The sequence below is a fragment of the Hippocampus bargibanti genome, linkage group LG04 (assembly GCF_051943395.1).
Source record: "Hippocampus bargibanti isolate YZ-2025 linkage group LG04, ASM5194339v1, whole genome shotgun sequence".
In the NCBI taxonomy this organism is placed as follows: domain Eukaryota; kingdom Metazoa; phylum Chordata; class Actinopteri; order Syngnathiformes; family Syngnathidae; genus Hippocampus; species Hippocampus bargibanti.
In genome coordinates, this window is record NC_142737.1 from 6,649,920 (window position 1) to 6,794,098 (window position 144,179).

The following is a 144,179-nucleotide window of genomic DNA, read 5'->3' on the forward strand; positions in this document are numbered from 1 at the left end:
TCAAAAACACCCTTTGGAATTATGGCCTCCAAAAATGTAACCTTGGCATCGTCAGATTAGAACAAAGATTTTGTTATAATCAGACACATGTTACATTCCCCCAAAGGCAGTTGAACAGGGGTGTGCAGACTTTTTATATCCACTTGACATGAGCTAGCAAGCCTTGAGTATCAGACCACACCCAAAGTTCTAGTCGTTGTCATTCTCCCTGCATTGGGTTTGACTTTTGCTGCAGCGGCGTCACGGCGTTCCATCAAAATGTGTTCTTCCGTCACCCTAAAGCTGTCTAAACCCAAAAGGAGGCTAAATGAGCGGAGCCACTCATGAATGCTTTTGTTAATTACATTCCCTAATGGGAAACCCACTGAGGGAGAAGCCTCAACCACGTCGTGCGTGAGTGGAAACAAGAGCAGGAAAAACAAGCCCTGCAAGACATGTTTAGGATTCAAATATTTACAAAATGGCTGCGGATTAAAGTGACAACAATAGAAATTCTGCACATCAACGGTAGAGTTGTACACCAATTCCAGATTACAGATCTAATAAGAGACATTCTGTATTGTAAAATTAATACCTATTTGGCAATGTTAAGATATAACAAAATATAAGACAAGAAAATATTACATACAGAATCAAAACGTTAAATATGATGATGATTGGAACTACTATGGACCGAATTTGATTATGGATGTCATTTATTACATAATCCTTTCCTCATCCCACATTGCAGAAAAAAATTGCTCCGAATGCGCGAGAAGACACCATATTAAATTTGATTGAATGAAAGAAATGCATCGACTTCATTTCATAATTAATGGGACAGCAAATTAATTGATCTGAATTCCTTTTCATGGTGAAAATTCATGCGATTTTATTTCCTGTCATCCGTGGCTCTGTTTTAAAAAGCCCCAATTCCCAATTCAAGCAAAAAAAAAAAGCTACTCTCCCTTCTATAAAAGGGCCGTGTTCTACAAATAAATTATTCAGTGGTATTTCATTTGCATTGTAATTTACATTCGCGTACAGTAGATTACACAGACTGAAGAAGGAGGCGGTGCACCAAAGAGAATTACATTCACCACCATTTTCAGTCCTGCTTGTTGAGGAGTTGACTTTTTGTTCTATTTTCTTCCTGCACTTGGTGCGAGTACACTGTTGAGATCAGTGACACATATTTCAAACTACCGTTTGATTAATAAAAGAAGGAAACCGCGTATAATACCACCAACCCCTCCCACACACACAAAAAAATGGCCTTGGCATAAAAAATGAATGATGACATTCAACTGTGAATCTATTTGATTGACTGAGCTTAGATTGTCACTGTAATATTCTCAACATCTTTATTTATATTGTAAGACGAGTGAGCCAAAAGCAGCAGCAGTCACAAAGGAGTTGTCATATGGATTAAACACTACTGAAGGAGTATGGAACTCTCAGAGATACTCTGAAGATTCTAGCTATTATGTTTCATCTAAAAATAACAAGACTGACTAAAAAGACCAGAAGAAGAAAAGCACACAGACTCCAGAGAGTCACATTCAAACAGTACGAGTGATGGTGCCGAGTGTGATATAAAAGAAGCACTACAGTAGGAGGACAACTCACTTTAATTATATTTAATAAGGAAATCGGGCAGACGCGGGAGGTCCTGTATGGAATAACTAAAATACTCAAATAAAGACACGTCTTTGTCTCTTCAGGGGACATTTAGTTTCTGAAATAGAAACGTTGATGTGTATTTATGACAAGCAATTTCATAAGCAATAGCAGCACACAGGGTGGGTTGTGTGCGGTAGATTGAGATTAATTTGAAGGTGGATTGTGACTGCATGGTTTTGCAGTAAGGGACATTCTTATTATCATGAAAATTTATTTTTTTTCATGAAGTGAGAAACAATTGCATGTAGTGGAAAGAAGTAATGCACATGGAGGACTGTCAAAGCCTTGTGTGCTGTCTTAAGCAAAAGTAGTGAAGTCATTTGTGAGTGTTGTTTTAAATAAAATATAAAAATGTAATCTGTAAAATCAAATGCTGAACCCCCTTTCATTTACCATAAATATAATAAAAAAAAGTTTACATAAATATCCGGTAAAATGTGTTTTAAAGTTAAAACTACATTCGAGTTAAAGTCATATTTTTAACATGAGGAGTCAATATTTTATATTTATGTTTTAGAGAATGGACAGATGTATAAAACAACACCTCAAAAAATAAATAATAGAGCAGCGGACATGCATGTCAATAAAGCAATCGAAAAAAATCTGCACTCCTATGGTCCTGTTGGTCCTGCAATCCAATGCGGCTCTCCAATTAAAGCCTGTTAAAAAAATTTACATTAAAGTATCTTCTCTAGTTTTATTTCGGATGAAGACAAACAATTATTAGAGTATATATAATTTTACTATTTTTAAAACCAGTATATACAAATAAAAAGACACTACAAAGCCGATTTTCTCACGGTGAATATACAGGCATATTCTGGGACACCTGTTTACCGGAGTTTCACCGTGACCTCTATCGCTGTTGGAAATACTTGGTAGCGGAGCTACAATCATTTGTTTTGTTTGGGACAATGTAACCCGCTCGGGTGTCTGCGGTGCCAAACTGACTGAAAACAAATATTTCATTTTGTATCATAACGTCGCAAGAAGGGCTTATGTGCACCTCGCCGTGTCATCTCCGCCTCGGAGTGTTGTGTGTTGTCGGCGTTGAGCCTGTTTCGGCTGCACTGCATCAACATGGTATGTGTGACTGCGAGCCCGCGTGTGGCGTGCTGTTTATATTTTCTTCATTTCGTATTATTTGCATTGTTCAAATGTGATTTCCTGTCATCGGACGTGTTTCTTTTGTCTGCTTTGAATAGTGATCTAATCATCCGTTTGCAATGGTGTTCTTCGATTAGCTTCTTGCTTAGCTTACCGGTTGCTAACTCTTAGCCTGCGCTTGATCTCGTTTCATGATTTTACTGCATTTAGAAACATTGTTGACATTTTAAATGAGCCTGACGTGCTTTAGTTTTGTTGTAAATTACATTCTGTTGTTTGTTGTTGAAGGGTCATAATTTTGTCCAGATCAGAGAGCCTATATTGGCCACAAGACTACCTGTCTGCGTTTTATGGCAGCTCAGGTGTCTTGCTTGTACCCGAAACAGCTTATTTGACCCCTGGATGCCCTTCGATTGACTGGTCTTGAATTGTGTGTTATCATTTTTTTGTGTAAATTAATAAATATATCAATGAGCAGTTAATCCAAATTACGGATTAATAACAAACTATTCTCGAACCAACCATCTATCTGTGCACATTCCGACCCATTTATCCTCACAAAGGTCGCAGGGGTTGCTAGAGCACATCTCAGCCGGCTTTGGGCAGTATGCCGGGGACACCCTGAACTGGTTTCGAGCCAATCACAAGGCACAAAGACGTGAGAGTGTTCAATTAGGCTGCTATGCATGTTTTTGGAATGTGAATGAGTACTCGGGGGAAACCCACATAGACTTGGGGAGAACTTGCGCACACCACACAGGAAGGGAGCCGGGAGAGAACCCATGCGTTCTGCACTCTGATGTCAACGTGCTAACGTGCTAAATTTCCCCAACATTTCCCCTTTTCTAGACATTTTGGTTAATGTCAAGTTCATATTAAAGTGTCAGTACTTTTTCCATCCCATGCTCTTCGCTTTAGTGTAAAAAAGGAGCTGGTTAGCTTGTCTTACAACAGGTTTTATCCATGAATTTACAGTATCAATACATTTGTGACAGCTCCTCCAGTCTGTCTTTTTTATAACCTTATGATAACACCAGAGCTGTGTGAGCTAAGGTTTATTTTCCCGGCTGTTGTCTTTTCACCATGACTTAGCGGCCAGCTGCTTGAGGAAGCGGAGCAAAGGTGCAGACCCTTAAAAAGATTTAACTTGATGAGGCAGATGTGCATACACTAAACTGTGTATATGTGGCAGATAGAGACCGCAGAAAACATAAATATCACATGCAGCCACACCACAGTTGTATTGATAAGTTAATTTAGGCATCCAACCATCCAAAAGCTCAAAGCAGCATATCTTGTATTGAGGCAACACTGGCTACTTTGAGCATTTTGATATATTTTCCATAATGTACCTTTTTAAATTGTTTGGATTGGATTAGCCTTTATTAGTCTCACAGACGAGAAATGTACATTTCACAGCAGCAAAGTTATGAAAGGAAGTGCAAAGGAAAGAAAGAAGTAGAAAAACAAAAACCAGGAGCTGCTGGAAAGGCAACCGCTCTCGCGGCGCCATCGAGAAGTCAAAACAACAACAAACCCTGAATGTTATTATTTATGTATTTATTATTATTATGATTACTATTATTATTATGATAATTATTATGATGATTATTATTAGCTGCTGGAAAGGCAACCACTCTCGCTGCGCCATTTTTAAGTCATGACAACACAATATGACAACACAAAGACACGCAGTCATTCAATCGTAAGAACTTTCTGCATTGTCTTTGTTGTATGAAGCAGTTCTAGATGAAAGAGGAGAGGATCGAACCATCCTTTTCACCAGTGGATCAGGGACGTCATGGTGGAATGTGCACGTTTGCTACAAATTAAATGTTGAAAGCAAACATGAAGCTGTAGCATCCATTGACAAAAAGAGATTGTCTCACATCTCCCGTCCCACGTAAATCTGCTTCAATTCCAAGCCGTGACAGCTCTGCGTTGACGCTCCTTTCATCTAATCGCGGGCTCCTCAATTTACTCATATGCCCACTTTACACTGGCAGAATGGCTTTAAAAATGTACACATTAAAAGAAGGGGTTCGGTAAGGTTCTGAGCTCATCTTCAGCTGCAGAGACCCCCTGCCTACCCTCCACAGATTTCAATTGCTTGTCTGATGGAGGGGGGGGGGGTCAAGCAGTATGGGCAAGATAAGAGAAACAGTGCTCGTTCTATTTCCCCCGCGGTGCCAGATCGTTACAGGTTTCCTGTGACCAAAGTTAAGCAGGACCCACCTAAGCAACAGCACATTTTATTTTATTTATTTTTTTGACCTACATAGCACACAGTGGGATGATGTAGGGGTGGAGGTTGGGTGTTTTGAGCCACTGACATTATATTTGACCACCGGTCACCTCTGAGCAAATATAATTGGCACGTTATTGGCACTCTCTCCTCTCTAGGGGGTTTGAGGAATGTATTGACATGTGGTTCGGAAGCTTAGACCAGCCGAAATGGGCTCCAACCCCGTGACCAATTTCAAATGTAGGTCTTGTCTGCCGTTCCGGCCTGTCTGTGACATCTTGTTCTTTTGTCTTGGCTTGGATTGAATTCCCGTTCAAGCAAAACTGGTTTATTTTGATGTGGGATTTTATATATCACGTCTAACCATGACAAACTCTTTATATCAACAAATGTAACAAGTTGGAGTGGAAATGAAAAAAAAATCGCTTTAATGAACAGTTGAGCCAATTTGTCGTGCTTACCAACAGCCATTACTTCCGAACTCGGCTTGACAGTGATGATTGTGCTCTTAAAGGACAACCGACACCATTTTTTGTTTCCTAACTGACATCAAAAAAACGTTTTATAGCATCTAAAATACCCAAAACACGCAGGCTGATATTTTTAGTCAAATGCAAAACACCAATAAAAATGACTTACAGTGTCCAAAATCTGCAAAAAAATTGAGCTGCGAATTAGGCATTTTCCGAAAGTCCCGCCCCCAGTTCGTGACGTCACGCCAAGACATCTTGCACTGCTAGTGAATCAAAACAATGGCTTCAGATTCGGAGAATGTGCTTTATTGTTACACATCCAGTTATGAATATGATTCAAATATTTCTGAAGAGGAAAGCATACATGTTTGCAATCGATTAAAGAATTTATTTGTGCCATTTTGAGGCAGCATTGGGGGAAATCTCTCAACCCAAAAAAGAGCCACAAAATGGCGACCTCCTGTGGCCACCTCCGTTTCCACTGGCTGATAAATTCCTTTTATGACGTTTGGACGCCCTCTTCTGGCCTTCTGGCGGCTTTTGGGTGCAACACGAGGTCCCCAGACCAAAACAAGTACAGCAAAATACATTGACGTAATGGAAGGATCGCTACAATGCGTCTTTTTTACGGTAAAGGGCGGTCCTTTAGTGACGTCACGTACGGACTCGTCACCAACTCAAAAACAAGACTTCCTGAATATTCAGTGCGAGTCTTAAAACGTAAAATATAGCTATATGCAGTGGAATTTTTGTAAAATATGCTCAGTAGAAGTCATTTGAAGTGATTTTACAAATTATGGACACAACTTGTCCGGAGACGTCGGTTGTCCTTTAAAGTCTCCCAAAACTGCTTCAAAATGACCTCGGAAATGGCGAGTTTCAGAAGGTCCCGCCCGTTTGTTCGTGACGTCACACCAGGACGTCTTCGCCTTGCTCTAGAATCAAAACAATGGCTTCAGATTCGGAGAAGATGCTTTCTTGTTACTTATCCAGTTATGAATATGATTCAAATAGTTCTGAAGAGGAAAGCATAAATGTTTGCAATTGATTAAAGAAGCCCTTCCGTATCAATTCGAGCCATCCAGACTCCAAAGTAGCTCCCAGAAAATGCACAAGATGGCGCACAAGCTCCGTTGGAAATGGGCTGATTTGTCTGCTGAGAATTTGTGTCCAGTTTTATGGTGTTAACGCAATCGGTAGTGTTGGTGCGACACACAACGATTAACCATCGCATTATGTGTTTTTCCTTCTGATTTCGCCATCAACACGATGTTTTCAGACCAAACAAAGTACCGTAAAATGCATTGTGTGTCGCTTTCTCGGTCAGAATATTGATATTGAACATTGATCCGGGCGCGGGGGATTGATATTGAGCTGCTGGAGTTGCGTTTAGCTTTATTTCCCTACAGTTGTCGCGTCAGCATTTCGTTCTCGAACGCGACGTTATTGCAGATTGAATGGAAATATCATAGTTGGACCGTATACTTTCCTTCTAGGGGGAAAACAAATCGTGTTCTGTTGTCAATAGATTTTGTAATAGTATCACATGCTGCTAGGCCACGCTATCGAAAACTTGGATCGCTTCACTAGAAATGAAATTGAGTTTTCCTTTTAAATGTCACTTAAAATGTTCTGTTTTCACAGGGTGTGATCGGTGTGCAGCTGGTGGTTACCATGGTAATGGCCAGCGTGATACAAAAAATCATACCTCATTATTCCTTCGCACGATGGCTACTTTGCAGTGGCAGGTAATTCACGCTGTCGCACAGATTTGTTTGTTTATTTGCAGTTCAATGACTGTCCTTGAATTCTAAAAACAGTTTGGAGATTAATAATTGAGATGAAAATAAGGAAAATATTGGATAGAAGAATGACCCAAAAAAATAATGAGAATAGTGCATAATAAAATATCAAATTTTATCTCCCCTAATTGGCCCGGCACATGCTTTTGTTTATATTAATAAACAACATTTTAAAACAGATTTAATAATTCATTCTCTCTTTACGGAGCCATGAATACAGTTTCTGTTTCAAAAAGGTTTTACTCTGGCTTTGTCATTGATTTTGTTAAAACTAAACACAAAGGAATAATAATAAAAAAATAAGATAAATACATAAATAATAAATGCATAAACAAACAATTAAACAAATAAATACATAAATAGCATATACAAAAACAAACACATCGGATAATACACAAACAAACGAATAAACTAACAGATTAAATAAATAATTACACAAATAAATAATTAAACAACAAATAAACACATACACAAATAAATAAATACATGAATAAATTGAATAATACATAAGCAAATGAATAAAGAAATAAATTAATAAAACGGTAACAACCTAAATGAATAAGCACATAAAAAAACAAATAAACACATACGCGAATAAATATGTAAATAAAAAAATACATAAACAAACAAATTGAATAATACATAAACAAATGAATAAACTACCAGATTAAATAAATAATTACACAAATAAATAAATAAAAAACAAATGAACACATGCACGAATAAATACATAAATAAAGAATAAACACATAAACGAATAAACTACCAGATTAAATCAATAATTACAGAAATAAATAAAACACATAAGCGAATAAATACATAAATAAACACACATATAAATAAATAAACACACACACACGAATATATACATAAATAAACAAATTAATACATGAATAAATAAACGAATAGATAAATGAATAAATACATTAATAACTACATGAAAAAAATACATAAATGCATAAATACACAAATAAATAAACAAATAAATGAATACATGAATGAATAAACGAATAAAGGCATACATGAATAAATGAATAAACAAACAAATAAATAAATGAATAAATACATTAATAAATACATGAAAAAAATACATAAATGCATAAATACACAAATAAATAAACAAATAAACGAATAAATGAATACATGAATGAATAAACGAATAAATGCATTCATGAATAAATGACTAAACAAATAAATAAATCAGTAAATAAATACATTAGTAAATACACGATTAAATAAATAAACAAACATTAAAAAAATATAAATAAATAAATAATTCAGTGGCTATCGTATGTGTGTGATTCATAATCGGAGGTCCCTGTTGTTTTCCGAATGATCATATGATCAACTCTTTTCATCAACCTAATCTTGACAACAAAAATCATCAAGATAAATGTATGGTCCTTTTTTCCTCACATGCTTGTCCCACATTGCCCTCGTTTTTACTAGTCTGCGGTGGTATCAGCACCCTACGGAAGATGAGTTGAGGAACCTCGCTGGGAAACAGAAAGGCCAGAAGAGGAAAGACAGGTATGTGTGCGCGCGACAAACGGCTTCTACACGCTAACCTGTAGAAGATACGCAACAATTATGTGATGTCATCTGAAGTCGAAAAGAAAGAATAACTCTCTCTTTTCATGATTGCTGTTTTGTCATTTTTTCATTTCAATTAACTCATTCACCGCCAGATGATGTGCAAAAATGTGTCCATTCCAGTGCCAGGGTTTTTGTCATTGTCACTCAAATTGGAGGAGCCACGGAATAATGAGCATAAACATAAACGGAATAATGATTACATAAACATTCAATTTAGCGTAAGAACATTTGGACTCCCTTCTGTAATCCGGAAGAAAAGAGTTAATTCCTAAATCATATGGGTCTGGAGTTATATGAGCTTGAAATGAGGGCGGCTGTCCAAAATACAATGCAATACATTGGTTTATATAGCTTTTTAAACAACAGCCAAAGCTGTAACAAAGCGCTAACATGGACAAAAGGGAAATGCTACCCGCTCGTGGAAGGGAAAAAAACATTGCCTGAGGCCATATCCAGCGCTTTATCGCACCCAAACAAGAAAAAAAAACCTGAACAAATTCGGGAATGGCACTCGGTCATATTTTCAATTCCCGAATAAATTTGTGAATGGCGGTGAATGAGTTAAAATACTTTTTTTTGACTTCTTTTTTTTTTTACACCAGGAAGTACAATGGTCACATAGAAAACAAGCCGCTAACGGTACCCAAGGACATCGATCTTCAACTTGAGACAAAATACATCACTGAAGTCGACACATTAGGTACAAACATATCCCCCCCCCTTTTTTCTTATTTTTATTGTGCTAGCATTCTCAATATAGATTTACCGTATTTTCCGGTGTATAAGGTGAACCCAAAAGCCTTGATTTTCTTTAAAAGAGGACCCTGCGCCTTATACGCAGGTACGCCTTATACGTGAAGTAATATTAAGCCACAACAGGTCTGTTAGCAGCCACCGACTCCTTTCCCCTCTGTAGAAGAAGTCATGCGTGACCTCAGCCTCTAATTTCGCAACTTATAATGTGGTGTGCCTTATATTTGGAAAACTTTGATATATTTATCATATTTGGAAGCTTTTTTTCATTCATTGAACGGCAGGTGTGCCTTATAGTCCGGCGCGCCTTATCTATAGAAAAAGTTTGAAAATACACGATTCATTGGGGGTGCGCCATATACTACGGTCCACCTTATACACCGGAAAATACGATACAGTGATACCTTGACTTACGAACGCTTCAGCTAATTAACTTTTCGCCTTGCGAATGTTAAATTCGTGCGAAAATAGTCTTGGCATACGAAAGATTTTTTGGGAAACACACGGAGCGCCACAATGAGTGATGTGTTGTTCACAAACGAGTCGGTTCTTGGGGCTCCTAACACCTGGAAATGGCAACTCCCAGTCCCCAGTCTTCGGTTAAAGCCGCACGCGATTGGTCAAGATCCGTGGTAGAGGAGGGAGGGGTCACACGCGCAGCAGAAGACACGCAGCAGTGAGATGGGGGAGGGGTTACAGAAACAGAGCTGTACATGAACAGAAAACGCAGACGACTGAGCTTGAAACAAAAAAAAAAAAAAAAAAGTGAAATTAAAAAAAAAAGTGAAAAGGTGAGAACAAGGATAGAAAACACTGTGAAATTTGGACCCGTTTCAACTTTATTGAGTTCAAAGGCAGAGTGTAGACTGCAGAGAAAAGACAATCAAGGGAACCAACTATTAATGAAGTTCCTTGTGTGTCTGCCTGCATCTGTTGCTGTTGCAAGATCACAACTTCCAAGATGTACAACCCAGAGCTCCTTGAGACACTTTATGCAAAAAGCTATCCATTCAATCAAGCCATCAACGACCATCAAAAAGGTAAATAAAACGACTTGATTATACAGTACAGTTTATTTCGTTAATTACAATACCATAGCATATTTATTATACATAAACTAAGGTATATTGTGTGTAGTATTAAGGCTTATTTAGTTGAAAATTATGTTTTATGGGGACCTGTGAACGGATTATTCTAATTTTAATGGTTTCCTATGGGAAATTAATGTTTGGAATACACACTTTTCACCTTACACACACTTTCTGGGAACCAATTAAGTTCTTAAGCCGAGGTATCACTGTATGTACAATAATTCTATCAGATATCATTCATATTATTTTGGTTATACACTGTAAAATACAGTAATTTTGAAAAAAAACTAAAATAAAATCTTTTTCTGTGCCCTTTAAGCATTGCACTACTTCCCAGAGTTCCAGTGGCTGGTTGATTTCACGGTAGCGGCAACTGTGGTTTATCTTATCACGGAGCTTTACTACAGCGTTGCTCAACCCTCAGGAGAGATGAACATCAGTGTGGTGTGGTCCATGCTCGTGCTCGCCTTTGTCATGTATCCTTCAATCGCTCCTCGCATGATGTCACGCCAAACATCCTCTCGACCGACAACAGCTCCACGCTGCGTTAGAATCACACAAATGTTACAGAAACCAAAAACCTTTTAAAAAGATCTGCTTTTGTGGCTTTCCAAATGACACCAGAAGGTCGGGTTTTTTTTTGTTGTTGTTTTTAAAGCAGCTTCTACAAAACCCCTCTCGTTTGCCTCGCAGACTATGAGCAGCTATAAAAAGAGGAGATGGCTTTGACAGTCCTTATAACAGCACTGAACAATAACCTTTAATATCAGATATAAATTGTCCCTGACGGAGCGACAAGAAAAATATATATTTTTTTATTTCTTCCAATGGTGGCCCATTTCCACGAACACACACTCTCATCTCAATTAGTCATTGGGTGTCATCCGCTGGAAGGAACAAACTACTTTTCTAACATTTTAATTTTTTAAAAAAGGGATTGATTCTGATTTTTCTCCTGGAAATTCATGTGCTTGACGAATAAATAAATAACAAATACAGTTATAATTATGATCAATATGAATTAATAAATTTATTTATAAATTTATAAATAAATTTAATAAAAAATAAAAAAACTACTTTACTTTACTTTACTGATTGTAAATTAATAAAAAATAAACTAATAAATAGATATAAAACATGTATACATGACTAAATAAAAATATAAATAAATACATAAACAAATAAATACATCCAATTATAATTATAATAATTATGAACTAATAAATTAACTAATAAGAAAATAAACAAACAAATAGATAAATAGATATAAACAAATAAATAAATACAATTATATTTATAATCATAATAATTCATCATTAAATAATAATAATAATAATAATACATTTAATTTACAAGCGCCTTTCTGGACACTTTACAATTAAAAGAACAATACACAAAACAATAAAACCATAAATAAAATGAAAAATAATAAAATAGCTGATTAAACTAGACCATGAGTGAAATAAATTAATAAGCAATAGAATTACTAAATGCATAAACGAAGGTTGGCAAAACACCCGCTTTGTGTTTTTAATAATAATAATAATAATACACTACATTACATTTTAATTGCCTTTCAAAGCTCTCAAGGACACTACAGTCACAGACAAGCATAATTATGATAATCAATAAAATGCAATCACAAATAGAATGCAATAAATTATAATTATAAATACCAAACAAATACAATTATAAATAGAAACGAGAGAGCTACACAGAAAATGCAATTTTAAATAGGTGGGTTTTGAGATGGGACTTGAAGGTGGGAAGAGAAGCGATGTTACGAATGTTAAACAAATATGACCAAAAGGCAGCTAATCGGCCTACACTACCGGTGTCAAAGCCAAAGCCCGGGGGCCACATCTGGCCCTCCACATCATTCTATTCGGCCCGCGAAGGCAAATCAAGCATGTCAAGTGCCATGTTGCTTGCTCAAGTCCGAACCAAATGTTAAAATGATCGTAAGTAAACCACAATAACAGTCATTATTTTTTATTTCAGATTTGAAAACTTGTTTTGCTTCCTTTCTCCTTCATAACCCGCCGCGAAGGTCGATTTGTCATGACTGTGATGACACCTTAGAGATGTTGCAATATGTTCTCCTTTATTAAGTCATTTCAAACTTCAAGTCCTTCGATGTTAAATACCCACGCTTCCGTGCTTTCTTTGTCTGTAAGGGAAACCAAATCATTTCAGCTTGAATGTGTAGATCCAAGCGGCAATGGCAGCAGCAGGCGAGGCTCTAAAATGATGCGGTGATCTCCTAGCGGGCTTGACTGCCGGCACCTTTATGGTCCGCGGCTCCCTGCTATTTTTGCTACGCTGAATGATGGCCTAATAATATGCATTATCCGTGCCGCCAAGCATAGGAATCAATCTTTTCCAGTGCGCCTGGTCAACCTCGGCTCGCCGCGGTCAGATGGTGTGTCATTTCCCGAACGACGTCAAAGATTGGAGACCTAAATTTTCCCGCCGCGGCACCTGACAGGGAATAGACCGAGGAGCGGATGACATGGGACTATGAATATGACCCAGCGTGTATTTTTTTTTTTTTCAATATATGTGCTAATGGAGGAGCACTTGATTTTTCACTTTTCCCGTTTCATTTGCGATGACCGTGTTTAAGACGATCTGGACCAGGAGACGACACTGCGCTGTTAGCATTTGAGTTTTGCAAGATCACTTTAGTCCCCGAACTCTGTCGCTGCGCTCCCTGTTGGATGCCCCCTGAAAAGTGAATTATCGGTCATTTTGGGTGTAATAAATACAATAAAAACATTCACAAATGAATACATAAATAAATCCTTAAAAAATATGCAATTACATAAATAAAGAACATTCAATTTATAATAATTAGTAAATTAATTAATAAACTAATCTATACATTAATAAATATGTAAATACGTATAGTAACTAAATTATTAAGTACATAAATAACATTCTTAATATAATAATTAGAAAATTAATTAATTAACAAATAATGTAACAAATAGATAAATAGATATAAAAAAAAAATAAATGCATAACTAAATAAATACAATTATAATGAGGATAATTAATAATTAGTAAAATAATTTAATAAACAAATGAAAGAAAAATAAATGCATAAATTAATATAAGATGAATACATAGATGAATAAATAGCTAGATTAATAAATAACATTACAATTACAATCATAATAATGAATAATTATAGATCAATAGATATAAACAATTAAATAAATGCACAAATGAATAAAGAAATACAATGATAATTAGTTAATTAATTAATTAATTTACAAATAAACTAACAAATAGATAAATAGATATGAACAAATATACATGCATACATAAATAAATGAATACATAGATAAATAAATAGATAGATAAAGAACATAATTACGATCATAATAACGAATAATTAATTATTTAATTATCAAATGAATTAACAAATAGATGGATATAAAAAATAAATGCCTAAATGAATAAATAAATAAATACAATTATAATGAGGATAATTAATAATTAGTAAAATAATTTAATAAACTAAAGAAAAATAAATAAATGCATAAATGAATACATAGATAAATAAATAAATAACATTACAATTACAATCATAATAATGAATAATTATAGATAAATAGATATCAACAAATAAATGCACAAATGAATAAAAAATAACATAATTATGATAGTTAATAATTAGTTAATTAATTTACAAATAAACTAACAAATGGCTAGATGTGAACAAATACATGCATAAATGAATAAATAAATAACATAATTACAATCATAACGAATAATTAGTACATTATTTAATGAATTATCAAATAAATTAACAAATAGATAAATAGATATAAACAAAGAAATAAATGTACAAACAAATAAATAAATAAAATTATAATTATGATAGTTATGTTATTTGTAAATTATTATAGTTATATACTTATTATTATTATATAACTATATAGTTATATTATTATGATTATAGTTATTTGTAAATTAATTAATTTACAAATAAACTAACACATTGATAGATAGTTTTGAGCAAATAAATGCATAAACAAACGTTGCCTTGTACAATGTTCTGTTTTGATGAACTTGCATGTCCTTCCAATAAAAGTCCACACGACTTTGTTCCAATAAAGGTTTTTATGATGTGGGGAAAAAATGCAACTAAAATAAAACTCGACTTCAACTTGTCTTCATTCGCTAACATGTTATCACCCATTACGTCGTCAGAAAAGAAAAACAATAAAGACCAGAATAAAATGTGGAAAATACTTCAAATGTTCTATTGGAGCCACATTCCTTGACTGTGAATTCAGTAAGATTCTCTTCTCTCTGACGACTCACTATTTTAAGCTGGAAGAAGGAGGCGAGCGCTCCCTCTGCATCACGTTCGGCTTCTTCTTCTTTGTCAAAGCCATGGCCATTCTCATCGTCACTGAAAACTACCTGGAATTCGGCTTGGAAACTGGTGAATGCTGCTACGCACGTCGCAGTCCTCAACGCTCACTTTCTGTCATTCTCCAGCTGAATTTTTCTTTCTTTCTTTATTTTTGTCTGCGTTGAAAGGTTTTGCCAACTTCTCTGATAGCGCGCTGCAGTTCCTGGAACACCAGGGGTTGGAGTCGCAGTGAGTTTCGTTTCGGTCAAGTTCATTTGGCCTTCAAAAAGTCATCTTAACTCATTAAAATCTGTTTTTCTCTCCTTATCAGAGGTCCCATTTCAAAACTTACCTTCAAGCTAATCCTCGCTTTCCTCTGCGCTCTGATTGGAGCCTTTTTAACCTTTCCGGGTCTGCGGTTGGCCCAGATGCATCTGGACGCCCTCAATGTGACCACGGCCAAATTTACACAGTGAGGCACAATATTTCTTTGTTTACCTTTTATTTTGTTCGATATTTGTACTGCTTATTGGAATTTGATGCGTACCAAAAAAAAAAAAAAAATCCATAGCTAATTCACTGCCAGACGATGAGCAAAAATGTATCCACTCCACTGTCAGGGTTTTCGTCATTTTCACTCAAATTGCAGGACCCACAGAATATTGAGTTGTAGGACTACATTAACATTCAATGCAGCGTTAGAAGCCTTAGACCACTGGTGTCAAAGTCAAGGCCCGGGGGCCAAATCCGGCCCGCCGCATCTTTTTTTTTCAGCCCACGAAAGCAATTGAAACTTGTGAAATTTCGCAATTTGCTAAAATCCTGACCAAAATTTCACATTTTGGGATGTAAACCATAATAACAGTCATTATTCTGACTTTAGATTTGAAAACTAGTTCTTCATTAATTTGTTGTGCGCACTATACGTAATATGTGGAGGGGATTAAACATTCTAATAGCTTCCTTAAATTCACAACTGCCCTCGAGAGGAAACCGTAACTACAATGTGGCCAAAACATGACTTTGACACCCTTGCCTTAGACTTTCAGCAGAAAAAAAAGAGTTAATTCCTGCAGTATTTGGGTATGGAGTTATCTGGGCTTGAAATGGGGGCGGCTGTACAAAATGCAATACAATACATACATATTAATTTATATAGCGCTTTAACAACAGCTGGAGCTCACGGAAGGGAAAAATATTGCCAGAGGTATGACACGCGCTTTTTCGGTACCTTCCGCAAGAAAAACTAAAACCTGAACAAATTCCGCAATGGCGCTCCACGTCACACATTTCAATTCCTGAATAAATTTGGGAATGGCAGCGAATGAGTCAATACAATTTTTTCCGTTTTTTTTTTTTTTTTTACAAATAACATTTTCAAGTTCCGCTTGTTCTATAAATGTCAATCCTTTTTCCTCTTTTGAACGTATATTCCATGCACGTATTAACTGTTAATCTCATGTCTCTGAAGAACTTTGCTTCATATCAATTTCCTGTCCCCGCTCATCATGGTCCTGCTGTGGGTGAAGCCTATTACCAAGGACTACATCATGAACCCCACTCTGGGAAAGGACAGTATGCCTTTGTGAGTTGATCAATTTATCTCTCAAATGTAACACGTAGCCTTTCATGAACCGATTTTTGTCCACCATATTTTAGGTTAGTCAACATACCCTCCCATACATCCGCAGGTCATCTAAACACTTTTGGATTGGATTGGATCAGCCTTTATTAGTCTCGTAGTGGAGAAATTTACATTTCACAGCAGCAAAGTGATGAAGTGAAGGACAGCAAACACATGTTGAAAGCAAACACAAAGCTGTCGCATCCATTGACGAAAAGAGATTGTCTCACATCTCCTGTCCCATGTAAATCCGCTTCAATTCCAAGCCGCGACAGTTACACATACACTTCTGATGCTCCTTTCTTCTTATCGCGGGCTCCTCAAGCCATGCATCCAGCGGGGCTGGGAAAATGCTGCCCATTACCAGCGCAAAAAAACACAATCACCCCAGAGCTGTCCAGCAATGACAGTCAAATGGCACCAATCAAAAACGGTGCTGGCAACCGCTCAGCACAGTCTTCTCCTCAATGAATGACGTGGCCAAAACGTCTGAAAAACAATCTGTATCCGTTCCACACGACGCAAAACAACACAAAGTAACAAAAGAAAACCGTGGCTACTCGGGCGCCCTCTTGGGACTTGTTTTGCTGCTATAACATCTCCTGCTCACCTAGAGTTTGAAATATCTGAATGAATTCATTTCCATTCATCCAGAAGAACATTAGTCCACACAAAACTCACCCGACCGAGTCTTAGTGGCCATTGAGTCCATGAAAATTATGTTTGATGGGGACCTGGGAACGGATTATTCTCATTTTAATGGTTTCCGATGGGAAATTAATGTTTGGAATACACACTTTTTCCCTTAAACACACTTTCTGGGAACCAATTCGTAAGCCAAGCTATCACTGTACTCTTTTTCTCCTCAACCGTCCAAATGATGGAGTGATGTAACGCTTAACAAAGAAAAGCTGCCATCCGTCTCATCCTTATGTGACTCAGCACGCCTGTGTCTTCCGTGTCAGGATGGCTGAGCAGACGTACGACACCCTGCGGTTATGGACCATCATACTGATGTGTGCGCTGCGATTGGCGATGATGAGGCATCATTTGCAGGCCTACCTCAACCTGGCGCAGAAAGCGGTGGAGCAGATGAAGAAGGAGGCGGGGCGGATAAGTACCGTGGACCTGCAGAAAATGGTGATTGACATATTTTGCGTCATCATATTTATTCTTAAACGCGACTACTTTTTTCTGCATCTAAAAAAAGCTCATTGGCTGGCTCAGGGGGGTTACTTTGCCTGCTGCGGTGACTCAGGGAAAAAAAACAGTGCTTATGAAAATGATGAAAAGGACAACCGACGTCACTTTTTTCTTTCTTAACTGACATCAGAAAAACGTTTTATAGCATCTAAAATACCCAAAACACGCAGGCTGATATTTTTAGTCAAATGCAAAACACCAATAAAAATGACTTCAAGTGTGCTAAAACTGCAACAAATTGAGCTGCGAATTGGGGATTTTCAGAAAGTCCCGCCCCCAGTTTGTGACGTCACACCAAGACGTCTTGCATTGCTGGTGAATCAAAACAATGGCTTCAGATTCGGAGAATATGCTTTCTTGTCACACCTCCAGTTATGAATATGATTCAAATAGTTCTGAAGAGAATTTTTCTGCTTATTTTAATTCAATTTTACATACATGTTTGCAATCGATTAAAGAAGTCCTTCCGTGTCATTTTGAGGTGTCTGGACTCCAATGTCGCCACCTGAAAGATTGCACCCAAGCTCCGTTGGAAATGGGCTGATTTGTCTGCTGGGAATTTGTGTCAACTAGTATCAAATAGTAGTCTTAGTGCAACACACAATTCTCCATCGCGTTATTTATGTGTTTTCCTTCTAATTTCGCCGTCAACATGAAGTTTTCAAACCAAACAAAGTACCCAAAATGCATTGTGTGTCGCTTTCTCGGTCAGGGGCGTTCCAAATGTGACATCACGTCAGGCATCGTCATCAACTCAAAAACAAGACTTCCTGAATATTCAGCGCGAGTCTTAAAGCGTAAAATATAGCTATATGCTGTGGAATCTGTGTAAAATACGCTCAGTAGAAGTCATTTGAAGCCATTTTACAAATTATGGACACAACTTGTCCGGAGGTGTCGGTTGTCCTTTCAGGCTTTTTAAAACGATGTTCTTGAAACTGCAGCAAACCCGTATCTAGTCCCAGTGGCGGTGCAAATGAGGCATTGTGACGACAGTGCCAGATAAAAAGCAAATATCCGATACTTTGGGCCCACTGTTATTATTATCAGGAGAAAAGGGATCAATCAAAATGAAACTAAATAATAAGCAATTATCGATGATAAATGATCGGTCCAAGTGACTGTTGGTATCTTATCTGTATATTCGAACACAACAAGCTAATGTATTTGGTGTAGTATTGAGTTTGACAGAATTGTCTTCTAAATTCTTTCCTTCAATGTATGGAAATATATTTTAATTTATTTTTATCATTTGTTCTATCGAAGGCTGTTTCTGCCAGTTTAAAAAAAGGAAGTCACTGGCTGAATTCTTTTAATGTTGCTTTTTTTTACTGGATTGAAAACGAACTTAGAAAGGAGGGTTAATCTTGAAAGCTCAGAAAATATGTATATATATATATTTTTAACTGGCTTTTTTAATTCCTATTACTTTATATATGTATTTTTCCTGTTTTCTTTTTCTTTTTCCTTTCTTACTTTTGGTATTTTTTTCCCACATCGGGGAACACATTTAATTTGACAAAGACAGGTTAGATTAAAATAGTTTTTATTTATTTAGGTATCTATGTTTATTTTATTTAAATTTAATTTATTTTTTCTGCTTATTTTAATTCAATTTTATTATTGTAATTTTATTTCATTTTTATTTTATTTTCTTTAAATATATTTTAAATGTATGTTATTTCTGTTCATTTTATGTTATTATTTTATTATTATAATTTTTTTAGATTTTTATTTTTATTCTGATTCTTTCATTTATAATTTTTAGCTTTATTTTTATTTTATTTGTATTTTTATTTAATATTGATTTTATTTGTATTTTATTTTTTTATTTAATTTTAATATTTATATTTATTTTTATTGTATTGTATTGTGTTTTTATTTTAATTTAAATTTTGTTGTGTAAGTGAGTAAAAATATTTTTTATTTATTCATTATTGTATTTATTTATCTATTCTCATTCCTATTTTATTTTTCGTTTTATTTTTATTTGCATTGTAATTTTATTTAATTTTAATTTCATTGTATTTTATTTCTATATTTTTTATATTTTATTTTATTTGTAATATTTATTTTTATTTCTATTTCTATTTTTTATATATTGGATTGTGTTTTAATTTAATTGTTTGATTTTAATTGTTATTTATTTTTATTTTTGTTGTGTAAGTTGGTAAATTATTTTTTTATTCATTATTTATTTATCTGTTTATTTTATTTTAATTTAATTTCTTTTTTTTCTATTTGTATTTTATTTTTTAATTTTACTTCATTGTATTTAATTGTATTTTTTTATTTCATGATATTTTATTTTAATTTGTATTTATTTTTCTTTTATTTAGTTGCTTATTTTTAACTGGTGCCAATGGGCTTCCGTAACCTACTACTACGATCTACTTTTCCCATTTTAAAAATGTTTAATTGCTGACTGTGACTACCACCCTGTTTGTCTTCCAGGTCGCACGTGTTTTTTACTACTTGTGTGTCATCGCACTACAGTATGTGGCACCGCTGGTGATGCTGCTGCATACGACTTTGCTGCTAAAAACCTTAGGTGAGTCTTCTCCATGACATACAGTGAGACCTCAACTTATGAACTTAATTGGTTCCCAGACAGTGTGTGTAAGGCGAAAAGTGTGTATCTAAAAAAAAAATTCCCATAGGAATCCATTAAAATGGGAATAATCCGTTCCCGGGTTTCCATAAAATATACTTTTCAACTAAATACGCCTTAAAACTACACACAACATACCTTATTCTATGTATAATAAATGTGCTATTGTATTGTAATGAACGAAATACACTGCATTGTATCATAAAGTCACTTTATTTACATTTGTGATGGTCATTTATGGCTTGATGGAATGGCGTTGGAGGTCGAAGGTCAAAGGGAATTGCTGTTTGGAAAGAGAGGCGCATTACATGAGGACTGTAATTAAAGAAATAAACTGTGCTGTAAAATAGTTTTATTTACCTTTTTGATGGTCGTTGATGGCTTATGGAAGGAGAGTCACCTTCGATAAGGACTGTTGGTAACTTAACCTCTGGTGCTGTTCGGTCGTGTGCTTCCGCCAAAGATCACTCCGCCAGCCGTGGTGGGTGTGTATTATGAAAATAGTGCTTATTATAAGGTTTAATTTTCAGAAATTTGACGTTTGTAAGACAAAAAGTTTGTAAGTTGAGGTCTCACTGTATTTATTATATCCGCTGAAAAAAACATCCAAACTACTGATGAATTCATGCCCCCTTTTCTGATATCAGGTGGACACTCATGGGCTTTCCGTGTTGAAGAACAGCTACCTTGCACGCATCACATAGACTCTGTAGCGGCGGAAGCGCCCATAGCGCCCCCGTTGCCGGAGACGGGAACTCGCGTTTCCGCTGCCCAACTCTCCGTCGCCCTGGGGGGCCTGAAGACGGTCTTCAGTCCTCTCCTTTTCCGAGGTCTCTTCTCTTTTTTTGCGTGGTGGATCGCCGCCTGCCTCTTTTCCACGTCCCTCTTTGGTCTCTTCTACCATCAGTATCTCATGGCGGCATAACGCAAGGAGTCGCCAACTCGCCGCACTGACTCGCCATATCGTCGGAACTAGCGGTTTGACTACCAGTGCTTCCTCCGCAGATGAAAAATTCTGTCTTTATATTCACTCCTTACTTTTTTTTTTTTAAATTCATGTCACAATATTTCATACATGAGCTAACAATCACATACATGTGACTGACATTGTAACAGTGGAGGTGTCCTTGATTTGATCAAGACGTTTTTCATACTGGACACAGTTACACAAACTTAGCAATTTTTAAAGGACAACCGACGTCACTTTTTTTGTTTCCTAACTGAGATCAGAAAAAACGTTTTATAGCATCTACAATACCCAAAACACGCAGTATGATATTTTTATTCAAGTGCAAAACACCAATAAAAAATGACTTAGTGTCCAAAATCTGCAAAAAAAATTGAGCTGCGAATTGGGCATTTTCAGAAAGTCCCGCCCCCAGTTCGTGATGTCACGCCAAGACGTCTTTCCTTGCTGGAGAATCAAAACATTCCGTGTCATTTTGAGGCATCGCGGATGGGGAAATGTCGCACCCAAGGGAGGCAGAAAATTTTATTTGCCGTGTAGGGAATTAGTCAGCCCGTTTCCACAGGCTGATAAATTCCTTCCATGGAGCTTGGTCGCCCTCTTCTGCCTCTTTTTGGTGCAACACGAGGTTTTCACACCAAACAAGTACAGCAAAATACATTTACGTGATGGAAGGACTGCTACAATATGTCTTTTTTTCGGTCAGGGGCGTTCCTTTAGTGACGTCACGTACGGACTCGTCACCAACTCAAAAACAAGACTTCCTGAATATTCAGCGCGAGTCTGAAAATGTAAAATATAGCTATGTGCAGTGGAATCTTTTTAAAATACGCTCAGTAGAAGTCATTTGAAGCCATTTTGCAAATTATGGACACAACTTGTCCGGAGACGTCGGTTGTCCTTTAAATTTGTTTTTGCTTAAAAATTGAATTTATTAATATTTTTTTATTTTTTTTTGGGGGGGGGGGGGGATTTTTATTTTTTATTTTTGTGAAATCAGAAAAAAATATTACTGAATTTGGAGGTTTATGGAGGTTGACTGCAAACGGAAATAGTCACGGAGACACGCTGCCTGTCAATTCTGATGAGCTAAAAGTATTTCATAGTCTTAAAAGGAGCGAGTGGGAGGAGCCAATCAAAGAAGGTTCAAGATTTGTGGGTGTTGTCTGTATGACTATTACTGTGAGGACCACAAACATTTTATACCATACGTAGTGAGGACATTTTTGACAAGTGAGGACCTTTTGGCCGGTCCTCACAAGTTTTTCATTCTAAAGGCTTCTAGAGGGTCTATATATGCATCTGTTAAAGTTTCAGAAAGATCCTCACAAATTCACCGAAAATGATTTTTTTGGTGTGTAATTTCATTTCACTTGGATACACACACTTTTTACTCACTGTGAGTTTTTGTGTGTGTGGGTGGTTAATGAGAGGAAAAAGTTCATACCACAAAAAGGAAAACGACACTTTAACCAAATTCACTGCAGAAGTGAGGACTTTGGATGTACCCATTCAGAAACCTCACTCCTGCTGTTATTTCAGTTTCAAGTCCACTTTTTATTTCTTTGTTTTTAAAGAAGTCGAAGTGGGAAATGGGGTGACATGTAGTGTTCAAATGTAACACTAGTTCTTCTCTAAACTTATTAGCAATGGTGGTCCTCACTCCTTATCTGGAGTTATCCTGACCTCACAACACCATTGAAACGGGAATGTGTGTGTATTTGAAAGACAAAACTCCGACTGAGGAAGGAGATTTGAGCTCATTAAGAGGCAATCATTCGAATGTGTCCAAATGAAGCCGAAGACGTTCCGAAAGATGTCAAAAGAAGCAGCGTTAACCCTATTGAGTTTTTATTTTTATTTCTCATTTCAAACTGAGCCATTTCGAATCAAGCGCGGAGTTACTTCTGAAGAAGCTTTGACTGTTTTAACTCATTCACTGCCAGATGATGTGCAAAAAAATGTTTTTTTTTTTTCTGTGAGTGAGCAGCGGCAGCCACACGCACCAATGTCCAACTCAACCCGGAAGTAACTCAAATAGATAGAAGGCTAGCTAATAAATAGTTAATAGATAGCTACCTAGATAGCCTGCAAGCTAGAAAGCTAATAAATAGTGAATAGCTAGATAGCTAATAGATAGCAAATAGATTTCTAGCTAGCTAGCTAGCTTAGATAGCCAGATAGCTAGCTAGCTAGATAGACACCTGGATAGCTAAATAAAAAAAAGTGAAAAATAGTTAATTCCTAAATTATAGAGATCTGGAGTTATATGAGCTCGAAATGGGGGTGGCTGTTGAAAATACAATGCAATACATACATATTGGTTTATATTGCACTGGAACAAAGCGCTAACATGGAAAAAGAAAAAAAATAGCCCGAGGCCATGGCCAGCGCTTTATGGGCACCCAAACATAAAAAAACGCAAAAGGGGGAATGGCGCTCAATGTCATATTTTGTCATATTCCCAAATAAATTCATGAATGGCAGTGAATGCGTTAATAGCAGAGCGCTCCCGCTCGTGTGCGCTAACGAGATGTGTCGGCTACTGTTGTTGATGCAAAAATGCCTTTTCCGTTTTCCTAACTCCAAGTACTTTTTTAAATATTTCTATATATTTTTTTCTTTTTGAGTGTTTCTAACAAATCAAGTTGACTTCATCAACGGTGCCAAGTTGTCTCCCCTGTCCCCACGGCTGTATCAAACCATGTCCCCACCTTAAGGGCCTTACGAGTTCATGAAGAATTGTGTGTATTTTGTGTTGTCTTTTTTTTTTTTGTAAGTGCAAAACAAAGACCGAAGTGTTTCTCTTGACTAAGCTAATACAGACGTCTGACATTTTCAACGCGGCAGGGCGCAATGTCCAACACTCATTGTGCCATCTTGGATCTTTGCTACTTTTGTTTAAATTCACCTTTTTTTCCCAGTGGGAGACGAGTTGTATTTTAGCACATTCTGACTTGAAACAATGAATGTATCAAGCCTGCCTGATTTGGATATGATTGTTTTTATTTTTATTTTTTCTCTACTTTTGAATCTCCCCACACTTCCTTTTTAGCCATTCTGCTACAAACGTAATGTGGTCAAACAATTCAATTGGTCCTAATGACTGTTTTTATTGATCTCTTTGTTGTATTTATTGAAGTTGTCCAGGCCTGGAAAACATGTATGGTTTTCACGCGATATCTTGCTTAGCGACTTGAATCAGTTTTAATCCTTTTTTTTTCTTTTAGTGGGGCCTGTTCAGTAGCAAAGGAGCTGGGATACTTTCAGGATTCACTTTTCTTCTGTTCAGTACCACTAAAACTTCTTTTTTTTAAATTCCGTTTCATGGATTCACAAAGTAATGAACTGATGTTGCTCCGTTGTGTATTTATTTTGCCATTGCAATTTGTTTTGGAATAAATTATGTTCTATTCTTTGTGGTTTAGCCTGTTAATGACAAATGTAGAGCACATATTAGCATGAAAAAAACGACCATGTATAGTAAGGCGTTTTTGATCCCAAAAAAAAAAATGACCATGTATTGTAAGGCGTTTTTAGCCGAAATAAACTATGTATAGGAAGGCGTTTTTAGCCTAAAAAACTACCATGTATAGTAAGGGATTTGTACCCGAAAAAAACGACCATGTATAGTAAGGCGTTTTTACCCAAAAAAAACGACCATGTATAGTAAGGTGTTTTTAGCCGAAAAAAACGACCATGTATAGTAAGGCGTTTTCCCTCAAAAAAATGACCATGTATAGTACGGCGTTTTTAGCCCAAAAAAACGACCATGTATAGTAACGCGTTTTTACCCGAAAAAACAACTATATAGTAAGGCGTTTTTCGTCGAAAAAAACCACCATGTATAGTAAGGCATTTTTAGCCGAAAAAAAACCACCATGTATAGTAACGCGTTTTTACCCGAAAAAACAACTATATAGTAAGGCATTTTTAGCCGAAAAAAAACCACCATGTATAGTAAGGCGTTTTTAGCCTTGCTATACGCCGTTTTTAGCCGAAAAAAACGACCATGTATAGTAAGGTGTTTTTACCCGAAAAAACGACTATGTATAGTAAGGCGTTTTTACCCGAAAAAACGACCATGTATAGTAAGGCGTTTTTAGCCCAAAAAAACGACCATGAATAGTAAGGCGTTTTTACTCGAAAAAACGACCATGTATAGTAAGGCGTTTTCGCTCAAAAAAACGACCATGTATAGTAAGGCGTTTTTAGCCAAAGAAACGACCATGTATAGTCCGGCATTTTTAGCCCAAAAAAACGACCATGTATAGTAAGGTGTTTTTAGCCTTGCTATACGCCGTTTTTAGCCGAAAAAACCCACCATGTATAGTAAGGTGTTTTTACCCGAAAAAACGACTATGTATAGTAAGGCGTTTTTACCCGAAAAAACGACCATGTATAGTAAGGCGTTTTTAGCCCAAAAAAAACGACCATGAATAGTAAGGCGTTTTTACTCGAAAAAACGACCATGTATAGTAAGGCGTTTTCGCTCAAAAAAACGACCATGTATAGTAAGGCGTTTTTAGCCGAAAAAACGACCATGTATAGTACGGCATTTTTAGCCCAAAAAAACGACCATGTATAGTAAGGCGTTTTTACCCGAAAAAAAACGACCATATATAGTAAGGCGTTTTTCGTCGAAAAAAACCACCATGTATAGTAAGCCGTTTTTAGCCGAAAAAACGACCATGTATAGTAAGGCGTATTTACCTGAAAAAACGACCATGTATAGTAAGGCGTTTTCGCTAAAAAAAAACGACCATGTATAGTACGGCGTTTTTAGCCGAATAAACGACCATGTATAGTAAGGCGTTTTTACTCGAAAAAACAACCATGTATAGTAAGGCGTTTTTAGCCGAAATAAACGACGATGTATAGTACGGCGTTTTTAGCCCAAAAAAACGACCATGTATAGTAAGGCGTTTTTAGCCAAAAAAAAACGACCATGTATAGTAAGGCGTTTTTAGCCGAAATAAACGACGATGTATAGGAAGGCGTTTTTAGCCAAAAAAACGACCATGTATAGTAAGGCGTTTTCGCTCAAAAAAACGACCATGTATAGTAAGGCATTTTTAGCTGAAAAAAACCCACCATGTATAGTAAGGCGTTTTTAGCCAAAAAAAAACGACCATGTATAGTAAGGCGTTTTTAGCCGAAATAAACGACGATGTATAGGAAGGCATTTTTAGCCGAAAAAACGACCACGTATAGTGGGCGTATTTACCTGAAAAAACGACCATGTATAGTACGGCGTTTTTAGCCCAAAAAAACGACTATGTATAGTAAGGCGTTTTTAGCCGAATAAACGACCATGTATAGTAAGGCGTTTTTAGCCAAAAAAAACGACCATGAATAGTAAGGCGTTTTTACTCGAAAAAACGACCATGTATAGTAAGGCATTTTTAGCCCAAAAAAACGACCATATATGGTAAGGCGTTTTTAGCCTTACTATACGCCGTTTTTAGCCGAAAAAAACTACCATGTATAGTAAGGTGTTTTTACCCGAAAAAAACGACTATGTATAGTAAGGCGTTTTTAGCCGAAAAAAACGACCATGTATAGTAAGGCGTTTTTAGCCAAAAAAAACGACCATGAACAGTAAGGCGTTTTTACTCGAAAAAACGACCATGTATAGTAAGGCATTTTTAGCTGAAAAAAAACCACCATGTATAGTAAGGCGTTTTTAGCCAAAAAAAACGACCATGTATAGTAAGGCATTTTTAGCTGAAAAAAAAACCACCATGTATAGTAAGGCGTTTTTAGCCAAAAAAAAACGACCATGTATAGTAAGGCGTTTTTAGCCCAAAAAAAACGACCATGTATAGTAAGGCGTTTTTAGCCGAAATAAACGACGATGTATAGGAAGGCGTTTTTAGCCAAAAAAACGACCATGTATAGTAAGGCGTTTTCGCTCAAAAAAACGACCACGTATAGTGGGCGTATTTACCTGAAAAAACGACCATGTATAGTACGGCGTTTTTAGCCCAAAAAAACGACTATGTATAGTAAGGCGTTTTTAGCCGAATAAACGACCATGTATAGTAAGGCGTTTTTAGCCCAAAAAAACGACCATGTATAGTAAGGCGTTTTTACTCGAAAAAACGACCATGTATAGTAAGGCGTTTTTAGCCGAAATAAACGACGATGTATAGGAAGGCGTTTTTAGCCAAAAAAACGACCATGTATAGTAAGGCGTTTTTAGCCAAAAAAAAACGACCATGTATAGTAAGGCGTTTTTACCCGAAAAAACGACCATGTATAGTACGGCGTTTTTAGCCCAAAAAAACGACCATATATGGTAAGGCGTTTTTAGCCTTACTATACGCCGTTTTTAGCCGAAAAAAACGACCATGTATAGTAAGCCGTTTTTAGCCAAAAAAAACGACCATGTATAGTAAGGCGATTTTAGCCGAAAAAACGACCATGTATAGTACGGCGTTTTCAGGCCAAAAAAACGACCATGTATAGTAAGGCGTTTTTACCCGAAAAAAACGACCATATATAGTAAGGCGTTTTTAGCCGAAAAAAACGACCATATATAGCAAGGTGTTTTTCGCCGAAAAAAACGACCATGTATAGTAAGGCGTTTTTAGCCCAAAAAAACGACCATATATGGTAAGGCGTTTTTAGCCTTACTATACGCCGTTTTTACTCGAAAAAACGACCATGTATAGTAAGGCGTTTTCGCTCAAAAAAACGACCATGTATAGTAAGGCGATTTTAGCCGAAAAAACGACCATGTATAGTACGGCGTTTTCAGGCCAAAAAAACGACCATGTATAGTAAGGCGTTTTTACCCGAAAAAAACGACCATATATAGTAAGGCGTTTTTAGCCGAAAAAAACGACCATATATAGCAAGGTGTTTTTCGCCGAAAAAAACGACCATGTATAGTAAGGCGTTTTTAGCCTTACTATACGCCGTTTTTAGCCGAAAAAAAAACAACCATGTATAGTAAGGCGTTTTTACCCGAAAAAACGACCATGTATATTAAGGCGTTTTTACCCGAAAAAAAATGACCATGTATAGTAAGGCGTTTTTACCCGAAAAAACGACCATGTATAGTGAGACGTTTTTACCCGATAAAACGGCCATGTATAGTAAGGCGTTTTTACCCGAAAAAACGACCATGTATAGTAAGGCGTTTTTACCCAAAAAAAACGACCATGTATAGTAAGGCATTTTTACCCGGAAAAACGACCATGTATAGTAAGGCGTTTTTACCCGAAAAAAACGACCATGTATAGTAAGGCGTTTTACCCGGAAAAACCACCATGTATAGTAAGGCGTTTTTACCCGAAAAAACGACCATGTATAGTAAGGCATTTTCTCTCAAAAAAACGACCATGTATAGTAAGGCGTTATTAGCCGAATAAACGACCATGTATAGTAAGGCGTTTTTACCCGAAAAAAAAAACGACCATATATAGTAAGGCGTTTTTCGCCGAAAAAAACGACCATGTATAGTAACGCGTTTTTAGCCAAAGAAATGACCATGTATAAGGAGTTTTTAGCCCCCCCCAAAAAAACGACCATGTATAGTAAGGCATTTTTAGCCGAAAAAAAACACCATGTATAGTAAGGCGTTTTTAGCCTTACTATACGCCGTTTTCAGCCGAAAAAACGACCATGTATAGTAAGGCGTTTTTAGCCGAAAAAACGACCATGTATAGTAAGGCGTTTTTAGCCGAAAAAAAACGACCATGTATAGTAAGGCATTTTTAGCTGAAAAAAACCCACCATGTATAGTAAGGCGTTTTTACCCGAATAAACGACCATGTATAGTAAGGCGTATTTACCTGAAAAAACGACCATGTATAGTAAGCCGTTTTTCGCCGAAAAAAACGACCATGTATAGTAAGGCGTTTTTAGCCAAAGAAATGACCATGTATAGTAAGGAGTTTTTAGCCCCCCCCAAAAAAAACGACCATGTATAGTAAGGCATTTTTAGCCGAAAAAAAACACCATGTATAGTAAGGCGTTTTTAGCCTTACTATACGCCGTTTTCAGCCGAAAAAACGACCATGTATAGTAAGGCGTTTTTAGCCGAAAAAAAGACCACGTATAGTACGGCGTTTTTAGCCCAAAGAAACGACCATGTATAGTAAGGCATTTTTAGCCGAAAAAAACCCACCATGTATAGTAAGGCGTTTTTACCCGAAAAAACGACCATATATAGTAAGGCGTTTTTCGTCGAAAAAAAACCACCATGTATAGTAAGGCATTTTTAGCCGAAAAAAACCCACCATGTATAGTAAGGCGTTTTTACCCGAAAAAACGACCATGTATAGTAAGGCGTATTTACCTGAAAAAACGACCATGTATAGTAAGGCGTTTTTCGTCGAAAAAAACCACCATGTATAGTAAGGCATTTTTAGCCGAAAAAAAACCACCATGTATAGTAAGACGTTTTCGCTCAAAAAAACGACCATGTATAGTACGGCGTTTTTAGCCGAATAAACGACCATGTATAGTAAGGCGTTTTTAGCCCAAAAAAACAACCATGTATAGTAAGGCGTTTTTACCTGAAAAAAACGACCATGTATAGTAAGGCGTATTTACCTGAAAAAACGACCATGTATAGGAAGGCGTTTTTACTCGAAAAAACGACCATGTATAGTAAGGCGTTTTTACCCGAAAAAACGACCATGTATATTAAGGCGTTTTCGCTCAAAAAAACGACCATGTATAGTAAGGCGTTTTTAGCCGAATAAACGACCATGTATAGTAAGGCGTTTTTAGCTGAAAAAAACGACCATGTATAGTAAGGCGTTTTTCGTCGAAAAAAAACCACCATGTATAGTAAGGCATTTTTAGCCGAAAAAAACCCACCATGTATAGTAAGGCGTTTTTACCCGAAAAAACGACCATGTATAGTAAGGCGTATTTACCTGAAAAAACGACCATGTATAGTAAGGCGTTTTTCGTCGAAAAAAACCACCATGTATAGTAAGACGTTTTCGCTCAAAAAAACGACCATGTATAGTACGGCGTTTTTAGCCGAATAAACGACCATGTATAGTAAGGCGTTTTTAGCCCAAAAAAACGACCATGTATAGGAAGGCGTTTTTACTCGAAAAAACGACCATGTATAGTAAGGCGTTTTTACCCGAAAAAACGACCATGTATATTAAGGCGTTTTTACCCGAAAAAAACGACCATGTATAGTAAGGCGTTTTTACCTGAAAAAAACGACCATGTATAGTAAGGCGTTTTTACCCGAAAAAACAACCATGTATAGTAAGGCGTTTTTACCCGAAAAAAATGACCATGTATAGTAAGGCGTTTTTACCCGAAAAAACGACCATATATAGTAAGGCATTTTTCGTCGAAAAAAAACACCATGTATAGTAAGGCATTTTTAGCCGAAAAAAAAACACCATGTATAGTAAGGCGTTTTTACCCGGAAAAACGACCATGTATAGTAAGGCGTATTTACCTGAAAAAACGACCATGTATAGTAAGGCGTTTTTCGTCGAAAAAAACCACCATGTATAGTAAGACGTTTTCGCTCAAAAAAACGACCATGTATAGTACGGCGTTTTTAGCCGAATAAACGACCATGTATAGTAAGGCGTTTTTAGCCCAAAAAAACGACCATGTATAGTAAGGCGTTTTTACTCGAAAAAACGACCATGTATAGTAAGGCATTTTTAGCCGAAAAAAACCCACCATGTATAGTAAGGCGTTTTTACCTGAAAAAACGACCATATATAGTAAGGCGTTTTTCGTCGAAAAAAACAACCATGTATAGTAAGGCGTTTTTACCCGAAAAAACGACCATGTATAGTAAGGCGTTTTTACCCGAAAAAAATGACCATGTATAGTAAGGCGTTTTTACCCGAAAAAACGACCATGTATAGTAAGCCGTTTTTACCCAAAAAAAACGACCATGTATAGTAAGGCGTTTTTAGCCGAATAAACGACCATGTATAGTAAGGCGTTTTTACCCGAAAAAACGACCATGTATAGTAAGGCGTATTTACCTGAAAAAACGACCATGTATAGTAAGGCGTTTTTACTCGAAAAAACGACCATGTATAGTAAGGCGTTTTTAGCCGAAATAAACGACGATGTATAGGAAGGCGTTTTTAGCCAAAAAAACGACCATGTATAGTAAGGCGTTTTTAGCCAAAAAAAACCGACCATGTATAGTAAGGTGTTTTTACTCGAAAAAACGACCATGTATAGTAAGGCGTTTTCGCTCAAAAAAACGACCATGTATAGTAAGGCGTTTTTACCTGAAAAAACGACCATATATAGTAAGGCGTTTTTCGCCGAAAAAAACGACCATGTATAGTAAGGCATTTTTAGCCGAAAAAAACGACCATGTATAGTAAGGCGTTTTTAGCCGAAAAAACGACCATATATAGCAAGGCGTTTTTCGCCGAAAAAAACGACCATGTATAGTAAGGCGTTTTTAGCCTTACTATACGCCGTTTTTAGCCGAAAAAAAAAACGACCATGTATAGTAAGGCGTTTTTACCCGAAAAAACCACCATGTATAGTAAGGCGTTTTTACCCGAAAAAAACGACCATGTATAGTAAGGCGTTTTTACCTGAAAAAAACGACCATGTATAGTAAGGCCTTTTTACCCGAAAAAACAACCATGTATAGTAAGGCGTTTTTACCCGAAAAAAATGACCATGTATAGTAAGGCGTTTTTACCCGAAAAAACAACCATGTATAGTAAGGCGTTTTTACCCGAAAAAACGACCATGTATAGTGAGACGTTTTTACCCGAAAAAACGGCCATGTATAGTAAGGCGTTTTTAGCCCCCCAAAAAAAAACGACCATGTATAGTAAGGCGTTTTTATCCGAAAAAACGACCATGTATAGTAAGGCGTTTTTACCCAAAAAAAACGACCATGTATAGTAAGGCATTTTTACCCGGAAAAACGACCATGTATAGTAAGGCGTTTTTACCCGAAAAAAACGACCATGTACAGTAAGGCATTTTCTCTCAAAAAAACGACCATGTATAGTAAGGCGTTATTAGCCGAATAAACGACCATGTATAGTAAGGCGTTTTTACCCGAAAAAAACGACCATATATAGTAAGGCGTTTTTCGCCGAAAAAAACGACCATGTATAGTAAGGCGTTTTTAGCCAAAGAAATGACCGTGTATAGTAAGGAGTTTTTAGCCCCCCCCCAAAAAAACGACCATGTATAGTAAGGCATTTTTAGCCGAAAAAAACACCATGTATAGTAAGGCGTTTCTAGCCTTACTATACGCCGTTTTCAGCCGAAAAAACGACCATGTATAGTAAGGCGTTTTTAGCCGAAAAAACGACCATGTATAGTAAGGCGTTTTTAGCCGAAAAAAAACGACCATGTATAGTAAGGCATTTTTAGCTGAAAAAAACCACCATGTATAGTAAGGCGTTTTTACCCGAATAAACGACCATGTATAGTAAGGCGTATTTACCTGAAAAAACGACCATGTATAGGAAGGCGTTTTCGCTCAAAAAAACGACCATGTATAGTACGGCGTTTTTAGCCCAAAGAAACAACCATGTATAGTAAGGCATTTTTAGCCGAAAAAAACCCACCATGTATAGTAAGGCGTTTTTACCCGAAAAAACGACCATATATAGTAAGGCGTTTTTGGTCGAAAAAAACCACCATGTATAGTAAGGCATTTTTAGCCGAAAAAAACCACCATGTATAGTAAGGCGTTTTTACCCGAAAAAACGACCATGTATAGTAAGGCGTATTTACCTGAAAAAAAGACCATGTATAGTAAGGCGTTTTTCGTCGAAAAAAACCACCATGTATAGTAAGACGTTTTCGCTCAAAAAAACGACCATGTATAGTACGGCGTTTTTAGCCGAATAAACGACCATGTATAGTAAGGCGTTTTTAGCCCAAAAAAACGACCATGTATAGTAAGGCGTTTTTAGCTGAAAAAACGACCATGTATAGTAAGGCGTTTTTACTCGAAAAAACGACCATGTATAGTAAGGCGTATTTACCTGAAAAAACGACCATGTATAATAAGGCGTTTTCGCTCAAAAAAACGACCATGTATAGTAAGGCGTTTTTAGCCGAATAAACGACCATGTATAGTAAGGCGTTTTTAGCCGAAAAAAACGACCATGTATAGTAAGGCGTTTTTCGTCGAAAAAAAACGACCATGTATAGTAAGGCGTTTTTAGCCAAAAAAACGACCATGTATAGTAAGGCGTTTTTAGCCAAAGAAATGACCATGTATAGTAAGGCCTTTTTTGCATGACAAGAATGATCATTAATAGTAAGCTGTTTTATAACACGATCAATATTAACATTTTTTTGGATGCAGATAATAGCACTTCTGCATTCAAGTATCTTCCATTGCGAATTCTTTTTTTTCATACTTCAATAAAACGGTTGCCACTTGAGTTGTATGATATGTGTCCTTGTGTAAACCGCTATTGATTAAGACAGTCACGGGCCATCGATTTAGCTCGTTTTGTTTCTCGCGTCCTTGCTGGATGGATTGAGAGTTCGAAGTGGCAAAAGCTTTCCGAGTCCTCTTAGCGCAAGCTTTCGTCTGGGAATGACATCAGGGCCACATCATACAGGCCTCAAGTGCCATTGTTGGGCCGAGTGGCCAAACTGGGCCAATGCATTCATTGGTGGCTGCAGATCAATAAGAGATTAGAAGCTTTCTAAATCGACTCGACTCGTCAAGAGGTTCGCCTATTCACTTGCTTTAGCTTCTTCTACTTTTGGGCCATTTCAAACCTATTCATGACATACTGCGCACGGAGTGCTCAGTAAATTTCACAATGAAATGGAAGTTCCGCCTTGTCTGGAGTATTGACGACAATAATGCGTCATTCTCGGCTTGTCGATGTTTTTTCGAGTGAGAATCACTATTTCTTTTATCGTCGTTTAATAAAGTGTGTCCTTGCGCAAACAAGCACCGATTGAGTCTGTCAATGGCCACTCAAATGTCTCCCCTTGAAATTCAATCCACACAATTGGCAACGGCGCATTAGTGTCATGCTAGCTTAAAACAACTTAACTCACTCACTGCCGTTCACAAATTTATTCGGGAATTGAAAATATGACGGAGAGCGCCACTCTTGAATTTGTTTGAGTTGTTTTTCTCGTGTTTGGGTGCCGATAAAGCGCTGGCCAGACCTCTGGCAATGTTTTTTCCCTACCACAATGGGGGTAGCATTTCCCTTTTTTCCATGTTAGCGTTTTGTTACAGCTTCAGCTGTTGTTAAAGCACTATATAAACCAATATTGCATTGTATTTTGTACAGCCGCCCCCATTTCAAGCTCATATAACTCCAGACCCATATAATTTAGGAATTAACTGTTTTTTTCTGATGAAAGAAGAGAGTCTAAGGTTTCTAACCCTGAATTGAATGTTTATGTAGTCCTAAAACTCAATATTCTTTGAATCCTGGAATTCGAGTGACAATGACAAAAACCCTGGCACTGGAGTGGACACATTTTTGCACATCGTCTGGCAGTGAATGAGTTAAAGGACAACCAACACCATTTTTTTGTTTCCTAAGTGACATTAGAAAAACGTTTTATAGTGTCCCAAAACTACTTCAAAATGACCTCAGAAAGTTTCAGTTTCAGAAGGTCGCCCCCTTGTTCGGGACGTCGTGCCTTGCGTCGGTCCTTTAGTGACGTCACGTACGGACTCGTCACCAACTCAAGAACAAGACTTCCTGAATGTTCAGCGCGAGTCTTAAAACGTAAAATATAGCTATATGCGGTGGAATCTTATTAAAATACGCCCAGTAGTAGTCATTTGAAGCCATTTTACAAATTATGGACATAACTTGTCCGGAGACGTCAGTTTTCCTTTAAGGCTTTGTGTTTTTTTAGCTCGTGATTATTCATACGAGCTACTGATTGTTGATTGCATCACCAACGACTGCACGTAGCGCTGCTATGTGCAGATGACATTTATGAAAATACAAAGATGATAACAAAAGAGATTGTCAGATCCAATTCAGAGATGAATATTTGTCATCCTGCTGCTTCTGCACGTCAACCAACAGAGCGGAGTGCCCCCTGGTGCCAACAATTGAATGTGACGTTGCATGCAGGGATGTAATTGCTTGTGTGTGTGCGCGCGCGTGTGTTCGTAAGTTGTTACCGGCAGACATCCAATCAGGGAGCACTTTTGCATTGCGCTCGCAGATCGATGCGGTGACTCGGCGGCGAATGCAATTAGTCCAAGATGAAGGTCTTCCTCCTCCACGCCATTGTTGGCCTCCTTTCAAGTTCCAAATGACGATGATGAACCCGAGCGGGAGGACGGCACGTGTGAGGCGAGCAACCCGAGAGATGCTGTAAAATATGATATGAGTGTCATTCACAAGGCCCTTGACTGACACTTGATTTTGAAGACAACAGGGAGCAAAGCACAATTGTCTTCCTATTTTTTTCCTCACCCGAATAGAAGAGTAGTCCTCCAGTGCTCTCACTAAAGAACATAACTTGGACACGGAAGATCAAATCAAAGGGCATGCTGGGAAAAAAATCTGTACACACCGTATGCAGTGTGTGGTTTTTGTGATTAGCAATTGGGCGTCACTACAATGGCAGACATTTGTTGGCATTTATTTTGCTTTCGATTCAGACCAAATAAAGTTCTGATGTTCTAGTAGGCTTTTTTTCCAAGCAGTGGTGGGACTGTGCCTTTTTTTATTGAATGGGGACATTGAATAGTGTTTTTGAAACTACTTTATTCCTGTTTTTTTTCTTATTTTCCAGTTTAGATGCACAGATTATATGTTTATTTTTTATTTTTTTGGTATGGCACAAAATCAAGTACAGTGATACCTCAGTTTACGAACTTAATTAGTTCCCAGAAAGTGTGTGTAAGGTGAAAAATGTGTCTTCCAAACATTAATTTCCCATAGGAAACCATTAAAAGTGAGAATAATCCGTTTCCAGGTCCCCATAAAACATAATTTTCTACTAAATAAGCCTTAAAACTACATGAAATTTATTTTATGTATAATAAATGTGCTGTGGTATTGTAATTAAAGAAATAAACTGTATTGTATAATAAAGTCGTTTTATTTACCTTTGTGATGGTAGTTGTCAATGGATGGTAGCTTGGTCGACTTAGCGTAATGGTACTGGGACAGCTAAGTCACACAAACGCACCCCTCGTTCGTGTTTTTCGATTCTTCTTCTTCTGCTCGACTGTAATTTTGTTTTGTGTCCTTTTCGGCTTAACACTAGCCTCCGGTGGGGTCTTTTTTGGCCCCATAATAGCAAAAGTACTCCACTCGATAGCAAACCACGTCTGCACTCAAAGGGGCGTGGAAAACTAGTGCGCCAGCCACCGTGGCGCTATGTGGTTTGGTTCGTCCGTGGAAACCTAGCTCGCCAAGATTATATTCTCGCGAATGTAATGTTCCTAGGCAAAAATTTCGTTAGCTAAAGCGTTCGTAAGCCGAGGTATCACTGTACCGTATTTACCAGTGTATAAGGTGCACCAGAGTATATGGCGCACCCCCAATGAATGGTGTATTTTCAAACATTTCCCATATATAAGGTGCTCAATGAATGAATTTTTTTCCAAATATAATACAGTAAAGTCTCGTTATATCGACATCGGATATATCGATAGTCCCGGTTATATCGATACTATTTCTATGCACGCACGGAGAAAATTACATGCAAACAGGGTCGGATATATCGATAGTCCCGGTTATATCGATATTTTTTTGGACTCCCTTGAATATCGATATAACAAGACTTTACTGTATTTAACTCATTCACTGCCATTCACAAAATTATCCAGGAATTGAAAATATAACGTAGAGCGCCATTCCCGAATCTGTGCTGGTTTTTTTTCTTGTTTGGGTCTCGATAAAGCGCTGGCCATGGCCTCTGGCAATGTTTTTTCTTTTCCACAAGGGGACAGAATTTCCCTTTTTCCATGTTAGCATTTTGTTCAAGGTTAACCCTTGTTAAAGCGCTATATAAACCAATATATATGTATTGCATTATATTTTGTACAGCCACCCTCATTTCAAGCTCAGATAACTCCAGACCCATATAACTTAGGAATTACCTCTTTTTTCTGATGAAAGAAGAGAATCTAAAGTTTCTGACTCTGCATTTAATGTTTATGACTATGACAATGAAGGAATGTTGAACTCTGAGAGTCCAATATTTTCACGTCGGATTTTTGTTTGTATGTTGTCTATGTAATTCAATGCGGGCGAAATGGGTGTTCTAAACATAAGCCTGTCGGGAGAAGGACTTTCTGCATTGGCTTCTATTTGAGAAGGTGACACACCCGTGACCTCGTGCTGACCAGCGACGAGGGTGGCAGGTCACCGGCGTCAACGCAAATGAGTTCCTCGGGGGGGAAAAAATGGGGGCCTAGTCATTTAGGATTTTTGTTTTAGGGGTGGTCAAATTGGTGCATACCGTAGCTTGAGTTGTATGCTGAAGACTGTCTGAAAATCACTTTTTTAAAACCCTGCTGGAATATTTCAGTGCACAACAGAAAACGTAGCAGACTTTCATCATTATCAATTTAGCTCCTAATGAAAGGAGAGAATTATCTATCACTTTTCCCACATTAGTGAATATAACATCAAATGTGCGCTTCCTTTTGAAGACATTCCCCTTTATTCTTGCGACAAAAAAAGACTATTATCCGACATTGGCGGCTGCATATTAACCAAGAAAAGCAAGCATCAGTCATCGCACACAATGCATAGCGGCTTTAAATGACGGCATTATCTATGATGGCATAGAGGGAAGCAGACTTTGGGCGGAGGGGAAGGGAGGATGTTTCAAATGAAGACGACGTGATGTGGGGGCGCAAAAAGGCTTGCACGTATTTTTTCAACATGAAGCGGGCGAGCAAGAGTTTCCAGTCTAAACTATGACTCAGGGGGGGATTATTTGTTATTTCTTGGCGCGGTTTGCGACTACAATAGCATCTGACGTCTTTGTGACACATAACGTGGAGGCCATTTTTTTTTCCTCCTCTGCAACCACTGACCACTCTTGTCACTAAGAGACTAAATTAACTATTTAGAGCACTGATGAGCCACCACCTAGATTCCCAAGACAATTTGAAACTATTTTTCTTATCACCTTTGAGCGAAATCTGTGATAGAAGTATTTCTAAAATGAATATTTTATTCCACACATAAAAACAATAATGATATTGTCTCTTTTTTATACAGTGATAGATTGGTTTTCGTGTTCCATAAATCAAAGGTGGGGACTGTCAAGTGGTCCTTGCAGACATTTTTAGTCCATATGCAGCGCATCTGAGAAAAACGCCTGCAGATAATCCTGTAGTCAAAGTCAAAGTGTGTGTAACGTTGAATGTCGGGGAGGGGCTTACCGAGCCGCATAAACGAGGTGTATTCACCGCTGCCTGGCATCTCGGGCGCCCTCATTAAGAATACGACGGAGGAAGAATGGCTGACATAGACATGAAAGAAGTCTCTCCCCCAGCCTCCATGATGTGATCTGTAAGACAAAAAAGGAACGTTTGTGAAGGGAGCTCAAATTTTTAAATCCTTATTGTGAAGAGGTGAAGGTAGGCATGACTGAGGTGGAGCCTCGAGCTGGGCCGACGTCGAGCACATGCTCATCGATTGCGATTGACAATTTCGATTAAAAAAACATAAATAAATGAGTAAAAAATAAAACAACAAAACAATGAAATGATACACAAAAAAATAAATAATAAAAAATCTATAAATATAAAACTTGTCCATTTAAAAATTAAAAACTAACGACTAACGACTAACAACCAAAAATTAAAAATTAAAAATTTAAAAAATTAAAATCTAAAATGTAAAATCAAATATTAAAATATTCAATAAAATACAATAACATAAAATAAAATATGTTTATGAGTCTTTGGTCCATTTGTCAGAACAATATTTAAAGGACAATCGACATCACTTTTTTGTTTCCTAACTGACATCAGAAAAACGTTTTATAGCATCTAAAATACCCAAAACAAGCAGTATGATATTTTTAGTCAAATGCAAAACACAAATAAAAATGTGTAAAAGTGTCCAAAATCTGCAACAAAAAAAAAAACCCCGGAAGTGGCCAGTTTCAGAAGGTCCCGCCTCATTGTTCGTGATGTCACGCCAGGACGTCTTGCCTTGCTGGAGAATCAAAACAATGACTTCAGATTCGGAGAATATGCATTCTTGTTACTCATCCAGTTATGAAAATGATTAAAATGGTTCTGAAGAGGAAAGCATAAATGTTTGCAATCGATTAAAGAAGTCCTTCCGTTGCATTTTGAGGCGTCTGGACTCCAATGTAGCGTCGCAGAAAACTCAAAAACAAGACTTCCGGAATATTCAGTGCAAGTCTTAAAATGTAAAATATAGCTATATGCGGTGGAATCTTTGTAAAATACGTTCAGTAGAAGTCATTTGAAGCCAATTTACAAATTATGGACACAACTTGTCTGGAGACGTCAGTTATCCTTTAATGTTCAATACTGAAAGTATTTTTCATTCAAACAAAATTAATATAATTGTAGTTTTTTTAAAAGCTTTAACCTTTTTTTAATACTACATTTACAAATTCAAAACCAACAAATCGTAGACTGGCACACGCTCTCCGTGTGAAAACTGCCACATCTTTATTTTGGTAATTTGATGAGAAAAGCAGACTAGATATTAGACGTATTTGGCCCACAGGCCGTAGGTTGTCCACCACCTCTGTATGGGGAAGGGCGTTGGGTGCGCTTCCATTGTGCACTCACACTCACACACTCCGAGTCGCCATGCCACACCAGCCTGCGTGGCGTAACCTAGCAACTATTTAATTAAAACAAAATCAGCGCACATCAGGGCGTTTTGCAGCCTTTGCAAGGATTCCCTCCAATCTCGACGTCTTTGAGCCAATCCAATGTGACGCTGCGTCTGCTGCCACTTTGAACACCTACGGCAGGCGTTGTTAACATCAGATTGGACGATGAGGGCTCGTTGCTTATTATTTTTTATTTTATTCCTTCTTTAAAGGGCTAGAGATTGAAAGCAGGACATTATTATGCCAGGAGAAGTGTACAAACAAGACTGCCACCCCTCTGTCCTTCAAGAATAATAAAAGCACAAACACGCGTCCATTCCTTTGTGTCTCTGCGTATGTTCCCAGCTAATTTAGCATGCGCAACATGCAAAGCGGGTGGAGCAATTAGGTAAAATGCGGAGCAGCCCCGTACGTCAGCGCACATTACGCTTGCTGTCGTTCACATGCCTTCTCTGCCTGCACGAACAAACAATGTGGAGCTGGAGTTCGTACCGGGGATGTCAAAACAAAAGCCCTGATCGCTAGCTGGCCCTTATTTCGATTTTTCTCTTTTCAGACGTGTCGGGAGAGGTGGGCAAACGACCTGCAGTGTGTACGACGGTAGTACTGATTTGTAATTTTATCAGACAACGTCAGACATACAGTACATAGTTATGAATAAAAAAAAATAAAGTAACATTATTTATATCGGGGGTGCTCACACTTTTTCAGCACGAGAGCTGCTTTTGAAATTACCTAATCAAAATGATCTACCCATTATATTAATCGAGAAATATATTGAGGATTCTTGTAATTTATGTTAATGCATAACCGCATATGTTGCCCAACACAACCTAATTATGTACATTTTTGCCATTACCTTAGTTCACTCTGATCACTGGCAGACGAGATTGAAAAGGTCATCGTGAAAAAAGTCCTCTTCCCGTTCCGTATGAAAGTGACTTTTTTTCTTCTTACATGGTCAAGCTCCCCTACTTATTTTTATACCCTATATTACTATATTAAGAGGGAAAAAAACAAGCGAAAAATTAGCATGTCACTAACGACGAGCTTGTTAACTTGCAATGCTCAGACAGGGGCGTTGTTTGAGATGTCATCTGATTGGTTGTCCGGTGTGTCAATCAAGTGTAGTGATGGCTGATGGTGTAGTTTTTATACCACACAACTCACCTTTATTTGTACAGTTTAGCGTAAATTCATTGGATTGGATGTACCTTTATTCGTCTCGCAGTGGAGAAATTTACATTTCGCAGCAGCAAAGTTATGAAAGGAAGAGGAAAACAAAGAAAGAAATCGTAAAACAAAATACGGGAGCTGCTGGAAAGGCAGCCACTCTTGGTGCCATCTTGAACAACAACAAAAAAAACCTAAACAAATAACATGACAACACAAAGACACAGAGAGTCATTTATTCTTCAGCACTTGCTGTACCCCCTTTGTTACATGACGCAGTTCCATCTGAAAAAGGAGAGGATCAAGGCATCCTTTTCAGCAGTGGATCAGGGACATCAGAATCAGAATCAGAATCAGAATCATCTTTATTGCCAAGTATGTAGAACACACAAGGAATTTGTTTCCGGTAGAACACGCTGCACTAGTATCGTCGTCAAAAAAACTGCTAAGTGGCACTATACAGTTCCATTTTGGCTACTGTTGAAAGAGTTCAAAGAGTTAATGGCTTGGGGGAAGAAGATGTTTAAATGTCTGCTGGATTTGGTGCGCATGGATCGGTAGCGCCTGCCTGAGGGGAGTAGCTGGAAAAGGTGGTGGGCAGGGTGCGGAGGGTCCAGTAGGATTTTCCGCGCCCTAGTTTGGATTCTTGCAGTGTGCAAGTCCTCAAGAGTGGGTAGGGCGGTGCCAATGATTTTTTCCGCCGTCCTAACTGTCCGTTGAAGTCGGATTTTGTCCATTTTTGTGGCGGCCCCGAACCAAACGGTGATGGAAGAACACAGGATGGATTCGATGACATCATGGTGGAATGTGCATGTATACTACAAGCTAAATGTTTAAAGAAAACATGCAGCCGTAGCATCCTTTGACGAAAAGAGATTGTCTCACATCTCCTGTCCCACGTCAATCTGCTTCAATTCCAAGCCGCGACATAACTGTCACATTACTTTGTCATGCGATCTACCAATAATAATAATACATTTAATTTATAAGCGCCTTTCAAAACTCTCAAGGTTTACTTATGTTCCATTCCTTCGTTTTTTTTTCTGTGGGTGAGCAGCGGCAGCCACACGCGCCAGCGTTCACTCAACCCGGAATAACTCAAATAGATAGTAAGATAGCTAGCTAGCTAGCTCATAGCTAGCTCATAGCTAGCTAATAGATAGCCAGCTAGCTAATAGCTAGCTTGATAGCTAGCCATGCTCGTGTGACCTTTTTTTTATTCCTTTTTACTTCTTCAAAGTGTTCTAAAATATCACAATGCCTTAGCAAGTAAATTTGGAGATCGACTGATCGACCGTGATCGACGTATTTAGCACCCCTGAACCATGAAGTGGTGAGTGTAGATATTTTTGAAGGAGATGCCTTGATATGTGTATATTAGCATACATGCTACACTATGCCTCCATATTTGTTGCTTCCCAAATGCCGGGAAAGTGACTGTAAATGGCTTCCAATACATTGGGTCATTCTAAGTCGAAGTCACGTCTTGTATGTGTTGACTGTGTTTTTCTACAGTCGCGCAACTGGGCTAACATTCGAATATTTTAAAGCACGTTGAAAGTCAAGAAATGCAAAATAGGGGCATTTATCATCACTGGCAAAAAAAAAAAACAGTTGGAATCCACTTTGAAGGGCTGTTGACATGTGAACGTTTCATAAGAGCTGCTCAATCAGTCAAGTGGCCAAAAAGTCTCTTTGGTCAAAGAAAAATGTTCATATATGGCCACATGGGTGGGGTACACCCTGAACCGGTTGATAGCCAATCGCAAGGGCAACGTTAATGAATACATTTGGAAAAATGATAACTGGAGAAGTAGATTGTAACGACAGATGCTGGGAGGAGTCATATATTTGGTGAACTTCTACAGTCAATACGTGGCTCAGAATAATTGAAATTCACGACAGTTAACAATGGAAATGTTGGAGAGAGTGCGTTCAAACATGATTTGCATAATGGTGCGGGATTTTGACAAGAAGGACAAGAGAGAAGAACCCCTTGACAATTTTATAATGGCACTTTAAAGGCGGGGACATGGTCAGGTGTGTGTGTGGGGGGGTTGAAGGGGTCTGGGTTAGGGCGGGCTGCATTACATGTGACTGTACTAACACGACAAAATAAAGGCACCTCAATTATAGTACATTTAAAAGCAGCTGCCTTAAAAATGCAGAATGGATTTATTTATTTATTTAGATTTTTTTTGGAAGGAAATGAAATGATTGACAGGCAAAAGTAGAGCAGAGATATTCATCTGGCACATCCTCAAAGGGTCACATCCTATGAGAGATCCGAGCAAATGTTCTAGAAAATCATCTCTAATTCTTCTTTTAATTTTTCACAGTTTGGGAACGGGTGTAATTGAACTTCTGACCTGGTTTTTGTCATTTCAATAATTGCCCATCAGTCCTCATTTTCACCAAAGTCGAGTTTCGGATAACAGAGGTGTGAACATTTTTGATTGGCAAATATTTTAGGGTGTATAAAATGCTGCAAACTGATACGGTAGCTATGAGCTAAAAACGCAAATGCATTGAAAACAATAATAAAGCCATAAAATGTATGGGGAAAATATGTTTTATACATTTTCAAAAGTAGTGGCATATAGGTCAAATAAATACACAAATAATAATAATAATAATCATCATCATCATCATCATCATCATCATCATCATCACCACCACCATAATAAATAAATAAATAAATAAATAAATACAATTCAATAAAATTAAAGTAAAATAAGATAACATAAAATAAAATAAAAAATTGCTGCAACAATTGGTGATTTTCTTTCCATTTAGCCTACATTTAACAAGTACGTTTGAATGTACAGGTAACATCCGAGTTACGACCGAGTTCCGTTCTGACCAAACGGTCGTAAGTCAAAATGGTCGTAAGTCGAAATCCATTCATAATGTTGAATAGAGACTCGGAGGCTAAATGATTCGCAACCCCCCCCCCCCCCCCCTCTGGTGACATCACACGGTCAATTGCTGTGCGAGAGTGAGATGCTGGCTGGCTGGCCAAAATTGTCATACGCATTGGCGGCCTGCTAGCGCGCTGCGTTGCCAGGCGTAGAATTAAAATTTTAAATATAGGGTCTGGAGGTGGTTGTGCTCGTAAGTACGGGTGGTCGTAAGTCGGATGTTACCTGTACAGTATTTGTGAGGACGCTCATTGCAAGATTGCAGACCAAGAAACTTTCCACAAGAAGCATTCACGCAGATTTTTTTGAAAGCGCATGTTCGACTTTCGCCTCTAAAAAGCACATTTTTTTGATAAAATGTAGGTCATTCCCTAAAAATGATTTCTCTGCCATTCCTGAATGGGTCTGCGTATTTCCCCTAATTTTGCACCTAACCCGACGTCCGTCTCACTCTCTCCCCATGCCGCCATCATCTTGACATACAAGCACACATTGCACACACTCAAGGCACCTCATTAAAGATGAACAAAACCGTCACACACTCATACACACCCGCTCCGCGTGCATTAATTAGGACGCTGGTAACAAGCTAGCCTCTCCATTCACACCCTGAGTCTCTTTTATTAGCACGACAGTGGTTAGCGGCAGCCAGGGGGCCCGCGGGCTTCATGCTGCTCTCCTCAGGGGCCCCTGATTAAAAACAGAACCCCATAGCACGTAAAGCTCTTGATTCTTTTCATCGACGCACCCATGCGGTGTTTCACAGATGATCCCCGAAACGCAAACTGTCAAGTATACCGGTTTCTATGGGGCCACTGACCCCTTCCCTATCCCTTTGAAGCTCATCGCTGTCTTTGTGGAACCCGTTTGAATCGGGTGTAAAGTGTAAAGTTTCAACGCTATCTATCTATCTATCTATCTATCTATCTATCTATCTACCTACGTAGCGAGCTATCCAGCTAGCGAGCTAGCCATCTCTCGATCTTATTTATTTTATTTATTAAATCCAGTTCAGGCCCTAATACATTTATGCAAAATAAAGGTGGCCATGCTGGTGTTTAGCGCATATGTAAATCATAGGGGTTGCCTCAAGGTTTTTGCTGAATGGGAAGGGTGCCCATTCTTCAACCACACATCTTCATTTTGTCACGCGGTTTATGTATTATAATAATACTACTACTACTACTACTACTACTACTACTAATAATAATAATAAACAAACTGATCTTTCCTATCGTCAGTGAAGTCCAATATCTGATGTATCATCTTCAGGCCACACCCATCAGCCAGAATTTCAAGGAAAAGTGTCTCATTAGCTACAGCCCTTGAAAGAAAAGGCCGGCTATTTCAAATTCAGTAACGCATTCCCTTTGAATGGAAGGACAGAGAAAAGCAAAAACTGAAGGCCGGCCGATGAAGAAGGACTCAGTTGAAGGCTGAGTCAACACCCAGAGGGAGGCACAAGTTTGAGTGGGAAAAGGTAATCCAATGCCGTAATTACATACTACTAAGTGTATATAATTTCAGCTAAGTACTACTTGACAAAAGGCTTAAAAGGTAAAATAAAAAAGTCATTTCTGCACTATAAGGCCTTCAATTTTTTCCAAAGATGACCATGTACTTTTTAATCCAGTGCACATTTCTATGGAAAAAGTTTGAAAATCTGTCATTCATTGAAGGTGTACCTTATTCTCCGTCAAAATACAGGAACTGTGTGGTGGGAGTAAAGGCCATGTTATGATGAAATGTCAACCTCCTCTGACCTTGATATTTATTTCTACATAGACTAAAATTTAGCAGATTGTATTACTCAAGATATGTGATTCTCACCACCGTTCAAGACCAAAACCGCAAGGACAGTTGAGCTGCATGCATGCATAAATATGAAGACTATTTCAGGATACAAGCAGAAATAAATTATTGTGGCATGCCGTGGATGACTGGCTGCACTTTTCTTCTGCTCCATAAAACAGTGGCAGATCATCCGTCCACATCACAATTTGCTACTCAAGGTGCTAGCAGAGGGTGTGTAGCTTTCCAATGCGACCCTAACAAGGATGATTCGGTCACAGAAGTCTTCCCATTTTTTAAACCGGAAGCACATCTTAAGATCATTCCCAACTGCCAGTTGTGAGAACGAGTTGTTGTTTGGTAACATCTGGTCAGTGGCGTACCGTCAAGACCTGCTAAGCCTTCTCAGCTGGCCTAAAAATATCGGAATCACTGACTGATGTTAATTATATTTTGTCCATGAATTCTTCCAGATGTGTGTTTTCGTATTTAACCATTTAACAAATTACATTTCAGACATCATTTGTTAGCAGGGTCAAAAATCTACCTCGTCACAATCAGTTCTGCAGGCCCTATCGCATCAAATATGTTGATCAAACTTTTGCTCTAACTTATCAGTTTTCGAGTTGGAAACCCAAAAAGGGTACTAATGCCTTCCTGAAGGCGCTGGTGAACTATGATGCTAGTCACTAGCCAATCATACTTTTGCGAAAACTGCTCTGATCAAAAGCCGTTAGTGAAAAGAGCATAATGGCCAAAGCTAGCACACTGTATTGGTAGCGAGCTGCATATGCAAATATATTATGTTGATTTAATGGCAGTTTTGTCAACCCACAATGGCTGAAGGAGGTGAAGAAATGGATTTGGCTGGAGATTTACTGTTAGTCATTTTCAAGACGGACTTTTCAAGAAAAAAGCGACATCATTAAGAAAGGTCGGTCAATTATGTTCTGTGGACTTGTAGTAAATTACACCACCCTTTTTTCAGTCTGGAGTGATTCAGACCTAGCACTACTGAAGGCCTAGTGATGCAATCCACAGCCCGTCACTGCATCCGGTCATGTTACTTTGTTTTTTTGTCTCATGGGCTGAGAGTGATTTTAAGCTTATGCTATATCTGTTTTGACTCCGGAAAATCCAGGTTTTGATTTCAGTTTTGGATTTTATTGTCACAACAACACCGACGCTCGGTGTCAGTGACATGAATAATACATGCAAGCTTCGATCATGCACATCCGTGACATCCGAGACAACCAAACCCCCCATCAAAGCATCAAACAACTCCTGACAGAGCTGGAAATCACATCCAATTCGACTTTGTTAACCAGCGGTCGAGACATCGGGTAGATATCCCGCTAATCCACACGCTGGACTATGATTGCTCTTATCTGTCAGATTTCTGATCTGGATACCCCACCGCTTCAGGATAGCCTCCCAGAACTCCACAGTGCGGCGTCCTGAAGCGTCATGGTGTGGCGGCCCCCGTATAGGGTCTCACTCATTTATTGATGCTCATATGGAAGCGGATCCACGCAGCAGGTAGCGAGCTGACTTTCTTCTAACAAGGAGCGGTCTCAAAGAGAGCAAGGTCAAGGGTGGGACGACCAGATAGCTATCACATCACCCACTGATGTAGAAAATGTTGTCGTCTGCTCATCTTGCCGAAGCTCAACGAATAAGTCGGATTAGTTGATGGTAGCTAGAGCAGGCGGGTAGGGTGAGGGGTGGTATCCCCCGCTGAGTCTTATAAGACAATGACCAACACTCTGCACAAGAGGATGCTGTGCAATAACGTGGGGATCGATCAGTGCTAACCTCTGTGCCGTTCTTCATCTTGTCCTATCGATTATGACACCTATTGATCCGCCTCTCTGTTCTTGTTCTATTGTCATCGCAAGCAGAGGTGAGATCAGATCGGAGGTGAGACCTGTGCACTTAAAAGCTTCTTGATTTCATGAAACAGGAGTTCAAAACATTGGATTGAATTGGATTAGCCTTTATTAGTCTCGCAGTGTAGACATTTATATTTCACAGCAGCAAAGTTATGAAAGGAAGAGGAAAGGAAATAAAGAAGTCGGAAAAACAAAATACAGAAGCTGCTGGAGATCAAAAGATCAAAAAATCTAAATAACAAATATGACAACACAAAGACAGACAGTCATTCAATCTTAAGGACTTTCAGCAGCCTCTTTGATGTATAAAGCAGTTCTTGATGAAAGAGCGGATCAAAGAATCATTTTCACCAGTGGATCAGGGACGTCACGGTGGAATATGCACGTCTACTGCAAGCTAAATTTTGAAAGCATACCTGAAGCTGTAGCATCCATTGACAAAAATAGTTTGTCTCACATCTCCTATCGTACGTACAGTAAATCCGCATCAATTCCAAGCTGCGACAGTTCCACATACGCATCGGCGCTCTGCGCTGACGCTTCTTCGTTCTCATCACGGGCTCCTCAGCCATGCATCCATCCAGCCGCACACTGTCCAACAGCTTGCTGACTGCTTCCTACTCAGGCGTCATCTTGGACTTGGACATGGATATTGATACATCTGGGTCTTTTGTAATGATTAGAACAAAAGCAACGATCAATATATTTTGTTCAATAAGACGCCATTAAAAATGAACAGCATACTTAAAGCCTTGGGAAAGCAAACAGATAATACATATGTATTTCTACCCATATCCTGTCAAACGTCTTTTTTTTTTGGGTCAAATAAATTACGATTGCCAGTGAATGAGCTTGAATTTAGCACTAGTGGGTCTTTTTTTACATACAGTAAGTGCCAATCACGATAAGGCCACACATTCACAAGATGATTTGATTTCCGGCCAAGCAAGGGCTCCTCACCTCCAGACACTGATAAAAAAATTGTAAAAATATGCATACTTTAGGATAATGTCTGTCAAAAGTCAATTTCTCCATCCTTGAGCCATCTCTTACTGCTGCAAATTGAACCGGACCACATAGATATGAGGGGGCAAAGAATCACGCGTCATTGGTGAAACTGGGGGAAAAAAATGCACCGGGTTGGTTAGCTGCTGTCTGTTAGCCGTACTGAAAGGTGAGCACTCGTGCCCTACAGCATACTGCAGGGGCTAAAACGTCTTTCGACATCCATGCAGGTAGCTAAGCGACTGGAGAGGTATACGGAGGGATTACATTGGGTGTTATTGCCTCGGGCAATCACCACAAGAAGCCATTATGCATGCGGCAGGAAAACAAACTCATGCAACACATGAGCAACCTTAACAAATAAACGCAGGCACGCGCACACACACACACACACACACACACACACACACACACACACACACACACACACACACACACACACACACACACACACACACACACACACACACACACACACACACACACACACACGCGCGCACGCACACACGCACGCACACGCACACACACACAGGCACACACACACACATTCAGACACATTGCATTGTTAAATTCAAACTTGTAATCACAAAAGTGTTGAGACTTTTGTTCTCTTGTCAAGTCCAAACTATACTAAATTGTTGTGTGATATACTGTAGATGATAACACAAGAAAAGAAGGTTTTTTTTTTACACTTTTCAGACTTCCCGCACAGATTAATACTACACATTTTGTTTTAGAAAAGGTCAAGGTTCGTTTATGCTTCACCATCCACATTAAGGTGCGCTCCAGTACCAGCTCAGACATAAAAGAAAATGTCAAAAACATTTCTCTTCGTTTTTCCGACCCCGTTGGCCATGAACAGTTAGTGCTGGAAGTAATTGTGATATGAATGGAACCTCAAATGGGTTTAATGAGCGCACTGATCCATGCAGGGAGCACAGGTAAAGTGCTTTTAACGAGAGGGCCCTTATTTTATCGTCCGAAGCGCTCTTATTTCACATTCGGCTTCAAAGCGTGCTTCAAATTATGCAGACGAGACTCGATTTCCCATATTTTGTCGGGCCTCTGGAGTGACAAAATGGCGACTGAAGCCGGATGGAGCGGCTGGTGCTACATAGAGAGGCGGGAAAGACTCAAATGAGGCAAGACACTCTTATTGTTTTTTATTAAAGATCACATGGGAAAGACCACATTTGTCACTTCATAATTTGTACTGAATACTACTCATTCGATAAGTGTTTATCAGTTCATGTACATGGGCTAGTTAGGACATAACTCGACTGAGAGTTAGCTTGTTAGTTAATAATTATGTATCTTTAAAATTAGAGAATGTTTTGAAGCTCTGACACACAGAGAGCCGTCATATTTTGATTTTTAAATGAAATGTATTATTATTATTAAACGTAGTCTTTATTAAGTCATTTTTAAGCTTTCAAACAAATATTGACACGTTTCTGTCAGGTGACGTATGTGTTGCATCAAGAGGCGTTCAGGTTCCAACCATAAAAAACGAAAATTATAACTGATTTAAAAGCAGTAAGAAAATCGGAAATAATGCAACAAAACAAACACTCCAACATATCTGTCAACCTTGGCTAATAGCTTCCCTTATAAAGGATTATCGTTGACGTATAAAAGTTGTAATACGCTGTACATTATATGAAATGATAAAAAAAACGCTAACACAACCGGAAATGCAGAGAGCTTTTACCGTACGCAAACTCAAACATATACAATTGAGTATTATTTTGCCAGTTTTCTGTGACAAAAGTAGCGATCGGCAGTAGCATTGTCATTGGCTGCCAGCAGTTGAGACTATATGGATTTGAGCCAGAATGGTCGGTTCATAATTAAAAAAATAAAAACAAAGCCCTGTATAAAAGTTGTAGTATGGCGTACATTTGAAATGATTTTAAAAAAAAGCGCATAACATACTGGGAAAACTTTGACATGTAAGACTCCAGTGAGGAATAATAATTGAAATTGCTTATACTAGATTGATGTTCCGGCATCCAGTGTTAGTTGGTAACACCATGTTAATTTTCTCACTCTCGATTTGCATCTTAAAAGAGTAAAAGCACTCCTATTTCAGCCATGTCTCTAACTCGGGTCTCCATATTGACACGCAGATGAGAACTGTTCTGTTTCAATTGGGTGTAGGAACGGAAGTTTCTGAATGTTTTGAAAATGATTTGGACTCCCCCCCCCCCTGTTTGCGATGTATGCTAACGCGACATTTCCGCGCTTTAGCAAGTGCAGCAAAAATCAAGTGGAGCACTTTTGAGGGTGAAGTTTCAGCATGGACGGAACATTAAAATGTAGATTTTTGCCGGTAACATCTGAATCTAAATTTCCCGATGTTCCATTACCCGGTGATCGAATTTGGAGTGAGTAGCGAGAGCCAACGGAAATTCAACAACAAAAGCGCTTCGGACGAAAAGGTAAAAAGCGCGGGGAACGTTTGAGGTTGGATTGAATGAATGAAAAAAAGAGAAAAAATGTCACCAATTTCATCTGGGGAAGATTTCCGATGGAGTCTGACAATGAAAGTACATCAAAGTGAGACGCGGACCCCAACGTCTTCAAAAGGAAGCGTGAGCGCCACATTCACGGGTTATTAAATAGATGAATATTGACAGGCTCGTCCTGTTTTGAGTTTGAACGGCAACCTCGGCTATCTCCGCGCATCCGACGGGACGAGAGAGAGATGATGGCAAAGCGCAACGCGGGCGCATTTCACCTGCGGGCAATCGCGGCGGCTTTAATTGACAGGCGACGACCCTCAAATATCTCCCATATCGCCCACCTCAAATAACTCCCCAGTAGGACACCCACACTCGCGCCTCGCCAATCAACAGAGGTTGTGTTTGCTGAACCGGTTCGTTCTTCAGCAGTTTGGCCGCCGTCAACTCGCCAAACAATCTCGTTTAAGAATTTAACTGCTGGGCAAACACACAGCGTGCGGGTAATGGAGGGGGGCTCCTTGGCTTTGTGCGCGTGTTTAGTCTGTCGTCAATGGAGGGACACGCATGTAAATCTTCGCCTTTATGCCTGAATTCGTTTGCGAGGTGTACAGTATGTATGAGAGGATGGAATATGGAAAGTCGTGAAAGGTGATTAAAATAAGGCAGCTATGTTGGGGAAGTTACTTTTAAAAAATTACACTAAAATATCAAGCAATATTTCTTTTCTTTTGATGGAGTTATTAACTCAATCACTGCCAGACAATGTGCAAAAATGTATCCACGTTTTTGTCATTGTCACTCAAATTCCAGGACCCATAGAATATTGAGTTTTATGACTACATAAACATTCAATGCAGCGTTAGAAAACGTAGACTTTCTACTTTCATCAGAAAAAAAGAGTTAATTCCTAAGTCATACGGATCTGGAGTTAGCTGAGCTTGAAATTGGGGCAGCTGTACAAAATACAATATACTATACAATACTGTAGTACATACATATTGATTTATATCGTGCTTTAACAACAGTTGAAACTGTAACAAAGCGCTAACAAGGACAAAGTGCAAATGCTGCCCCCGAGTGGAAGGGAAAAAAAAACATTTCCAGAGGTCTGACCAGCGTTTATCGGCATCCCCTACAAGAAAAACAAATACCCAAACAAATTCGGGAATGGCGCTCCACCTCACGCTTTTCAATTACGGAATAAATTTGGGAATGGCAGCGAATGAGTTAGAGTAGTGAGCAAAAGCAACTCATCTGAATGATTCACCGTTCCCGGATCTAGATGGATCTAAAATACATTCTTTTGAAGAAAATCAAGGCTTTTGGGTGCGCCTTATACACTGGAAAATACAGTAAATTTATTATAATGAGAAATGTTTTGGTTTTAGACCAAATCGGCTTTTGAACGGGTTTCTGGAACGGATTATGGTTGAAAACCGAGGTTTGACTGTACAGTGATACCTCACCTTACGAACGCTTTAGCTCACAAAGCTTTCACCTTACGAACATGAAATTTGCGAAAGTATAATCTTGGCATACAAACTAGTTTTCGACGGACAAACCAAACCACAAATGGTCCAAATTTCTGTTCCTAGATGGTTTATTTTTCATTCAAGACACCCTGCATGAAAACAGACTGATTATTTTTATTTGGAAATTTTCTAACATGCTTTCAACCAAAATCCGAACTGATTCATCAATTATTTATATTTGCTACGGCGCACTCATCCCACTTGTGAAAAGCTGTGGCCAAACATTACAGAACACGCCAATTCCTAGCAGCAACCCCCCACCCCCCTTAAAAAAAAGGATGACCTCATTAGAAGTTGGAATGTGGGCTGTTTTATCCCCCTTTTGCCATGTAGATGGTGAAAAGAGTGATAATGGCAGAATGGAATGTTTTATTTATTCATTTTGCTGATGTCAATTTATTATTCAATAGCTCAGTGTTTCAGCGTGAAATGACACCCTTGGACTACACTTGGGCGAAATGTAAATGCACATCTCCTTACTGGAAGAAAGATGGAATATGTGTTCATGTGGTGAGACAATGTTGCCTCATAAATAGGCATGAGAGGAAAAATTGAATATCCACGCATAAGTGACATATTTGATTTCTTTTTAAATTACGTACCGGGCATAGCATTGATCCAAATTCATTGTTGTCGTCAGAGTAAATCGCATTACGTTGTATGAAGTTTTAATGAAAAAAAAGATGACAAATTAAATGGTGGCATGAGATAAAAATTTCCCATACCCACTTGTTACGTTAAGCATTGATCTGAAATTATCTTTCTTCACTGAAATGAATGGAAATACTAATGCAAAAAGTAGCACTTTATCATATTGTATTTAAGAAAATCAGACATGAGTAATGTATTGAACTGAAATATAAAACACAGGAAACATTGCATTATAATTTTTTTTTTCAAGCGCACGCAACTTGCACAACACACAAGACTTTGAAATTCATACTCGTCGTTCTTTGCAGCTATTAGTGACTCTCGACCTGAATATTGTTATACTGTCGGTTTACATGAATTGCTGCGCCATTTGTGTGCCAATATTTTGTCATCGCACAAAGGATGCTATTTGTTAGCCTATATATATATATATATATATATATATATATACAGTGATACCTCGGTTTACGAACCCCTTGGCTTACGAACGTTTCGGTTTACAAACGTTACATTTATGAACATTTTACCTTGGCATATGAACTTTTTTCGTACACGGAGCTACCTCAATGAGTGATGTGTCATTCGCGAACGAGCCCGTTCTTCTAACAACAAAATGGCAGCCCACTGTTTTTGTCCTCTATTCCCCGCTCCTAGTTTTCGGTTAAAGCCACGTGATTGGTCAAGAACACAGCAGTGAGGGGGGGGGGGGTTAAACATTAAAGAGACAGGCAGACGACAGTGAGAGTTTCAACTTTGATAGTTCAAAGGCAAAGTGTAGACTGCAAGGTTAAAATATCCTATTAATCAGGCTTCACAAATAACCCGCACAAGCCGTCTGTACACATGATGCAAAAAGCTATCAACCCAGCTAAACAGAACACAATTGATGAGGAACGAGATACAATTATCGCAGAGAAAGCACCTACAAGGGATCATTCCTCAAGATGGTGAAAGAAGGTTACGTTCCTCTACAAGTAATTAATGCTGATGAAACCAGCCACTGCATTCCATCAAGCCATCAATGACCATCAAGGTAAATAAAACAACTTTATTATACTGTAGAGTTTATTTATTTAATTATAATACCATAGCACATTTATCCTACATAAAATAAGGTATATTGTGTGTAGTTTTAAGGCTTATTTAGTCAAAAATTATGTTTTATGGGGACCAGGGAACGGATTAGTCTCATTTTAATGGTTTCCTATGGAAAATTAATTTTTGGGATACACACTTTTCGCCTTACACACTGGCTGGGAACCAATTAAATTCGTTAGCCTAGGTATCACTGTATATTTTTGTTAGCGCTAACCTAACGGACTCTAAAGCAAATCTCGGTGGGGTTTTTTTCTGGGTACATAGATTAGATTACATTAGATGATTACATTAGATGACTATATTTTCCGGAGTATATGGTGCACCGGAGTATAAGGCGCACTCCCAAATAGTGGTGCATTTTCTAACTTTTTCCATATACAAGGCGCACCGGAGTATAAGGCGCACCTTCAATGAATGAAAAAAAACACATATATAAATATATATATACATTTTTCAAATATAAGGCACACCACATGATAAAGCGCTACATTAGAGCCATTACATTACTTCTTCTACAAGGGGAAATGTAGTCGGTGGCCGCTAACAGTAGTTGCGAGACCTGTTGTGCCTCAATATGACTTCACAGATAAAGCGCACCGGCGTATAAGGCGCAGGGTCATCATTGGAATAAAATCAAGGCTTTTGGGTGCGCCTTATACACCTGAAAATTCCGTATTTTAGATTAGATTGGATTAGATTAGCCTTCATTAGTCTCACAGTGGAGAATTTCACAGTAACAAGGAGTGGCAATAAACAGCTTGATGCCACTTTTTTATTTTTAAGAATTGTTTACAATATGCCAAAATGCTGTGAACTACTGCTTTAGATTTATGAATTATGAAAACCTTTAACTCTTCATACCGTTGTCCTGTAACATCACCATGACGCTATTCTACGCCCTCGGTTAAGATGACAATTGGTAATTCATAAATTCAGAGAACACACACACCCATACGCACGCACGTACACACATATACACACACACACACACACACACACACACACACACACACACACACACACACACACACACACACACACACACACACACACACGCACACACACACACGGACAAAGCCCTTTGTACCATCTTCCACACCGTCTCTCCTCCGGGGGCCAATACAGGGCTGCACAGCCCTTAAGAGGGGCAGCAAGCCGGAAAATGACCCCATGCTGTCTGTGCTCGCCTCAGCCCCGCCTGGTTACGCCCGTTTCCCAGGGACCTGCTGAGGGTCCAATGCCTCGGGGCCTCCCTCTCACGCCACACTACCTCCTAGGGCCAAACGTTAAAGGGGGCTCCCGGTTGGCAGACAATAGGAGACTCGAAACGTGGGAAAGAAATGTCACAAGGCTCTCTGACAAGCTAGTTTCGACCCGCTGACCTTTGGGCCTGGTCCCACTGGGGCTCTTTATGTAAACACTAAACAAAGGCACAACCGTGTGTTAATCAGATTCATAACCCATGTGGGGGGATGACATAAAGGCACGGAAACCCGACACTGACCAAAATCAGCATTATCATTTCACAAAAAAACGGATAAAATTGTAAAAAGCTGTAAAAATGCAAGCGTAAAACAATAACAAAAACCCGAACAGGCTAAGGAGAACAAGCACTTGAACTGCGTATCACCTTGTAAACAGGCCTGGTCATTTAACCTTTGACCTATCCTGTTTTATTCACCTCCCGCGACAATTGGAGCAAGGTTACGCTCAATATGGTCGGTCGGGGTCAAATTAGGATATTCTCGAACACGACGCCATCTGAGAGGTCAAGGGGTAATGCAACCAATGGACACAGACAGGCTTCTTACTGATGGTCAAGGGGGCAATTTGTTATGAATTAAGCGGTTAATGATGTAATCATTAGGATGACACAATCGGTTGACGCCCCCGAGCTGGTGGCTGCTCAGGGATTTTTATTTAATTTTTTAAAATAAAATGCAGCACTGAAAGTTATTATTTTGACGCGTGAATCTTGCAGAGAATCTAAAATAATCACGTGAAAAATTAACCCATTTACGCCGATCATATTCATATGAACACAGATCAATTCATTTACAAATGCATTCAACTTGTTTCTTGTCACATTAGTAATTATATATAATTATATTGTTAATTATAGACTGTGTTTGAACCTATTTTAGACTCTATTTTGATTTTATATTAATTTTTGTTCATATGAACACGCTTGGCATAAATGGGTTAAGTTCATGTATTAGAAAAATATATAAAAAATATAGAAAAAAGTTCATTATTGGAGGAAAAAAATATTCGGAGGGAAATAAAATTAAAATGTTTACACTTATGTGATACAGTATACAAAAACAATCTAAATAAATTGAACTAAAATAATTTACAATAAAATCACTTCATTGTGATGACAATAAACATTTTTTGTAATACTGTATATGACTTTATTCTGGTAACAATCTTTTGTTTAAAAGCTGTTTTTTTTAAATATGGTGATATATATATATATATATAATTTTATTTTTATTTTTAATCTTATAATATATACCCTTGCATACCCTCTCATATTAATCCAACCGCAACATCGTTTTTCTGGAGAAAGAAAGAAAGAAAGAAAGAAAGAAAGAAAGAAAGAAAGAAAGAAAGAAAGAAAGAAAGAAAGAGAAAAAAAGAAGAAAAAAAACAAAAATTGAAAAAAAAGGAAAAAGAGAGAAAGAAAAAAGAAAAAACGAAAAAAAAAAGAAGCAAAAGAAAAGGAAAAAAGAGAGAAAGAAAAAAGAAAAAGAGAGAAAGGAAAAAAAGAAAGAAACAGAAAAAGAAAAAAAAAAAAAAACAAAGAAAGAAAAAAGAAAGAAAGAAAGAAAAAGAAAGAAAGAAAGAAAGAATGAAAGAAAGAAAGAAAGAAAGAGAAAAAAATAAAAGAGAAAAAGAAAGAGAGAAAAAGAGAAAGAGAGAAAAAGAAGAAAGAAAGAAAAAGAAAAGAAAAAAGTAAAATGACAAAGAAAAGAAAGAAAAAAGAAGAAAAAAAGAAAGAAAAACAGATAGAAAAAGAGAAAGAAAAACAGAAAAAAAGAAAAAGACAAAAACGGAAAGAGAGGAAGAAAGAAAGAGAGAAGGAAAAAGAAAAAAACAAGGAAAGAAAGAAAGAACACAATACAATACATATTGATTTGAATAGCGCTTCAACAACAGCTGAAGCTGCAACAATGCGCTTGACATGGACAGCTACCATATACAGGAAATAAAGCAGTCACGAAGATTGTAGAACGCACCAGGAAGTGAAACCAAGATCAAGTCAGAATCACGCTGAGAGATTCATTCATGAATGAAAATATGATTGGTGTCCAAGCAGGCACGAGCGAAGCACTTGCGTCCCCTTTTCCTTTCCGTGGCGCAAGCGACATCATGACGGCGATGGCCAATGAAGCAGCTGGTCATCCTGTTTAGCAAACAAAGGACTTAATCGGTTTCCTCGAGGTTCTTGACAAGCTTCCATTGATGACCTCATTGCGACACGGGCAACATGTGTGGGTCAGACCGCCGTGGTTATTGCGGGTCAAGGTTCGCGAACTCCGCATCACGACCTAATTCCCAGAGGTGCGCTACTGATGGCCTCTCCAGATCTACCTCAGTCTACCTCATTAATCCTTACTGTTGAGGTCAATTTTGCCACGATTTTATTTTATTTTATTGAACTTCATTGTATTGTATTGTAATTTTATTTCACAAAACTGGGAATTTTAACTCATTCACTGCCATTCATGAATGTATTCGGGAACTGAAAATATAACTTAGAGCGCCTTTCCCGAATTTGTTCGGGTTTTGTTTTTTCATGCTTGGGTGCCGATAAAGTGCTGGCCATGGGTCTCTGGCAATTGTTTTTTTCTTTTCCACAAGGGGGCAGAATTTCCCTTTTTTTCCATTTTAGCGCTTTGTTAAAAGCTTCAGGTGTTGTTAAAGTGCTATAATAATAATAATAATAATAATAATAACAATAATAATAATAAGAAGAAGAAGAAGAAGAAGAAGAAGAAGAAGAAGAATAAAAATACAAATAAAATAAAAATAAAAATAAAAAAAAATAAAAATACGAATAAGAAGAAGAAAAAATATATAATAAGAATACATTTTATTTATAAGCCCCTTTCAAAACTCTCAAGGACACTTTCCAGGATACGTTTCATCTGTGGGTGAGCAGCGGCAGCAATATGTATGTATTGCATTGTACGTCTGTGTAAGCTCTCAGTCGTACAGGAGTGGTCCATCGATGAGAAGGTTTCTTCAGCCGTCATCTGTACAAAAGTGAAGGTTTCGGACGTTTCGCCTCCTATCCAAGAGACTTCGTCAGCGAACTAAAGTCTGACTGGTCGTATCGGCCCCATTTATATATCCCTAATGTCCAGACCTAGTGGTGCCGGACACAGCTATGATAGGTCCCTACTCTCAGGTTGGGGGGGGGGGGCGCGGGACCCCCCCCTGTGGCCCCACTGATTGTTCCCACATTCCTGACCAACGATTGGCCTATTACCCCCACTCCCCCCGGCATCACCTCACCAGCACAACGACCCCCATCAGCATTGCGAAAGCTGCCCAACCTGTTCTGCCCGAGCAGGCTACCGTATGAACGATCCAAATTGAACCTCACACCACCAGACCGGTTTAATGAAGGATTTTGTTGTTTTATAAGAATCGCCTCTTTTACCCCCCTTTCAAACCATCTATGTTCTTTCGCTAAGATTTTAACCTCATTGTCGTCAAATGAGTGGTTAGTAGCTTTTAGGTGCAAATGTACTGCCGATTGAGGCCCACTAGTATTAAAAAAAAAGACTTTATCAACATCGCAGGGATAATACTAGTGGGCCTCAATCGGCAGTACATTTGCACCTAAAAGCTACTAACCACTCATTTGACGACAATGAGGTTAAAATCTTAGCGAAAGAACATAGATGGTTTGAAAGGGGGGTAAAAGAGGCGATTCTTATAAAACAACAAAATCCTTCATTAAACCGGTCTGGTGGTGTGAGGTTCAATTTGGATCGTTCATACGGTAGCCTGCTCGGGCAGAACAGGTTGGGCAGCTTTCGCAATGCTGATGGGGGTCGTTGTGCTGGTGAGGTGATGCCGGGGGAGTGGGGGTAATAGGCCAATCGTTGGTCAGGAATGTGGGAACAATCAGTGGGGCCACAGGGGGGGGTCCCGCGCCCCCCCCCCCCCCAACCTGAGAGTAGGGACCTATCATAGCTGTGTCCGGCACCACTAGGTCTGGACATTAGGGATATATAAATGGGGCCGATACGACCAGTCAGACTTTAGTTCGCTGACGAAGTCTCTTGGATAGGAGGCGAAACGTCCGAAACCTTCACTTTTGTACAGATGACGGCTGAAGAAACCTTCTCATCGATGGACCACTCCTGTACGACTGAGAGCTTACACAGACGTATTGCTGCCAACTTTGGGAGAGACATCCTTCTGCTGGTACGTAACTTAGAAAAGGCCACCTTTAAATTAGCTGATTTAAAGAACCACCTCAGATTCAATCTTAGATGTAGACAGAGCCGGTTAATTCCTAAATGCTTGAAGCAAGCACCCCTGGAACCCGGATACTTAGCCGACAAAATGCAACAAAATTATACTAGGAAAATTCTAAATTTGCGAATTAGGAGACTTAACATAGAGATAAAAAACAAACAGTCAGAAATAGAAACTTATTATCAGCGATTACAAACTAATCTTACCCACAAAATCTATCAGGAAGTGTGTGAATTTACTAAATCCGGTTATATGAGGCACCACAGCAAAACCAAAGAGAGACAAAAGGGTAAATTTCAAAAATTACTTTTACTGAAACAATCTCAGCTACTGGTAAACACGCGTAAAATTAGGTATGAACAGTTTGCAAGGGAGAATTGGATCAAAAATTTGTCAGACAGAGATCTCTCAGAGACAGAAAAGGCAGTACTTACCAAAGGTTTAAATTTCTCAGTGACTCCTAAAACTATACCTACAATAGATTATATCACAGCTACTGAATCGGCTATTAAAAATAACAAACTTTCGTATGCAGAGGCAGATGATCTACGCATTAAAATATCAGCTCTTCTCAGTAGTGCCAAACTTCCTCCGTCCAACATAACATTAGAAGAGAGAAAGGCGTTAACTACTCTACAAAAAGACAAAAATATTACTATTTTGCCAGCAGACAAGGGCAGATGCACAGTGCTGCTCAACACATTGGATTATGAAGACAAAATAAATAGGTTAATCAGTGATTCTAACACGTATGAGCAACTAAAAAGGGACCCTTCCAATAGATACAAGAAAGAAATGATTGACTGTCTCCAAAAGCTAGAGAAAGGAAAACATATAGATAAACAGATGTATTTTAGATTATACCCGGGAGAGGCCACGCCATGTATCTATGGCCTGCCAAAAATACATAAAGAAGGGTTCCCCCTCCGACCCATTGTTTGTAGCATTGACTCCTCTACATACAATGTAGCCAAATATTTAAAAACTATTTTAGCTCCGTTGGTTGGTAACACAGAATACGACGTAGAGAACACCACAGGGTTTGTAGAGAGGATCAAAGACCTCATATTGGAACCTGAGGAAACTTTGGCATCATACGATGTGACTTCTCTCTTTACATCTGTCCCAACCCCAGCAGCAGTCTCAGTGGTGAGGACGAGGCTGCTGGCGGATGTTTCTCTGCATGAAAGAACCAAACTGAAACCGGATCACATCTGCCAATTATTAGAAATCTGCCTTAATACTACGTATTTTCAATTTCGGGAAAAATTTTATAAACAAATCCATGGTTGTGCTATGGGCTCACCAGTTTCACCCATAGTGGCTAATCTTTACATGGAAGAGATGGAGAAACAGGCCCTCACATCCTTCCCAGGGACAAAACCTAGACACTGGTTTAGATATGTGGACGATACTTTTGTCATAATTAAGAAACAAGAAATTCAATCCTTCACAGATCATCTCAACTCTGTAGACTTCAACATTAAATTTACTCGTGAGGACATTCAAGAGAACCAACTAGCCTTCTTGGATTGTAAAGTAATTATAAAAGAGGACAGAGCGCTAAAAACAGAAGTCTTTAGGAAGGCTACGCACACTGACCAATACTTACTTTTTGACTCTAACCACCCTTTACAACATAAACTAGGAGTTATCAGAACCCTCCAGCATAGGGCTAAACTAATACCAACTAGCACTGAAGGTAGAGAAAAGGAGTCAAAACATATCAGGAGAGCACTCACTAACTGTGGGTACCCTCAGTGGTCATTCAACAAATGTCAGAAAGAAAGAATAGCGAACGAAACCAATAATTCTCAAGATTCTAAAAGGAGAGGAGTAGCAGTACCGTACATTGCAGGAGTTTCTGAAAAATTACAAAGAGTCCTTTGGCAACATAAAATTCCTACTTATTTCAAACCGATAAACACGTTAAGGCAAAAATTAGTGCATCCAAAAGATAGGCTACCAAATGAAAAACAAAGTAATGTAGTTTATTCCATACATTGTAAGAATGAAAATTGTAAAGAGCAGTACATTGGGGAGACTCAACAAATTCTCAAAAAAAGACTTTATCAACATCGCAGGGATAATACTAGTGGGCCTCAATCGGCAGTACATTTGCACCTAAAAGCTACTAACCACTCATTTGATGACAATGAGGTTAAAATCTTAGCGAAAGAACATAGATGGTTTGAAAGGGGGGTAAAAGAGGCGATTCTTATAAAACAACAAAATCCTTCATTAAACCGGTCTGGTGGTGTGAGGTTCAATTTGGATCGTTAATACGGTAGCCTGCTCGGGCAGAACAGGTTGGGCAGCTTTCGCAATGCTGATGGGGGTCGTTGTGCTGGTGAGGTGATGCCGGGGGGAGTGGGGGTAATAGGCCAATCGTTGGTCAGGAATGTGGGAACAATCAGTGGGGCCACAGGGGGGGGTCCCGCGCCCCCCCCCCCCCCAACCTGAGAGTAGGGACCTATCATAGCTGTGTCCGGCACCACTAGGTCTGGACATTAGGGATATATAAATGGGGCCGATACGACCAGTCAGACTTTAGTTCGCTGACGAAGTCTCTTGGATAGGAGGCGAAACGTCCGAAACCTTCACTTTTGTACAGATGACGGCTGAAGAAACCTTCTCATCGTATTGCATTGTATTTTGGACAGCCGCCCTCATTTCAAGCTCATATAACTCCAGACCCATATAATTCAGGAAATAACTCTTTTTGTCTGATGAAAGAAGAGAGTGTAAGGTTTCTAAGACTGTACTGAATGTTTATGTAGTCCTAAAACTCATTATTCTGTGGCTCCTGGAATTCGAGTGACAATGACAAAAAAACTGTCACCGGAGTGGACACATTTGTGTGCATGTCTGGCAGTGAATGAGTTAAAAAGAGCTTTAGTTCATGCATTGATGCAATTATGTTGATATGTTTGACACCATAACGCGCCCGTGAAAAGCAAACAATACAGCCGAATGAGAAATATAAATGCCCTTGGACGTGATGAGCGGCGTCATTTAAAAGTCAAAGCATGGCGAAAATGTCACCGTTTTAGCCATTCCAGTAATGACTCCAAATAATCAGCCAGACAAGCATGCCAATTAGATGCATTTTGGCTCTCTGCATAACAATTAGCATCACATTAGCAATCGCTCCAAACTTGCGCTGACCTGGAGGTGCAACTAAAGCGAAATTATATTTGCCGAAACGGATACGAGAAGGGCAAAATATACAACCTGCAGAATCTCATCATCGGCTTTTAGGTATTTATATCAGAGAAGAATAATCATCGCTTTACATGAGGTCTTCGATATGGAGCTGGGGCGGTGATTGATCTCCGGGGTTAATTATCTGACTTGGAAATATGAGGCCAAAGGTGAAATGGTAATAGGAGTGTCACATGGATACTTTCCATTGGAAATACAGTGATACCTCGGTTTCCGAACGCTTTAGTTTATGAATGTTAAATTCGCGAGAATATAATCTTGGCATACAAACTACTTTTCGGGAAACACACGGAGCGCCACAATGAGTGATGCGTTGTTCGCGAACGAGCAGGTTCTTGTGGCTCCTGAAATGGCAGCCTGCTTTTTTTTCCTCCTCTATTCCCCGCCCGTGGTAGAGGAGGGAGGGGACACACGCAGCAGTGAGCGGGGGAAGGGGTTACAGAAACAGAAACACACACGAAAGGGAGACGACAGAGCTTGAAACAAAAAAACAAACAAAAAAAGTGAAATGGTGAGAAAATGGATTGAAAACAGTAACATTTGGACTTGTTTCAACTTTATTGATAGTAGCAATTTTCCCCATTGTGGGACCAATAAAGGTTTTCTGATTCAAAGGCAGAGTGTAGACTGCAAGGTTAAAATATCCCATCAATCAGGCTCCACAAATAACCCGCACAAGCCATCTGTACAATTTAAAGAGAACAAACAAGCAAGGGAACCAGCTATTAATGAAGTTTCTAGTGTGTCTGCCTGCATCTGTTGCTGTTGCAATATCACAACTTCTAAGATGTACAACTCAGAGCTCCTTGAGACACTTTATGCAAAAAAGCTATCCATTCCATCAAGCCATCAACGGCCATGACAAAGGTAAATAAAAGGACTTTATTATACAATACAGTTTATTTATTTAATTACAATACCAGAGCACATTCATTATACATAAAATCCTCTTTCAAATCTCCTCTTTCATCTGGAACTGCTTTATATAACAAAAAAGGTACAGAAAGTGCTTAAGAATGGATGTCTCTCTGTGTCTTTGTGTTGTCATGTTATTTATTATTATTATTATTTTTTTGTTCTTTTGACTTCAAGACGGCGCCGCGAGAGTGGCTGCGTTTCCAGCAGCTCCTGTATTTTGCTTTGCTACTTTCATTTCTTTCATAATTTTGCTGCTGTGAAATGTAAATTTCTCCACTGTGAGACTAATAAAGGCAAATCCAATCCAAAAAAATAATGTATATTGGGTGTAGTTTTAAGGCTTATTTAGTCGAAAATTATGTTTTATGGGGACATGGGAACGGATTCTTCTCATTTTAATGGTTTCCTATGGGAAATTAATGTTTGGAATACACACTTTTCGCCTTACACACACACACACTTTCTGGGAACCAATTAAGTTTGTAAACCAAGGTATCACCGTAGCACCAAATCAGTCAGACATTACGGCGACATCATCATAACCAGAGCACCTTATATTACGGTGGGCTTTTCTCACCTCCACATCATCACCGCCATCATCATGACCGCAGACAAACACCAAATCTAGCCCGGGTGGTCCTGTTTATGTGAGTTAAGATGAGATGCCGCATTGTCCCAGTTCTCCTTGTAACCTAGCGGCCATAAATCTGCCGGCGTCGTGGCCCGCGAGTGTTTATGAGCACTTTACATGAAGATCACTCCCACAAACAACGCCCATCAAGACGGTAATGAAAGGCGAGCGCGCAAAGGTGGAGATCAATGTCAGCTTTTGGGGGAGAAGGTGACAGAGCCTGCTTGCGCGAACAGATAAGGAGGATGAATTAAAGGGGCAACCTGGAAGGGGAGAGCATAAAACGGTCACAAATGGAGATAGAAAAAAAAGAATACGAGTTTGGAAATAAGGGAGAGCATATGTCCTTACCTTCGTGGTCACCGTTTCGACCGAGCGAGTCCATTCTGATAAAGCTATCCGAAAAAGTGGTGAATGTGGCTCAGGATGGGTCCATGGTGCACCCCTAAAGGTCAAAGGCCAAATGAAATCAAAGGAATCCCCAGACGGTGGCTTCCTGTCAGCCTGTGGTCAAGGTCAGGGGTTAAACGGAGGTCAAAGAGTCTTGAACCTTGAGCGCAGGGGATGCTTCAGATCAATGAAAAGATGTTGAACATGATAGTCCATAATGGATGATTGATAAGAGGATAAATCAATCGTGTGGGTTGATTGGATATATATATATATATATATACAGTAAAGTCTCATTATATCGATATCGGATATATCGATAGTCCCGGTTATATCGATATTTTTTCGGACTCCCTTGAATATCGATATAACGAGACTTTACTGTATATATATATATATATATATATATATATATATATATATATCCCGTCCAGACGTAGCGGTGCCAGACTCTGCTATGATTGGTGCCTGCTCTCAGATTGAGGGGAGCAGAGCACTACTCCCTTTGGCTACACCGATTACTTCTATTGTCCTGACTGATGACTTCTATTGTCCTGCCGGAGTATGAATCTACGACTGGCCTGATTGCCCCATTTGATCTGGTATCACCTCATCAACATAACTAAGCCTATGTTGCCTAAGAAGTCGGTTGTAGGAACGATCCAAATTGAACCTCATCCCACCATGGCGATTTAGTGAAGGGTTTTGCTGTATGACAGAGTCTACACAGACTGGAGAATACAAGAAGAAAATAATCTGAAAAACAAACGCGGGTGGCTCTTTGTTCCTCTTTCATGCCTACTTTGGACCCGACGCTGTGCCTAGACTCTGTTCTGGCTGTTTTCAGGCAGGTACCAGCTCAGATCAACCACCCAGCCACAGATTAAAATCACTTCTCCACTTTCATCTGCAGCCAGCAGTCCGGCCGAGCATGCCCCTTATGCCTCCTTATACAAGGGGGGGGGGGGGGGCATGCAGAGACAAACCTGGCTCCCGAAAAAGGAGAAGAAAACAGGAGGGGAAGGATGACCGAATGCTTGGGGAAGAAAAGGTGGGGTGAGCAGAAAAGAAGAAATGCACATTGTACTTTTCAAATGGATGGGAAATGATTCGCTGGGATTTGCTGACAATTATACGGTGGGGTTTAATCAATTCGGAGCATTCACAGCGTGGAGAGGCCTGATCCTCCAGTACAAAGGAACAGACCGTGGGAGGGCGGTACCTGAGAAAGCGTCGGCCTGGTGTAAGTAACATGAGGCAACACTCCCCTCCCCACACATTGCACTGCAGCATATGGCCCCTTTCTGAACTTATTATCTGGCGGATTAAGACCAATTGCAGAGACCCAAGGGCCTGTGGCTACCTCCATTGCAGCCCCCCCACCCCCACAAACCCCTCTCGCCCTCCCCAGGAATGAGGCTGACTGACAAGGGGCATTGTGTTGGGCACCTTGACGGCCACACCCATCACTTAGCCTGTCATACCGCAATAGCTTGATGAGGTTATTTGCTAGCCGGAACAGGATTCGACTACTAGCGCCGAAGCTACGCGGCCTACTGTAAACATGCTTACAAAGCGTCGACAGTCCTCGCGCTAACTTCATCGTAAGGTTTCATGAAACGACATCAGTCTTTTCTCCCTCCGGGCTGTCATGACAACGGGCATAATAGTCGTAAATTAGCAAAACGCTCCAGCGACGCGACGGATTAAAAGCACCTGAATGAGAACACACAGATTAGCCCATTTGATATGAGAAGTAATTAGCATCTCATTTCACCTCGACGTGCGGCATTGCCGTTGAGTGGGAACACGCTGAGAGAGAAGACTTGATCGGCCAGAGGTTGATGATGGGTCCATTATGCACACGGTACTTTGGCGAAAGACCGAGAGTAGGAATTAAGATCTGGATGACCGCTGTGAGGGGGACCTCGGCTAGAATATATTGATGTTACAAGTGGACAGGCTCAGGTCGTCCGCAGGAGGCCGAGACTGTGGGAGGGCATACGGTAGTTTGAGGCCTTCCAAAGTATTCATGGGGAGAGGTTTGACAAGAGAAGAGCCCCCTCTTTAAGCCCTCATTTGATCTGCCAATGGGCAGGTGATCCTCAGCTTCCTTTTGTATCACGCCATAGGGGTTTGTCCACCCCGTGTGACTTGTCTTACCTGGCGCCCTTATTTAGAAAGACGCTAATTCGGGTCTGGCAACGCACCCCCCCCCCCCCCCCCCCCATAACAGAGGCCCACCTGATCATAGGCTAGCAGGGGCAATTCCATGCTGAGTCAGCAGGGAGGCCCGATGTCTGCTTTGCTAATCCCTTCACATACGAGGAGGTGTCAGAGGGCCAAAGTTCAGAGACGGAGCAGTGAAGCCATCTCCCCGGCTTCTTTTAAACAGGATTAGCGAGCCCGGTCGGGGTTTGTCGTCAGATGCGAGGTCTCACTCTGGTCATGGTGAGCCTACGTCGGAGGAGAGCAGACAGAGGCCAAACTCTGGTGCCGTTCCAGAATCAGACCACCACTAGTTTAAGACCTGCTAAAAGTTGATTTGGTTGACCTTCAGAACGGTAAACCATGGTCAAGAGTGTGCTCGTACTGCAGTTTGTAGGTGGCAATCGAGGTATGTAAATTGCATGACACCATTGTAACATGACAGCGTGATATAAAAATAAAAACTTCATCCTGAGAACTGTCATATTGTCACTGCTAGGCAGAAAAAATCGTGCCCAAAATCTGGTGAACTTGATATTTTTTCAGAAATCGATGCAAATTGATCATTAGCATTGATTAACCGATGCTAACTGACTGTTTTTGACTGCGTCTTTTTTCACAAATTGATGCTAACAGTAAGTTAACATCGATTAATTGATGCGAATGGTCAGTTAGCATCGATTAATTAATGCTAACCATCAGCGAGCATTGATTTGTGAAAAAATATCAAGTTCACCAGATTTGGGTCAACATGTTAGCATCGATTAATCGATGCCTACTGATCATTAGCATCAGTTAATTGATGCTAACAGTCAGTTAGCAATGATTAATTGATACTGATTGTCAGTTACTGATAGTCAGTTAGCATTGATTAATCGATGCTAACTGTCGAAACTAACTGTTTCGACATAGCGGGAGTGAACAAGATTGTGAAAATGCTAAATATCTGTCCCATCCAGCCAATCAGATCAATTCCAGTACTAAGATCCAGTGTTATCAAACACTGTTAAAGGACAACCGATGTCACTTTTTTGTTTCCTAACTGACATCAGAGAAACGTTTTATAGCATCTAAAATACCCAAAACACGCAGTTTGATATTTTTATTCAAATGCTAAACACCAATAAAAATGACTTAAAGTGTCCAAAATCTGCAAAAAAATTGAGCTGCGAATTGGGCATTTTCAGAAAGTCACGCCCCCAGTTCTGACATCACGCCAAGACGTCTTGCATTGCAGGAGAATCAAAACAATGGCTTCAGATTCGAAGAAGATCCTTTTTTTGTTACACATCTAGTTATGAATATGATTCAAATAGTTCTGAAGAGGAAAGCATACATGTTTGCAATTGATTAAAGAAGTCCTTCCGTGTCATTTTGAGGCATCTGGACTGCATTGTAGCGTCCCAGAAAAGAAGAAGAAAATGGCGACCAAGCTCCCTGTGAGGAATTAATCAGCCCGTTTCCACAGGCTGATATATTCCTTATATGGAGCTTGGTCGCCCTCTTCTGGCTCTTTTTGGTGCACCATGACGTTTTCAGACCAAACAAGCACAGCAAAATGCATTGACGTGATGGAAGGACTGCTACAATGTGTCCTTTTTTTTCGGTCAGGGGCGTTCCTTCAGTGACGTCACGACTTCCGGAATATTCAGCGCGAGTCTTAAGACGTAAAATATAGCTATATGCGGTGTAATCTTTGTAAAATACGCTCAGTAGAAGTCATTTGAAGCCATTTTACAAATTATGGACACAACTTGTCCGGAGACGTCGGTTGTCCTTTAAGAGTCCAGATGAGCTGCTCATTCAGCCTCATGGTTCATTTGTCTGCATTTGCTCCCATTATCGAGTGAATAAGCAGACCTGGCTGGCAAAGAGCCATTACACACCCCAGCGCTCCAGCGGAGCCCACGCAAATCACGTTAGCTCATCAAATCAAGTTAGCTCCTGCTTAGCGGCAAAGGCACTTTTAATTCCAAGCATCGCCTCGCCGCCGTCGGCATTCTTCGCAGTTGTCAGGGCCTTTGCGCCAAGACGCATTCCAACAGGGTCAGGTGTGAGCATGCGTGGATGACGCAAGAGATATTTTATCCGTCGGTGACAACGTGGCAGTCCTTCACGCTGTGTTTAATGGCACGCGCAGCCCATCGTCGCCCGCGCGGGTCGAGGATGTGACAAAGTGCGGCTGTTTGTGCAGCGGAGGACCACGGTGTGTTGAGTTTGGGACAAGGACAAGGGGGCTTTGCGGGGTTTCTGCTGCGAACGATCGGTTGGGTGGGGAGTGGCAGTTACTATGGGGTGAGGAACGTCATCATAAACATGCAATGATTTTCATTTTGTAACTAGTCCGAGGGTATAATCGCTTTTTTTCCCAACCAAAGTTACTTTTCCTTTGATTTTTCAAATTCATGTAGAGAGTATTCGTTTTTGTATAGTGACTTTAAATATTTTGTACGATTAAAACATTACAAAAATAGCATTTTGATATATTTTTAGAGTTAGCTTTAGTTTTTTTAAGTCTCATTTTTATTTATTTATTATTATTATTATTATTATTATTATTATTATTATTATATAGCTATTTAGCTGGCTGGCTATTAGCTATCTATTAGCTAGCTAGCTTTCTATCTATTGGAATGACTTCTGGGTTGAGTGAACGCTGGCGCACTTGGCTGCCGCTGCTCACCCACAGAAAGTGATGATGATGATGATGATGATATTATTATTATTATTATAAAAATGCTGAAAAACAATCCGTATTCGTTCCACACGATGCAACACAACAACAACACAACACACTAAGTGACAAAAGAAAACACAAAAACAACAACAAAAAGCAAGGTTCATGAGAGCACTTGCTGACGGCTGCCGACTCGGCCGCCATCTTGGACATGTTTAGAACTTACTTTCTTTTTTTTTCATTAACTTCCATAATCTTGAGGCAGACCACCGTTTGCCTAGTAAAACTAAACCAGTATACCAGGAGAAAAAGAAACTAGCCCACACCTAAGTGATCAACACATTTTCCGGGCAAATAAGGCATATAATCCAAAAGGAGAGCCAGCGTCCACCAAATAAATTTAACCCATTTTTATGTGAGAGACACTTCCAACATATTTTGATTTCGATTATTTCCTAGAGGGAGGGGGAAAAAAGTGTCTCTCATCCCGAAACAGATTGCTTTCAACCTTATAAATGTCGCTGCATTTTGTGACATATTCAATAAACGCCGTCTCCAAAGACTCTCTCATAACTTCAACGGAAAACATATTGATGTCTTTCCCGGCTCAATTTTCCTGAAATTCAGAGTCGCGAGTCCAACATGAAGCAATTACACTCATGAACAAGGAGTGAAAACCAAGGCGCTGGTGACTCATATGCATGCCGGGAGGTGGAGTCGGCCGATTTGAGTATTTGAGGCTAATAATGGCGCAAGTGGAAGGATGAGCTGCGTCGGTCAAGAGAGAGAGAGGGGGGGAAAAAAAAGTCTGAAAAGGCTTTGAGCGACTGTGGGCGGCCGCTTGTGTGTGTCTCGACCACTTCATGTCACCTCGCTTGTGTTGAATGGGTGGCGTGTGATTGTGATGGGCCTTCATTGGCGAATAGTGCTGAAGGCCATTGTTCCAGTTACACTCCCTGTCTGTCTGATTCTCATTCTCTCTCTTCTCTCTCTCTATGTCGCATTCTCTTTTTCTCTCTCTATGTCTCATTTTCTCTCTCATGCTCTCTTTAGTGCTAAAGGCCATTGTTCCAGTTACACTCCCTGTCTGTCTGTCTCACTCACTCACTCACTCACTCACTCACTCACTCACTCACTCACTCACTCACTCACTCACTCACTCACTCACTCACTCACTCACTCACTCACTCACTCACTCACTCACTCACTCATCACTCACTCACTCACTCACTCACTCACTCACTCAGTCTCTATGTCTCTCTCTCTCTGTCTCCCTCTGTTTCATTCTCTCTATGTTGCTCTCTCAATGTCTCCCTCTCTCCCTCTCTATGTCTCTCTCTCCATGTTTCTCTCTCTATGTTGCCCTCTCTCTCTCTCGCTCCCTCTCGATGTCTCTCTCATGCGCTCTCTCTGTCTCTCTTTCTATGTTGCCCTATCTCGCTATCTCTCTATGTCTCTCTCTCATTCGCTCCTCTCAGTCTCGCTCCTCTCTATGTCTCTCTAAGTCTCTCTCTCTCGTTCGCTCCCTCTATATGTCTCTCTCTCTCGCTCCTCTCGATGTCTCTCTCTCGTTCGCTCCCTCTATATGTCTCTCTCCCATGCGCTCTTTCTCTGTCTCTCTGTGTCTCTCTCTCTGTTTCTCTCGCTATGTTGCCCTCTCTCTCTCTCGCTCTCTCTCTCTATGTCTCTATCTCATTCGCTCCTCCCTATGTCCCTCTTTCTCTGTCTCTCTCTTTGTATCTCTCTGTCCCTTTTCTCATTATCTCTCTATGTCTCTCTCATTCTCTCTCTGACATTAACGAATGGATGATTAAAGCTTAACAAATGATTCTGATATTTTTTTTGAATGTTTTACACTACCCATTTGGTATTTTGAAAAGGTTTCTGGATTTTTCCCATGATGATTCAAAGTTCGCCTGTTACAAGTCTCTTGCTGTATTGTGGTGGAAACAAAGACCGTTCTCAGGACTCCTTCTTAAACATATCAGAGTTCAATTATTAAAAAACAAAATCTAACATTTATAGCATGTCGGGTTTGAGTTTCAAGATCACCAAAATCACCAATTTTCCTGATAAAATGTCAAATTCTGTTTCACCAACATGGGCCAGTGTTTGTATACGCACATGTAGAACCTCTACAAAACTCCAACAAACTTGATAACATGTTTATATTGAATGACTTAAGTAAAAATCTTCAATATAAAGGTGAAAGAATAAACTACAGTGGGACTTTGCCTTACGCACTTAATTGGTTCCCAGACAGAGTGTAAGGCGAACTGGTTGTTTTGTCATTGTTTTGAAATGTTAAAAATCAATAAAATGCTCCCCATAGAAAATGCAACTCCCACTGCCTAAATCATGTTGTGAACAACCCGATGTGTCAAACTACAAAGCATCAACAAAACACACATTGACAAACCCGTAAAACGGGGGCGACGCCAACATGATACAAAAAAAAAAAAAAGTCATTTTCGCTTGAGAACTAATGAGAGCGACAACACTTGAATCAAACAAGGTGTGGGAAGAACAGGCGGAGTATGATGAGGCATAAAAAAAATACACAAATACAATTTATTTATTTATTTGGTGGTGGTGGGGAAATAGAGTGGTGGGGGGTGTTTCTTTGGGATAATTGTCAGGAAGAGCCCTTTGGAAGATGACTGACAAAAGCGAAGCTACAACAGTAAAATTTGTTGCGGAAACATGAAAATGCATCACACTTTGTTCCCCAAAAAGAAATGCAATATTTATGAATCATCCGGGAACTCGCTCTCTGTCTTACACACACGATTGTTCGAGTATTCTCAGCGTCTCATCCATAAATCTTTCCCCACATCTTGATGCGCCTCCCTATAGCGTTCCTCCATAAAAGGATTAACATACAGCAAGCGTCCGTTAACATAACAATGAGAAGTGTTTAAAAATCCATATTTTAAAAGGGGAATGTAATAATCACCGTGTGAAAGTGACTGTACATCATCACATCACAGGCCGAACGCGATGTCGAGTTTCCCCCTTTTTTCATGGTTGTCACAGTAAATATAATATGGGAGGTAAAAAATACATTTGAGGAGGTAAATTTATATGTGGTCAATGTTCGCAGCATTTTAGTATGACTGCACAATTAATTCATTACAAAGGCTGGATTAAATATTTGGCCTATATAAAAATATAAAAGTGCTATAATAATAATAATAATACATTTCACTTTTAAGCGCCTTTCAAAACTCTCAAGGTCACTTAAGTCACTGTTAGATGTTTCTCTGCGGGTGAGCAGCGGCAGCCACACTCGCCAACGTTCACTCAACCCAGAAGTAACTCAAATAAATAGAAAGCTAGCTAGCTAGCTAATACATAGCTAATATATAGCTAGCGAGATAGCTAGCTAATACATAACTAATAGATAGCTAATAGATAGCTAGCCAGAGAGCTAGATAGATAGCCAGACAGCTAATGGATAGCTAGCTAAATAGCTAGCTAGTTCACTCAACCCGGAAGTAACTCAAATAAATAGAAAGCTAGCTAGCTAGCTAATACATAGCTAATATATAGCTAGCGAGATAGCTAGCTAATACATAACTAATAGATAGCTAATAGCTAGCTAGCCAGAGAGCTAGATAGATAGCCAGACAGCTAATGGATAGCTAGCTAAATAGCTAGCTAGTTCACTCAACCCGGAAGTAACTCAAATAAATAGAAAGCTAGCTAGCTAGCTAATACATAGCTAATACATAACTAGCGAGATAGCTCGCTAATACATAACTAATAGATAGCTAATAGATAGCTAGCCAGACAGCTAGATAGATAGCCAGACAGCTAATGGATAGCTAGCTAAATAGCTAGCTAGTTCACTCAACCCGGAAGTAACTCAAATAAATAGAAAGCTAGCTAGCTAAGACATAGCTAATAGATAGCTAGCGAGACAGCTAGCTAATACATAGCTAATAGATAGCTAGCCAAACAGCTAGATATATAGCCAGACAGCTAATGGAAAGCTAGCTAAATAGCTAGCGAGATAGCCACCCAGCTAGCCAGATAGCTAATACATAGCAAATAGCTAGCTAGGTAGCATATGAGCAAAATTGATAACGGCAGTTTAAGGCAAGAAAAAAAAACACTACAAGTACACTATTAAATGTTTATTATTATTATTTACACATGGGCAGAATTGCACTGAAATATTTTGAGAGGCGTGTCGAATGCCCCCCCCCTCCCTTTTGTATCACGTGGTTTGTTATCAAGTGGAGTACTTTTGCTATTGTGGGACAGAAAAAGACCCCACCACAGGCTAGTGTTAAGCCGAAGAAGACACTAATTATTATTTTTTTTTTGTTTTACATTATGTTACTTCCGGGTTGAGTGAACGCTGGCGCATGTGGCTGCCGCTGCTTACCCGCAGAAAAGAAATATGCTGTGACTGTAAAGTGTCCTTGAGAGTTTTGATAGGTGCTTATAAATGAAATGTATTATTATTATTATTATTATATAAAACACCGGCACGGTCACTGAACATGAAATTCTGTCATCAAAATAACAATAAAACTAATTCATAACAAATGAATTGCAAAGGTAGCAACGTCAGTAAATTCCGACCTTTAATTTTGACTAGAAGCTTTTGAGGTGAGCAAAACAAGCGCTCCGTTTGGTTTATTGTTTTCAAAACATTTTTGGATCATTCAGTCTCGAAACACAAACTAACATGTCTATTTTACTCTCTATATCGCTCCCGAGGAAGCGGCCTTTGAGTTTTTAAGTTACTAGAACTTTCCGTTACCTGTCGCACAGACTGAACAAAGACAAACACGCATGCGGGCTCTGCTAAGTGGAATGGAAAGTGAAGGGAGGATATTACAAAATTGCAGCGAGGCCGCGATTAATTGGAGCTATCTGTTTGAGGACCTCCTGCTATGGTGAGACAAGTATACACACACACACAAACACACACCCTTTTGCTGTACTACTAAGAAAACAAAGCCCCACTAATCATTTGAAGCCCGCGCTTTGTAAGTGGGACTCCATCATTAACAGACGACGGCAGTGTGGGGTTTTGTTGGTTTTAGCTTAGCATTCTCAATCAATGGCTCACAGGAAGAGCTTTAATCAGCTTTCTAATGCAGCTGTACAAGAGGTGGGCCGGCCTATTGTCCAGCCTTGAAAGGCCGATCCGGAGGGAGTCCTCTCGCGTTTCTTTACATTCACCTGCTGGGCCCTATTGGCTCTCTTTCTGGGAGAAAAGGACAAGGGGGGAATGAATAAAGAACACGGGCAAAGTGTGGCTGGGCCCAGTCGGCCTTTTGGGCTCATCAAGGAGCCCCCTTGTCATCTCCACAGTTTGGACGCTTAAGCCTCGGCCGTCTCTTTCCCAGGCCAATTCAGGCGCTCCAAGGCGCCGGGCGGCGGCCAAGGATGGCGAACCACAACAAGGCTATGAGCTAATGATATGTTACTTGGAGGGGAATGGAGTACGGAGACTACGCCATGTTGAAAACTCCTTTCATTCATTCATTGATTCAAGAATGGCTATCTTAAAGGACAACCGACGTCTCAGGACAAGTTGTGTCCATAATTTGTAAAATGGCTTCAAATGACTTCTACTGAGCGTATTTTACAAAGATTCCACCACATATAGTAGCTCTATTTTACCTTTTAAGACTTGTGCTGAATGTTCTGGAAGTCTTGTTTTTGGTGTTGGTGATGAGTTCGTACGTGACGTCACTGAAGGAACTGACCGAGTAATAACGGACACATTGTAGCAGTCCTTCCATCACGTCAATGCTTGTTTGGTCTGAAAACCTCGTGTTGCGCCAAGCTCCATATAAGGAATTTATCAGCCTGTGGAAACGCAATACACTGTCATGTCTACAAGAGGTCGCCATTTTCTTCTGCCTCTTTTTGGGTGAGACATTTCCCCCAATGTTGCCTCAAAATGGCACCGAATAAATTCTTTAATCGATTGCAAACATGTATGCTTTCCTCTTCAGAACTATTTGAATTATATTCATAACTGGAGGTGTAACAAGAAAGCATATTCTCCGAATCTGAAGCCATTATTTTGATTCTCCAGCAATGCAAGACGTCTTGGCGTGATGTCGAGAACAGGGGGCGGGACTTTCTGAAAATGCCAATTCGCAGCTCAATTTTTTACAGATCTTGGACACTTTAATTTTTATTGGTGTTTTACATTTGAATAAAAATATCATACTGCGTGTTTTGGGTATTTTTCATGCTATAAAACGTTTTTCTGATGTCAGTTAGGAAACAAAAAAGTGACGTCGGTTGTCCTTTAAGTTAACGAAGAATAAATAACACAAACAGAATATTGCATGGCAATGGGATTTAAGTTAAACGGTACTTTTGACAAACTTGCAGTCCTCAACTACAACCAGCAGCGGTACTCGTGGGTGAGTAGTTTTTAGAAACAGTATTTGCAACAGCATCTTATGTTTTATTGTTCAACTAAAAGTTTTTTTTTAAATTACAGTAATCCATGACAAATGTTGGCGACAAATTATTTTTTAATTACATTTTTTGTGATGTAGCACAAAAGAGAGCCACCGTTGTATATCTGCAACATTAATAATAATAATAATAATAATAATATCTAATGGCTTTTAGTACCTATTAGCTAGCTAGCTTTCTATCTACTTGAGTTACTTCCAGGTTGAGTGAATGCTGGCGCGTGTTGTGCCGCTGCTCACCCACAGAAAAATATATCCTGTGACTGTAAAGTAACCTTGAGAGTTTTAAAATGCGCTTAGAAATCAAATGTAATAATAATAAAAATAAATACAATAACAATAACAAGAAGAAGAAGAAGAAGAACAAGAACAACAAGAACAACAACAAGAAGAACAAGGTTTGATTTGTTTTGAAAAATCATTGCTGTTTTGCCTTATACATTGCGCTGTGTTCTCTAAAACTAATAACCTGTTCAATTCATTGATTTTGTCTTTCATGATAGTCTTTTCTTTCAAGAATGACAATAATACACAAATAAAAGACGGTCTTGGCTAAAAATAAACATGTAAATAAAAAAAGGTCGGTTTCAAAACATCCAGAACGATGTTCTTACACCATCTAGTGAAGAGCGCGAGTAATTCATGTGTGTGCGCGTGTGTCTCCGTGTCGAGGCGAGTGCAGATTCTGTGAAATTAACTCCTGAAAAAACTAAACGTAAACATCATAAAAATACAAATTGCCCCTAATTAATTATCAGGTGAAAGTGTAAAATATTGCTTGAATTTAAATCATTCTTTTGGATTACTTGTCGTTCATTTGTATTAGCACCACCAAAACATTTGGCAATGTTTTAGAATTATTGTTTTCTATGTTACAGCTGAGCACAAGATCACTTGAATAATTAATTACAAATGTTATGGCATTAAAATATTCAGAATAACATCTATCGCTATTTTGTTGTTCTGGACACCATCTTATCACGCGTCATCTTTTTTTTCTTCGTTATAGTTTTAATGCTAATGACGTATTATTTGTGCGCCAGACGCAGCGTGTGCATTGGAATGACGAGAGGTAATTAAACGTCACATTTGTCCAGCATAGTAAAGCGTAGTGCGACCACCTGAAGGTTTTTTTTTTTTTTTTTTGGGGGGGGGGGGGGGGGGGGGGGGGGGGTGAATTGTGTTTTGTAATTGATTGTAATGCTGTGTCCGAGAGAACAGTAATTTCATCTGTGCTGTATGTCATGCATATTAGCATATTTGACAATAAAGCTGACTTTGACTTTTTTTTTTTTTTACTTTTTGACAAAAAAAATAAAAATGTATTTTTGATTTCATCCACTGAAACGAGTCCATATTTTGAATCTATCTTGTCTAATTTGCGGCACTGAAATGTGATTTTTTTTGTCTTTTTTTGACAGCCACTTGCTGGGCAAGGTCAACCATTCACCTGTAAGTAGCGAAATTACCCTAGTCTAATTCCCGTTGTCGTTCAGGTGCAGCCAGACATCTTGCTTTGCATTTTAATGCCCACAACCTGATTATTAAATCTCTGAGGTTGAGTTTTTCTTTTTTTTTTCCCTCTGACAAAAAAAAGATGAGTTGCTAAGCAACCTAGCCTTGATCAAGCAAGCACGCCCTGTTCCCCATTTTTAAACAACCAATTCCATATTCAAGCATGCGCCTCATAATGAGAAAATAATGCATACAAAATGTACACAATACACTATAATACAATACAATACAATACAATACATATTGATTTATGTAGCGCTTTCACACCAGCTAACAATGGCTAACCTTTACCTCGTGCGATTGCAAATTTGAACCCCGGAAATGTTAATAAAAAGCCAAACATTTTAAATAATACTAAAATAAAAGAATACTCAAAATCCCTTTTATATTTATTAAGAGGTTATTAGTAGAATCATTGATTCTGATGGGTCTTTGTCCTTGAAAGGGTTATTCTTTGCAACAAAACATGACTAACCAACTTAAGTTGACTCATTTACTGTCAAATTACATCAACAATAATTTACAAAACATCACATACAACCTTATTTTTGATTTTTTTAACCATGCTGTATAAATAACATTTTTAAGGCCAAAATAATACCATTCTAAACACATATACACACACACACACACACACACACACACACACACACACACACACACACACACACACACACACACACACACACACACACACACACACACACACATTTACAGATACATTTCTCTACTATGTCCTAATTTTAAAAAGTGACAGCATTTGCTGTCACTTTTTAAAATTAAAATAAAAATTAAATAATAAATAAATACATTTCAAATTAAAATAGCTGTGAAATATAAATTTCTCCACTGTGAGACTAATAAAGGCAAATCCAAGCCATTTATATATCATATTTGTTCACTTATGGGGTCGTGCGAAAATGAAGCATGTTCCCCACTGGCTTTTTCTTCACCCCTGCAAAGACTTTTATAAACACTGCCACTCAAGATGTTACCACAGTTTATAACATAATAACATTTGGGACAGGCATGATAAACAATACTTGTAAACACGGACAAAAAAAAAGTGTTTACATGTAGCAACATTTTTTTTCTTTGTGTAACATAATCTTAACACCCCCTAGCTATTATTTTCTAAAAATATCACTTGGACTCAAAGTGTGATTGAAGCATACTTATTTAGAGCGCTAAATAGTTTCGATCCAATTTAGTCAGTAAGTAAAGTGCTAATGCTAGTGTGGATTCAGTTTAAGTGTTGCCCTTAATCCGGATATTTGTACTCTAATTATGCCCGTTAAAAATGGAGGCTAGCGGGTTATTATCTTGCACTATGTTATTTCCCCTCGCGGGCCTCAAACAGGAAGTGTTGATAAATGAGCGTTATCACCAACCTGGACATCCATCACGACGTCAGCGTATTAAAGATATTTTAATGTCATTTAAAGGACAACCGACGTCACTTTTTTGTTTCCCAACTGACATCAGAAAAACGTTCTATAGCATCTAAAATACCCAAAACACGCAGTATGATATTTTTATTCAAATGCAAAACACCAATAAAAATGATTTAAAGTGTCCAAAATCTGCAAAAAAAATTGAGCTGTGAATTGGGCATTTTCAGAAAGTCCCGCCCCCAGTTCGTGACGTCACGCCAAGACGTCTTGCATTGCTGGAGAATCAAAACAATGGCTTCAGATTAGGAGAATATGCTTTCTTATGAATATGGTTTAAATAGTTCTGAAGAGGAAAGCATACATGTTTGCAATCGATTATAGAATTCATTCCATGCCATTTTGAGGCAACATTGGGGGTAAATATCTCACCCAAAAAAAGGCAGAAAATGGCGACCTCTTGTAGACATGACAGTGTATTGCGTTTCCACAGGCTGATAAATTCCTTATATGGAGCTTGGACGCCCTCTTCTGGCGCAACACGAGGTTTTCAGACCAAACAAGCATTGACATGATGGAAGGACTGCTACAATGTGTCCTTTTTTCGGTCAGACTCGTCACCAACTCAAAAACAAGACTTCCGGAATATTCAGCGCGAGTCTTAAAACGTAAGATATAGCTATATGCGGTGGAATCCTTTTAAAATACACTCAGTAGATGTCATTTGAAGTGAGTTTTGAAAGGCGCTTATAAATGAAAGTTATTATTATTATTATTATTATTATTATTTTACAAATTATGGACACAACTTGTCCGGAGGCGTCGGTTGTCCTTTAAGTAACCTGTATTGGTTTGTCCTGAAAAATAAACATTTTATAAAATACAGTAAAGTCTCGTTATATCGATATTCTCGGGAGTCGGAGAAAATATCGATATAACCGGACTATCAATATATCTGATCCTGCGGCATGTAAAATTTCTCCTTACGTTCATAGAAATAGTATTGTAATAAGCAGTACTATCGATAAAACCAATATCGATATAACGAGACTATACTGTATCTCGTCTATAAAGATATGTACATGTACATGTACAACTGGAGAGAATATTACATACGTTATGCACCGTTGTTCGTAACTCGTATTTTCGTAAGTAGGGGAGCGTCTGTATCTATAATACACACGTTTTTTTCCCCAAAATTGACAAGCCTGAATTTTTTTGTAAGAGTGCTTTTGACTCATTGAGTTACTAAGAAACTGGATGAGTCACAGAAAGATGAAGAAATGGATATATATACACCGTAATCCCCAAATATTCATTTTCTATGAGTCTTTCACATTTAATTTATAAAAATAATAATAATAATAATAACATTTTGACACAGTCGACCGTTGCACGTCGTTTCAGGTGTCTCAGTGCGAGCGCATCGATTTTCCTTTTACTTCTCATTTATCAGTTGCTTGTTGTGTTTTCCGGAAACACTGACAGGAAGCGTCAGCTGTTTAGTATTCACTTCACGTAAAGTGGGTCTGTGTTCCTCATTTAGTTCTCTACTGTACAGCTGGGGAGATGTCCGCGGTGCGGGAGTGCTATGCAAATCAGGCCGTGTTTGAATAGAGATTGAGGTAGACACAAAGCTCAATTAGAGAGCCAGCGGGGGTGCATTAAGTGTCTGTAAGGGGGAGGGGGAAGGGACACCCAACCCCCCCAAAAAAACAATGCCAACCAGATGAATTATTTTTACAAATCTTCACTCGCACTGCACGTATCATCAACATGCACTTCCTGCTTTGTTTCCAAGCTCAAACATGTCTCCCATGCAGCAAAATATATGAGAGGGGGGAAGGGCGGGTATGATTGGTAGCCATCTTGGTGTTGATGCCCAGCTTCAATGCACATGACCCATTGCCTGTATACGAATGTCCTTGGAGATGGTTCTGACATCTAGCATCGGTTGCCACGGTAACGGTTGCACAAAGAAGAGTGGGTATATGTTGGGGGTAGGGGTGTGCATGTTGTAATGGAGGGGAAGCATAATTAATATGCACGTCGTGGGATTTGGAATCAGGGTTTTAATTGTATTTGTTGGCGCGTGAAGCTGAGCTGTTTAACAAAAAAAAAAAAAAAAAAAAAAAAAACGAAGACCATCAAATGAGATTTAGTGAGCTCATTGGTCAGAGAAATCATTTGCATGGCCGTCAAGGTTATTTCTAAATGGTTTCCTTTTTGCGCAACAGAGAGAGGCTTTATACACGTGGTGGGAACTATTGTATCAGTCTTCCTCCTTCGAGACATGCACGGCCAAGGTGACAATGTACTAATTCATCAGTCAGCGCTTGGATTTCAGGTGATATTGTATCCGGGAATTGCAATCTTTTCACGTTTTGTGTATGAAAAGGTTTGTCATACGCGAGCAAAAGACGCAATTCAAGATGGAGGCTAACTTGATTAGAGAGGCACTAAAAATAGTTTAAAATAAAAACGACAGATAGCTAGCGAGCTCTCTAGCTGGCTACCTAGCGAGTGAGCTATCTAGTTGGCTACCTAGCGAGCGAGCTAGCTATCTAGTTGGCTACCTAGCGAGCGAGCTAGCTATCTAGTTGGCTACCTAGCGAGCTAGCTATCTAGCGAACTATCTAGTTAAATATCTACTTGCTACTTATTATTATCTACACATTATTTTCATGACATATTGAGAAAAACAAAATATCACGACAGAGGCTTTACTAAACAAAATATAATCAGAAATAACCCTTCACTATGTGGCTGTCTGCCTACTTATTAGCTATATCACCATCTAGGTAGCTGGCTATTAATTAGCTATATCACTATCTATCTAGCTATCTATCTATCTATATACACATTTTATTTCTAAGCGCCTTTCAAAACTCTCAAGGACACCCCACAGTCACAGGCAAGGTCGAGGTACTTCTGGATGGAGTGAACGCTGACGCGGGTGGCTGCCGCTGCTCACCCACAGAAAAAACAATCCTGAGACTGTTAAGTGACCTTGAGAGCTATGAAAGGCGCTTATAAATGAAATGTTTTATTATTATTATTATCAACGAGACTGATTGAGAAGATCTGTATGGCTTATGTCTGTGTTATATTGCCCCCAGGTGGCCATGGCGGGGTCAAGTCAAGTTAAAAAAAAAAAAATATAATTAAATTACATTAAATTCATTTTTAAGTTTTTTTTAAGTTCATTTTTATTGTTCATATTAATGTGTGGTGATATTTTAATGTAAAACCCAGCACGATCTTTAGCTATATTTTTTTAAATGGCACAAAAAAAATCCCCCTAAAAAAAGACAGCACTCAACTGGAATTATCCGGTAATCTTTGTTTCAATTTTAAATTCTGCACCACCAATTAAATGTCATAACATTGATACTTCAAATAAATTCAACCAAGCTAGCAAAGCAAGCTACTAAGCCAGTGAAGAACCATCTAATTCCAAAAAGAAATAAAACGATAGATAAACTGCTGTAAAAATCCCTCAACCCCACAAACGCTTCTAAAGCACGATATAACAATAACAATAAACATGAGGTCAATCTTCTTCTTTCCTCCGTTCATTTTGTATGCCCCGAAGAAGACTTTATAATAACCGAAATGGCCCCTGATGGGTTCTAAGACAAGGTGTGAGGATAATATTATAGACTGTAATGATAATAATAAAATACGGTACATCATAACTACATTTATCACCTGTGGTATTTTAGGGGGGCTGAGATTGGGTTTAAATATGCTTGTGTCTTGTAAAGTGATGACCCGCAATCACACCGTTTCCCATAAATCATTGGCAAGAATGTAAAACACACACACACACACACGCACGCACAGGCACACGCACACACACACACACACACACACACACACACACACACACACACACACACACACACACACACACACACACACACACACACACACACACACACACACACACACACACACACACACACACAGGGTGGAATTTCCATCACGTAAAAAAAGGCGTGTGGTTGCTTGGGGCTTGAAATGTCCAGGGGTCCCTGAATGCATCATAAAAATGAACTCATATTTCTCCCCTTTTGATTTAAAGCAATAATTATTGGTTCAATCTTAATTTACGCATTTAAAAAATGTATTAACCTATCATGATAGTTTTGAGCGCAACCCTGACCCTTCTCCTGCATCTTCTTTCTGCTTAACTCACTTCACAATTCATAGCAGTTTGGCATGTAGAACATTTTTTTCAATGAAAAGTCTTCAAGTGTTTGAAAGCTAACTGTCAAACTAATAAGCGTGAACGAAAGAGAAAATGCATGTTGTGTACTTAAAACCACCATAGATGTTTCTGTAAACTATACGACTTGGACACAAACGGTGCATCAACACATGTAGACTTTCACTTTTACATAAAAAAAACACTAATGTAACTGCAGTTTGACAACAACCACCAATAAGAACTTTAAAGACTTGTACTAGCCCAGAAAAGAGACTATTCAAACATACACAATTTTGAGTTTATATGATGAACATTTTTTGAAATATTAGCAGTTCACTAATCTGGTGGGCCCAATCATTGGGGTTGCATTTACTACTGTAAATATGTTCCAGTATAAACATAAAAACACATTGCTGACCGCTGTTAGTTAATTTAGACATTGTGATATATACACCCACCGCCCTCATGCGGACACACAAGTGTGTGCGGGTACACAAGCAACCCCCCACCCCCATGGGCGTGCGTGAACGCAGACAGGCTGCAACGCATCAACATTGCATGGTTTCTTATGTTCATGCAAATTGAAGGACGGGGTTGAGGAAAAAGCAGCAGGACACAAATCAACAAATCACAAACAGACTTAACGTTTATCGGAGGATTACATACACAACACCTCCGCCCCCCCCCCCCCACCACGATGTACATACCTGTTGAAGATGTATAATTCCTTAGTTGTGGTTTTATGCAGGCTTGCAGGGCTTTTTAGGACAACAACACCGACCTAGGAAATCAAACCATAGCAGTGTTGATATGCAAATGAGAGGTTCCCGCTGCACTCATGTGCCTTCATTATTTATAAATGACTGCTGTTTATGCAAATTGCTAAGCACCGCTACTCGGGCGGAGTGTTGAGTGGGGACGTTTCAAACACAGCCTGTGATCAAGAGCTGCCGTGCTCTTAAATAAATGCAGCTTTTATGCACACAGGTTCAATGTAGATCAATTTATAGTGAACTGCAAATTTTATTCAAATGAAAAATAACACAGTACAGCTTCTGTATATAATACTACGTTGCACACTATAATTACAGCGATATTCTATAAAATGTAGTTTACGTTTATCTTTTAGTGTGGCAATGTTTCTCAAAAACACGAAAAAACATTTTATCCAGATAGATATTCAAACTACAAAAAGAAAATGTTATTGCGCGGTCGAGCAGAGAATACGGTAGCGACATCAACAAGCGACGACATGTTACGTATGAAGTGCGACTGGTATTTATGGCAAGTCGTTTCATCAAATTCACGGACGAACAATAATCTAAGTCACTCTTGTTATCAGCGGTAAATACTATTTTTTTTTTCGCCCAAATGACTCGGATTAAGTAGATTTACACAGAGCCGACGTTATTTTACATGCAAGACAGCCGTCGTTGAAAGCTGCTTTGGAAGCACAACGCACGAACGTGCAAGACATAAACGCGACAACAATTGCTTCCACTGTTTTCGATCACTGGTGAATATCAATGAAATAAAACGTCTTTATGTTTGCTATATCTGTGAAACCAACAAACAATTACTCACTTTTCAGTGACGTATTTTCTTGCAGCCATGTTCCATGACAGTTCCCAAAGAAAATATTGGACCTTTAACGACGACGACGAGTTGGAACTGTTGCGGTCTGAAGCCAACCAGAAGTTCCGAAAGAAGATAAGAGACAGCGGGAAGGTTAACGACACTAAAAATGCCACAAATGTTTACCAAACTTTACCTTGCACACCTTAACATGACCACACCTCTTTTTTGGTGCAACTCATCCACTCCCACAGCACGTGATAAGCGAATCCGTGTTCCTGAACCGTCACGAAGAAGATGTTCTCTTCAGAAGCTATGAGAGAACACTGCTGGATTTCTGCAATGTTTTCAAACCTGCAATGCCCAAATCTGTTATTGTATGTATTTACATGTTTATTGGGAGGGATAACGTACCAGAAGCACTTGTGATGAGAAAGTTGTGTTATTTGTATGCAGGGTACAGCCCTTATGTACTTCAGAAGATTCTACATGAACAACTCTCTAATGGAGTACCACCCAAAGATTATCATGTAAGTAGGGCGGGTGGTGAATGCTGAACTGCAATGGAGTCGTGTTTTTACGACAATGGTCAATTTAGTTTGTAACCTCAAAATGTCATAGTGGCACCATTACAAATTCAAATTGGATTGAGGGTGACTGTTGGAAGTAATTTATCCTTATGTCATTTTTTCCCTCCTTCCTTTCTCAGGTTGACATGTTCATATCTAGCCTGCAAGGTGGACGAGTTTAACGTATCCAGCAGCCAGTTTGTGGGAAACCTCGTGCAGGAGAGTCCGGCCGAACAGGAACGCGTTTCGGAGCAGATTCTAGAGTACGAGCTACTGCTTGTCCAGCAACTGAATTTCCACCTGGTGGTCCACAACCCTTACAGACCCCTGGAAGGACTGCTCATTGACCTCAAGGTGGGCCAATTTTTAGATGCAAACCTCCTTAAAATATGTTAAAGAAAATACAGTGTAAAGAATTACACAGCATTTTCCTTAACTCATTCACTACCATTCACACATTTATTTGGGAATTGAAAATATGATGTAGCGCACCATTCCTGAATTTGTTTTTATTGTTTGGGTGCTGATAAAGTGCTGGCCATGGCCTCTGGCACTGTTTTTCATTTCCACAAGGGGGAAGCATTCCCCATTTTTTCCATGTTAGCGCTTTGTTTCAGCTTCAGCTGTTAAAGCCCTGTAAAAACCAATATGTATGTATTGCATTGTATTTTGGACAGCCGCCCTCATTTCAAGCTCATATAACTCCAGACCCATATAATTTAGGAATTAACTCATTTTTTTTCTGATGAAAGAAGAGAGTCGAATGCGTCTTACGCTGCATTGAATGTTTATGTAGTCCTAAAACTCAAGATTCTGTGGGTCCTGGAATTCAAGTGACAATGACAAACCCCTTGGCACTGCAGTGGACACATTTTTGCACGTGTGGCAATGAATGAGTTAAAGGGGACAGCACATCATCTGTACTTCTTTGAAGGTGTCAGACGTTTTGCTCCTCATCCGAAAAGCTTCGTCAGCGAACTAAAGTTGTGCTGGTAGCTCTGGCCCTATATCCCTAATGGAAAGAGATGGTGTGACAGACCTCTGCTTTGATAGGTTCCTGCTCTAAGGTTGGGTGGAGCAGAGGAAGCTAATATGATAACTTCTGTTGTTCCGTCTGATTATGTTCTATGACTGGCTCTGATTTCCCCCATTCGCTCTGGTATCACCTCATCAGCATGACTAAGCCTATGTGGTAACGATCTAAGACGTCTGTTGTAAGCGCCATGGTGGTTTTAGGTTTAATTTGGATCGTGTCGGCGGATACACAAAATAAATTAGGATTTTCTGCCATCTTGTGAAAAATCGGACACGTAGTCGGGAAGCATTACTGTAGTGCTGTGTATGACTAACTGTAACTGGAGGGTATATTGTCATTGGTTGCCATGACAACAAAAAGATAATTTATTTGGTCTTATTCTGTAAAAGTGTTTAACATTTCAATGCAAATCTTTATTTGTGTGTTTTTCTATTGGGATGGAAATACAGACAAATAAAGGTTCGCATAGAAACGTTAAACACTTTTACAGAACAACAAGGCCAAATAGATTATATTTTGTTGTCATGGCAACCAATGACAATATGCCCTCCAGTTACACTAACTTTATCCCCATCTCTCACCGTCCAGACCAGATATCCGTCCCTGGAGAACCCAGAATCCCTGAGGAAGAGCGTGGATGACTTTCTGGCATATGCGGCCATGACAGACGCGGGGCTGCTTTTTTCCCCGTCACAGATTGCACTCACTGCTATCCTAAGCAGCGCCTCAAGAGCCGGCCTCAACATAGAGAAGTAAGCAAGTTTGAAATTCCGTGTAGCACAAATAGAAAAAAATTAGCCTCCTGTCTATTGTTTACAAACAATAAAGTGCCTTATGCGATTATGTTTTGTTTGATAGCTACCTGACTGAATGCTTGGGACTGAAGAACGAGCAAGAAACGCTGTCCAAAATGTACGACTCGATGAGACGTGAGTAATCCACCATCAATAAAATGGGAGACGTTGCATCTTCTTGCAAAGTCGGTGAACCCGCCCGCACGCACGCTTCCTTTGCTCGCCTGTAGGCATCAAAAGCCTCCTGAAACGATACGAACTTCCCAAATCTGACGAGGTGAATGCATGTGAGCAGAAGCTGGCGAGGATCCATGCGAAATTTGCTACAAGTTCAAACAAGTAAGGATCATTGTGACTGCCACGGAACATTCAAGACTGTTCATTTCATGACATTTATACTCCATTTTGCAGTTTTGAGTGACACTTGAAATTAAAACCCGTGAATAGTGACGTTTCTCATCTCTAATCGATAAACAGGGATGAGATTGACAAATGAGGAAAAAAGTCTGAAAAAAGGGAGGTGCACACGCATATACTGTTATATATATACATAAATTTGATTTAAAAAAAAAATGTCAGAATGTATTATTTAAAATAACTATGATAATACTCACCATTAATATGGTTTTCTGTTCCTCATGATTGGTAAAAATCCAGCCAAACTATCGCACACACATTAGCTTGCACGCTTGCTTTCTGCTGCCTCTCACAGTATAATAATAATAAGTAATAATACATTTAATTTATAAGCACCTTTCAAAACTCACAAGGTCACTTTACCGTCACAGGATAAGTCTTTCTCTGGGCGAGCAGCGGCAGCCGCACGCGCCAGCGTTCACTCAACCCGGAAGTAACTCAAATAGAATAGTCACTATTCTATTTGTGTTACTTCCGGGTTACTATTCAATAGTAAGACAAATAGATATTGATGCTAACGTTAGCATGGGGCTTGTACCACTGACATCATTTAATCACTGGTATTGTTTCATTGCAAATTAGAATTTATCAAATTAGAACCTGTTCTCTCCACAATGGCGAATAAACTCTTATTCAAAAGGGGGCGTTTACCTGTTTCGACATCAACGGCACCTAAATCAAGATCATCCAATCAAAATGGCACTTTCCGCCAACCGGCATCAGCATCATCCAATCAAAATTGCCCTCTACGCCAACAGAAGCCGAAACAGGAAATGAACAGTGAAAAAGCGAAATACATATTTAGTTTTATCTGGTCATTTTGGTCTGAAAAAGATTACATAAATTAACATCAGTTAATGTGGTGTCACACAAACTACCGGTACATTACAAATTACAACTAGAACAAAAACATGTAAAATGAATTTCTCATTGAAAGGTGTCACTCAAAACTTGCCATTCGGGAGCTCAAATTAGCTTGTGGACGTTTTCTATAGTGCATCCTTTCCACCGTCAGTCAAACCACTTCGTCTTTACGTCACAGCAGTTGATTTTAATTTATTTTATTTTTGCCAGCTTGTCGTATCTACGATACAAAAAAAAAAAAAAGTTCAAGGTTTCAGTTCCAGGTAGAAAAAATAAAAAAGGATAACATCACCAAAAGGTATGAAATAAGAAAGTATCAATACTAACACATCACAGCAGTCGGGTCTTGCGTATCTGGCGGTGGTCTCATCTCACATTTGGTGAGCTCGGTGAGGTCATGAGGTGCGCACTTAGAGCCACGCTACATGAGACAGGCACGGATTTAGACAAAAGAGGCCAAGCCCCCTACCGTGGCGCGGTTACTGCTGTAGTAGGACAGAGATGCGGTGATGTGCTCCCAAGAATAAAAGCAAGAGAAAAGCAGGGTACATGCATACTGACAATTGTAACATCATGAACAAGGAGTCATCTTAAAATATTTGTAATTCCAATGTGACCAACAGATAACTTTATAATGCCCAGAATATGCAGAAGGGGGTGTTAATGTACCACCGTTGCACACATTTTCAAACTGTAGTATGAGTGCTCCCTCTAGTGGTAAGTCACTAGTTAAATGTCCAAACTCCATAATAATAAATAATAATAATAATTATACATTTAATTTCTAAGCACCTTTCAAAACTCAAGGACACTTTACAGTCATGGGATAAGATGTTTTTTTGTGTGGGTGAGCAGCGGCAGCCATTCGCGCCAGCGTTCACTCTGCCCAGAAGTAAGACAGCAGCACAGTTATGAAAGGAAGAGGAAAGGAAAGAAAGAAGTCGAAAAACAAAATACAGGAGCTATAATGTGACTTAACCCGGTCAGCAAATTCAAGTAGATCTTAAAAGTGAAATATAACAGTTGTGTTAATTTTTTTTAATAAAGTTTTGAACGTTTGAGTGTATTCCAAATTGTATTACAATATTATTATTATTTTTAGTTAACTCATTCACTGCCGGATGATGTGCAAAAATGTGTCCACTCCAGTGCCAGGGTTTTTGTCATTTTCACTCAAATTGCAGGACCCATAGAATATTGACTTTTAGGATTACATAAACATTCAGTTCATCGTATCTCACCTTGGACTCTCTTGTGTCATCAGAAAAAAATGGTTAATTCCTAAGTTATATGAGTAAGGAGTTATCTGAGGTTTAAATGGGGGCGGCTGTACAAGATACAATACATACATGATTTATATAGCGCTTTAACAACAGTTGACACTGTAACAAAGCGCTAACATGGACAAAAGGCAAATGCTGCCCCCTCGTGGAAGGGAAAAACATAGCCAAAGATCTGACCAGTGCCTTATCGGCACCCCAGGGAAGAAAAAAACACAACCTGAACAAATTCGGGACTGGCGCTCCACGTCACGCTTTTCAATTCCTGAATAGATTATAAACCAATATGTATGCATTTCATTGTATTTTGGACACCCACCCTCATTTCAAGCTCATATAACTCAGACCCATATAATTTAGGAATTAACTCTTTTCTTCTGATAAAAGAAGAGAGTCTAAGGTTTCTTACACTGCATTGAATGTTTACTTGATATTCTGTGAGTCCTGCAATTTGAGTGACAATGACAAAAACCATGGCACTGAAGTGGACTTTTTTTTTTTGCACGTCAGGCAGTGAGTTAATGGAACACACGGGTCTTTAAGCGTTATTTTTTATATTGGTCATGGCGGGCTGTATTCACAGCGCCACTGGATTTGAGAGTTATGAATGAACAGACAAAAAAGTTTACAACCAAAGATAAGTTAGCCTAGCACCTTATACAACCATACCTCTTTGGATTTTCTGACAGTTTACTCAAAATCAATATACACGTACCCTGCTTTTGAGCAAACCGTCTGCTTTTCATTCTTAAAAGCGAAGTTTATGTAGCGGAAATTAACACATGCACAAGACAGGTTACACACACGTCTGTCTCCTCAACATAAACTACCTTTCTGCCTTTTAGCTACGTCATACAAACACATTTGAATTTTTCATCGACAAAGCATCATAAAAAAAACTTCATGTGGGGTGGATGGTGTGTAGAAACGGGACTTTTAAGGCTTGTGTTCAAATTCCCTGATGACGCTACTTCAGTGCTTTGGTCGCCTTGCTCCCTCAAGCAACCCCTCCCCCGACTCTCTTTATGTTCACACCCATGTGAGTTCAAACAGTTCTGCAGATGATTGTAGCTCAGGTCCATCCCATCATTAATCGTGGCAACACTGTGTCTAAAGCATATTTGGGAACAGCCTTGGAAGGAAAATGTTCACATACGCAGCAAATGTGTATCCATCCACCCCCTCTGCTCTCAGTAGTGGGAGGAGGGGCAGCCATATTGCATTGGAACTATGGAGATAGTAGGCCACATGCTGAGAATTAAGTTGAGGCCCGGACAAGGTTTTGCTCTTTCTGGCTGGCACTTTGTACTCTCAGGTGTGATTCCACGGAATTCACATGACCTGGATGGCAGCCGCCAGTGACATGATGGTGCACTCTGTCCTGGAAGATAAAGTGGACATATTGGGGAAAGGTACACACCCGTAAAATGTGAGTGGATTTGCTACTCTAGTGCAGCGATTCCCAACCAGCTTCACAGTTATTCCATTGTCACGCTATTGCTTGAAAAATGATTGACTACAAATAAATGCGCTACCAGGAGATATGGTACACAGTATATTATTGACCCGTGTTATCGACTTTTTCTTTGGTGAGAGATGAACAGAAAATATGCGTCTTAGCTCAACAAAGGTTGGAAAACACTGCATCTAGCTAATTTATTCATTTGATATGACATGGGGGGGAACTACAACTACGAATGAAAAACTACTAAGGTTGCATTGATGAAAGTGGAAGGTTGTTTGGTCACAAACAGCGATCGTAGAGCTTGGCAAGTCCAGCATATTCCAAACTCATATTTATGAAGTACTACTTAGAATGTCACAAGGGAATCATTTATTGTTATTTTTCTGTGTGACAGCAAACGCAAGCGAGGCTACGAGGAGGAAGGCCATGTAGCAAAAGAACCATGCATAAGAGAAGAGGTGAGAGACCACATTCTACACGATGGATTCGCATGGTTGCAAATCTGCTTTTTGTCATTCAATTTGATGGTTTTTTTTTTTAATCACAGGAGTGGACGGATGAAGACCTCATATGACCACTCGTCTTCAAACTGACCAAAAATGAAGACAAATACATCAATTAGTTATTGGTTTGTTCGGATTGTGCATTATGAATAAAATGTATTTTTATACACCCTGCCTTTCATAAGACAAAGAACAAGCCCATCAACTACTTTACGTACGAAAAACTGTTTAATAAGTGCATGCATGTCTGATACAGTCTGTACTATTTCCCACCCAAAATAAATCTGCTGTAAACACTTTGCACCATACTTGGATTGTCAGATTTTTTTTTGAGGGGGGGGGGGGGGGCAGGATTGCAAAAATTTGGGAGAAAAAAAAGCTTCACCAACAAAATAGCTGATACAAACAGAGAAGAAAAAAATCATTTCATCTCTCTTATATACTCATGATTCCAGCAAGAGAATTTATTCTTATATAAAATAACCAGACTTGGTTTTCTGTAAAAGACTGTTTCAAATCTAAAAAACGGAACAAAACAATCGAACAAAAAAGAACCAAGCTCGTTGCCTTACGCTATCAAAAACTTTGCAAAAGAAGTCAGTCGCTACTTACAGTATAAAAGCATCCTTGCTCGCAGTCCAGTTTCAACAAAAGACATCACTAGCTTCTTCATGTCAGTTTCCTCATACGAAGCGGGGGTAGAGGGGATCGGGGGGTTACACTTTGGCAAAGTGTGCTAGAGAAGGGCGGCGAGGACCGAGAACCCAGTCAGGTTCCAAATAGTGCCCCTTATGTATAAGGGAACTGATTGTACCCAAAATTGGACTCATTCACGCAGTTCAATGGGGGGGGGGGGGGGTCACCAATGCCAGTGAAGTACTACATTGGTTGTACTCAGCTGTTGTTGCATAGCTCTCACGGTGAATGGGACAACATGGAGGGGAATGGATGGGGTGGGGGTGACTATTGGACGACGACGTTATGAGGCGTGGGTGGTGGCGACGGATGGAGTTGCCATGGAGATGGGGGGGGGGGGGGGATAAAAACATGCGAGGTCTTCCCCGGTGCAGCACCCCCAGTGCGGGAGACTTGTCAAAATGTGGTGTTGATGCTGTACTACCTGTTGCTGTTCGACATGGCATATTGAGCCTGCTTCTGTTGGAGGAGCTCCGTGATGGCCAGCAGCTTTTTTAAAACATGCTGCACATTGGGGAGGGGGAGAGAGAAGAGACACCAGTTAACATCCAATAAGTCAGTGATATTTCCCACATTTTTTGCAATTAAACTATTTTCCCAAAAATTACAAAATATAGAGAGGCACAATAGGTCTCGCAACTACTGTGAACAGCCACCGCCTCCATTTTCCTTGGTAGAAGTATCGCGTAACCCCAGGCTCTACTTTAGAACATTATTATTATTATTATTATTATTATACATTTCATTTATATTTGGAAAACCCTTAGGTATTCATCTATTATATTTGGAAAACTTTTTTTCATTCATTGAAAGTGTGCCTTATACTCTCGTACGCCTTATCCAGTCGTACCTCGGTTTATGAACGCTTTAGCTAACAAACATTTCGCCTTATAAATATTAAATTCGCAAGAATATAATCTTGGCATATGAACTAGTTTTCGGGAAACACACGGAGCGCCACAGTGGCTGGCGGACTAGCTTTCCGCGGATGAACACCAAACCACAGCGCCACCGTGACTGCCGGACTATTTTTCCACGCCTCCTTTCTCTGAGTGCATACGTGGCATGTAATCAAGGATACATTTGCTATCATGGATCCAAAAAAGACCCCACCACAGGCTAGTGTTAAGCCAAAGAGGACACAAAACAAAATTACGGTCGAGCAGAAGAAGATCATTGAACACGAACGTACGACAACTTCACTCCGATATCAAGAGGCAACTACATCAACGACCATCACAAAGGTAAATAAAGCGACTTTATTATACAGTACAGTTTATTTCTTTAATTACAATAGAATAGCACATTTATTATACATAAAATAAGGTATATTTTGTGTAGTTTTAAGGCTTATTTAGTAGAAAATTATGTTTTATGAGGACCTGGAAACGGATTATTCTCATTTTTAATGGTTTCCTATGGGAAATTAATGTTTGGAAGACAGTTTTTGCCTTACACACACTTTATGGGAAGCAATTAAGTTCATAAGCTGAGGTATCACTGTATATGGAAAAAGTTTGAAAATACACCGTTCATTGCAGGTGCACCTTATACTCCGGTGCGCCTTATACACGGGAAAATACAGTAGTTTCATGTCAGCAAAGGGACGCACGACTCATCTCTCACCTGCTGAGCCCCCCTCTCATTACTAAGCGTCCGAAGTTCATCTGAGTGTGCGGCGCAGAGCTCGTGCAATGCAGCCAGGTCTCGGGACAGGTCCGTCCTAAAGTGCTCTGTGGTTTCAGGAAGATCGCGAACATTCTGGAAACAAAATCCCGACAGCAACTCTGTGTTGATTGCGTCATATTGCCGGCAAGGATGTCAACCGCGAGGGAAATTTACCAAAAACTCAAAAAAACATTACTTACCCCCAACTCATCCAGGAACATGATCATCCTATGCTTGTTGTTTTTGATAAAAGGATTCACACCCTCCATATAAGGCTCCTGTGTGTGTGAACACAACGGCACATTGTCAGACGATGTCATACCGTCAAATGGCGTTCCAGGCAGATGTCTTAATGTCAGAGATGTTCGCTCGAACACTGAACAAAGGCTCGAATACAGGAAGAGTGTCTTATTGCCGGCAGGGGGCGCAGTTTTCATGAAGCCACTTCGTGTGTGCGCTTCAACGCCCGACCTCAGAAACCATTTTGAGAGTGACCCAAAAAGATGCATACCTATTAAATTTTCAATTGTGGCTTTGATTAAAAAGCTATTTATTTCAAATTACAACCTCACGTTATTCAGTTTATGGAAGACCATTCACCAAGTTTCAGCTATTTCTGTCAATTTTTTCCCTCTTTCTGGAGGTTGACCAAAAAAGATGCGTCCTATTGAGTCCCTCACTTCAGCAATGTTTTCTCCCAAAAGAGGAGTTTGTAAAAGTGATTGACAACTTTGTCAGACGAGTACATGTTTGCTTGCAGCAAAATGGTGGAAATTTGGAACACATCTTGGGAAAGCCATAAATTGACTAAACATTGACATAAATAGCTGAAACTGGTGAATGGTCTTCCATAAACTGAATAGTGTGGGGTTGTAATTTGAAATAAATAGCTTTTTAATCAAAGCCACAATTGAATTTTTCATGGGTACACATCTTTTTGGGTCACACTGTACATGCAAATTCAAGTGATACATTAGTAAAACGCTCCCTTCTTGATTTTAATATCCCTTCAAGTCGTCCCCTGGTACAAGCACCAACATCCATAAACCAACAGAATGTAGACATTTTAACGAGTGACCTTTCCATAAACTGATAGATTTGTAACCTGGCTAATGACCTCTTCCTGTGAAGGAGTTTACCAAGTCCTAAATTAGTCCAAGGCCAGATCTCCTACATGAATATGACAGTTGAACAGGCTATGTCTGTTCGCCTCAAATTGACCCCAGATTCTCTGTGCTGTATTGTAGGCCTTGTAGTCACACGTGTTCGGCTGACTAAGCATACAACAGGATGAAACTTTTAAACACAATAACTTCTATTCTGTCTCATCTCTATCAGTCTCATACCTTTGCACCAAATTCCACTAGGTTGGCGAGGTTCTGAACAGATTTTGCCACCAGAGTGAGGGTCCTGCCCGCTGTTGAAGATGGAGGATCTGTGAAGAGGACAGAAACGTAACACACCAGAATCATGCCTGGGAAGTTTATTGGACGGGTCGAGCAGTAAAATACAAAAGTAAAAATCCGCTCAAAGAGCAAGAAGGAGACGTCTGACTTTTAGCTGGCTGCTTACCGGCAATGATGTTAAACATTCTCGGGTTGAGGATGGCAGGACCGATGAGTCTTAGAAAAACAAAACCACTGAAAGAAAGAGAGAAAGAGACGTACGTTATAACAAAAGGTGAGATGACCGATAAAATGCAATATTTCTTTGATTTGCTACCTATCAAGTGGCTGTAACGTAATGTGAAGTCAATATCTCCATTTATCACATCTGTAAAACTCTAGTGCTTTATGTTCATCATATAACAGTTGATGCAATAAGGCGCTGATTTTTATCAGTAAAAACCAAGTAAGAAAACGTCTTCGCATTTACCTTACAACTCTGGTCCTCATGGTGGTATTAGTTGGCCACTTCTGCTGCACAGATTTTTGCAAACAGCCATAAATGAATCTTAGCGTCCTGGAACAATAATAATATTCAGCAATCATCGACTCATTCAGGATATCGCCATGAAAACGGTACGCTTAATGAAAGTCATCCATGCGCTTACGGTGGTAAGATCTCAGCAGCCATGAAGATCTTTTCGACCAGTTCCGACAGGATATTGAGGAGGTGAGCCAGGTTTAGGTTGACATCCTCATTTTTTTCCAGTTTGGAAGGGTTCAACTAGAAATGAGACGGATGGAAACCAGGCAAATGTCATGTCACAGCTCCTGTATGTACAATTCTGAAGCTTGTAAGATTTGACGTTTGTGTGAATGGACGCATTCGGGTATAATGTAATGAATTAACTTGACAAAACTGGACCTAATGATTGTGTATTGGTGACAGTATTGTTACAGGAGTACAGTGATACCTCAGCTCACGAACTTAATTAGTTCCCAGAAATTGTGTGGAAGGTGAAAAGTTCATCTGCCGAACATTTATTTCCCATAAGAAACCATTAAAAATGAGAATAATCCGTTCCCAGGTCACCATAAAACATAATTTTCTACTAAATAAGCCTTTTCGTTAATGCAAATCAACAGTTTTTCAACCTCTTCTATTGCCTGAGAACGTTGCTTAGACAACACAGAAACACACTTAGCCATACGCAGCAACGGTTGACTTCGCGTACTGGTACTGCGACGCCAAGTCACACAAACGCACACCTTGTTCGTGTTTTTCGATGATCTCCTTCTTCTGCTCGACCGCAATTTTCTTTTGTGTCCTCTTCGGCTTAACACGAGTTGTGGTGGGGTCTTTTTCGGTCCCATAAAAACAAAAGTACTCCACCCGATAACAAACCATGTCTGCACTCAAAGAAAGGGGGTGTGGGAAACTAGTCCGCCAGCCACCGTGGCGCTGTTCGATCGTGCGGTTTGGTGTTCATCTGCGGAAAACTAGTCCGCCAGCCACCATGGCGCTCTGTGGTTTGGTTCGTCCGGCAAGATTATATGCTTGCGAATTTAATGTTCGTGAGGCGAAAAGTTCGTGAGCTAAAGCGTTCGTAAAATGAGGTATCACTGTATTCTTTTCACGTAAGTCCAGTACAGAAGTCAAAAGCAACGTTGTTTTTACCTCACAGGATTGTTTGCTCTCCATAATCTTAAGAATGGTGTCCTTTAGAGCGTGATGGACGAACGGCGTCGCTGTGGCTTTCATGTACTGCTCCATCAGAGTGCTGGCCAGAGTGGTGGCCCGGAACAACGTTGTGGCTTCATCTGTCGACGAGCGGAGAAAGCTAGCTCAGACTAAACTGATTAATGGTGGCCACAGAGCCAATTCTGTGATTAGAATTTCGACTTATTTGATTGCAAGCTTAAGTGAAGTAAAGGGGGTTGGGGGTGTGCGGGTTTAGTGGACACTGACTAATGTGCTTTTATCGTAACATAAATGCGTTGGCACTTTACATTAGGCGTTAGCATGATGCACATATTTTGAGAAATTTTAGAAATGCAATGTGGTTGTTTAAAAAAAAAAAAAAAAAAAAAAAAAAAAAAACAAGTACCGTATTTTCCAGTGTACAAGGCGCACTGGAGTATAAGGCGCACGGCCAAAGAATAGTGTATTTTCCAAAAAATTCCATATATAAAGGCACACCTTCAATGAATGCCCCCAAAATTCCAAATACAATATACAGTAAAGTCTCGTTATATCGATATTCTCGGGAGTCGGAAAAAAAATCGATATAACCGGGACTATCGATATATCGGACCCTGCGCGCATGTAATTTTCTCCTCGCGTTCATAGAAATAGTATCGTAATAAGCGGTACTATCAATATAACCGATATCGATATAACGAGACTTTACTGTAGTATAAATATAAAAGTTTTCCAAATGTATGGCGCACCACATTATAAGGCACTAGAGGCTGGGGTTACGGACTACTTCTTCTACTGGGGGAAATTGAGTCGGTGGCTGCTGACAGTAGTTGCGAGACCTGTTGCGGCTCAATATTACTTCACATATAAGGTCCACCGGCGTATAAGGCGCAGGGTCTTTTGAAGAAAATCAAGGCTTTTGGGTGCGCCTTATACACTGGAAAATACGGTAATTAATTTGTTTGATGTTTAGTTTGACACACAGCTTGAAGACTCTTTTTTGAGAGTACATATTGGTCAATATTTGGTGTATTGGTCATCAGGATTGTACTACATTCACAAAGCTTAGTCATCTCCGAAGGGACGTTCCAATTTCGATACAAATCGCAGCAATGACGAATCAACATAGTATTTCTTTTCATTTTCATTGTCTTACCCTCCATGCAAATCTCTCGATCATTCAGAGTCCTGAGAAGAGGGGCTTCGGCTTTTTCATGTCTGAAGATCCTCAGGAGGAGGCTTGCCAGTAAGGTGCGGTCCTGACCACACACGTGGGCCAGAGCATAGATGACGTGGAATTCTTTTTGCAGGATCATCTACAAAGGGGGAGAACGTCAACATGGAGTCACCGTAGAGAGTGTATGGACTCGTCGGTGTGAATCGCAATGGTTCCGACCTCCTTAAACTCGCTGTATTCTTCTTCGGGCATGATCTTCTCCATTGAGTAGCGTGCACGTACGCGTAATGAACCTGGCTCAATGCCCTTTAGAGGCACGTGGGAGCTGAGAGGGAACCACTCGTCGATCATCTGGCCCTTCTGCAGACGGCTTAGCTGGCAACGCATGAATACTAGAAGCGACAAAACCGAAAGGGAAAATGTTTGAAAGAAAACAGACAAAGAAATTGTTCTTCAAACCAACAGAAGCACGTACGTATGTCACTTTCTTTGCTCTTTTTTGTTTTGTTGCTGAGGCTGATCTCAAATCTGTTGATTTCACTCGAGAGATCACTAGGAACAGATCAATACAATTTTCCAATGTTAGTGACCAACGAAAAAGAAGCAACTCTAATGTACGAAAAAGGAGGCATACTCAAAAATGAACTCCTCTGTGAAGACGGGATTTGGCCCTTCTCTCGGGTGCGTTTTGGCCACCTGGACGTTGTTCAGGTAGATGTTACAGTAAGGGTTGGTGAAATATTTCACCGGCAGCTTATGGGCTTCCTCCACATAGAGCACCAGGCTGCTCACCTAAAATAAAAGTTGCAATTTCGACTTCAGATAAGAGAGATTAGTTGCAATAAAATTCCTAAAATTTCTTTGACCAACTAAGAAAATGGGAGTCAGATGATCTCATTGCTGCACTTGCTTTGGACCATACATAGCAAAGAACACACAACTAACAAGACCTGCAATCAACCACACTTTGTTTAAATCAACCTTGGATGATGTTGAAAATTAATTTGGGCAGTTCAATTTTACATTCTGAGAATAAATGCATCCAAAAGCTTTAAAACATTTTTAAAAGCTGAGCAGGCACCTTATATATGGGAAAAGCTTTAAAATACTGTATTTTCTGGTGTATAAGGCACAGCCAAAAGCCTTCATTCTCCTCATAAGATGACTACGTCTTATACGCCGGTGCGCCTTATATGTGAAGTCATATTAAGCCACAGCAGGTCTCGCAACTACACTCAAAAACCACAGATTCCATTTTCCCCCTGTAGAAGAAATAGTGCGTAACCCCAGCCTCTACTGTAGCGTTTTATAATTTGGTATGCCTCATATTTGAAAAATTTGCGTGTAATTCCATATTAAAGTTGGAAAACTTTTTTTCATTCATTGAAGGTGCACCTTCTAGTCCGGTGCGCCATATACAGTAAAGTCTCGTTATATCGATATTCTTGGGAGTCGGAAAAAATATCGATATAACCGGACTATCGATATATCCGATCCTGCGGCATGTAAATTTTCTCCTTGCGTTCATAGAAATATTATCGTAATAAGCAGTACTATCGATATAACCGATATTGATATAACGAGACTTTACTGTATATGGAAAAGGTTTGAAAAGACACCATTCATTGGGGGTGCGCCTTATACTCCAGTGCGCATTATACACCTGAAAATACGGTATGTCATTCGTTGAAGTTGTGCCTTATAATCCGGAAAATACGATATAATATGGTCTGTGAAACACACAACAGATTTTAAAAATGTTTATTGTTCGTCCTTGCATACCTGTCTCAACCGTTTATTGGAGGTGGGCTGAGTTGTCTTCCTTAAATTACTACAAAATGTTTGAAGGCATTTCATCCAATCCTGGAAATAAAAAAGAAAAGAATGAACATTAAAACCACTCCTTGTGCCAGCAAAAGTAATAAATTAAATCATTCAAAACAAGGACGACTTGACTTCAGGGTTATTTGATCACTTTTTTTTTTACCTGTGCCTGCTCAGGAACCTCCCCGGCAAAGTAGAAAATGTATTGTTCCTCACTAAAGTGCTGGACAACAATTTGGAAACAATTTGGCCTGAAAAGGAACAATACAAATATATATAAAAAAAGAAAATAAGAAGACCGTTTTACTCGACAGCATCTTCAAATAGCCTCACTAAATCGGGCACACCTCACCTGCCAAAGAGGCTGTCGTGAACGCCATAGACGGAGCACACACTGAGGTCGATCAGCCCTTTGGGTTTGGTGGCTCTTTTTTCACTCTCAAAATAGATGAGCTGGGCATCGTTCCCCTCCAGTATAAAGTAGAGGTTCTTCCACCGTTTGCCTTTGCCTGCAAGAATTCAAATTAGAGATGATTGAATCGCAATAGAAGGGAGATTCAACATTTGGGCCGATAAAATACGATTCGTGAGACGCACCTTTGTTGAAGAGGAGGTAGCCTTTTTTGACAATGTTTTTGTAGAAAGCGTCTTTTGTTTTTCGTCGGATTGTGTTGTAAATTTCTCTTCCGTCCACCGTGTCGCTGATAACTTGTTCTTGCTGCTGATTAAAAACAAGCGTGAGGCGGATCATTGAGACCAGACACCCAGCAAACTATTGATTATATCTCTGATAGGTGAGGTTAGCTTCATTATTTGGATCCTCCATATTATTATTATTATAATAATTTATCATTTTAAATACGGTATTTTCCAATGTAAGGTGCACCCAAAAGCATTAATTTTCTTCAACAGCACCTTATACGTAGATGCGCCTTATATATGAAGTCATATTAAGCCACAACAGGTCTCGCAACTACTGTCAGCAATCACCGACTCCATTTCCCCCTATAGAAGAAGTCGTACGTAACCTCAGCGTCTGATGTAGCGCCATAAAACGTGGTATGCCTTCTACTGTATATGGAAAAGTTTTATCGTTTTATATATTATATTTAGGAAACTTTATTCATTCATTGACGGTGCCTCTTTTTTAAGGAAAAAGTTTGAAAATACATGATTCATTGGGGGTCCGCCTTATACTCTGGTGCGCCTATACACCGGAAAATACAGTAATTAAAAAAAGTATTTTGAGGCATGTTCTTGTTTTCAACATTCCACATCAATGCGTCTACCTGAACTGAAACGGGATCTTTCAAGTTGTAACCCTCGACAATCTGCTCCTTCTTGTAATGGTCGATGATGTCGTCGACGCTAGCGGACGAGAGCCCAAATCAAGACGTGCCTCGATACACATTTTTCAGATGAAAATGATGATTGTACACAAACCTGTTGTAGTACCTCCCTCCCATCATGTACTGGTTGTTGGGGGTGGGAGAGATCTTAAACCTTTGGATGTTTTCATTGGTGCGAAAAAAGAGGGAGTAGTCCCCAGGTGTGTTGTCGGACGGCCGCACGAGGAAACTGCACACCTGGCCAACTACGCATGAGCAAGAGAAAATGGACATTTAGTGGTTTTTCGCTACACGGATATAATGATCGCAATATTAATTCTTTAATAATGACATTTTTTTCCTAAACATCAAATTTGATATAAATGCCTTTTACCCGTCATCAGGAGATTGTAGGCCTCTTGTTTTGTGATCTTTCCATGATACCAGCTGTAGCGTAGCCAACATGAGCATTAGTCGCGTTTATTAACATTCCAACTTTAAAAATGATACAATCACTTACATTTTTCCCTCATGTGGATCCTCTTCCCGGCACTGGAGATGCATGAAGAGAAAGCGGTTTGTCTTTGAATATCGGTTGTGATGGAATTAAGTAGAGCACACTGAATAGATGTAGAATGCGCTTACCACCTCCTCCACCAAATCTTCTACAATGAGGCCCTGCTCCTCCGTACGAACGTTAGTCACCCACATCCAACCGTCGTCCAGTTCATTGTGAACGATGAACATGTCTCCCTTCAGGAAGCTGCAGACGAATTTGGTCAAAGGTTTTCATGGTACAAGAAGGGACTATGTGATATGTAACAGTGCGAGTGACACTTTTTTTTTCATTGAATCATCCCAACTAACCCACTTCTTGGTGCTGTATTTCTGATGTATCGTAAACTAACCAGCAGGGGGCGGGCTTTAACTGCATTTGAGGTTTCTATAGCTATCATGAAACCAAATTTAATGTTTTTACACTAGATGCGCAAGACATGTATGACTGCTTACCTGATCTCGTCAGTATCTGGCACTTTGGTGTATGGCAGTATGGCCCTTACTCTCCTCCTGTCTTCCACAGGCTAAGCAAAGTGATTAAAAAGAAAAACAAATTAGATTATCCAATTCCGAATATTACATTTCTTACGTTACAGCTAATCATGATGTAAATTACTGTAATATCTCTCCTAAATATCAAATGAATGCACTTCAGATAACTTTTGCTATTCTTGCACAATGTCAACAAAATTTCAGTGATGGTCTCACCTCCGGAGGCGCCACAGGCCACTGCAGCTTTTCTCCTTTTAGCAGGCAAGACACGTAGCTGTAGTAACCAATTAGGTCTGATAAGGAAGAGAACCGCCTTCCGCCGATGTAATAGTCCCCACACATGGCGATTATCCTGAAACGAGAGCGCAATAACGAGAATGGTCAGTGAGACGGTATTTGATCATCGAAATGTAGTCGTAATGTTTACCAGTTTGCCTGCATCAGAAATGTGGTAGAAAGATGATTGACAGCAGACTGTAAGTAATGGATGTTAGCAATGGCATGAAAAAACGGGGAGGCGGGGAGCAGCTGGAAATTTATTTCATCCATTAAACAGCAGCCAATTCTTTGATTGTATTTAAAATAAAGTGCAGTTTGATTCATGGGTCGTCTAAGCACATTAACCATTACAAGTGTCGTGCAATTAACCTGATGTTCATAATCCCTTTAGCGGGGCCCATCCCGTCCAGGCCCATAATTACATCCTGGCCTGACATGAATGCATTGAATAAATCACATAAAGTTACTGATACTTCATTAGAACAGCATCAAACTATAATCTCTACACGATGGCTTTGGCTAAAACAGAAAAGGTCCAAACCGTGATGGGTGGCTATCAAATTCTCGCTGACTTTCATGACCCGCGGCAGGGCTCGTTCCCCCACCACGGATAGCCGACTTTTTTACTTACTTTCACTTTTTTATAACAGCTCACAGACAAAAGCCAACAGAAGTTCACCTTCCCTTTTTTTCATTTTTGTTGAAAAACATCAACAGCAAAAGCGTTGCCGCATTTTCAGTTATTAGAAAAGGGTGGTCATGACATTTTTATGACTGAATAGCTAGCTCGCAAGTCATAGCTAGCTCGCTAGTCAGAGCTAGCTCGCTAGTCATAGCTAGCTAGACATAGCCAGATAGCTAGATAGGCTAAAACGAAGAGTACAATACCAAGAAGATTGGGTACATTAACAAAAGGAAACGTGAGTAAATACTGCAAACATTCTCAGATGCAGTTAATGTAGGCATGGCAAAAAAAATAGCTAGAGTCCACCAGTCCACCTTTCTGATTGATAAATGGAGAGAAAAAAAAATCGTAATTTGTTTCACTTTGATGTTTTGGTAGCTTACTCTCTGCAATTTTTGTTTTTACCACAGTGTTGTTCTAAGAAGAACGATATCAGAATACATCATTTTGAAAAGGAAAATCTCAAGACAAAGTGCGACAGATTGTCCATTCTCTACACATGCGGAAACGTACCTGAAGTGGTTGACCACATTGGTCATGCTGAGGAAAGACAAGACAAAGGAACCGGGCCGGCGGTCACTCTCCCTGATGAGGTAGCTGCCATGGGTCCGAGCCTGGCGCAGCCGCTCCTCAGCAATGGTTCGGTCTAGCTTGCCATGGTACCACCTGGGGACAAACACACCACAAAACAAGGTTAGTTAGATGCCGTGGTTACAATTACATTGCGTTCACTGCAACCAAGGCCTTCCGTGTAGCATTAGCCCACTGTGCTTCTGCGCAAGTTCACATCCAGGAAAAAAACAGACATTGTAGGCTGTCACAGGCTTCCAAAACATTTTAACATGCAAAGACTAAAACAAGTGTACCCATCCGTATCAATTTCTTTGAACTGTTTCAAACCAAGTTTCCAGTTTAATGGCTACAAATTTGCTATCAGCAATTTTGAATGTTGTTATTTCAAAATATATCGTGCAAGCTTGAAAATGTTTTCAGGGTGTAATGGTTCACATTGATAGCTTTTATGCAACTGTGTGTTACCAATCACTGCCCAATACATAACTAATGCACAAAATTGAAATCAATTCATGTTAAAGGACAACCCACACCACCGGACAAGTTGTGTCCATAATTTGTAAAATGACTTCAAATGACTTCTACTGAGCGCATTTTGCAAAGATTCCACCGCATATAGTTATATTTTATGCTTTAAGACTCGCGCTGAATATTCAGGAAGTTTTGTTTGAGTTGATGACGATGCCCCTGACCGAGAAAGCGACACACAATGCATTTTGGGTACTTTGATTGGTCTGAAAACGTCGTGTTGATGGTGAAATTAGAAGGAAAATACATAAATAATGCGATGGTGAATCGTTGTGTGTTGCACCAAGACTACCAATTGCGGTAACATAACAGAAGTTGACACAAATCAGTCCATTTCCAACGGAGCTTCGGCGCCATCTTGTGCATTTTCTGGGCGCTTTCCTCTTCAGGACGATTTTATTCATATGTATAACTGGATGAGTATCAAGCAAGCATCTTCTCCGAATCTGAACTCTATGGTGTGACGTCATGAACTGGGGATGGGACTTTCTGAAAATCCTCAATTCGCAGCTCATTTTGTTGCAGTTTTAGCACACTTTAAGTCATTTTTATTAACAACGTGTTTTGCATTTGACTAAAAATATCAGCCTGTGTTGCGTGTTTTGGGTATTTTAGATGCTATAAAACGTTTTTCTGATGTCAGTTAGGAAACAAAAAAATGGTCTCAGTTTTCCTTTCAGGGATGAATATAGTAATATCTATAAATCAGGGTTGGATTGAAATGTGAAGAGAAAAATATCCACCCCAAATCTTGGCAGTGTTCAATTCTGCACACAAACTGAGTTGTGAACCAGATGGCAAAACCTGCAACTCACACGCGCATGTTATTGTTTGATTATGCAAAAACAATTTTCATCCGATTATCCGATTAATTGATGGGATAAGTACTGCCTGAGCACCGGAGCCAAAACTCTTCGCCTTCAAGCACATGAGCCAACGGCAACAAAATGAAATCACTCCAATTAACTGACTTAGACTCTTTTTTGCTGGTTTTTAGTTTTGTTTTATTGTCATTACGTGAAAAGACTATTAAAGTGCATGAGGCATCAGGTGAACTTGAATATTATAAACTTTCCCGACCGAGGTGCAAAATGAAAATGCTTTATCCAAATTTAGGCCATAAGTGCCTCAAAGGGCAGCCACTCAGGCGGGGGTTTAAAAAAATGGCTGCACTTCTTGTAACAAGAGAGCTAAAAAAGCTTCCGTGTCGTCATGAACCAGCGCGTCTCTTTTTGTAAAGAAAGCGTGACGAAACCTGCTACCTAAAGAGAGCTTGTAGAAAGAAAGCCAGGAGCAGGAAAGTGAAGTGTCTGGTGATAAGAGTATTGAAGAGGGAGATGGAGTTCAGCTGCAGAGTTGGGCCAAGACGCAGCAAAGAGCCAAGACAAGGGTGGGATAATGGATATATGAGTGAAAAGGGAAATATAAAAAAAGTCCGTGTCCGAAAGCGTAGCTCAACACATCATTTTACAAAAGTAATTTGGCTACAAACCGCAGGTTGAAGCACTTGCCATTGCGGAATCGCGCGCAAACCGCACACTATTAATTTTACACATTGCATTTTAAAGAACACAAATTATACAGTTCGCATGAGAGGCACATTTAATGGTAGAATTGCATCATGATGGACAAACAAATACTGCCCACTGAACGAAAATGATTTATTTATAAGTGTCTTTCAAAACTCTCAAGGACACTACAGGCACAGGATAAGAGCATCTTTTTTTCTGCGGGTGAGCAGCGGCGGCCAGACAAGCCAGCGTTCACTCAACCTGGAAATGTACACCATTACCTCAAATATCAAATGGTCATCGGTACAATAACATTCAAATAAAGTAAAAATCCTCACCATTTTTTTTTTCATTTTCATTCAAATTGCAGGGCCCGCAGATTATTGAGTTGTAGGACCACATAAACATTCAATTCAGCGTAAGAAACCTTAGACTCTCTTCTTTCATCAGAAAAAAAGTTAATTCCAAAGTTATATGGGTCCGGTGTCATCAGAGCTTGAAATGGGGGCGGCTGTACAACATACAATACAACACATATTGATTTATATAGCATAACAGCTGAAGCTGGAACAAACTGCTAACATGGGGAAAAGGGAAATGCTGCCACCCCGTGGAAGGGGAAAAACATTGCCAGAGGTCTGACCAGCGCTTTATCAGCACCCTCCCTCCCGCAAGAAATACTAAAGGCTGAAAAAAATTCAGGAATGGCGCTACATGTCACACTTTTCAATTCCCAAATAAATTCAGGGAATGGCAGCGAATGAGTTAAAATTTCCTGCTGAATGTAATAATATTATTAATAATCATAAAATAATCTGCATGAGCCCGGTTGCTGTCTGTAACACAAAACGTCATCGTGTCTCCCACCGCACGCGAGTAACAAGGCCGTGTGAAATTGAACTGAACCGTGAACAAATTCGTCTACAACTCACACCTGCGCACCTTGGTGACATTCTAACAATACAAAAAGAAAGAAACTGATGTGAAATAAACACGAGTGGTTATTTGAGAGCAATGACCATCATTTATTGACTCGGGCGATGACACAACTCCCCAGCACATCAGCTCAAGTTCAAAACCCATCCAGAGAATTTTTCACACGCCTCAATATTAACCTGACGAAGTTAGGTCACAAAATGAGCCATTCTGTCTGTGTAATATTTGTAAGACTGTGTTGATTTTTCCCTAAATAAGCGACGGTATATATTTTCACTCCACTTCAAAACTCCATCTCATCAGATCAGATAGTAACAGACACAAGCATCGTCCATGGCGGTGTTTATAGGTGCTTTTATCAACTCGAGGAATGCCCCATTCATGTCTGAACATGAACAGCGAGCACCACAATGACATCCTGTTTCTCTTACATGACTGACACCACACTGGAGGAAAGGAAGTCACATTCTGCATGTTCCTTCGTTCACATGGCAAAAACACAATAAGGACATTTTCAACAAGGACATTCGGAGTGGTTTTTCACCACTTCCTTAACATCAAGTCACCACAAGACACTCGCAGCTAAAATATGCGCAGTGGCCCACAGTGTCATGTTATCGTGAGGCAAGATGAAAAGGCAGATCATTTTCTGTGCTTCCTGTGTACAAGTTTGACTGTCAGCTGTCAAGCACGGTATCACTCAAGATCGTCGAAACGGAATATGGCAAAATAATAAGAGCCAGGGCCCAGGTTGAGCAGGTTTTACTCCCTCAATGTTTTGAGATACAAAACGGTCACCAAGATGTGATCACTTGGAGCTCAAAATGAATTAATGATCATAATTTTGTGGTTTGTACGTCGACATGAGCTCAAAAATACACATCTGTGTGTCACATTTTTAATCCGTTAAGGATGTCAACTTTAGAAATCATTTAACTCATTCACTGACAGACAAAGTGCAAAAATGTGTCCACTCCAATGCCAGGGTTTTTGTCATTTTCACTCAAATTGAAGAACCCACAGAAGACTGAGTTTTAGGTATACATAAACAGTCAATGTAGCGTGAGAAACCTTAGACTGCAGGTGTCAAAGTCAAGGCCCGCGGGCCAAATCCGGCCCGCCACATCATTTTTTTTCGGCCCGCGAAAGCAAATCAAACTTGATTCCATGATGATTGCTAAAATCTGATCCAAAATTTCATATTTTTAGATGTCAACCACAAGTCATTATTCTTGACGTCAGATTTGAAAACGAGCTATTCATTAATTTGCTGTGTGCTCTATATGTAATATTTGAAGGGATTTAATCATTCTAATGGGTTCCCCAAATTCATAACGGCCCTCGAGAGGAAACCATAACTACAATGTGGCCCGCGGCAAAAAAATGACTTTGACACCCCTGCCTTAGACCCTCTTCTTTCACCAGAAAAAAAAGTTTGTCGATTTTATTTAGCTCTAGAGTTATCTGCAATGGAATTGGGGGCAGCGGTACAAAAGGCAAATGCCGCCTCTCGTGGAATGGAAAAAACATGGCCAGAGGTCTGATTCGCACCCCCACCAGAAAAAATAAAACCCGAACAAATTCAGGAACGACGCTCCACGTCATGCTTTTCAATCCCCGAAAAAGTTCTGGAATGGCAGTGAATGAGTTAAGAACACCCGGGCCACTTTTTCTCCCATGCTTCATCATTGTCATCTCAGCAACGGAACAAATGTATTCAATACAAAAGGCAATTTGCACTGCACGCGTATTAAGTCTGCACACCACTCATTAACGGGTATTCCGCGGATTACCGACAAGTTCTTTGCTACCCCTAATCGCCAATAAATGGATTAACCGAAAAGGGAAGTCTACCTTTAATTAAATAATTACCCGTATTTAATGATTTGAGATTGGTGGGAAACACAACAGGCAATTCCACATCAACAGACTTTATAAACAGCAAAACGCTATGGGACGGCATCGTTTGAAATTAGTGTTGCGTCACCGGAGCGACCAAACCTTACGCTGGGTGGGCGGATGGCAAAATAAATCAAGAAATGTCTCATGAACTGAAGAAATCAATTTGAATACAGTATTGTACAATCATATTACACATATTATCACATTTGACTATGGACCAAATCAGCAGGTGCCATCAAAAATAGGAATATGGGGTGATCATTTAACGACCGCCCCACTTACGACGAGTTCGCCCTCTGCTGCATCTCCCTCCACAGTCTCAGCTGATGCGGCTATCGCGCGGCCAAATGTGAGCTTTGACGTGGGAAGCTGAGCCCAGGCAGTTTGAAATCCAAATAAGACATGATGAAGCAATGCCGCTGTCACAATCCACGAAAATAGGGCGAACACCGCTCGTGCTTTTATTTTGGACTCATGATGTCTGTTATCCTTCAGCGGCATCAATCGTTTTTAGGAAGGAGAGTGAAGTTAAGGGCAACCGTGCAATTGATGCTCTCACTTATCCTCCTCTGACTTGCTCCCTACTTCTCTTTCCTTCTCCTCTCTCTAAAAAAAAACCATGAGCGTGCAGCCGATTGGTTTCTAACTCCACGGGACAGAAAGGGCGGGGGGACTGGCAATTTGGCTCTCAAGACATCTGTACGATACTCATCATCCTCCAGTGACGTGTGTGGGTCTTAAGACAGTCATGAATGTGAGCTCGGCCCCAGCCTTGCCCCAAAACATCTAAAGAGAACAGTTAAAATGACAAGGGGAGCAATAACCAGACTGCTGACCACATACTTAAGTCCAAATGAATGGCTTGTTAGGGGAAAAAATGCTTATGTCATCGTTTGCTTTTCACTTCCCGGTAGCTATTAAAAAAAAGCCACAATGATGAGACCATTTAGAAAGTCAATTAATTCAGTTTCAATCAAAATTGTTGAGTTTGCATTGATACGATAATATCAAAATTCACTGACCACCATCCCGTTCGATCACAGATGTGTTTATTTATTATTGTGTGTGAAATATATTTAATCAATCACACACACAGAGTTCAATGCTACATGGTGAAAAGTGTACTCTGATTGACTGCAATTAGACATAGACAACATTGTCTTTTTTAAGAATTCATCATCAAAGTTATGGAGTGAATCGTTATTGTCAACTCGCCATACGCATCTTGAGCTTTAAATACATACTCATTCAAATGTGTTTACAATGATGTGTTTTAATATGCTCAAAAGGGTAAAACCACACAATAAAAACCTTTTGGTGAGAGATGACCCAAGCTAGTTTCACACTGCAAAATATGTATTTGTAATTAAGTCAATCGCTGCGATTCCCGAAGTTATTTGTGAATAGAAAAGTGTGACCCGAATTCGTTCGGGTTTTGGTTTTTCTTGTGGGGGTGCAGATAAAGCGCTCGCCAGACCTCTGGCAATGTTTTTCCCTTCCACGAGGGGGCAGCATTTGCATTTTGTGCCTGTTAGCGCTTTGTTACAGCTTTATTTGTTGTTAAAGCGCTATATAAATCAATATCTATGTATTGTATTGTATTTTGTAGAGCCCCTTTCTTTCAAGCTCAGATAACTCCATACCCATATAACTTAGGAATTAACTCTTTTTCTGATGAAAAAAGATAATCTAAGGTTTCTAATGCTGTATGAAATGTTTATGTAGTCCTAAAACGCAATATTCAGTGGCTCCTGCAATTTGAGTGAACATTACAAAAACCCTGGCATTGGAGTGGACACATTTTTGCACATCGTCTGGCAGGGAATGAGTTAACTAACCAAAGTCAGTGCGTTGCCGTAGACTGTAGAGCTGCTCCTTCCCTGCACACCCACCACAGAATTAAAAATGAGAGGGACAGCAATGAAAAAACAAATGCAAGTTCGCAACACACCGCATAAGCCACAAAACAGCATTATGGTATAGTTTGAAAAGTGACATGGTAGCAAACGCCACACATTTCAACAACCTACCTCGACATAAGTTGATTGCGTGTTTGTTATTTTGTGACAAGAACGGTGATGCATTTGATTAATCAATAACAACCTGAACAGGACATTTATGCTCTATAGACGGTCTCTATATCACTCTGAGCCTCATGGAAAAGTGCTAAAAGATCAGTGAAAAGTCTTTCAAATAGTCTCGTCAAATGCCACTGAAACTATCGGGGAGACCCCCTTTAGGGCTACAATGAATGGGTGCGAAGTGTTGAAAAACAGGATGCTGGAGAGAAAAGGCAGGGGGCAGAGCGAGGATTGGAAGGGGATGACAGGACATTGCATAATGCACTGAAAATGTATGGAAACTATCGGCTTGTTCCTCATCGATGTGAGTCGCAAGGCTTCGAATACAATATGGGTACAAGGGCTTGCAATTTCACAATATAGGTTTCAGTCAAGCAACCCAAAACATGGTTCTTAAAATGTCACGTGACCCACCCAACAATGATGAAGTCATCGGTCCATAAATACGACACACGTAAGTGTCTCCACTGCGAGACTAATAAAGGCTAATCCAATCCATTCGACCAGGAGTATCCAAACTTTTTGCAAAGGGGGGTGCAAATGGGGATGTGCAGATTTGATGTGTTAAAAATGTAGGGGTGGAAGGCAACCATGGCGGGAATTCTTTCCAATCAAAAGCAATTAATTGAAATAAACCGTTTCACATTGAACTCTGTAAAAATAGCCACTGTCTCTCCACAATGAGGCAGAACCAGTTGTTACATGCTTCGGTGAAGAAATAGTCCAATTTCCACCCATCCTTGAACCGCCGGCTTTCAACTTTCCTCCTTTTGTTGACATTTTAGAAAATTGAGTAAATTACTCATGTACTAATTGGCAGGACTAAGCACATGCAGGTAACAGCGCTACTGTGCAATGTATTAATTCTACATGTCAGCCAGATGTTATTGATTACCGTATTTAATCGAGTATAACGCGCTAAATTTTCTACCTAAAACAAGAACTCAAAGTTTGGGTGCGCGTTATAAACGAGGCCTGGGAAAAAAATTCTCTGGGGGAGCATTTCCATAGCTATTCTCGCCCTTTAGTTTCGATTCTCGGAATGACCCGGATCACAGGCATTCCTTTTTTTATTATTGTTGATTACCATTTCTTTAGCTACACTTTATTTCCTTTCCTCGCCAACACTGGAACGCGAGTTAAGCATTGCAAATTACCAAGATCCAGAGTTTCCATTCAGTGTTTACATTGTCAATAAATGATTTTTATCACAATGCTTGGTCTGAGCCGAGAAAGAGTGAAACATTTTTATACCGATTTTTTTATTGAAAATTAGGGGTGTGCGCATTGTATTAAAATAAATACGGTATATAACATCACCCTACCCACTCTCGATGACTGCCACATAGCAAGAATCAAGACAAGGCCGCGGAAAATCCTACTGTACCCTCCACACCCTGCCCACCACCTTTTCCAGCCATCCTGATCCATGCGCACCAAATCCAGCAGACATTTAAACAGCTTCTTCCTCCTCACCATTAACTCTCTAAACCACAGGTGTCAAAGTCAAGGCCCGCGGGCTAAATCCGGCCCGCCGCATCATTTTTTTTCGGCCCGCGAAAGCAAATCAAACGTGTTAAATTCCATGATGATTGCTAAAATCTGAGCCAAAATTTCATATTTTTGGATGTCAACCACAATAAAAGTCATTATTCTTGACTTCAGATTTGAAAACGAGTTATTCATTAATTTGCTGTGTACTCTATATGTAATATTTGAAGGGATTTAAACATTCTAATGGGTTCCCCAAATTCAAAAGGGCCCTCGAGAGGAAAACATAACTACAATGTGGCCCGCGGCAAAAAATGACTTTTACACCCCTGCTCTAAACAGTAACCCAAATACAACTGTACCGTGCCTTTTTGCAATTTTGCACAACCCTGTGGAACAGTATCCCCTTATAATCATTGTAGCTCCAGCTTAGTACTCACTTGAACCACTGCCTGCGTGATATTTTGCATATTGTCTCACAGTTATTCCCGAGAGGTACCATTTACATGAAGGAATTAAATTATATTAGCCTTTATTAGTGTCCTCCATACTTATTTGTCATGTCTTTTTTTATGCTGATACTAGTGCAGCGTGTTCTAACGGAGACACATTCCTTGTGTGTTCTACATACTTGGCCAATATAGACGATTCCGATATGACGAAGGCTATGGGCCGGATGAAAATTGACCAAAAGCCATGTTTGGCCCCAGGGCAGGACTTTGGACATATTGCATTAGACAGTGAGCATCAGCGACTGTGAGAGCCAATTTGACATGATGCTTCAGCGAGACATTTTGTGAATCTTATTGTCTATGTCACATGACGTAACAAACACGCATGCAGTGAAAATCACATTTCCATCTCGCTAGCAAGTTAGCGAATTAATTCACACGGGCGCCTACCCCCCTCTTCATCCCCATTTTTCTCCTCGACCAACAACTCTGGGAAACCCTTTCTGACTCAGGGCAATCTCTAATCTTCGTGGAAACGTGAAAATCCACGACTCATTTCCCAGGGTTGTTTGTTTAAGCTCAAGTATTAAGCTCACTCTTTCTCTGGGCAGTTGCAACACACTCGCAGCTCGACTTTGATAGCCGTCAGTGTCACATTCTTATTGCACACGCCAAGTTTATGAATGGCATGTCGGTTGCCGAAAGGTGTTTATGAATGTCTCGCTCGCTCTCTCTTTCATATTTTCACTCGAGGCTCTCTGTTCAATGCGCCGAGTTAAGCTTTCACGGTCACTGTGCAACATGTAGAGAAGACCACTTTTATCGGGGGCAAATATTTTCCGCTATCCACTCTTAGAAAAGATGCTTCATGAGCTGCTAACTCACAGGAATTGAATATCAGACATGCTGCCAATTAGAGAACACATACAGTCCGAGGTGAGAAATGGATGTACTTTTGAGATGAATGTTACTTGAAAATGCTAAAAATATATTAACAGCCGGGACAGGTCCGAAATGTAGTTTACATTCTATTCTAGACTTTGCAGCACAATCAAAACAGTATGACACTGGGCGCCTGCTAGCTTGTCTTATCGACAACGAGATGAGTGGCAACTAAAATAAAAGCTCCATTGCTTTCCATATCTCATAGGGCGAGGGCCAAAAACGACAAAGTGCTGCACTTCGCAAATGAGAATTTAACAAATGTCAAGGCTGTGTGAATGTTACAGCGTCATTTCAGTCTAGAGGTGTCTAACGCTGAAATGAATCATGCATGTCAAAAATATTGATCGTATAAGGCAATGATGACAACAAAGCGCAAAGTGCAGTTTAGTCATGGAGAGCAATTTGAATCACAAGCATCCAGAAAATGATTTACTGCGTGCCGTCATTGTTCCATGACATCGCTTTGAGACTGAGTAGCGCTAAATGACGCTAGGAAAGATTACATAAAGTATCTCGCGGTAGCATTAAACCGTTTCAGACAAACAAAAAAACACATGAGTGGCTTCTGTCGAGGCTTAAAAATTCCTCCTCAGTGATTAAATACAATGCTAGTATTATTCTTGCATGACAGCAAATGCATATTTTTATGCAAAAAGTCTTCTCTGAATTTGATTAATATGAGGGAGCAATTTCTTCTTGAAGAAAAAAGAAAATAAATCATCCACCTTGTTGCCCCTAAGAAAAAAATGTGGTTGTAATTAGTGACTTCATGAACATAAATTAACTTCTACCGCTGGGGGTTGTGTGATACATTTACAGAAACGGCATCTGAATAGCCGAAGTTCATGGCGGAGTTTAACGATAGTATTGAACATGCTAAATAATGATTAAAAAAAACGATTTATTCTTCTCCATGTACGTCTGTGTAAGCTCTCATGTATTGACACAATACTTCTCCATGTATTGTTTAATATGTTTCTGGAATATGTTTTTGTCCATCTTGTCATTTGCTGTCAACTGAAAATCACATCACACAGGGATCAGGTAAGAACTAACCACAGCTCAGCTTCAGTCAACGGGTGAGCACGATTTAAATCGCGTTTAAGAACCAACATTCTTTTTTTTTTTGTAAAACCCTGATAAATGGTTTGCTTGCTCTCTGTTGTCTAAGACAAAACGCAGCAGTATAGTTATGAGCGATTCAACGCACCAAGAAAGTAATGACGTGCATGAATGAGAATATCCACAAGCACATAAAAACCTGGTTTGTTCCTAACACCAATGGTTCCCATGTTATGTTCCCAACTTTAAAAATCCTGAAAAATGTTCCATCATTATTTTTGCAAAGCAAATTTTTGAGTATTTGCATGCATCACAGGTTGCTCGTCACTGTTGTACTCACTGGTTCGTGGGCGGTGCAGAGAGGGGGAACACCACCTCTTCCTCCTCGTATTCCGGCCCATCTTGTTGATCGCTTTCATCCATCGTGCCTCCACAACCTGAATGGAGAGGAGGGGGAGGTGGTGCAGGCGGTAGCGGGGGCAAGTCAGTCACCCCGTCCGGGGCTGTCGATGTGGGTGAAATCCGACAAGCCGGTGTTTCTGAAGTGGGAGAGCCGCACATGCCGCCCACGTTCCCTGAGCTAGTTCCTTGGAAAACTAAATGTCCACCTCCGCCACTCGCTGTCGTGGACAGGGTAGATCCGCTTATATCCCCACTTGATATGGGATAGATCATACTCATGTCCGGGAGAGAGTCCGGAGACGTGTTTGTGAGTTGACGGAATGTTGGCGCAGATCCTAAATCCGCCACCCTCACTCTGGTCGACCTGGGATAGCAAGGGAACGGGGCCGTCTCCGGGCCTCCTCCTCCTCCTGTCCCCGCAGTGACCGAACCCGACTCCTCACTACTGACCTCCGCTGCCATTGAGCCAGGAGAATATGTCGAGGGGAACAAGTCGAGAAGGGAACCGGCCCTTCCCCTCTTTTATTAACACACTCCGTCAGTGTTTGGGCTCCCGGGAAACAACAGCAAAAGTTGCCCAAAACGCGTTGGGAGTCTGTCAGCTAGCGTTAGCCCAACAAGCTAACTCTGCTTATGGGCTTTCACTAGCACGCGTTAGCTTTACCTCGCATTCGCTTTCAAACTGGATGGCTAGCAGGTCCGAGACACTTGGTGACTTCTTGCTACGTCTTCATTGTTTCCTGGGAATAAAGTTCACACCGGGAAAGCACATGTTGAACGCCCCAAACATAAAATCAAGTCTCATTGTTGCTTCTGTGCTCGGAGCTCACCTTCGACACTATATTTGTGTTGTTTTATTGGCACTGCTCTGTCACCAACCCTCGTCTATTTCGCTCTCCTTTTTTTCTTATACCACTTTGGTTGTTTTGCTGCGTCCAGAGTACGGTCGTCGGGAATGTTGTCCACAGGCGACCTGCTCCTGTCGCCTAAACCCGCGGCGCGGTGCGTCGATCGGCGACCCTGTGCATATCGCTATGTCAAAGGCGACATTTCTTGCGTGCTGGGTGCTAAGTTGACGTTGATTTCCAGGTTTCTCCGCTGCTGGCTTGCTTGCTCGCTCACTCGCCTTCTCTTTCCTCGCCCACTCCCCTCAGAGATACTGAGCAGACTAAACCAATGGAGCACAGTGCGATATCGCTCCCTTTCCATCCATGCCATTTGAAATCACTGACGGGGCTGAATTTCTTGTCTACTAACGTCTTCTTTTCGAGGTTTGGCAAAAGTGTAAATTAGAAGTAAATAAAACACAAAAATTCTCACATTGTTTATTTATACATTCAATTACTCTAAAAATGTATTTTGTTTTTTTACATATTCTTTTGTTTCACCTTGCAAATGAACTGTCTGTATTGTGTCAATAGTTGTTTTATACATTGAGTATTGTGGTCAAAATCGGGAATCTACCGACCAAATCGTGAGACTTAACATGCATGTCTTCCGGACCACTTTATCCTCATTAGGGTTGCGTGGGGTTGCAGGAGCCTATCCCAGCCGTCTTCGTGCTCTAGGTGGGGGACACCCTGAATTAGTTGCTAGCCAATCGCAGGGCACACAAAGACAAACTACCATTCGCTCTCCAATTGATGACTGGGCCGCCCTAATTTCAGAACCATATCATTAAATTTACATGAAAAATACTAGTATGCCGGTGCCTTCGGAAAATTTTCAGTGGCTAATCCAGTGAGATACAAAAGCGCAGTGAGGGGTATGTGAGACATTTTTTTATGGTTTTCATAAAATAAAATGCACTTCCACACATACTATATATTACAAACAGGACGAAACACACCTAAGATTAAAAAACAAAGAGTGGAAGTGGCAAGGTGTAATTTTAATAACTAATGTTTCTTAACCACTGAGAGATTCTCATCTAAAAAGCCACATCTAGATAGAAACCCAAAAATGTGTCCCATAGTTTGATTTGTGGTGCTCTCTTGAGTTCATTTCAATGTCCATATGTGAACCCAATTTCTGAGCAATGGCTCCAAATATGATGTGACAAAAGCAGATGGGCATGATTATGAAATAGCCCTGCAACCTCATGGCTCATTCAGAGAGCTGATGGGTTTTTTTTCTTCCAGGGAATAACGTACCCCCATCCCCCCAACCCTCATCCATGGGGCATAATAGTGACTTTCAGACATACAAACAAACAAACTCCAGCATTTCTATGGACCTCAGGCCTTACTGCTGCATGGCCTGTTAGTCACCATCTTCTGTCTGAATGTGACAGTGTACTGTGGATTCTCAAACTGAGGGTAATAAGATTTTGGACAGGATGTGGATAATTGGTTTCCCCTGACTGAACAAAGAATCTACGGTTTGAGTCTCACATGAGAATGAAAACATGAAATACGTTATTTTGACCTGAATACTCTGACCTTTTCATACCCTTGAACAAAAAATAATTCTAAACTGTAATTTTTGAATGCAATATCCCATTAATCCACTTCAGGGTACAGTGATACCTCGGTTTCCGAACCCCTTGGCTTACGAACGTTTCGGTTTATGAACGTTAAATTTATGAAAATTTTACCTTGGCATACAAACTATTTTTCGGGATACACACGGAGCTGCCACAATGAGTGATGTGTCGTTCACGAACAAGCCCGTTCTCCTAACAACAAAATGGCAGCCGACTGTTTTTGTCCTCTATGCCTTGCCCCCAGTCTTCGGTTAAAGCCACGTGATTGGTCAAGAACGCAGGAGTGAGGGGAGGTGGGGTTTACAGATAGAGAGAGTGTGAAGCCGTTCTCCAAAAAGCTATCAACCCAGCTAAACTGAACACAATTGATGAGGAACTAGATAAAATTATCGCAGAGAAAGCACCTACAAGGGATCATTCCTCAAGATGGGAAGAGAAGGCTACGTTGCTCATCAAGTGTTTAATGCTGAGGAAACCGGCCACTCAATTCCGTCAAGCTATCAACAATCATCACAAAGGTAAATAAAACAACTTTATTATACAGTACAGTTTATTCATTTAATTATAATACCATAGCACATTTATTATACATAAAATAAGGTATATTTTGTGTGGTTTTAAGTCTTAGAAAATAAGAAAGTAGAAAATTATGTTTTATGGGAACGGATTAATGTCATTTTAATGGTTTCCTATGGGAACTTAATATTTGGGATACACACTTTTCGCCTTACACACTCTGTCTGGGAACCAATTAAGTTCATAAGCCAAGGTATCACTGTACTTTGTAGTGCACGGAAGAACCAGAAGCAGCCGTAGCAAAGGGTCACCCCCTCTTCAAACTAGTCACCAACCTGTTTACAAACAGCTGTGACATCGCATTCCTCTCAGTCCTCCGTCAGGAGTCCGAGTAAGTCAGCCAACGTGCTTGTCTTACTCACCCTCACATAAATAACATTCCCAAGCTTACTCCATGCCGTTGGGTTGAGGTCAGGCTTGTTGGGTGGCATTTTTTTCCTATTCCTAAATCCCGGAGGTCATAGCTGATAAACACCAACTCTTAGGGTGAACAAGGTCATCGTGGGGGATGGATTTGTGGCTGCAGAGGTGGTGATTGCCACTGAATGTAGAATAAATCTCTTATCCAATATGTCTGAATTGAGGTTCACTTAATCAACATCGTATCACAATCGGGCTCCAAGTTGTCAGTGTCGTTTTAAATGAGGAAAAAAAGTACAGGCTGTGATATAAAATGAATTGTCATAAAAGCATTGGAAGAAAAATGAAATAATCTTCTTTAAATGCATCGCTCAAGTTTTGAAAAATATGTTAAGAAGAACAGCTGTCCAGCTCTGTTTTGGTCTGTTTCAACTAGATTAATATACAGAATACAGAATAGAAACAAATGGCGCATTTCAGAAATCTCATTAATGTAATAAATAAATATATAAACAAACAATAAATAAATAAATAAATAGAATGAATGAATAAATATATAGATGGATAATATATAGATAGATTTAAAAATATAACAAAATAAATAAACAAATTGATAAAAATGTATCCATAAATAATACATGAATAAATAAATATAATAATAATAATAATAATAATAATACATTTTATTTACAAGTGCCTTTCAAATCACCCAAGGACACTTTACAATTAAAATAGATCAAAAAAGAATAAATAAATAAACAAATACATAAATTAAAATTAATGAATAATTAAATGGATAAATAGATGAAACAAAAAAATGATCCAGATAAATAAATATATAAAAAATAAATAAATAAATAAATAAATAAATAAATATATAAATAAAAATAAAAAATGATTACAAACGAAAAAATAAATAGATTAAAAAATGAACGAATAAATACATATGAATAAATAAATAGAAATGACAAAAATGGACAGGTGGTTTTCCACAGGACAGCTACAGTATGCAATGTTCATTTAATTAATTCTTGATAGTGTGTAGATTACATGTTCTCCCTGTGCCAGCGTGAGTTTTCTCTGGGTAATCCATTTTCCTCCCACGCTCCAAAAACATGCCTGGAAGATTGATTTGGCACCTCTAATTGTGATGGAGAGTTATTTGTCTATTGGCTGGCAATGTGTTCAGGGTGTACCCCACCTACTGCTTAAAGACAGCTGGGATGGACTTCAGCACGCCTCGTGACCCCTGTGAGGATAAGCGGATAAAAAAATGGATGGAGGGATCACGTGTGTCAACCCACTATCCATATCGTGTTTCACATGCAGACAAATGATCCTGTGTGTGTGTGTGTGTGTGTGTAAGACTATTCTTGTGGGGACCACTATCATTTTATACCACACGTAGTGAGGACATTTTTGATAAGTGAGGACCTTTAGGCCAGTCCTCACAAGACAGTGTGTGTGTGTGTTTTGTAAGACTATTCTTGCGAGGACCACTGTGCTTTTATACCATACAAGTGAGGACATTTTTGGAAGTGAGGACCTTTAGGCCAGTCCTCACAAGACAGTGTGTGTGTGTGTGTGTGTGTGTAAGTATGTGTGTGTGTGTGTGTGTGTGTGTGTGTGTGTGTGTGTGTGTAAATCTGTGCTTGGGTCTCAAATAGAAATCCAAGGATACATATGGTCACATAAGGACTGTGAGTGAATAATTCACAGCATTGACATAAACATTTTATAAAAGGCAGCTAACACACTGGCGTGAGCAAAGGTGCTTGGGATTAGGGGTATTCTTTACCAACGTTGGATTTATAAAATGAAGATTTATGACCATGGTATGCACAACTCTCGCCACGATACATCACGCAGGTGGTTAAATTTTAATATGTCATATGGGAATGTTCAAACGGGACACACTATATTAAGTCATCCTCAAATTAATGAATACTGTATTTTCCAGCTTATAAAATGCATCCCCAATGAATGCTGTATTTTCAAACTTTTTCCATATATAAGGCGCACCGGAGTATAAGGCGCACCTTCAATTAATGAAAAAAAAAAATTCCAAATAGAATATATAAATATATACAAGTTTTCCAAATATAATTCACAGTACATTATAAGGCGCTACTGTAGAGTATAGGCAGTACTTCTACAGGGGAAATGGAGTCGTGGCTGCTGACAGTCATTGCGAGACCAGTTGTGGCTCAATATTACTTCACATATAAGACGCACCTGAGTATAAGGCAAGGTCAACTTTTATAGAAAATGAAGGCTTTTCGCGGCGCCTTATATGCCGGAAAATACGGTAACTAGTTTTCAAATTGAGAATAATGATAGTTATTGTGGTTTACATATGACAATTTGAAATTTTGGTTCAGACTTTAGCAAGCATCATCGCACTTCACATTCTTAATTTGCTTTTGCGGGCCAAATACAATGATGTGGAGGGCCAGGTTCGGCCCCCGGGCCTTGACTTTGACACCGGTGCTCTAATATGCACAGTAGACATATAAAATGTAATATAGACTATTTCAGGGTTGAATATGATTCTAAGATTGAATGAATAGTGAGGTTCTACACTCTGCATTTTTTTTTTTAATGAGGGCAAGTGAGGAAGTTCGCAGCTGCCACTCGAGAGCACATATGGGCAAAGAAATGGTGTTGTTGGTGGGGGTGGGGTATTGGCCAAGCACATGTCCTGCTCAGTCACAATCCTAGAGCGACGGTGGCAACTCTGTACAAGCGTAATGTTGTCAAAGGAAAGTGACTTGGCACTTGAGGCTGCCAGTAATCTATACCCTTGTATACTGAGGAAGTTTCTCCCAAAACAAACCGTCAGGAAGTTACTAAGGAATGGCGAAAAAAAACAAAAAACACGCACATGATGCCATGCAAGATGACATTTGACCCCCAAGGCCGTCAGGGTGCCTTATTCCCCAATAGTGACATTCGTATTTGGAGGTTGTGCGTTCATTTTTGTCGCTTCCCATTTTCAGCATGATTCATGTTTCATTTCGCAACATTTAACAAAGGTGTTTAAAATGTCATTGTGGTTTCTGTTCTTGCTGATAAAAACCAATTATACAGTTGATGGCAAAATAATGATTGACGATAACATTATATTACATGCCAACTCTCCTTCCTCACACACAATTTTTTTTCTCACAAATCGCAAGTTTATCAATAAAAAAGTCAAATAATAATAATAATAATAATACATTTCATTTCATTTATAAGCACCTTTCCAAACTCTCAAGGTCACTCTACAGTCACAGGATAAGTTTTTCTGTGGATGAGCAGCGTTCACTCAACCCGAAAGTAACTCAAATAGATAGAAAGCTAGCTAGCCAATAGATAGCTAGCTAGATAGCTGGCCTGGGATCTAGATAGCAAACAGATGGCAAATAGCTAGCTAGCAACTATGCTAGCTAGATAGCTGGATAGCTAGATAAATAAATCAAGATATTAATAATAACACATTAAATTCATAAGCACCTTTCAAAACTCTCAAGGACACTTTACAGTCACATGATAAATTTTTCTGTGAGGAATCATTGACTAAATTACAATTTTAAATTAATTATTTTCTACATTAAAAAAAATCTAAAATGGCGTTCAACAGTTACAAAAATGTTAGCGCAAAAAAAAAGTGAAAAAAGTATTTTAACCTTATGAGGTTAGCAATGTTAGCATTAGTCTAGCTGATGTTGGTAGATTATAATTGTATGGCTTTGTTGAATATTTTGGCTTTTAAATGACAATAAAAATCTAATTGGAAAAAAACGTTCAGTGAATATTCAACTATTTAACTTAACTATTTCATAAGAACTAAACAATAGACCGATATATTGTATGTAGTTGGCATGTTGTCACTGCGACTGCAAACATTTTATTACACAATGATCCCTTGCTACTTCGCTGTTCACTTATGGCGGTTTCAGTGCATCACGGATTTTGTTTTGTCAGGGGGAAAAAAAACGTTCAGAATAAAGAAAAATGCCTAGCAAATGGATATTGCATGATATAAATGGGCATCGTGTGTCTAAGAAGCATTCCGCCTGATGGATAGACACATATCTGTGCTGTATGTCATACATATTAGCATATTTGACAATAAAGTTGACTTTCACTTTGATATTTTAGAAACCTCCATATTGTAAATAGCACAATATGCTTTATACTGTATTTTCTATGCTTTGCACAATGAGCCATTTTCTTTTTGACCTACTACCCCTTTCAATTTTGCTGCTGTACATTGCAAATTTCCTCACTGTGTGACTATCAAAGGCTTTCTGATTCTGATTAAATAATAAGAATAAGAATAAGGATACTAATATTACTACTGCTACACTACTACTAATAATAATAATAAAAAAAAAAGAAAAAAAATAATAATAATAATAATAATAATAATAATAATAATACATTTAATTTCTAAGCACCTTTCAAAACTCTCCAGGACACTTTACAGTCATGGGATGAGAACTTTTGTTTTTGTGTGGGTGAGCAGCGGCAGCCACTCGCGCCAGCGTTCACTCTACCCGAAAGTAACACAGCAACAAAGTTGTGAAAGGAAGAGGAGAGGAAAGAACAAAGTATAAAAACAAAATACAGGAGCTGCGGGAAAGGCAGCCACTCTCGCGGCGCCATCTTGAAGTAAAAAAAAAAAAACACACACACAAAAAAAACTAAATAAAAAATAATATAACAACACAAAGACACAGATACTCATTCATTCATCAGCACTTGCTGTACCCTCTTTGTGACATGAAGCAGATCTAGATGAAAGAGGAGAGGATCAAAGCATCTTTTATAGCAGTGGATCAGAGACGTCATCATAATAACTACTAATTCTACTACTATGACTACTACTACTAATAATAATAATAAAAAAATAATAATAATACATATTATTGATAAGCGCCTTTCAAAGCCCTCAAGGACACTTTACAATCACAAAACAGAGACATAAACCAAACCACAGATAACATTCTAAAAAAACAAGAGATAAAACCATAAAGGCCACCGGTGTGTTGGCAAAAGTGGGTAAAAAGTCAGCATCCGTCAAATTCTATGTGACCTCAAATTGTATTACTTCACTCAAACAATGCATGCCACCCCCCCCCCCCCCACACACGCAATTTTTATGGACTTTAGCTTTTGCATGCTACTTTGCTTGCATGAGTGAGTACGTGCCTGAATGAGGCGATCCCATCCATCCCCCTGTCTGAGGATGCCGGATGACACCAGAGGCTGCTCGTGGCCGGCCAATTTGAGCAACAGCTGAGACAGCCCTCCCCTCCCTGACTGACTGTCCACTCAATGCATGACATCATCTTTGCTGATGCGTTTTATGTGCATCAGGAAGGGATTAATGTCTCTGCGGCTAAATTAAGGTTGCTGTTGCCGGTTGCCGCCAGCCTCATTGTCATCTCCGAATAGCATTGCTATATAGCATCTCTGAATAGGATGCATTCTCTTGCATTTAACTCTATTTTCCAAAAGCTTTTTCTTTTCCTTATCTTCCCCCTATCCCTCCATCCCGCCCTTACCTCCCCTCAGGCCGTGTCACAATAGGCCGTCCCGTTTCCCTGCTGTCTTTTCCAGGGCTTTGCCATCAGCCCGGTAACTTCCCAACCCCCTCTTGTGCTTTTAGGACCCCTCTGTTTAATTTATGAGCTTCCTGGAGCTCCTGTCATGTCTCATCGGGGTCATAGGAAGACACAGTGTAAATAATGCAGCGTCCCCCAAAGACGTGCTGACAGTCACAGCTGCACAGTGCGCTCCCATGGAGAGGACATGTACCTCTGTGTTGCCTTACTTAACTTGACACATATGTCACGCTCAAAGCATGATCTCATGTGTGAGACCCACAAAGCGCCGCTAAGGTGGTTATGTATGAATAGTATCTTTGCAAACTTCATTCTCAGGCTGCAGGAATGAATATTGATCATTCACTACATTTGGACTTTTTATTAGCATCATAATCTCAATATGATGCTAAAAGTATTGATATTGCTCTGAGATAAAACTGGGAGAAAGTTTGTAGTCTGACTCCTGCTCTTTTTTTTCTTGGTGTGGCCTACATAATGTACAAGAAAGGCAAACGTTGAGACACACCTCTTAAAGGACAACCGACACCATTATTTTGTTTCCTAACTGACATCAGAAAAACGTTTTATAGCATCTAAAATACCCAAAACACACAGGCTGATATTTTACTCAAATATAAAACACCAATAAAAATGACTTAAAGTGTGCTAAAACTGCAACAAAATGAGCTGCGAATTGGGGATTTTCAGAAAGTCCCGCCCCCAGTTTGTGATGTCACGCCAGGACGTCTTGCCTTGCTCCAGAATAAAAACAATGGCTTCAGAGGGTTCAGATTCGGAGGAGATGCTTTCTTGCTACTCATCCAGTTATGAATATGATTCAAATACAGTAAAGTCTCGTTATATCGATATTCTCGGGAGTCTGAAAAAATATCGATATAACCAGACTATCGATATATCCGATCCTGCGGCATGTAAATTTTCTCCTTGCGTTCATAGAAATAGTATCGTAATAAGCAGTACTATCGATATAACCGATATCGATATAACGAGACTTTACTGTAGTTCAAAGAGGAAAGCATAAATGTTTGCAATTGATTAAAGTTCTTCCGTATCAATTCGAGCCGTCTGGAGTCCAATGTAGCGCCCAGAAAATGCACAAGAGGGCGCCCAGGCTCCGTTGGTAATGGGCTGATTTGTTTGCTAGGCATTTGTGTCAACTAGTATCAAATAGTAGTCTTGGTGCAACGCGCAACGATTCACCATTGCGTTATTTATGTGTTTTCCTTCTAATTTCGCCATGAACACGTATCAACAGTTTTCAGCCCAAACAAAGTGCATTGTGTGTCGCTTTCTCGGTTAGGGGCGTTCCTGACGTGGCGTCACGTCAGGCATTGTCATCAACACGAAAACAAGACTTCCTGAATATTCAGCGTCTTTTCATTCAGTCTTAAAACGTGAAATATAGCTATATGCGGTGGAATCGTTGTGAAATACGCTCAGTAGAAGTCATTTGAAGTCATTTTACAAATTTTATACACAACTTGTCAGGAGGTGTCGGTTGTCCTTTAAATTAGAATTCTAGGTTAGGCATGACTTCGATTTCAAAAATAAAAACAATAAATAAACCATACCGGGCTCAAACGAATCAGTTGTATGTGCTAATGTGTCACAATATATTTGTTCACATTGTCTGTTGTGTGTATGTCAAGCAAAAAAAAGGACATTCAAGACAGAAAAAATATATATACCAACTGGAGCTTTGAAATGTGAAATGCACTTTGTATCGAATCGAAATATATACCCTAGAGTGGCAGGCAGTGGATTTCATCGCTAGGCCTTCAGTAGTGCTACGTCTGAATCAATCCACAGCTGCGAGTGTGGTGTGATTTACTGAACGTCCAATAGAGGGTGCCGATAACAAATAATAACTTGTGACTAGAAAAAAATTAAGAAATGCTGTCATTAAACTGTTCGAATTTTTACTATGAACCTGTGGATTCATGATAACCTCATACGATTGCAATATTATTTGCTAGCTTCAGAGCTGTCCAACCTTAATGACGTCCATCTATTCTTGAAAAGTCTTGAAAATGGATTTAACCATAAATCTGCACCGAAATCCATTTCTTCTCCTTCTTCAGCCATTTTGACAAAACCGCTATTAAATCAATACAAAAATATATTTGCTTATGTTGCTCGCTAGCGATACAGTGTGCTAGCTCCGGCCAGTATGCACTTATCACTAGTGGCTAGCGATACTATGATTGGCTAGTGACCAGCCAATCACGTGACTAGCAAATCATAGTTTCCAGCGCCTTCCAGCAGGCCTCGGGTTGCCAACTCGAAATTTGATTGGTTATAGCGACAGTTTGATTGACACATTTGATGCGACTGGGCCCGCAGAACTGATTGTGAACTTGTCCAGATAGTTTTCTGACCCTAGTAACAAATGATGGTTGAAATGTGATTGGTTAAAGTCTTAAATACGAAACACACATCTGGAAGCAGAACAACAAGGGAAAATCCACAAAAGGAAGCTGAAATATTATTTGGAATCATTTAATAAGAATTTATGGATAGAATATAATTAACTTCTGTCTGTGATTGATATTTTTAGGCCAGCAGGGAAGGCTTTGAAGGCCCTGACATTCCATCACTGACTTAAAAAAAATCTAAAATTATATGTGATGCGATAGCTGCTTTCTTCAAACATGTTACACAAGTACATGTTGCCATCAATGCATTACATGTAGATGCAACTCGAGGGAATGAAATGCCCCTTAAAAAACAATTGCGCAAAATATCGTATTCACAGTGTTCACATGTTGTCAATACGTGTTTTGGATGATTAACACTCCTTCGAGAGTAAATACCTGTTCAAGAGAGCTTAATGTCTATTGATCAGTAGCGCCTTTCAGAAAATCCATCCCTGAGGCCCACTGTGTTTTAGAATCACCTGTGCAATGCCCCACTGCTGTGTATACTGTTTAATGATTATGCCCCCTTGTTGATATTTATTGACTAACACAGTGGTCCGTAACCTTCTTAGAGGTACCGGACACAGTTGATGAATATGCACATCTAGCAAACCCTTCTTCAGTGAAAAATAATTACAGTGATACCTCAGCTTACGAACTTAATTGGTTCCCAGAAAGTGTGCGTAAGGCGAAAAGTTCGTCTGCCGAACATTTATTTCCCATAAGAAACCATTAAAAATTAGAATAATCCGCTCCAAGGTCCCCATAAAACATAATTTTCTTCTAAATAAGCCTTAAAACTACACAAAATATACATTATTTTATGTATAATAAATTTGCTATTGGATTGGAATTAAAGATATAAACTGTCCTATATAATAAAGTAATTTTATTTACCCTTGTGATGGTCATTGATGTAGTTGCCTCTTGATGATATCCGAGTGAAATTGACGTGCTTTCTCGGCGATAATACCCTCACACACACTGTCCCATGCTAGCTGCTTTTCGTTAATCCAAATCAACAGAAGGTTTTCAACCTCTTCTAGTGCCTGAGACCGTTGCTTAGACCAGTGATTTTTAACCACTGTGCCGCGGCACACTAGTGTGCCGTGAGAGATCGTCAGGTGTGCTGCGAGAAACTATCCAATGCCCTTTTTTCAAATTAAAATTTTTACAAACATTTATTAATCATTTTCTGACAATATTATTTCATTGTCCTGTGTCCGTGCTGAAAAGACTGGGAGGGTAATTTCATATTCGTCCGTGTGGCAACACGTCACTGATTGCCTCTTTCTTGCGAGATGGTTCGTGGTGTGCCGCAAAAAAATGTAAAAAACGTGCCCTGGTTCAAAAAAGCTTGAAAAACACTAGCTTAGACAACACAGAAACACTGTTAGCCACACTTAGCAATGGTTGACTTAACATACTGGTACTGGGACGCTAAGTCACACAAACGCACACCTCGTTCGTGTTTTTTGATGATCTCCTTCTTCTAGCCTGTGGTGGGTTTTTTTTTTCGGTCCCATAGTAGCAAAAGTACTCCACTCAATAACAAACCACGTCTGCACTCAAAGAAAGTGGGTGTGGAAAACTAGTCTGCCAGCCACCGTAGTGCTGTGTGGTTTGGTTTGTCCACCGAAAACTAGTTTGTATGCCAAGATTATATTCTCGCAAATTTTATGTTCCTAAAGCAAAAGGTTCGTGAGCTAAAGCGTTCGTAAGCCGAGGTATCACTGTATTTGTTGTTTTACTATTTCAAGATATAAAAAAAAAAACACATTAATTAAAAACTGAAACAAGTAAATACAATTTATAGAGTTAAGTATAACAAAATTAATGACATTTTTCTTTGGGCTTTTCCCTTCATACTCTCAAGAAAAAACAGGGTATCAATATTATCATTTAAAGTGAAAGCAGTGTATTGTTTTGTCCTCTGTTAGAAAGAGAAATTGTGGATGTGAGTGGAAAAAGTCCACCGCGGGTGGGAAAATCTAGGACACATCTTCAGATGAGCATTGTCGCTTATATTTTTACCCACAGAAATATTCTCCGAGCAGCTTAAAGAAGAGGATTTAACTTGAACTAATTGATGATGAGGGCTTTACTCCTGCGCTCCTTTTGAATTTTTTGAGGTTTGACAATTTGTTGTGCCTTCCTGTGCACTCGAGTCACAGTGTGGTAAATTCAAACACCCCTGTTTCGCTCTTTCCTCTCATCAACTTGAATTGTTTTTGAATCTTTAAAACATCGCTCCCGATTTATGGGCCAGCTGCACCCAAAAGAAGGAAATAAACAGACATAATGTGAACAAAGTAAAAAGTCAAGTGTATGTCTGAACATTATGTATATTGATTTCAGGTGAAATTCTGAGTTGGGGAAATGAGCAAATTTGAATAATCTGATACAGTAATCCCCCCAAAATCACCCCACGAAAATCACCCCACGAACAAAAAGAACAATCCCAAGAAGAAGAAAGACGAAACGACGTGGTGTGACGTTCAGATAAAACTGGACATAAAGCGCCCTCTTCTGGACACAATTGGAAACCAATACTACACAATATACCGACCGCTGTGCCGATGACCATTTTTTTGTTTGGGAGCTTTTTACTGAGCAAGTTGCTTGTTCTGTAGCCACAAAGGGACATAACTCTTCTTATACCGGTCCCAAGCCCGGATAAATACAGAGGGTTGTGCTAGGAAGGGCATCCGAAGTAAAAGCGTGGCCAAAACAAAAGATGGAGGACACTGATATGCTGTGACAACTGCTTGAAGGGAAAAGCCGAAAGGAAAAGAAGACGACGTATCACGCAGTGCAGAGTTGGAAGTAGTGCATCGAGTATTACATTTTCCATAATAATAATAATAATAATAATAATAATAATAATAATAATAATAATAATAATAATAATAATAATAATAATAATAAATAGCAAATAATATTACATAATAATAATAAATAATAATAACAAATAATAATAATAATAATAATAATAATAATAATAATAATAATAATAATAATTGTAATAGTAGTAATAATAACCCCAAAAAATAATAATAGTAACAATAATAATAATAATAGTGACAATAATAATAATAATAATAATAATAATAGTGACAATAATAATAATAATAATAATAATAATAATACATTTAATAAGCCCTTAATGTCGATAGAATACAATAAAAATATTTCAAACAATCAAATATTTTCTCTTTAATAATTTAACATATGATGTAGTTATATATTATTTTTAAAATAATAAAAACATCATTTTTAATCAAAACAATACAAAATTATTAAATGAATAAACATTGAATGTCATTCATGTAACTCAATTGTCCAGTAGACGGCGCTATTGCAGCACAAATGACGCAATGATCACATACTGCAAGGCAAAAATGATGGACAGTCGTGAAATCATCACCTCACCTCATTGAATATCCCAGACATGGCATAATTTATCTGAATTGGGAGAGCAGATGGCTGGTTTAAAATTAATACGTACATACATAAAATAATGTGTGAATCAACTCAAACAGGCAGTTAATTTTTTTTACAGTACTCAACAATGTTGCTATGATATTTTGACAACAAGAAGAATATGATGAAAATAAAAAGCTGCCTATTTGGCTCACACAGCTACAGTTTCCCCTCATTGGTCACTCTATCCAGCAGTAAATAAAGAAAGTTGTGCAAAACTTTAATTAAATGGCATAAATTATTTTTACACTCTCTGTGATATAGTGAATCATAAATTGTCGGCCGGTTTGCAACGGGTGCAAGTTTCTGCATCAACTGCTCTCCTGCTGTTTTATACATGCTTTCACACTGTGGCTACTAACACTATTTCATAGCATTTTAAATTTAAAACGGATTCTTTTCTTACAGACAGTGTGTTGGAGGTGTTCAAATACCACACCTACAACACACGGTCTGTAAGAAAAGAATCCATTTTAAATTAGATATCAAGTAGACAGGATGAACTTAATACAACTACTATTTCATAGCATTTATCAGGGCGAAGGATATTTGTGTGTTAAACGGTTCTGACAAGTGATGATGACGCGAGGAGTCCCAAAACCTGCTGAGCAAACTCAGCAGGCAATGTATATACTTTATAGCATAGTTCAGCCAAACAGTACTTCCTATGTACGATCTGCATCCAAACATTTTATCCCCTCAACACCCCAAATGATTTTCCAAAATGAGTTGATAAATGTTAGGGGTGTTTAAGGACCATTACAATGCTGATTGGGCTTCAATTTTTAATGAAAAGTGCTAGGATAATCTAAAGTTTACGGGTGGCAAGTTCACGCAGCATAGCTTTGCATCATTAGCGAGTCACAGAGACAAATTGGTGGCATTACCAGCTGTCTGATGTTCCTGAGTTATTTGTCATAATAAGGTGGTGTATATTTGTACTTGTCTGGTAATTGATTATGTGATACAACACACGCACACCTTGCTCATCTGCGTGTGTACAAGGTAGCAATTGCCAATGGAGAGACTCCACATACCGCCACCCTTTGAGAATCAGTGGCCTATAAACGCTTTTTTGTTTTAGTTTAATCTGTTCCCTGACCATGCGTGGAGCCCACAACACTTATATCTCTAAAACACATCTTTACACCTTGAACTACAATATTTTTCTGCGTATAAGGCGCACCCAAAAGCCTTGATTTTCTTCAAAAGATGACCCTGTGCCTTATATGCAGGTGCGCCTTATATGTGAAGTAATATTGAGCCATAACAGGCCTCAGCAGCCAATGACTCAATAGAAGAAGTAGTGCTATCACCGCATCCTAGCGCCATATAATGTGGTGTGCCTTATATTTGGAAAACTTATATATTTATATGATATTTGGAAAACCTTTTTTATTCACTTATAGTCCGGTGTGCCTTATATATGGGAAAATGTTTGAAAATACACCATTAATTGGGGGTGCGCCTTATACTAAGGTGGATCTTATACACCGGAATATACGATAAATTGAAATGTATTATGTTCCAGTGTCTCAATGCAAAAAAAAAAAAAAAAACGGAACCACAACAACAATGAAATGTCAAACTTCAGAATGTAAACAGTCTTTCGATTTACACTCAAATGGCATTGTACTGCTCCTTATGGTGTGTGCACCTTAGCAAACTAAGCGTAGCAAGATACGGACACATTGATGTCCATGACAACGATCACAGGTCCTCACTACACTACAGTAATATTAATTCCTCTTTGCAGAGGATAAAGAATATAACACTTGTGGGTATTGCATGATTGTCGATTATACATGAAATGTATTATTATTATTATTATTATTATTGGTATGTGGTGCTTCAAGGGAGGTGGCCAACAAGCATTTTGATCAATTGATATATGGCTTTGAGAAAGTGTATGAGTAATTTTGCCGATGAGTAATCATTTCAAATGTGAACATAATCATGAAAACATTAAATTAACTCATTCATAGTTCACTCAATGTGAACTGTGCCACCACATTCACACATTATTAACTCATTCACTGCAGAACGTGCAAAAATGTGTCCCCTCCAGTGCCAGGGTTTTTGGTCCTTTTCACTCAAATTGCAGGACCCCCAGAATATTCACTTTTAGGACTACATAAACAATCAATGCAGCAGAAGAAATTGCAGACTCTCTTCTTTCATCAGAAAAAAAGAGTTAATTCCTAAGTTATATGGGACTGGAGTTATAGGAGCTTGAAATTGGGGCAGCTGCACGAAAGATAAATGCTGCCCCCTCGTGGAAGGGGAAAAACATTGCCAGAGGTCTGACCAGCACTTTATCAGCATCCCCCCGTGCAAGAAAAACCCAAACCTGAACACATTCAGGAATAGCGCTCCATGTCATATTTTCAATTCCCCAAATAATTCGGGAATGGTAGCAAATGAGTTAATACATGTTTTTTTTTAATTTCGGGAAATGCCAGTGAATGAGTTAATAAAAAAGTGCATGTCACTGCGGACAAGAGGGTATGTCACGTGCACTATGTGGTTAAAAAAAATGGAATAAGAGCTTTTGTATGGCGGGGCGGGTTTGTGGGCGTAGGCCGTCTGGGGGGAATTAAAGTGTAAATTTAATGAGGGCAAGTAAAGTGGGAATCGCCGCATTGGAAAACCTCAATGCACTGCCGGCTGGGATAACAAAAAAGTGCAGCCCAAAGCAAAGTACAAATCTTTAAACTGATTCTTGGTGAGCCGAGGCATCCCGGTTTTCCGTTTTAAGAGTGAAAATAAATGAATTCCAACATCATCGCCAGCGCTCTAAGACGAAGAGGTACGACGTGTACACCTAGACAAGTCCGTAAAGGGGTGATGAGGCCGACATCCTTCTACGGGACTTATCTTCGTCTGCATTCTGTTCACTTCAGTGAGTAGCCGCAATATTAAGACCTGCTCAGCTTCCTCTTGCAGTGGATTATGATTGTATGTCGCTATTCTCTCAAAAGGTCAAGCGAGGCGATTAGTCTGTCTCTCATTCTGAACCGCAGTGGCGTCTGAGCAGGAGTGAGAGAGGCGTCTCTTACGCCTATTTTTCTGCCATTCAAGTTCCTCTCATCCAAATAACGTCATGTCATAAAGCAAAAAATGTGTGGAATTATACGTGTTTGGTTTGAATTTGCTCTTAAAGGACAACCGACATCGCTTTTTTGTTTCTTAACTGACATCAGAAAAACGTTTTATAGCATATAAAATAAGCAAAACATGCAGTATGATATTTGTAGTCAAATGCAAAACACCAATAAAAATTATGTAAAGTGTCCAAAAAAATGAACCCGGAAGTGGCCAGTTTCAGAAGGTCCCGCCCCCTTGTCCGTGATGTCACCCCATGACGTCTTGCCTTGCTGGAGAATCAAAACAATGGCTTCTGATTCGGAGAATATGCTTTCTTGTTACTCATCGGGTTATGAATATGATTCAAATAGTTCTGAAGAAGAAAGCAGACATGTTTGCAATCGATTAAATAATTTATTCAGTTTCATTTTGAGGCATCAGGGGTGGGAAATGTCGCACCCAAAAAGGCAGAAAATGGCGACAAAGCCGTGTAAGTAATTAATCAGCCCGTTTGCACAGGCTGATTAATTCCTTACATGGAGCTTTGTCGCCCTCTTCTGCCTCTTTTTGGTCCTACACAAAGTTTTCAGGCCAAAGTACAGCAAAATGCATTGACGTGATGGAAGGACTGCTACAATGTGTCCTTTTTTCGGTCAAGGGCGTTCCTTCAGAGACGTAACGTGAGGACTCGTCACCAACTCAAAAACAAGACTTCCGGAATATTCAGCGTGAGTCTTAAAACGTAAAATATAGCTATATGCGGTGGAATCTTCGTAAAATATGCTCAGTAGAAGTCATTTGAAGACATTTTACAAATTATGGACACAACTTGTCCGGAGACGTCGGTTGTCCTTTACGCTGCTGGCACTGTTCCCAAGTGTTTGTGTTGTCGCATTACCCCCCCTGGAAAGAAGCCAATGTTTGTCTCAGCCCTTTTTCTTCTTCTTCCAGTGTATTGAGAGAAAGTTTTCTCCTCTACTTGCACTCTTCTTTTATTTGCTTTGCTCCCTAGCCACCGTATTTTCCTTTTGTTGTTTGCCGCTGCTGCTGCCACAGATTGGATTCAGCGTTTGCCGGTTCCAAAATTCCCAAATGCTCAACCTTCCCTGCTTCTTTCAAAGATGGCAGCTGAAAGGAATCCAAAGCCGGAGAATCTTTGTTACATCCTCTGCTATATAGTAAGTACTGTATTTCCAAAACAGCACATTCCCCATAGCTTTGTTGGTATCCTCTTTGCTTCACCGTGGCTTTCCCCCTCCTTTATAGAGCAAGTAACCACATTGGGTACACATCGTCAAAGATGTCATGAACGCTTTGCGCAACTATGAGGTAATTAGAACAATGTCGTTTTGGCAAGCCGATCAGAAAAGAAAGTTAATGCCAAAAATATTATATGGTTATAATTAAAACCAATGAAAGACAAATATGTGTGTATGTATGTATATATGTATCTATGTACGTATTTATGTGTGTTGTGTGTATGTATGTATGTATGTATGTGTGTATGTGTGTATGTTGCATGCATGTTGCATGTGTGTTGTATGTATGTATGTACTGTATATGTATGTATGTATGTATGTGTGTGAGTGTGTGTAAGTGTATATGTGTAAATTACGTGTGTGTGTGTAAATTGTGTGTGTGTGTGTGTGTGTGTGTGTGTGTGTGTGTGTGAATGTATGAATGTGTGTATGCACGTGAGTATGTATGTGTGTGTATGTAATTCTGAATGTGTGCATGTCTGTATGTGTGCATGTCTGTGTGTGTGCATGTCTGTGTGTGTGCATGTCTGTGTGTGTGCGTGTATGCGTGTGTGCGTGTATGCGTGTGTGCATGTATTGGTGTGTGCGAGTATGCGTGTGTGCGAGTATGCGTGTGTGCATGTACGTACGTACATGCATGCAAACATACATTTGACTAAAACTACAGCAATAATGAATCGTCACAGTGATTTCAATAAAGTGTCAATCATAGTACGTACGTACGTATGTATGTATGTACAGTGCCTTGCCCTGTTGAACCTTTCAGTTTTTTATTTGTTAAAAAAGTTTAAATTATCCAATAAATGTTGTTCCACTTCACGATTGTGTTCCACTTATTGATTTTTGACCCAAAAAAATAATTTCATATCTTTGTTTGTGGCGAAAGGTTGCAAGATTCAAGGGGGCCGAATACTTTTGCAAGGCACTGTATATTGGAGGGGGGGGTGCCTCCAAAAGTCACCTCTAACTATTGTTTTGTCATATCTGGCAGCATTTGCACAGAAATGAGCCTATCGGCGTTTGATAGTTCAAGCATTGCAGTTGTTTGAAGCACCCACCCTAACTCATGGCTCACTAATTGACATTGGAGCATGTGTTGCAAAATCACTCCCTGGCAAGAATTCTGACTGCACTTTAGAGAATGCTCGTCAAGCTTTATAGCCGCCGTACCGCTGCAATGCACAGGACAATTTGTGCTAGCCATATGAAGTCCCTCAAAACAGAATGTGTTTTTGGCAGATCATGCAGCGGAAGTTGCACTATTACCATCACTCGAAAAACACCTAGAGCAGATATTCACTCAAAACGAGAAAAAGTCTATTTGGGGGGCTGAACTGGATCCCAGAATCATCAAAAGCTCCTTTCAGTGGACAGTTTGGTGAGTGACAAAGCTTCGCATGTACTGACTTCAAGTTGAGTCAAACTTGGTTGATTCTTCTGAGCGAAGCCATCTTTGCTCAAACGTTTACTCTAAAAGTTACCGTATTTTTTGGATTATAGGTCCCACCAGCCAAAAAATGCATAATTAAGAAGAAAAAAACATATAGGTCGCACTGGAGGATAAGTCGCATTTTTGGGGAAATTTTATTTGATAAAATCCAACACCAAACAACATATATGTCATCTTGAAAAGCAATTTAAAATAAATCAATTAAATTAAAATAAAATAGAGAACATCAGGCTCCGTTTCACTTCTTTTTTTCCAACAGAACACCGCAGCTCTCGCTCTACGCAACTCCGATGGATACACCTCCTTTTAGGTAACCCAGAACAGTCTTTTACAAGAGTTATTCAGATAACTCTAGCACAAAGAACATGCTAACAACCAAGATATCAGGTTTTACTCCAAATCACCAAATCCAAGGAAATCGTCATCCTTGGTGTCACTTTTAAATAACTCTCCCAACTCGGCAGGTAGACAAGGCGCCACTTCCTCTTCTCTGCGCTCTTGCGGTTTAATGTGAAAATAACATGTGAAATGATATACAGTAATAAAAAAAAGCATTTATAAGTCGCTCCGATTTATAAGTCGCACCCCCGACCAAACTATGAAAAAAAACTGCCATTTATAATCCGAAAAATACGGTAAGTGCTTTCATCGGTGGCGGTAGCGGGAGACCTTCTTCTTTACTTTGTCACGGATAGGTCCTGCTTCAAGAAATCGCTTATATTGTACGACACAGTGGAGCAGTGTGACAGGGATAAAGGTTCTCAATACCAGCCAGGAACAGAAGAACTTTTGCAATGCTACTACATGTGGCAGAACTTTAAAAAGTATTTGACAGAGTTTGCCTCATTGGGTGGGGGCTCTGGGTTTTTAAATCAGCGGATGCGGACATGTTCTCCTCCATTTTTCATCAATGCAGCGCAGATGATGGGGGAAACAAAGACTGTTGAACTGAAAAGCAATAAAATGTCCCATAAAGTGACGCCAGGTATCGCACGGCGCAGTATAAAGATCTCATTTCACTCTTTAATGCTATTATGAAGATTGCACATATGCGAGTACAAGAGCAATTCATGAAAGAAACTGAAATAATAGCCTCTACGCAAAATGGAGAGAATTAATTTCACCCTTGCAGCCAAGGTATTTGACAGCAGGGCAGTATACTCTCGGTCCCATTAATGGCCATTATGTACCGCCGAACAACACCCGCTGAGAAATAAATTAACTTATGAGAATAGACATTAAGAAACAAAGACGCTTCAGACCTAGATCACATTTCAAGTTAAAAAACGCTGCTTAATTGCATCAGCCCAACTTTGAAGTATAGGTAAAATCCAATTTCAAAGTTGAAAAGAGCAAAGCTGCTTCAAATTGAGTCTGTTCACTCGCGTGAATGTATTCCAATGAAAATGACACCAAATTGTACCGAAAAACTTTTTTGAAAGCGGCAGGGAAGCTTTTGCAAAATGGATGAAAACAATTACTTACATTAAAGGGAGTCCGTTGTAAAATTGCGATTGTGTTGAGATAATACGGCTGTGAAAAATAACGAAACAATCACATAATTCTGGCAACATTGAGGCTACACGGTATTCTCAGATGTTCATATTTTGGGCCCTCCCTCATTTCACCTGCTAAATTGCAATTGTCAAAGTGTGTGGATGTCACATTTCGGTTTGCGACCAACGGGTGGCACTGTAGGGCCCCGCTTACAGCTGTACAGGTGTTGGTCGTTTTAATCAATGGCAGTTAAAAGGACTTCCAGCACGACCATTCAGTGTCGGGTCATTGTTTGTTTCAACTTGTCAGGTTTGTTTCATCTTGTCATTTTTTTTTAATTTAAAATAGATTCCTATCTTACAGACAGTGTACTGTCGGTGTCCAAATACCTGACATGTTTTGGCGTCTACTTCCGGCTTCGTCAGAGTGTCACGGATGTTGTGACGTGCCATTTTCGGTATTTGGACACCGACAGTACACTGTCTGTAAAATAGGAATCTGTTTTAAATTAGATATCACGTAGACAGGATGAACTTAATACAACTACAGTAAAGTCTCGTTATATCGATATTCAAGGGAGTCCGAAAAAATATCGATATAACCGGGACTATCGATATATCCGACCTTGTTTGCATGTAATTTTCTCCGTGCGTGCATAGAAATAGTATCGATATAACCGGGACTATCGATATATCCGATATCGTTATAACGAGACTTTACTGTATTATTCTTGTCATGTTTTATTCCTGGTTTTGTTTGTTACTTTGGACATTTTAGTTCTGATGACTTTGTTGTTTGAGTTTTTGTTACTGCTGAATTTACTATATAAAATTTGTCAAATACACTCTGCTCCTTCCTCCTGTCTAGTTTTTTTGGGGTCCATCACCACCACCTTGCGAATCGTGACAGTGGTTTTGCTTGCTAATAGCTGGAAATGAAGTTTCGGTTTGTTAGAGTCTAACAAACTGCGTGAAACAGATTTCATGCATTTGCGTTTGGCCAATCCAATTTTCTGAGATCCAACACAATTCAATGACAAGGCTACGTCATAAAATTAAAATTTGCTAGATGAAACTTCCTTGGACAAAATGTTGTCTTTGAGGATTTGGATTGAGCTTTTGTTTGCCAACATCACTCTCACATGGAGTGAGCTCAGCATTCCCATTACACATTCAGCAGATGTTTCTCTTCACTCCGCTTCCTGATTTGCTATGCAAGCTGAGCTGTCAGGAGGAGGCCCGCAATCTTTCCTTCAGTCCTTATCGTGCTTCCTCTCATCCATCCCTTTCTCTTTGCTTCACTTTTCTCGGAGTGGGCCGCCCACCCCTGCCATGACTTTGTTCACCAAATTAACTTGGGCACCAACTGTGATTGCGATCAGCCGGCGGAAAGTCAACTTTAACCTTGCTTATTAATTGGATATCACAACCCCTTCTGTGACGAGCGTTTCAAGTAGATACATGCTCACACGCGCACACACACACACATCACCAGCATGACAACCATCACAATCCACACACACATTTCCCAGTCAACAAATTCCATACTATCCCCGACATCAATTTTTAAACTGCTATGGACAAAATAAACAAACAATAAATAAATAAATAAAAATATAATAAAAAATAAATAAATACATAAATAAGCAAGTGGTGGGATGATAAATAATCTGTGGTGTGATAAACAAACAAATAAATGTACATACAAATAAATAAATGACTACACAAATAAATAAATAATTGGTGGGGTGATAAATAAATATATGTGGATTTATAAACAAATAAATAAAGAAATGGATACAAAAATAAATAAATACATAAATAATATATCAATATATGAAGGTAAATAAACAAATAGATACATGTTTTCCTACTTCTTTCTTTACTTTCGGGCTAAAACGCCTTATTGTTACTTCTGGGTTGAGTGAATGCTGGCGCGTGTGGCTGCCGCTGCTCACCCGCAGAAAAAAATATCCTGTGACTGTAAAGTGTCCTCGAGAGTTTTGAAAGGCGCTTATAAATGAAATGTTTTATTATTATTATTTCCTCTTCTTCCACTGCGAGACGAATAAAGGTACATCCAATCCAATCAAATGCATAAATACATACATGCATACATAAATACATAAATAAATAGAATAATAAGTGAAGGTTTCGGACGTTTCGGACGTTTCGGGGCCGATACGACCAGTCAGACTTTAGTTCGCTGACGAAGCCTCTTGGATAGGAGGCGAAACGTCCGAAACCTTCACTTTTGTACAGATGACGGCTGAAGAAACCTTCTCATCGATGGACCACTCCTGTACGACTGAGAGCTTACACAGACGAAATAGAATAATAGTAATGTAAATGCTCTTTGTCTGGTGTCTCGTCTTATCTCCAACTGCGGCGAGAAGTCCCGATAACTAGTCACACTGATGTGAAAGCTTTCTTCTGCTCTTTTATGCCCAATTATATTTCATGCTCTATAAAGGAAAAATGTCGAAAATAATGTCCGTGGTACCTCACTCGCACAATTATGAGGTTAGAGTTTTGAATGTTGAAAGTGATTCCATTTTTCAATAAATGTTGATTTCTTTAACTTTGCCCCTTCGATGGAAACTTAAAAACAGACGCAATCTTGACAAATCACAGTGCATATGTTATTTTAATCTATTTCCATTTCCTCCTCCAAGTATCCTCGAAATAGTATGTAAACGCCATATTCCTTGAGACAAATTTACCTGATCAGGGATATTTTTCACATTTGAAAGACAGTTAATAAATTGGGGTCTTACTGTGCTATGAGGTTTGTACACACTACATTTAAAGGACAACCGGCACCATTTTTTTGTGTTTCCCACTGACATCAGAAAAACGTTTTATAGCATCTAAAATACCCAAAACAGGCAGGCTGATATTTTTAGTTAAATGAAAAACACCAATAAAAATGACTTCAAAATGAATCCGGAAATGGCCAGTTTCAGAAGGTCCCACCCCCTTGTTCGTGACGTCACGCCAAGACGTCTTGCCTTGCTCGAGAATCAAAACAATGGCTTCAGATTCGGAGAAGATGTTTTCTTGTTCTTGTTCTTCTGAAGAGGAAAGCATAAATGTTTGCAATTGATTCTAGGAGTCCTCCCATATCAATTCGAGCCGTCAAGGACAGAAATGTAGCACCCAGAAAAAGCAGAAGATTGCGCCCAAGCTCCGTTGGAAATGGGCTGATTTGTCAGCTGGGAATTTGTGTCAGCAAATATCAAATAGTTGTCTTGGTGCAACACACAACGATTCACCATGGCGTTATTTATGTGTCAACACGAAGTTTTCAGACCAAACAAAGTACCCAAAATGCATTGTATGTCGCTTTCTCGGTCAGGGGCGGTCCAAACGTGACGTCACATGGGGATCGTCATCAACTCGAAAACAAGACTTCATGAATATTCAGCGCAAGTCTTAAACCGTAAACTATAGCTATATGCTGTGGAATCTTTGTAAAATACGCTCAGTCGAAGTCATTTGAAGTGATTTTATAAATTATGGACATAACTTCTCAAATTTTGCACTGGACTCTGACTTCTTCCCACATTAGACATTCCCCGCAACCCCTTAAGTCACTGAATTTATTTCATGCAGTGCACGGTATAGCCACATTTGTACAAATGGGGGGGCTATTGAGCTGCTCCACAGAAGCAAAGGCTTTTTAACCTCTGGCTGGCTCCTAAGCCATCACAGTTGAGCTGTGCTCAAGATTCAGAAAGATGCTTACAACAATCACTAAAGCGCTGACTCTCGCAGTTCACAAATGAGTGCCTCAAATAGGTGGCAATGGCACTTTACTTTGGTAGATTTTTCAGCTTTCACCTTTTACTTTTGCCGCTTACATTTGAAAACAGCACATCAACTCCTGACTTTGTTAAAATGAGCTGCTTCATTTTTTTCAGCCTCCATGAAAGGCCATGCAAAAAGAAGTTCAGCAAGCCGCGGTTTGAGAAATTGAGAAATTGATTGACTGAGATCTCTGTGACCCAACGACATGGAGGACAGCGAACCCGAGAGCATTAACCATGACGGCTATATATTGGAGTAGATAGATTTGAGTAGCAAAATACAGAATTCCTCAACCACAGGCTTTTATGAGATAATTTTTTTTATCTTGATCGCTTCGAAAATGTGTCACGGCAACTATATTTCCTCATTTCATCTAAAAAGCAGAGAGTGAAAGGGTATTGTTTTCCAAATGAGATACATATTTAACAATAACAACAACAATAATAATAATTCATTAAAACATTATAATTAATAATATTAATACTACTACTACTACAACAAATAATAATAACAACATTATTATTATTATTATTATTATTATTATAAATCCATTTACAATGTGAGCTAAACTATGGGAACATGTCGTTTTGATCACATAAATGCCAATACCAGTCAGCTCTTGACTTCCCTCAAACCAACATTTTTTTTCTTAAAGTCAAGTTTCAATATCAATATCAATATTATATGAAATTAGCAGTAAACAACTATTTTTATTATGTTAAAATTTAAGTGCATAACACAGTATGAGTGGGACGAGTGTTTCTAAGAGGAAATCAACTATAAAAATGTCTTTAAAATAAATTCCATAAGTTCCATGCAGGCCTCATCATGGCTCAGCTACAGATGATCGAAAGTAGCAAAATGGCCGCTCGCTGAGATGACTATTTTGCTGCTTAACTTATTTTGTACAATCACAATATTAAGCAGAATATATCAACTAGTGAGAATATTATAAGAAAGAACACTTCTTGGGTTGACTTTCCCTTGAATACTGACTTCAGTGTAATAATAACAAAAACGTCAGGCTAACAACATAGCAGTCCTTGCTAAGGTCAGTATGTTTACAGTGCTAATGCTCTCTTACTGTTGTATTGCGCGAGCGACTATTTAGTCCAAACTTTATCTGGCGCTAAAAATACCCCCAAAACTGAGTTTGCTAATCTTTTTCTAAGTAAAAACAAATGTGTGTGTGTGTGTGTATATATATATATATATAAACCGATTGAGACCACCTAAACAGCACAATTTATAGAGCATCTTGACGTAATCTGACAGTGGAGTGTTTCTATCTGGCTGAGGCTTCTCTTGAAAAAAAAAAGTAGAAGGTGCAGGTAGCTTCATCTTTCCGCATGGGCAGTTCTGCACTCCCCCCCCCCCCCCCCCCGAGTCAGCATTTTTGACTCGAGTCCGGTAAACAGACAGTAGCGCAGAAGTGGATGCGATTAGCAGGAAACTTGAGTGTGTCCTTGAAACTAGGAAAGGACTGACAACAGTCTTTTGAGGCTGCGCTTCAGAAACCGTATCCCTCTCTCACTTCAACCTACTGGTGTGGTGAGCATGCAATCACGACGCAATCAATCGATTGCTATAATTGCTCTTGCGCAAGATGACAACAAAGAGCTCATTCGAGCTTGTCTGAATTCACCATAAAGTAAATTTTATAAGAGGAATATTTGTCAGACGCTCAAACTCTCTGAAGCTGAATCCAATGGTAGCAAACGTAGCACAGACTCAATATCAGACCATAACCCAAACAAGCTACAGTGAGACCTCAACTTACAAACACCTTATCTTACAAACTTTTCGTCTTACAAACATCAAATGTATGAAAATTAAACCTTATAATAAGCACTATTTTCATAATACACACCCACCACGGCTGGCGGAGTGATCTTCGGCGGAAGCACACGACCGAACAGCACCAGAGGTTAAGTTACCAACAGTCCTTATGGAAGGTGACTCTCCTTCCATAAGCCATCAACGACCATCAAAAAGGTAAATACAACTTTATTTTAC

At 39.4% G+C, this 144,179-nt stretch overlaps 3 protein-coding genes and 1 long non-coding RNA gene across 5 annotated transcripts; 2 read left to right on the forward strand and 2 right to left on the reverse strand.

Annotated features, from left to right (window-relative positions):
- Window positions 1–2,521: 2,521 nt before the first annotated feature.
- tmem161b (transmembrane protein 161B) lies at window positions 2,522–24,921 on the forward strand. The gene is made up of 12 exons (XM_088993775.1): window positions 2,522–2,745; window positions 7,132–7,235; window positions 8,739–8,819; window positions 9,488–9,585; window positions 11,049–11,205; window positions 15,037–15,188; window positions 15,287–15,347; window positions 15,430–15,570; window positions 16,570–16,683; window positions 17,688–17,862; window positions 20,380–20,476; window positions 21,184–24,921. Exons 1-12 carry the CDS (start codon window positions 2,743–2,745, stop codon window positions 21,459–21,461), a joined length of 1,461 nt encoding a protein of 486 aa, XP_088849901.1. The 5' UTR covers window positions 2,522–2,742; the 3' UTR covers window positions 21,462–24,921.
- LOC148898841 (uncharacterized) lies at window positions 17,672–85,664 on the reverse strand. Its single transcript, XR_016114647.1, has 6 exons — window positions 85,527–85,664; window positions 84,650–84,723; window positions 38,851–38,978; window positions 35,620–35,813; window positions 17,785–17,850; window positions 17,672–17,712 (listed from the first exon to the last, which is right to left on the reverse strand). It is a non-coding gene; the product is annotated as an uncharacterized LOC148898841 (long non-coding RNA).
- On the forward strand, window positions 85,205–93,482 carry ccnh (cyclin H). The gene is made up of 10 exons (XM_088993776.1): window positions 85,205–85,458; window positions 85,552–85,670; window positions 85,772–85,894; window positions 85,974–86,047; window positions 86,227–86,440; window positions 87,711–87,874; window positions 87,981–88,051; window positions 88,147–88,255; window positions 92,337–92,400; window positions 92,490–93,482. The coding sequence occupies exons 2-10, from the start codon at window positions 85,554–85,556 to the stop codon at window positions 92,514–92,516; spliced, it is 963 nt and encodes a 320-aa protein (XP_088849902.1). The 5' UTR covers window positions 85,205–85,458; window positions 85,552–85,553; the 3' UTR covers window positions 92,517–93,482.
- On the reverse strand, window positions 88,262–117,267 carry rasa1a (RAS p21 protein activator (GTPase activating protein) 1a). Of its 2 annotated transcripts, none has more exons than XM_088993774.1 (27): window positions 116,953–117,267; window positions 116,061–116,862; window positions 104,753–104,905; window positions 103,492–103,627; window positions 103,237–103,307; window positions 102,871–102,988; window positions 102,746–102,777; window positions 102,620–102,672; window positions 102,341–102,491; window positions 102,187–102,265; window positions 101,495–101,615; window positions 101,250–101,406; window positions 101,061–101,148; window positions 100,856–100,936; window positions 99,708–99,865; window positions 99,549–99,625; window positions 99,293–99,465; window positions 99,053–99,212; window positions 97,873–98,015; window positions 96,863–96,978; window positions 96,685–96,771; window positions 96,382–96,449; window positions 96,156–96,244; window positions 95,010–95,087; window positions 94,768–94,902; window positions 93,566–93,645; window positions 88,262–91,858 (listed from the first exon to the last, which is right to left on the reverse strand). In XM_088993774.1, exons 2-27 carry the CDS (start codon window positions 116,582–116,584, stop codon window positions 91,810–91,812), a joined length of 3,177 nt encoding a protein of 1,058 aa, XP_088849900.1. In that variant the 5' UTR covers window positions 116,585–116,862; window positions 116,953–117,267; the 3' UTR covers window positions 88,262–91,809. The 2 variants fall into 2 exon arrangements, with proteins under 2 accessions (XP_088849900.1, XP_088849899.1); XM_088993773.1 differs by having other exon boundaries at window positions 101,495–101,618.
- Between the last annotated feature and the right edge of the window lie 26,912 nt (window positions 117,268–144,179).

Bases quoted from the DNA above. Each gene is read 5' to 3' on its own strand.
- rasa1a (XM_088993773.1), bottom strand. From the start codon at position 116,584: ATGGCAGCGGAGGTCAGTAGTGAGGAGTCGGGTTCGGTCACTGCGGGG. The intron at 95,088-96,155 runs GTATGAGACTGA...TCACACACACAG, and splicing joins TAGTGGAATTTGGTGCAAAG to GAGCCTTATATGGAGGGTGT. The intron at 91,859-93,565 runs GTAGTACAGCAT...TTTATCTTCCAG, and splicing joins GCCATGTCGAACAGCAACAG to GACAGAGTGCACCATCATGT.
- ccnh (XM_088993776.1), top strand. From the start codon at position 85,554: ATGTTCCATGACAGTTCCCAAAGAAAATATTGGACCTTTAACGACGAC. The intron at 87,875-87,980 runs GTAAGCAAGTTT...TTTGTTTGATAG, and splicing joins GCCGGCCTCAACATAGAGAA to CTACCTGACTGAATGCTTGG. The intron at 88,256-92,336 runs GTAAGGATCATT...TCTGTGTGACAG, and splicing joins TTTGCTACAAGTTCAAACAA to CAAACGCAAGCGAGGCTACG.
- tmem161b (XM_088993775.1), top strand. The intron at 7,236-8,738 runs GTAATTCACGCT...CGTTTTTACTAG, and splicing joins TGGCTACTTTGCAGTGGCAG to TCTGCGGTGGTATCAGCACC. The intron at 15,348-15,429 runs GTGAGTTTCGTT...TCTCCTTATCAG, and splicing joins CACCAGGGGTTGGAGTCGCA to AGGTCCCATTTCAAAACTTA.